The sequence below is a fragment of the Quercus lobata genome, chromosome 8 (genome assembly GCF_001633185.2).
Source record: "Quercus lobata isolate SW786 chromosome 8, ValleyOak3.0 Primary Assembly, whole genome shotgun sequence".
Lineage (NCBI taxonomy): Eukaryota > Viridiplantae > Streptophyta > Magnoliopsida > Fagales > Fagaceae > Quercus > Quercus lobata.
In genome coordinates this window covers 5804466-5929907 of record NC_044911.1, presented here as the reverse complement: position 1 = coordinate 5929907, position 125442 = coordinate 5804466, and the positions used below count along the sequence as shown (strand labels likewise).

General features: G+C 34.0%; 5 protein-coding genes and 3 pseudogenes across 5 annotated transcripts; 7 read left to right on the top strand and 1 right to left on the bottom strand.

Moving 5' to 3' along the window:
• Positions 1–17478: 17478 nt before the first annotated feature.
• On the top strand, positions 17479–24273 carry LOC115955200 (kinesin-like protein KIN-12F). The gene is given in 18 exon segments (XM_031073263.1): positions 17479–17849; positions 17960–18022; positions 18125–18187; positions 18305–18430; positions 18695–18778; positions 18876–19001; positions 19095–19154; positions 19248–19301; positions 19385–19477; positions 19660–19755; positions 20017–20165; positions 20543–20692; positions 20914–21043; positions 21171–22184; positions 22272–22367; positions 22452–22589; positions 22675–23379; positions 23747–24273. Coding segments are annotated over 18 exon segments (3612 nt in total). The 5' UTR covers positions 17479–17633; the 3' UTR covers positions 23996–24273.
• Positions 24274–24958: 685 nt separating this feature from the next.
• LOC115955201 lies at positions 24959–26314 on the top strand (annotated as a pseudogene).
• Positions 26315–34997: 8683 nt separating this feature from the next.
• On the bottom strand, positions 34998–35732 carry LOC115956195. Its single transcript, XM_031074641.1, has one exon. The coding sequence runs from the start codon at positions 35730–35732 to the stop codon at positions 34998–35000; it is 735 nt and encodes a 244-aa protein (XP_030930501.1).
• Positions 35733–48927: 13195 nt separating this feature from the next.
• Positions 48928–109453, top strand: LOC115956194 (disease resistance-like protein DSC1). Its single transcript, XM_031074640.1, has 7 exons — positions 48928–48944; positions 49001–50111; positions 50253–50525; positions 50623–51423; positions 51513–52357; positions 52484–52648; positions 108688–109453. The coding sequence occupies exons 1-6, from the start codon at positions 48928–48930 to the stop codon at positions 52629–52631; spliced, it is 3195 nt and encodes a 1064-aa protein (XP_030930500.1). The 3' UTR covers positions 52632–52648; positions 108688–109453.
• LOC115956193 lies at positions 56401–64224 on the top strand (annotated as a pseudogene).
• On the top strand, positions 85469–90364 carry LOC115956192 (TMV resistance protein N-like). The gene is made up of 5 exons (XM_031074639.1): positions 85469–85977; positions 87790–88900; positions 89052–89324; positions 89432–90191; positions 90333–90364. Exons 1-5 carry the CDS (start codon positions 85487–85489, stop codon positions 90362–90364), a joined length of 2667 nt encoding a protein of 888 aa, XP_030930499.1. The 5' UTR covers positions 85469–85486.
• On the top strand, positions 89946–96521 carry LOC115956191 (annotated as a pseudogene).
• LOC115956189 (TMV resistance protein N-like) lies at positions 102691–108568 on the top strand. The gene is made up of 8 exons (XM_031074638.1): positions 102691–102995; positions 104969–106079; positions 106237–106509; positions 106603–106927; positions 107018–107403; positions 107497–107814; positions 107919–108322; positions 108436–108568. The coding sequence occupies exons 1-8, from the start codon at positions 102691–102693 to the stop codon at positions 108566–108568; spliced, it is 3255 nt and encodes a 1084-aa protein (XP_030930498.1).
• Positions 109454–125442: the final 15989 nt, after the last annotated feature.

Below are 125442 nucleotides of genomic sequence, written 5' to 3'. Positions count from 1 at the left end.
TCTTTTTTTAATTTGGGTAAAATATAGTATCACTTGAGGGTTGTGCTAACGTTTGAGGTTTGTGCGGACAGTATTTTTTTTTTTTTAAATTGACTAATTTTGTTCATAAACTTTGCTTAGTTTTTAAATTGTTACCTTTTTTCTTTTCTTTTTTTTACTGTTATAATTAAGGTTGTACATGGTGCAGTGCGGCCGGTTTTTTTGGCCGTTTTTGCACCACATTGAAATTTTCGGTTTTCTAAAAACCTAACCTGCTATTGCGCCTGAGGAACAATTCTTCAGCAACATTGATGGCGGTTCCAGTCGGCGCGGTGGTTGGTGTCCACCTGTCTATCACACACACAAAAAGGAAGAGATATCTAAAACCAAAATCAAACCCAGAAAACTCAAAGATTCAAACCACAAATCAAAACTTAGATCAAATCTAAATATCAAAATATTTAAAACCCATTACAAACCCAAATATTAAAATCCAAACAAGCTTAAGATTCTTGGGACTAACTATTGATTGACTCACCTGCAAAGTCTAATCAAGTAATCGACCACCAGGCAATGGAGGCAGAGACAACAACTTGAAGATCTTACCTAAGTGGCAGCAAAAATAGAGGTGATTGAAGATGAAAAGCTGAAATGGTGGTGGGTTTTGTGTTGTGGGTGGGGATGGAAATCTTAGATTTAACTTGAAGGGGGTAGAAATCTCAAGTTTTGTATATATATATAAGCAAATTGGTGTTGTTCGGTGTTCAACGGAATCCAAAAACCTTCATCAACAACCGTACCAACCGACTTCGGTGCTTGAAAATCGTTGCCGACCATTATGCCTAACACCTGTGGTGGAGGTTTGAGGCGGGTGGATTGGTTGGTTTCGTCGGTGGCGGGCGGTGCCTGTACAGCCCTAGTTATAGTAATTAAGAACCAAATTGATCAATTTTGAAAAGTCTTGAACTTGGTTGGTTTTAACTTTAAACCGCAGGGATGTTAACTGTATTTTATCCTTTTAATTTTTGGATTATGTTAATAGAAGCCTTTAAGGCATTTGTTAGTGAACTAATTTATTATAAAAAAAAAAATTGATACCACTTTCATTGGAAATATAAAATGATGTCAAAAAAATCAATTGTTATTTTTTTTTTTTCTTTTCTGATAAAAAGTTTCTAAAAATATTTTTAAATCAATACCCTTATTCTATCCGTTAACCTTTTCCTTAATTTTTTTTCTTCCACTTTTCAACTTTGTTCTAATGAATCAAAGCACTTTCTTTTTTATTCAATAATTATAATGAAAAATAAGAGATTTGAACTTAGATATTCAAAAAGTGCAGATAAATTATAAGACTCTTGACAAATTAGAGTAATTTTTGTTTTTGAGGAAGAAAGTCTTAAAGATATCAAACTTTCTATTTGTGAATCAAGGATGTTATAAAGTTTCATTTATATATTATTTCTTAAGATTATTTATGTTAAGTTTTTTTAAAAGTTTTTTTTTTTTTTTTAAGTTATGGATATTTTTATTCGAATTGATTAAATGGAAATGTTATCATTCCATTTGTCCAATTTTGACTCTAACATTTTAATACTGCTTTAGAATGGTCCAAAATATAATTGAAAAGTCAATAAGTACAATAGTCTAATTATTTCTTAGTTTATTAATTTTTTTATTAAAAAAATTAATATTTTTTAACATTTTTGAGTTTAAAATAAAGAAATTTGTTTCACAGTTTATACTTTTTGTGTGAAAGATAAAGCATGAAATGATGCTTATATATAAAAATAATATATTATCTTCTAAAATAAATCAACATAATGACAAAAGTAGAAGTTAGCAATTTGACCCTTGATTTCAATAAAAAGGTGGAGGAAGGTGTGGAATCAATTTTTTGAATTTAAAACCATTAGTAAAAGCACCTAGGGAAAAAAATAGTAACAGAAAAAACATGGAACTTCTTAAATAAAACAAACAAAAGAACACAGGAAGTACAAAATAACAATTTGACTCTTGATTTCAATAAAAACGCTAAGAGACATGTAGAATTAATGGTCTTTTAATTTAAAATAATTACTTAAAAATATATATATACCAAAAGGCAAGAGATTAATTCCTTCTTTGATCATCATATAGTTGGGTGAAAATGCAGTTCAAGAAAACAACCAATTACACTTCAAAGCTGTAAAATGGAGCATCGATGAAGCACCTGGGAATTGGGACAGTTGGACTGCTAAAGTCTTAAAGCAGATTATCTTAAAATAAGTTAAATTTACAGTAACATGTCAAAGCAATCATCTGGGTAAGTATTATAATAACCATTTAATCTTTTAGAATAAGTAACGTGGTACTACATTTGGACTGTTCTTGATGTTACAATTTGTGGTAATTATCCTGTTTTTGGATTATTATAGGAAGGAGATTATTACAATTTATCCACCATGCTCATAGAGCAATACTCTAGTCCTGCTTTGGATTTGACCTTTTAGCATGGTACAGAGAAATATTTATTCGGTGTGTATTTTTTTTATTTTATTGGTTTGCTGGCAACTTAGAAAATTAAGCAGAACTTCTGGACAGTGTTTGAATGCATCTGAATTTAGGGGTGTGCACGTATCGAGTTGGACAAATGGGGGTAATATTTTTAACCAATTTGTCAATGGTGGATTGGAAAATTTTCAATTCGCCACTTACCCAACAATCTATAAATTTAGTGGGTCGGTTGAAAATTTTAATGGTTTCAACTTGACAGATTAAGCGGGTTGGGCGGGTTGATAAATTCAATTGACTAAATAAAATTATTTTAATTAAATTGAATAATTGTTTGCTCCCTCGAATGAAAAAAAATAAGGGAAGGAAAGAAAAAAATTCAATTTTTATTAAAAATAATTACAAATACTACATAATTTTTATTAGAATGGCTGAAATTTTATCACATTGAAAAGAAAAATATATCAAAATCTAAAATTAGACATGTACATAGAGTAAGAATAATAACAAAATTTTAGAAAGAATAGCTAGAGTTTATTAGGGAAGATAAATGTGAAAATGAAGAAAAAAAAAATTATATATATATATATATATATATAGGCAGGTGGATCAAGTTGTGGCAAGTTACAAATATCTCAACCCGCCTTATTTAATAGATTAGCATGGGACCATGGGTTGAGTCAGGTCAAACTGGTTAAAAGGTCAAGGAGTTTTTTTGCATAACCCTAATTTGAATGGATTTAAAGAAACATGGGAATGAGGTATGACCAATTTTAGATATGTGTTGTATTTGTTCACGTAAAGTGCCCCAAGGCACTAGATGCAAGCCAACTTTCTATAGTTGAAAGATGGAAAAAAGAATGAAAGGATAGAAAAATTTATGAAAAATAGGAAAAAAAAAGAATAAAAAAATGTTTAAGTTTCTCTCATGTTTATTTGGTGGATAAGATAGAAAGCAAAAGGATAAAAAAAATGTGATTTTAATAACATATTGCTATATTGTTATTACATAAGAGAGGATAAAAAAAAATTGTAATTAAAATGGAGTATAAATAGTATCCACTTTTCCTCTCAACTTGGGAGAAATGCTTTTGGTGGGCGGGGTGAAAAACTCCATACACTTCCTTTTCTATCCTTCTTTAGTCTTTTCCACCAGACCAAACAAAGAAAAACTTTGTGTTTTTATTTTTTTAGGACAAATTATAGTTCTCGCCATAAAAATGTCACCCTGAATATCTTTAACTCTTTGAACTATCGAAATACATAATCAACTTCCTAATTATAAAATTACATTACACTTAACCTCTTTGTGTTATCAAAATGCATAATCGACCTCTCAATTTTAAAATTACATTATACTTAACCCTTTTGTTGTTCACTCTAGCCGATTGGAGTATTGAAAGACCAATATACCCATCAACGGTCTATTTTGGAAAGAATGATAAATTAGTCTTTTAATATAAAATTCTATCAAATTCAACACTATAATTGACGGCATGAGGAAATTGAAATCAAGTTATAATTTTAGGGGATCGATTGTGTGTTTCAATGGTTAATGGGGGTGAAATGTTGTTGGGGGGTAATACTTGAGTATGGAAATATGTAATTTCACATTTCCTTTATTTTCCGCCCTCATTCCTTTTTCACCTAACCAACCAGTATCTCCAGCAGCAGATGGTACAGAATCTACAGATCAATAGTGCACGATTATCACGAAATGAGCATGAAAATACCTTAATGCATTCAAGTGATTGATGCGCATGAAAATGACTTCATTTATTCAGATGACACAGTAAACGCATCAAAAACTTTGCAAGGCGATTTATGATTATTATAGCCGTTGGGTCGGGTCTAAATTCTATTTTTATAGCTCTAATTAAATGTGTACCTTGAATGGCTCAATTATTTGGTGGATCATTCTAGGCTATTCAACATGTATAAACTTTGGAAAGGAACAGAGAGGACCCAAATAGTAAATTCGACCCAACTAACATGCTCCAATGGTCGGTGTTGTTAAAGAGGGATCATTTATTATTGAAATTTTTTTTCCAACACTCATTTGTTATTATTACTATCATTTTACAAATATCTACACTACTATAAATCGAAGTACATACTAAATATAGACGTTATGTAGTCCATAGGTATGATTTATGAATTTATTCTGATTATGATTTTGTCAGTGGAAAATAGATAAAATATTTATTGTGCTGCACACATTGTATTGTTGATTCTTTCTTATCTCCTTTTCCCTTCATGATAATTTTTTCTAGTTTAAAAAACTTGTGCATAATTTGGGTTGATCAACTTGGTTTGCAAATTTGTGTATTTTAATGTATTTATAAAGGCAGTGCCTTATGATGAGGTTCATATATGGTGCTTTGTATTCGGTCTCTTTTTTATACACTATGTATGTGACTCCCCTTTGGAGCGTTGTTGTTTGTGATTAATCAAAACCTTATCATTCTTTTTTTGAACACTGAAAATCTTATCATTCAAAAGAAGTTGTGCAGAATTGTACATTATAAATTAATTAAGCCCACCTAAAAGTTAAAAAGAATGTAGAATTTAACGTAATTCCTAATTTAATATACCAAAAAATGCATCCACTAAAGCCTTAAAGGGTGTGAGAGCACTAGCTTTTTTATTTTAATTTTGCCACTTTTGCTAATGGGGCCTAGTTCATGCTTCTCCCAAGGTCTTGTACTGTATTATTCAAACTAAAGGTCACAATTAAGAAAACCAAATTATGGAAATCAAAGCCCAATTATGGTGGGTCCTTTGCTTTACTAATTCAACAGACTTGAAGGGGGTCACTATTCAATGATCCTTAACTCTCTTTGAAAATCAAACAATCCATCCAAAGTAGACTTTTGAAGAGGTGGCCTACTAGAAGGAGACCCTCTTAGCCCAAAAGGTCTCTTTCCCTTTTCTCAAGGTGACGCTTGGCAAAAAAGAAGTCTCCCATGATAGAGATTGGGATGAATGAATGAAAACTCTCACTCTTTTCTCTGTTTTTCTTTTCCTTTTTTCAATTTTTGTTTTTCCCTTTTAGAGTGATAGAGATGGATGAGACAAGGTGGGTAGAATTTCATGAACTTTGTATACTTTTATTTTGCCTTTATACCTTTGCCTATGTAAACATATTCAGCGTATGTGGTGGCGAAATTGAGGAATACTTTTTTTGCTAAACAGTACTATCATTCAACTAAGAAAAGAGATGAATAATTTTCAAGAACTACTGGTCTTTTGTATTTGGTAATTGCTATGAAGTACGGATAAGCATGAAACCAAAAAAGATACACATTTTTGTACCTACTATTAGATTACTAATCCCCACCACTAAACTAGCTTTGAGTCTAGAAATCCTATACTAGTTGTCTGTTGAAAATTTGTATATTTGGAAGGTGAGGATTGTTGAATATTAAATTGAGGATCAATTATTTTTATGCTCCACTTGATGTTACAATAAGATATCCAATCAATCTCACATTACACTAGCTTCAACGCGTTGTTCATATGTTCAATTTGATTCCCTAAATCTTTATCTTTCTAGAGTGATGGCTTTAATGGTTTATGACACTGCTAGTGACATTCTATAGTCATTGTTAGATCTCTACTAGGGCCCAAACTATTGTATATATAGCCCTATAATAAGTATTTTAATTGTAGGACAAGTAACCTAATCCTAATTGAATTACAAGATGGGTTAAACTAAGTTTTTCTATAAATACTCTCTAATTTTACAGATTTGTTCTGTGATTATTATTCAATTTACTCTATGAATGTTGAAAACTCTTCAACCAAAAAGAAAAAGAAAAAGAAAAAGCTTTGATCCCCCTCCTGCTCTTTCTAGAATTCATGCTTTAATGGTTTTATGTCATCAATGAGACACTAGTCATGTCGAGAATAAAGCTTTGGAAATTTTCAACCAAAGAACAAAAATGAAAAAGTTTTTTTGGACACTGTGTGTGAGTGTATCTTTAAGTTTTGTCACCAAATCTTCTTCTTTTATTTATTTATTTATTTATTTATTTTGATGGGTTTTGTCACCAAATCCTGACCCTTCGTGAAACGTTTTGTAGATAACCACTAAATTATAGGTGTTTTATAAAAATGGCAACCCGTGAGCCCTTTTTTAATCGCTAAAATAGCTGTTAATTTAAACGGCTTCTTTGACTTTTTAACCCTAATGTCTCGTCTAAAACTCAACTAATCCCACATTCCTTGATCAAAACAAGCATTATATATTATAAAATCATTCTCAAAACATTCCCGTTGCGTGTTGCTCAATGCAACAAGTAACCCATTTTGCCAATAAAAATATGGATTTTGCAAGATATGGTACTCAAATGAAATCCAACATGAACTTTTTCTCTAGACTTGTGTCCCGATCACTTGACTAGCCTAATATATTTTGGACTTGTTCTACACTTGACTTTCGGTCACTTATCAGTGTGTTTAGATTAGCTTAGCTGATACTATTTTCTAGCGTTTTCAACAAATACGTTCAGGGTTAAACACCATCTCTTGTCATTATCGAAAATTATGAAAAAAAAAAAGTTGTATGTAAACCAATAAACTAAAACGTGAAAGGTAATCCAAAATGCGACTATATTGTTTGATGCTTCCTGAGTTTAATATTGGCTGGTAGAAACTGTTGGTACTTTGAAAACTACAGAGAGTATGATAACAACGGAGAGCCTACCAAGTTAACTGTTGAAACTTGAAATAGAAAAATTCACAAGTGAACTGACAGAGCAATGTGAACTAAACTGAGTCTCAGTCTGCATGAATATCATGTCTGTCTCTACTCTCTAGTACTTGAGTTTCAATTTATATTGGTGGTGAGAATAGTTTGAAATCTCTGACTTCAACATGCAATCCGTGAAAACTTTGAAATGAAGTGCCGCCTAAGAAAAGCAGTGAGACTTGCTCCACTAGGAAAATTGAAATATGCCTTTGTGGAAAGAAAAACAAAAATGCCTTGTTTGAGTGTTTCCTATATCCAAAATTTCCAATAGAAAATTGTACAAGATGTCACTTTTTGAAGATATTACCCCAATATTGCAAATGGACCTTAATCACCAGTAAATAGAACTCTACTCAATCATTAGCTTTACTTCTATATTCCAACAAGATGGCTACCATGATTTACGTCATAGATCACTAGAAATTTTGTTGTTTTTTTTTGCCAAAATTGACTCCAAATTTCCTTATTACTGTTTGAAGTAATCTTCATTAGCCTGAATAGGCATGGACGATTCTAGTGGCGGAGGCAGAAAAGTTTCTTTTGGGGGTAGTGTCTATTAATTATGAATTGACAATTGTATATGTAATCACTCCAACTAAAAAAAAAAAAAGTTTACATCATTATCATTTATATGTAAATAATTTGAAGATTTCTTTTTATAATTTCATTTTAAATATAAACAGTAAACATACACACACAATTTTATTCTCAAATCAAATGATTATGTACTTTGTGATTTATAAACCACATGAATATCATATAATGTTCACCTACCTGGACTTGCCGCCATATGTTCATTGCTACTGACATATGATACATCAAGAGCCATTCCTTTTCTCTCATTCAAGCCTAGCAAACAACTTTTTTGTTAATCATGTGATTTGAGAATTTACAAACCCCATGAATATTATATGACATTTAGTTTTAACAATTTGCTTACAAAATATATTGGACCAAAATTGTGAGTAAATCTATTACATGCAAATTGTAGACACGTGATCAAAACAATTAAAACCTAAATGACATAATATAAAAAATGGATCACAGTTAAAGATATATTAATCATTACATTTTACACACACAAAAACAATACTTATTCTAAATGTATAAACTATATACGGTTTGGGAGAATTATAACTTACACTAGAGTTTAAAGTTGGAAAAAAAAATAGGGGGGCAAGTAGTATTTTTTGTAAGGGTATTGTGCAAATATATTACACTATATGGGGAAATAGAAAGATTTTAAAAAGTTTGGGAGGGTCATGGCTCCTCAAACCTTGTGAGAGAAAAAGAGAGGAGGGAAAGCTCCTTCCGGAAAAGAGAATAATTTCTCGTTGGTTAGGGGCACAAAAATATGAACCTGGCTATTTTCGAGTGCAACATGAAGGCTTGCATTTTAAAAAAAAAAAAAAAAAAAAAAAAAAAAAAAAAAAGGCTAGCATAAGATTTGGAGAAAATAAATAAATAAATAACTTTATGGGGGAAAAATTATCAATCTTTTTCGCAATCAGTACTTGAAAAATTATGATGGGAACATTACTTAACATGAATGCACTATTGTCACTACTTTTATTAACACCAGTTTTCTCAACAGAAAAAAGAAACTTCAACAACTGTAACAATTTGTTGTATTCCTTAAAAAATAAAAAAATAAAAAATAAAAAAAAAAACCTCCATTTTTACTGTTCAATTGTTGCGGTGTGAGTTTTACCAACGCAAATAGTCTGGTGGGCTTTCAATAAACTAACAAGATGGTTGGTGAATAGTAGTAATCTACTGAAAAGTGGGTTCTGGGCTCAGTTTTGGGATTGACTTAAAAAGCAGCAAGGCCTGCCTGAGGACACAGTTATCAAAAGCTCGTGAAGGCTTAAACGCTTGGCTCAATGCACCTTCAAGTGTAAAAATTGGAATTAAAGTGTAAAAATTTGGATCTATATGATAACCAAAAAAAACTTAATTCATACACCTGGTGTTGGAAAAGAATAATTTATACACCTGGATCTACAATGATGTTTATGTTCAATAGCTATGATAAATTGAAAAGAATGAGATCTTAAATCCACCTGGTGTTGGAGAACATGTGTGCTTCAATTTGTGTCACGTAATTTTTTTTTTTACTTTATGTTTTCATTTATTTTGTAGTAAATTATTTTTTAATCATAATTTTTTTTTTTTTTTTGATGTTTGGTACACTAGAAAATATTGGCCAAAAATTTCTGAAGTCAGCATGAAATAAGCCTATTCCAAACACTTGAAAATCTTGGTCAAGAGAAAACCTTCTACAAAGTTAAGTGTGAAATAAGCCTAAAGATTAGCTTTTATACATTCATAATATATATATAAATATATATTGTGGGGCCCAAATGATTTATGGGTCAGGCCTATCTACCCGGGGAGAATCCGAAGGCCCAAGCCGAGGAAGGTTATGGCCCAAGCTCGAGAAAATAGCCTATGGATACCGCCGAGGACAGCTCAGTCCTCGGCAGACCCAAAGTTCCCCCCCTGAAAGAGAGGTAAAAACGGTATAGGACTGAAACTTGGAAGAAAGATCTAAAATATCCAGGGAAAGCTGCTGTTACTGCCATTTAATGCTCTGAACCTGACAGAGCCGCATTCTTTGGCTTTTACAACCATCCCTAACGACTTTGAGTATGGACTGATGGGACAAGTATCAATCTTGGAAAGTTTAACCTTACGCGTGGACGAATGACAGTGGACGCGAGCTAGTATAAAAGGAAAAGTAAGTAATCTATAGAGGGGGCTGGGAAAAATGGCCAAAAACCAGAGCCTCCCAGCCCACCTCCAGGAGAAAGTCTCTAGGGGTGAAGGAAAACTTAAACTCGTACGAACAACGCGAAAACCCGCCGCTTGTCAATCAAGGCCTAGCCTTCCAAACCCACGCTCTACAAATGATATTGTTAGGGGCCTTTTTACATGCGAACCCGACACTGTTACGGTCCGCCACGAATCGCGTCCTTACATATATATATATATATATATATATATATATATATATCTGATGTACATTTTAATCGAAAAAGGGAAATGACACTCTTATTTCTTGAGGTTTGAGGTTTGAGGTTTTCAACACATGAGCATTAGTATTTGGGGTTTTACACCCCTTCCCCATCAAATTGCTATTTTACATTCCTAGAGGCCCAAAAGATGCTTTATCCATATTGCTATTGCTATAAAATTTTAGCAACTACAAAAATTAAGTTTGTATATATACAAACTACTGTAACATGGTTGTAAAACAAAAATAGATTATTTTATTTGGTTTTTTAAGAGGAGGAGATAGAAAAGAAGTGGAAGAAAGAGAAAGAGTTGGGAGGAAGAGAGAGAAATGAATAAATAAATGAAAGGGTGGAAATATAAATATTAACATGTTAGGTGAGTTATAAAATGAGATGGTAAAATAAATAAAATAATTTTCGAGTGTAAAAAATATGTATTTTTTTAGTTATTTCATAGATAACATAGCATCAGCATCTTGAAATTCCAATTCTACTCTATTTTACCATCCCAAAAAGCCATTTTATCATTATACTATGCCATTTTACAATACCTCCAACATCCCAAACTTTTATTTTCCTATTCTACTCATTAAAATAATATATTTACACAATAAAATATATTTTTCCTTTTTTATTCTTTTCCAATTTTCTGCTCCACCTTCCCTCAACCTCTATCACCACCGTGCCTCCACTATGCCCACTACGCCACCACTGCCCACTACCCACTAGAATCCCACCGGAACAAAAACCCATATTAAAAAAAAATAAAAAAATAAAAATAAAAACCCACTTCGTGACCCACGCCGACCAAAACGTAAAACCCAGACCTCGCTGACCAAGCACGACCTTGACCTCGTTGACCAAGCACAACACAGCAACCCACGATCAAACACAGCAACCCACCCTCTTCGATTCAAACCTCTATCAAACCCATCAAAGCCATCTCCTACAACCCACCCTCTCTGATTCAAACCTTTGTCAAACCCATTGGAGCCATCTCCAGCAAACCCAGCCCGTTAATCCAAACCCACCGTCAACTAATCCCAAACCACTACCATGCCCAAATCAAACCACGAACCCAACCCATCTCCGGTGTAAGCCTTGAACGAGAAAGAGAGATATGAGATGAGAGAAAGAGTGAGGACCGAGAGAAAGAAGGACTTTGCAAGGAGTGGGAGACAGAGAGACAGAGTGGGAATGAAGGAGAGAGGACTGAAGGAGAGAGAGAACTGATGGAATAAAAAACTAATATTTAGTTTTAGAATTGTGCTACAGTGCAATTCTAAAGGTAGAATTGCACTGTAACAGTATTGCAAAAAAAATTGCAATACTTGGGTTTAGCATTCCCTAAAGTTGAGCACTTTGGGACTTGAAATGCCAAATTCTCCTTACATTTGGCATTTGCATTCCCCAGTGCTAATGCTTTAAATATAAGATTTCAAAATTTGAAAAGACTTCCTTTATCAAAAATTAACTATGATTGGAGTAAATCTAGGGCAAAGTGTCATTCTTCCATAGGCGGAGAAGGGCACTTGCCCCACTTCTCCCTAACCTTTTACAAAAGGCCCAAGCTCCTTTACCCTTCTATGAAGAAAAATATATTTTTCATCCTTCCTCTAAATAGAAAATATCTTAAGGAATTTTTATCGGAGGAATATTCTTTTAGAAGTTGAAACTCGTAACACTTGGATCTCAATGTCCCATCTCTTGTATCACTGCAATTTTTAAGTGTAGAAGTAGAACAAATTGGTATTTCCGGGACACTTGACTACACTCAATATCTTTTTAGGATTTGGATTTGCTGCAAACTAAGTTGCAACAATTCTTACAAAAATACACGTGTCAATGCCTCAATAGACATTTGTTCAAACTCATATTTAAATGAAAACCTTCATATCAATATTAAAATTTTCACTAAATTCTTGCCCATCTTTTTATTAGATATAAATTTTAATAAATTTACCATTAAATTTTATTATTTTTTTTATATACTTCATGCTTGCAACTGTCTCTTACATAACTCAAAAACTCTTTTGCTCCTGGTCATTGTTCTCGTAAGAAATACGGGTCCGATTAAAAGTTCAATTTTTTATTATTTGACACTCTTTCATCCAAAGCTTACAAATTTTTTCATGCAACAATTAGGGGCCGTTTGGATTGAGTTTTTTGATAACTCAATTCTCTGTTTCCATAACTCATAACTTAAAAATGGTGGGACCCATAGTAAAAAGGTTGTTTGGCCAAACGATAACTCTGTTTCCATAACTCAGTTTCCATCACTCAATTCTCTGATTTTTGAGTTATGAGTTATGGAAACTGAAAACAGCCTTTTGTTGTTTTCAGTTTCCATAACTCATAACTCAATGGCATTTCCATAAATAAACACACATAAGGGACCCACAGCCGCAACTTTTGATCACCTTTTGACTTTTTTTCTTTTTTTTCTTTTTTTCTTTTTTTTTTTTTTTTTTTTTTTTTTTTTTTTTTTTTTTTTCTGGGTTGGCGTTGCCTGTTTGTTTGTTTTTTTTTTGTTTTTTTTTTTTTTTTCTGGGTTGGCGTTGTTCTTTTTTTTTTTCTTTTTCTTTTCTTTTCCTGGTTGGATGTTCGGTTTGGTTTATATATATATATATATATATATATATATATATAATATATATATTATTAGCTTCGGTGAGTTGGGTGCTAAAAAAAAAAAAAAAAACTACTGTACTGGCTGACAAGTGTGGGACCCATGAATAGTGTGAAAAAATTGAGTGATGAAAATAAAAGTGATGTTGCCAAATGAGTGTGAAAAAATGAGTGATGAGTGATGATTTATGAGTGATGAGTGATGAGTGATGGAAATTGAGTGACGGAAATTGAGTGATGAAAAACCCTTACCCAAACAGGCCCTTAGGTTCAAAGTTTTGTACTTTTTAAGTCTCTTCATACCAGGTGTAGTGTAGTAGTGTGCCACCACTTGTGACTATATCAAACCCTCAACGATTCAGCTGTCACCATAGACGATGACAGCTGCTACGGTGACCGTAACTTTAGTCTAAAAGTCAGCACAAGACTTTTGTGGTTTAGGTTAGGCCCACCGGCCACAACGGCTAGTTATTTGAATATTAGAGATGTACCAATTTGGCCTTGGCCTCTGAAACAAACAGCAACCTAATTTTTAATTTTCATAGGCCCGCGCCTTGTCTCATTGTCATCGCATGTTGATTATGAAAGCAGAGAGGTGGGTCCAGAATCCATATCCTCCATAATAATTAATAGATGAAGAAGTGGCGAAAAAAAAAAAATCAAAACAATCAATTACGTTTTGTGCTCATAATTAACATTTTCAATATGTTATGTATTGATGCATTAATCCATATCCTCCATAATAATTAATAGATGAAGAGGTGGCAAAAAAAAAAAAAAAAAATCAAAGCAATCAATTACGTTTTGTGCTCATAATTAACTTTTTCAATATGTTATGTATTAATGTATTAAGTTCAATCTCCGTTTACATCAAAAATTAATTGGTATCTTCATTTGAAACTCTCTCTCTCAAAAAAAAAAAAAAAAATGTATGGATGCATATAATGTATGTTATTTTTTGAATTAATGAAATAATCTATGTTTTTTATTTTTTTTTGAGAAAAAAGTTTGCTCATATTATTATCCAAGGCGGATTAAATCAGCCTGATTTTAGTGAAATAATCTTATATGTGAACAATCCAATTAATTTGTTCAGGATTTAATATTTATAGCCTATTCCACAATTTTGGCACTAGGATTTTTTTTCAATTTTTTTTTAGTTGTTATAATCTCATTGTTGTCATTTTTATTATCCAATTTATTCATATTGATGGATGGGTTCATAAACTCAATTAATCATTCATCAGTGAAACTGTAAAATTCAAGTGATTTTACGGTGAAACAACAAACTTACATTTCCCTCTATTTTTGAGAATCTTATTGAGAAGGAGAAGGCCTAGATTTTCCTTTTGTAATTTGTTTGTGCTTTAATAAAGTCTTTTCTTAGTTGATTATCCCAAAAAAAAACTTACAGTCCCTAATGAAATTAATAAACCCTTTTGTGATTTTTTAGTTGATTATCTAATTATTTCCTTAAATATGTAGGATCATGCTAATGAGTGCCATTGGGAGACTTGTTAACAATCTATTTTAGGAAAGTTTTAAAATCACTTTTATGGGAAATGAAAAAAAACTGTCAAAACATTAATTTTTTTTCTTTTCCCATAAAAACTTTCTTTAACTAGATTCTTAATCAGTGCCTTAAGAGCACTCATTAGCATTTCCTAAATAGGTATAGTTCATCATTTAACACACCCCCGAAAAATTATAGAGGGGAGTATCTAAGAGGTGGTATCAAAGATAGTCATATGTGGAGTGTGGGGGACAAGGGTTAGGATTTAAGTCTCTAAGAGGGAGTTTCATACACATATACAGTTAGATTAAATTAGAATATAATTTCTATCTTGTATAAAAAAGAAAAAAAGAAAAGAGGAGATGTGGCACCAAATCCTACTGAAATGATGGTGTTTGGGCTCCCAATTAATTTTGTAAGTGGGCTATCACACAATCCTACCAATTCGGCTCTAAGCTTCGCTTGGTTTGGCTTCCCCTGGCCTTCGTTCACAACTCTCACCAAATTTTCTCCTACGCCTTGTGTTTCCCAGTATTTCCCCCTCTATGCCTTCCTCTCCCAAAAATTTTTCCAACCTCTTACTCTTTGTCCCTCTTTCCCTTTTATAGCCTCTTGCTAGTGGGGTCTTCGTCATTGCCTCCCCACTTCACACTTATTCCCACATCCCTCAAAATCCCAAGGGATCCTCACGACTTTAGAGGATTCCCTTGGAACTTCTTTCAGACTCCAACGAGTACTCAGCAGTGAACTTCCCCACAGGCATAGCTTGCCCTCGGTTACTAACCTTGCCATGCAAGTGTCTTGTGCCAATTTTCCTCTTTACCCGTCAATGCCTAGGCCAATCACCTTAAACTCCCTCGATGTAGTGTCCATTCACTTGTCATCCTGACCTTGGGGCTGGGCCTGCGGTTGTAAGGCCTAGGGTTAACTCCCTCTACATGTATCACAACAAGTTGCCCTAGTGGGCCCCAGACCCTATTTTGGGTTTCGATTAAATGGGCTTGTTTGGGCCTTCTGGGCTCAATCCCCCACAATAACCATATGAAATTTTCTTTTTAAAATGTGCATTGAGTATAAGCCACATGGTTGTATGCATTGGTCAATAAATTAAAGGCAAAAATATCTTTTGGTCCCTTATAATTTGCACTTCTTGTCATTGTGGTCCATTGTGTTCTAAAATGTCAAATTTACACCCTCATCTTTAAGAACGCACCCAATATATGTCTCTTCCCTCTACTCCATATCCGTTACATTTTCTTATTCACATTCTAATTTTACTTTTTCCTAATATTAACACATTTTAAATGAAAAATAAATAGTGACCTAAACATAAATAAAAGAGAACATGCTGCCCCTCCAAATCTAACCATTGAAATAAAAATAAAAAACCAAAAATTTTCCTTCAGAACTAAAACATGGTCTTCTTAAAAAAAAAAAAAAAACATGGATATGAAATGTGGTTGCGTGTAAAGTGGAAGAACTCAATCTCGATATTTATAGTGAAATGAATCGAGAAACCTTTGAAATTGCCTTATACAAGGACATAGCCATGCTTGACTTGGGGCAATGGCCACTCCCTCCCTCTCCCCCTCCCTTTACCCCTTCCTCCCCAATTTATTTTTTTTAATACTAGTTTATATATAGTTATTAATTTTGGAAATTTTATTCAATAAAATTACACTTGACCCCCACTTAACAATATTAGCGATCCTTTTCATAGCCATACAAATTTTTATAAAACTAAATGGAAATTAATTTTTTATATTGGCTGTTAGCCACGTCAGCAATTTTCATCCAACAGATAATGACAGAAACTAAATTGACACGACACTGAAAGGTCAGAGACTAAATTGATACAATTAAAAGGTTATGGACCAAACTGAAATATGGTGTAAAGGATAGGGACTAAATACATAGTTTACCTTAAAAAAATTAACAAACTAAAAAAAAAATTAGCCCAACAACAAAAATTATCAATAGCAAAGCTAAAAAAAATAAAGTCCAATAAACCAATTTCACTCAAAACAAACAATTTGGCCCTTCAAAAATTTTAAGCAAAATAATTTTACCCTTACCCATCCATAGACGCACACGTATTTTTGTTGCACACCAAATTCCCTTTTCATAAATAATTGCATTGTAATGTATTAACAAATAATTTTCTTTATTGATGGTTTATAAATATTAAATGGATGCTTATTTGAATTTTCATAATGATTTTTTTTATATACTTCTGCCCTTCCCAATTCCAAGTCCTAACTTCACCTTTGGCCTTATAGCTTTTTCTCTTACAAGACACTAGTGGTTATGAACTTATATGACATAATTGCCATTGATCCTCTCCATCCTTTCAATTCCTAAGCCAAATATCCTCAGTCTATTCTATGTCACAGTGTAGGTTTTAGTTAACTCAATTAGTAAAGTATTTGATGGTTGAATAAGAGATTTGGGGTTCAGTTATTGCTTACATCAAAAATTGAATAGTGTCTTAGTCTAATTATAAAGAGCTATCATTAGGAGCAAACGCCGTAGGTTGAAACTTTTTATAAAAAAAAAAAAAAATTCTATGTCGCAAGCATCAACTTCAAAATTAAAGTAACAAACTACCCTTTACTAAAGAGTAAAGGTTTTTATTTCAAGTCTGCCCTTGCAACCAAATCTTTGAGACATAGTTTTCCTTCAAACCCTAGACTAGTGTTTTTTTTTTTTTTGCTAAACACATTTGAAGCTGATTAAAATTTGGGAAGAATATGTCATTTTTTTTCATTTAAAATGTGTTAATAATAAGAAAAAAATGGATATTTTACAGTAAAACCTATTTAGAAATGTAGGAACATATTGGGTGTGCCCTCAAAGTTTGTTGTTTAAATTGACAATTTTGGACCAAAATGATAACAAGTACAAATTAATAACGTCCAAAATGTATTTTTGCTTAAATTAAACTATTGAATTTAATTAGATAAAGAAAACATGGTAAAGTAGAGAGAGAGAGCGTGGAAGAATATAGGGCATTTCGGTCATTTCAAACAAAAATTTCAAAAGTAGTTTAAAAATTCAAATTTTCTCAACGGTCAAATATCCCCCACCAATCCCCTCCTACTAACTCAACACACCCAAAAAATAAAAAATAAAACAACGTTCGTCGTCTTCTTCTTCATCTTCTTCCCCTTCTCAACTCTCAATCCACCTCTGAAAATCCAAACATTTCTCTCTCTCCATCTCTCTCTCTCTCTCTCTCACACAGAGAACAATGAGGCACAACAAACACAGCACAGAGGCCACCGAGTCTCGATTCTTAGGAACCATATCCGCCTCCTCCATTCGAAACCTCCTTCCCAGATCTCTCTCCAAACACTCCAAATCCACCTCCAAATCCAACGCAGAGAACACTCCGCCCTCCGATCCCAACGTCCCCACCGTCCATTCCCTTTCCTCCACCATTAAATCTCCACCGTCCAAGCCACAGGTACAGTTTCTCAATTCTCATTTTCTTTTTATCACTAAAAATATCTCATTCATTAATTTATGATAATCAAATATTTAAACCTGAAAGACTGAGCAATTTTAAAATTACAGGATGAGATTGTCAGATCGGACGGTCCATCTGAAGTATCAGCGCCACCAGATCCACCGGTGAAGGTACATGAACTCTGAGCTTAGTCTTAATTTTTTTTTTTTTAAATTTTGATCAATAAATAATCAAATAATTAACCTAAAAAATTGAGCATGTTGAAATTATAGGATGAGATTGTCAGATCGGACGGTCCAGATGAAGTGTCGGCGCCTCCAGATCCACCGGTGAAGGTACATGATTTCTGAGCTTAGCCTTAAATTTTAGTGTTAGGGTTTGTGTTTGTAAATAAATTTTCTGATTTTTATTTTTATTTTTTAAAATTTATATTTATTTATATTTTTGGATAGGTTGTGGTGAGGATTAGGCCTGTTAATCAGGCGGATCAGGTGGTTAAGAAGGTCTCATCCGACACATTGTCGGTCGAGGATCGGAAATTTAGCTTTGATTCGGTGATTGATTCGAATGCAAAGCAGGTATTTAGCTTGATCCTGGTGTTTTGATGTTTGTTTTGAGTAATTCTTTGTTTGGATTTGTCAGAAAGTTTAGGGAATTTAAAGAAATTTGAAATTTGCTTGTTAGGTCAGTTTGTTCAGTTGAATTTTATAGAAAGTAGAAACAATTTAGATTGGTAGAATTGAGATGTTGAATAGCTTTCTTAGTAACCAAACAAGGGGTTAAGACTCAAGAATTTTTATTATTATTTATAAATATATATGTTTTTTGGTGGGTTTATCCAGGAAGATGTGTTCCAGTTAGTTGGAGTGCCTTTGGTGAAAAATGCATTAGCTGGTTACAATGCTTCAATTTTGTCATATGGACAGGTAATTCTAGATTTGTGTTTCAATTTCGACATTCAAGTGTGGATTTATATGATTGTGTATTTACCAATGAAGAAATTTTTGTTGGATTTTTCACTAGACTGGAAGTGGAAAGACTTACACGATGTGGGGTCCGCCTAGTGCAATGGTTGAGGATCCTTCAGCCAGTAGTCACCAGGGAATTGTTCCTCGGATTTTCCAAATGTTGTTCACCGAGATTCAGAAAGTATGTTTTGTTTATAGGTTTTTATTGCAAGTGAAAATAAGTAGTGTTTAATATGCAGGTTCATGACTGTTTGGTTTGAATTGTTATATGTAGGAGCAAGAGAACTCAGAAGGGAAGCAGATAAATTTTCAGTGCCGATGCTCTTTTCTTGAGGTATTTGCTTTTATCGAAAATCTACAAGTGTGGTATATGCTCTTCTTCTTGCACTTGTTTTATATGTCTTGTCTAATTGATTTATTATGACAGATATACAATGAGCAAATTGGGGATTTACTTGACCCAATCCAGAGAAACCTTGAGGTGAAGATTAGCTTTCCTTGTTTTAGTAGACGTGTCATTAGTATACTGGATTTAATTAATATGTTTGGTCAAAATTGTTCCAGATAAAAGATGATGCAAAAAATGGATTGTATGTTGAGAATTTGACTGAGGAATATGTGACTAGCTACGAGGATGTGACACAAATCCTGATCAAGGTATGCACACATCATTACAGCCTTTCGTCTTTGCGAGGTCTTTGAGTGTTTGTTTGCAATCCCTTTCAAAAGCCTGCTTCACATCTTGTGGTGATTTTATAGGCATAATTGTCTGCTTTTACATGATCAAAATTGTTTTCTTTTTCTGCTTAATTTGATTAACTTGTTTGTATATGATGCAGGGGCTTTCTAGTAGAAAAGTTGGAGCAACTAGCTTAAATTCTAAGAGCTCGAGATCCCATATTGTTTTTACTTTCATCGTTGAGTCATGGTGCAAGGTATCATTGGACATTTCTGTCAGTTACCAGTAAAATATTTTGTTCTGAATAAGAGATTGTTGGTGATAAACTATTCATTGAATGACTTATTCCTTGCACACGAGGTGCTTGAGTGGTCTTAATGTTTAATGGAACCATATGTTTATATACCATTTTAACTCATTATCCATGATAGAGTCCTAAAGTTGCTATTATTAACTGTTATTATCCCTTTATAAGTTCTATCACTCAGATATGTTCTTTCATCCACTGATGCCACAGGGAACCTCATCTAAATGTTTTAATAGTTCAAAAACAAGCAGAATCACCCTTGTTGATCTAGCTGGACTTGATAGAAATAAAGTTGATGATGCGGGCAGACAAGGTGTGAAGGAAGGCAAACATGTGAAGAAGTCCTTATCACAACTTGGGTATGACGATACCATGAGCCTTATTAAGTTAGAGAAGTTTGTTTTATAAGATGTTCTTTATGTAGAATACTGATTAGATGTTGTATTTGTGATCCTACTATTGCAATTAATCTATAATCAGTTCTTTTTCCCATATTATGATAAAAGTGTGGATGCAACTGGATAGCAACTTATTTTCTTGCCATGCTACAATTATTTTCTTGCCATATTATGCCAAAAGTGTGGGTGTGACTAGATAGCAACTTATTTTCTTGCCATGCTAAAGGTTCACCAATTATTTTGGGTTAATTACGTATGCTATCAAGATATCAAGAATATAGTCATGGTTGGTTTTAATGACTCTGTTTCATCATCACTGTTCTATTATATTGGTGCAGGCACTTGGTTAATATTCTTGCAAAGGCTGCTCAGTCTGGAAATTTTGAAGATATTACATATAGAGGTTCCTGTTTAACACATTTACTGCAAGAATCACTTGGTGGCAATTCAAAACTGACGGTTCTCTGTGCCATCTCACCAGAAAACAAGTATACATGACTTGAACTACTTATAGTTTTCTATTTACAGAATCTGCACAATAACTATGTGAACCTTTAGAATGTTTACAGTTTGATGTTACATACTAATGCTCACCTAGATTGAGTCTTTTCATATGATAGTAATTATAAAACAAATTTTCAACATTCTTTCGAAAAATTTCTTGAGATATTGGTATTTTTCTGAAATTAAGAATGCCTTTTGATTGCAGAAATAGTGGTGATACACTAAGAACTCTCAGATTTGGACAACGAGTAAAATTCATTAGAAATGAGCCTGTAATAAATGAAATCACAGAGGATGATGTTAATGGTCTCAGTGATCAAATTCGTCAGTTGAAGGTATTAAGTTATCCTGCAGGAGTTATAATTGAAATTTTATTTTGATGGCCGTAGCTAGAAGCAAGCTAAGGTTTAAGAAATTTGTATTCTACTGATGTTAAAGAAATTTGTATCTTGTTGGTTGCAGGAGGAACTTATAAGAGCAAAGTCTAGTAAATCAGTAGGAAATCAAAATGGATATTTTCAAGGGCGTAATGTACGTGAAAGCTTGAATCAATTGAGAGTAAGCCTTAACCGCTCTTTGATTCTACCCCCCATAGATAATGACTCTGATGAAGAGGTAAATGTTGATGAGGATGATGTAAGGGAGATTCGTCAGCATCTAGATAAGTTGCATAGCTCTTCTGAAGACAATATTAGAGACAAGCCTGTTAGTAGGGATTCCATCCAGTTTTATTCAATGGAGGAAAGTGGTGAAACAGACTTGATGAGTGAAGTAAGTATGACTGAAGAAGTCTGTATGGAAGAACCTTGGAATGAACTTCCTCAGATGGCCAATGATTCTATGGAAGACAATTTTGTAAGTGCTGCTAACACCTTAACAGCTTCTGGTCCTGCAACCAGAAGGAGCATTTCAATTAGCTCATGCTGTCAGTCCCCACTCCTCCAAGACCCACCATTGTCTGAATCTCCAAAAATTGGAAATATACAAAGGAAAAGCATGAATATATCATCATCAAGTCATTTAGTAAGTCAGAACAGTGTGTCAGAAAGTTCCAAGTTCAACTTGGATGTTTTAAGACGGTCACTTAAACAGAGTGAGCAGGTCCATTCTTCTTTGCGGTCAAGCAAGACATTTGCTGGCCCTGCTGAGAACTTGGCTGCTAGCCTTCACAGAGGCTTACAGATTATTGACTATCACCAACGGAACTCTGCATCAAAAAAATCTTCAGTTTCCTTCTCCTTTGAGCACTTGAAATTGGAACCTTGTGCAGAAATTGATAAGGCCAACGCTTCTGTTCAGACACTACCAGAAGAGAGACCATCTTCAAATGGACCATCTGCTTCTTTCCTTTGTACATCTTGCCAACGAAGAATATCTAAGAAGGATTCCAATGAGGTTAAGGATAGCTTGAAGACATGGATTGTAGAAGTGGATGAGGCAGAGAATCCTACTCAATTGACAGATGAAGTGCCTAAAGTATGGCTAGACTAAATTTCTGGCAAGTGTAGTTAAGAGAAATCCATATCTGCATTTTTAAATTAGTTTCTATTTTTACTGTTTCAGGATGCAGGCAATGCTATGATAAAAGGTCTTAAGCGAGAGGAACTTGAAAACATGTGTATGGAGCAAGCTGCTAAAATTGAGCAGTTGAATCGACAGGTAACAAGAATTTACAAAGCTCTATAATTTCTTGGGATTTTATAATGTGGATTCTTCATTATTGACGTTTTGAAATATGTACAGGTAGAACAGTACATACTGATGGAAGAAGAACACAGTCAAGAAATTAATAAACTTCACCTTGAGGCTTCAAAGAATGAAATAGTTCCATTTAAGGATTCCAAGAATGATGATTATCATTCACTGAGGGGTGAAGACAAGGTCAGTAATTGTTTTCCTCTATTGCACTTAGCATTTCAAATGTTGTAAATCCCTTCTAACTTTGTTCTTGGTGTGTTTTGTGCAGCTTCTAAGGTACAATTCTGTTGAAAATTATCAGCCGGAGATTATAAAGGAAAAATGTGAAATAAAGGAAGTTGTGGAAGCTGGGACTGGGAACCAATATTTTGATCTGAATGAGAAGGAAGCACTTCTTAAGGAAATTGAAAGTTTAAAAAGCAAGTTGCAGTCATATTCTGATCCATCTTCTAACAAGTCTACCGAAAAATTGAGATCCTCTTTGTTGTCACGATCATCAATTACTAGATCAAATCGATTGGATCTTAACTGATGAACTTTAATTGAATCCCACCGTCGACGTGCAGAGAAGCTGGAGATGGAGTTGACATTAGAGAAGAAGTGCACTTCGGAGTTGGATGATGTACTTCACAGATCAGTCCTTGGGCATGCTAGAATGGTTGAACACTATGCTGAACTACAGGAGAAGTACAATGACTTGGTTGGAAAGCATCGTGCAATCATGGAAGGGATAGCAGAAGTGAAGAGGGCAGCTGCAAAGGCAGGGAAAAAAGGTCATGGCTCTCGTTTTGCAAAATCCCTTGCTGCAGAGCTTTCTACATTGAGGGTGGAAAGGGAGAGGGAGAGAGAATTGTTGAAAAAGGAGAACAAGAGTCTTAGAATTCAACTTAGAGACACTGCAGAAGCTGTTCATGCTGCTGGAGAACTCCTTGTTAGGTTGAGAGAAGCTGAGCAAGTAGCATCAGTTGCAGAGGTAGCTTATCTGTCACTTTTGACTGGACTAATATTTAACACGGTTTCATTTAGTGACCATTCTGTCTAGATTGGCTTCACAGACTATTCAATAATGCTTTCTGATTGCTTCTGTTTGGTGGTGGTACCTCACATAGAGGATCCTGATCATTAATCAGATTGATCATTTATCAACAAAACGTATTTATGATTCTGGGAAAATTGGAAGTTAATATGAACACTGAATATTATGATAGCATTTTCTGGAAAAGGTGATATCAAATTATTAAAGATTGTTGTCAATTTAATGATATATTAGGTTATTAATTAACAAGGAAGGGGGTTGGTAGCTTTCTGACTCATCACTTATGATTTTCATATCAATGCAGGACAACTTTACAAAGGTTCAACAAGACAATGAAACGTTAAAGAAGCAAGTGGAGAAGCTCAAAAGAAAACACAAGATGGAGATGGTCACCATGAAGCAGTATCTTGCAGAGAGCAGATTGCCTGAATCTGCATTGCAACCACTATATCGACAGGATTCAGATGTAGCACACAACACCACAATCCCATATGCAGATGATGATCAGGCATGGAGAGCAGAGTTTGGAGCAATATATCAAGAGCACTACTAATTCTCCTTGTGAAGTTAAAATCGGCTCTTGAGAATTGGAGGTGATGAATATTGTTGTGTGGCAATGGCAGTGCTTAGCCGTAAATCTGCTGAGGGGCTTGCATCATTCCAACCCTACTTGGGTCGAAGCGATATACGATTCTTGTGTCTTTCATTTGTTGTCTTTAATTTCCTTTTATTCTTTTAATGGTTGGCGTGATTATGTGTAGAAGAATGTGTTCATCTTTGTTGACTCTGGATGATAATGGATGCAATTGAATGTTCATTCTTTAGTGAAAATTCTGGTCCCTGTAGATGCTTCTTTGGACTTTGGTTGCTAGGATTATTCTTAGCATCTTCAAGCATACACTATATTTGGACAGCAAGACTTGATGGTGAAACCTGCGTAATTTGATTAGGATTGTGGAATAGATTTTATGTCTAGACTAATACCAAGCCAATCCATTTCATGATTAAAATGTGACCAATTAACCAACGAACAAAACTACTTGTTATAAATAATATCTTCTTGTTGCCTTGAAACATATAAATGTTGACTAATCTGACTAACATTGATCTAGGTAAAATGAAATGGTTGAATAATTGAAAAATGAGATTATTCAGGAATACACATTGAAACATCTAAGATTGAACATTACCAGGATCCTGCATTAGTGCTCGATTTCTCTCTTTAGAATAATGAATATAACAGAAAAAATGAAAAATTATCAACACTTGACCATTTAGGTTTCCAAAAAGAGGTTGTAAAAACAAGGCATCGCATTATTGAAAAGCAGCATGATCAGAAAGCAACCAAGGTTTAATCCCTTATAGATTCCTTATTTAATTTTTGTTATATTTTATTTTTCATTCAAACTCGCTGAATAAGGACTTTATAGAAAAATGTGTGTGCTTTTTTATCAAGAGACTCCCTTGGGGAGAACCTAAACATATAGATATAGGCAACCACACCCTCTTCAACCACGCTTGAGCCCGAATGTTTATCACTAAAAATTATAGCCTTTTTGAGTTTGTAAGGCATCGACATTTCCAATAAATATAGGGATACCAATTTCACAACATATTGAAGTATTCGACTATGAGTAATCGACACTTTCTGTTTGCTACTATTTACATAGATTAATAGACCCACCACTCACAATTAACTAGTTTAGCATGCAGCGAAATTGAGTGTGTTCATAATATTGTCAATGTGTTCCACATTCACCTCAGCAGATGCTGCTTTTATTGCGTTACATTTCTTGTCTATTGAGGTCATAGTATAGAATTTTAGCAGATCTTGCTAATACATATTGAAGAGTGCCATTTCTAGTTTTGTCATTGATGCATTTCATTGTTTCCAGGTGCCCTGCGTTGAAGGCTCTGTATTTTCCACCTGCAATATGGGACAATTCTTCATTTGCTTTGCCAAAACTCATACGTAAGTGGAAAAACCTAGAGCTGTTGAAACTTGGAAATTCCATTAACATGGTTAAGATACTCGAAGGAATCAGCCTTCACTGCAAGAATTCCTGTCGGTTAGACATTGATAGATTCTACAACATATATTGGGAGACGCACAGCAGCAGACAGTCCCACCCTTCTGCCAAACATAAAGTACTTAAACCTGAGACGGGCAAACATTAGTCGGACGAGTTTGAAGAGAATTCTGCGGGGCTGCAAGAAGCTTGTGCATTTGGATGTCAGGGACAGTGTAGGTTTTGAATGTGATGACAAGTTACTGAAGCTTGGTTCACATATTAGTAATTTCCAAAATTTCAAAGATTATGATGCATACATTGTGGGATTCATTAATGAAGTCGAAATTTATGCTGGTTTTGAAGAAAATGCATCAGAGACTAAAAAAGAAAGAAGATGATAGGATGAAGAATAGAGCAGGAGGTTGAGAGAGAGAGAGAGAGAGAAAGAGAGAGAGAGAATATGATGGTGAATTCTCGTTAATTATTATTCTGTACAGAGAACTCCTTATACACCAGAGGAGTAGGATTAATTACAGAAATATATACTAACAAAATTGATGTAATTGCAACAGAGTAATCAAATTCTTCCAAACGACTCTAACAGCTAACTACCTAACATGTTCTACAATAGAAAGCTAAAGGTAGCTGAGAGAATTTTTTTTATTACAAAATTGACTTGATTTTAAAATTTGAGAAACAAAATTGAAATTACCCCATTATTGGAGGACCAAAAGTGTAGTTTGGCCTTCGTTTTTCCTCCTTTTTTTTTATTTTACTAATCACTTTGACATACATAAGTTTTGAAATGGAGGAGTTGGAAATGGTTTCCAAGGGTCAAATGCCACAAGAAACATTCAAGGGACATGGCTCTATGGGAAAGAAGCTCTACTGAAGCCCAACATAGCTAGGGTCAAGCCAAGCAGGGCATAATGCCACGCTAGGCGGCAATGAGTACTCCAAAACTCAAGTTAGCAGCTAATTTTGGAAAGAAAAAATGAAGAGAAGAAATTGAAAGTTATGGCCTACTTCCTGAGAGAGTGAGAGAGAGGTATTTATATCTTTAACACCACATGTGACATGATAGGGTGCATTATTGCTCTGCAAGGCTACTTTTGGTTAATGAGATAGCCTCTTGATGGGACAATTTAATGCGACAAACTAAACTGAATATTAGTTTATTCCGTTTGGTTTGTAAGGGAGATGAAAGTAGATGTGGTGAAATGGGCGGATCAGGTCGGGTCAATTGGGTTAACGGATCACGGGTTAAAACGGGTCATTTTTAAACAGGTCAATTGGGTTGCGGGTCGGGTTGGATTGCGGGTCGGGTTGGGTTGACTCATTTTTAAATTTTTTTTTTCCTCAATTACAAAAACAAATCAATGACAACTTGTTTAAAGAGAATAAATAAAATCAGTTAAGCAAATAAATTGCACTTAATGCCACTTGTAAATATTCTTCCAATTCTAACAGTTTTGACTTTTAAGCATAAACAATGAGGCTCGGGATTTCTTCCTACTGTTCAGGTTCATGGTGCAAAGCTTAGATCAACGTGACCTTGAACGTTGGGCTACAGTGGCATGGTCTATTTGGAATGCCCGAAATAAGGTCCGTTTGGATTGAGCTTATTGTTGCTGAAACTGAAAACTGAAAACATTGTAGCAAAATAATTTTTAAATGTGTAAATAGTACCGTAGGACCCATTTTTAATATTTTTTAATACGTAAATAGTGATGAACAGTACTGTTACAGTATTACTACAGTACTGCTACAGTACTTTATATCCTCTGGAACGCGTGAAGTGAGGAAAAAAAAAGAAGGAAAAACGCAGCTTTGGATTCAGCGGAAAACGCTGAATCCAAACGGCACCATAAGGTCTATTTTGAACATAAACAAACCCACCCAAGGACTGACTATCTTGAGCGGTGCAGAGAGTCTACTAGATGAGTACCAAAAACTGATGGCGTCTCAGAGATAATTGGTTAGTATGGGTCTTTTCTTAGCTACGTTAGTGTAACCTCAGTCTATGGCCAGCTGCTTGTAGCTGGCCTTGGATTTATACAAGTTTTCTCTTTAGCTACGGTAGTGTAGCCTCAGTCTATGGCCAGCTGCATGTAGTTGGCCTTGGATTTATACAAGTTTTCTTTACAGAGATAATTGGTTAGTATGGGTCTTTTCTTAGCTATGTTAGTGTAGCCTCAGTCTATGACCAGTTGCTTGTAGCTGGCCTTGGATTTATACAAGTTTTCTTTACAGAGTTAATTGTTTATTATGGGTCCTTTCTTAGCAACGCCAAGTTTTCTTTACAGAGATAATTGTTTATTATGGGTCCTTTCTTAGCTACGGTAGTGTAGCCTCAGTCTATGGCCACCTGCTTGTAGCTGGCCTTGGATTTATACAAGTTGATTTATACAAGTTTTCTTTACAGAGTTAATTGTTTATTATGGGTCCTTTCTTAGCTACGGTAGTATAGCCTCAGTCTATGGCCACCTGCATGTGGCCTTGGATTTATACAAGTTTTCTTTACAGAGATAATTGTTTATTATGGGTCCTTTCTTAGCTATGGTAGTGTAGCCTCAGTCTATGGCCAGCTACTTGTAGCTGGCCTTGGATTTATACAAGTTTTCTTTATAGAAATAATTGTTTATTATGGGTCCTTTCTTAGCTACTGTAGTGTAGCCTCAGTCTATGGCCAGCTGCCTTGGATTTATACAAGTTTTCTTTATAGAGATAATTGTTTATTATGGATCCTTTCTTAGCTACTGTAGTGTAGCCTCAGTCTATGGCTAGCTGCCTTGGATTTATACAAGTTTTCTTTACAAAGATAATTGTTTATTATGGATCCTTTCTTAGCTACTGTAGTGTAGCCTCAGTTTAGGGCCAGCTGCTTGTAGCTGGCCTTGGACTTATACAAGTTTTTGCTTTATACTTCTTTTTAGTTTAATAAAATTTCTGACATGTTCTAAAAAATAGTTTACTGCTAAAATGCATATAATTTTAAATTTACAACTTCAAAAAGAGATAAATTTTAAAACAAATAAAATAAGTGAGTCAATAAAGTAGTAAATTATTGGTCGTGCACATATTCCTATTGTATTTAAAATAATAGTAAAGTTAAATTATTTAGAAAGATAAATTAAAAAAAAAAATTTAAAAATAAACATAAAAAAGTGTGGAATGTCGAATTTGTGAAGACCGAAGAAGGGCAGAGACTGTGAACATGGAGGCGCAAGAGAACTTAAAGAAGTAGAGTAACTCAACTAAACTTTCAGGTTTCACTTTTCCAGGTTTGTTTGTATAATTGATTGTATTGTGCATTTTGTTCTTTGGCTTTGGAAATGGAGTGAACCAAGTGAGTGATGGACATGAACTACAGCTAGCAAGCATTGACCATTGAATGAGATTTTTTTTTTTTTTTTTTTTTTTTTTAATGGTTGTGAGTTGGCCAAGTTGGCCCTTGTGTAGTGATAGTAGTGTTGTGATGTCTTGTCTACCGTCAAGGACAGTGCTCTTCTTATTGGTTATGATAAACATAATTTATTATTACTAGTTTTGTTACACTGTACTTTATGCACGTAGTATCATGACATAATTATAAAAAAAAAAATTTAGCGAATTTTTTTTAACGGATTTGGTCACAAGTTATTCGGGTTGGGTTGACCCGTAAAAAAATCAGATTGGGTCACGGGTTAATCCGATTTTGTTTCGGGTAAAAAAAATCGAACTTAGATCAGGTATTTTTTGGATCAGGTCAGAAAATTCTGACCCGTATTGTCATGTATAGATGAAAGAAAGGGATTTTTTTTTTTGAGAATCAGATGAAAGAAAGGGATAGAAGGGAGGAAAAAGTAAGGGAAGGAAAGAGAAGAAGATAGACTGAGAGAGTAGTAAACAAGCATAGAAGGATTGCGTTAATACACTTTCTAGGAAAAAAAAGTCTTCTTGAAAAAGTAAATATAGGTGGAATGGTACGAAGGATTGTGTTAAAAAGATAAACGTTATGTTTACAATATTTTCACAATAAATTTTAAGTGACAGGTTATTATGAGTTGTTATTGGTAGAAAAATAATAATTTTAGCAATAAGTTTAAGTTAGAACCAATAACAACATTAGGACCTTAGGGGTGTGCATGGGTTGGGTTGGGTCGAGTTAAGGGGATTTTTTGACCCAACCCACCATGGTGGGTCAAAAAAATTCAACCCAACCCAACCCATTACATAAGTCCAACCCAATCTAACCCAACCCAACCCACATGGGTCGGGTGGAACCCATGGGTTGGGAAAATTTATTATTATTATTATTAAATTGAGTAGAAAAAAATATAAATATAAATATATTAAAAAAACCCAAAGATTAGTATTAAGGTGACTCCTTAAAGGTAAACAACACTGATGACTAAATAACAATAGCAATTTACTAGGGTTTGTGTGAACTAATTGGCTTTTATATAGGATAGGAAGAGCGAGTTACTTTAAAAAATTTATTAATTTTATAATATATTTTAAATATATATTTATATATGTATATATTAAATATATGGGTGGGTCGGGTTGGGTTTGAAATTTTATGACCCAAACCCAACCCAACCTGCTATTTAAAATTTTTTTGAAACCCAACCCGACCCACCAAACCCTAAAAACCAACCCAACCCAGCAGGTTGGGTTGGTTCGGGTTGGTTTTGGCGGGTTAGTGGGTTGGCTGCACACCCCTAAACAACATATCACCTATGATTTTTTGTAAAAACATTGTGAAAATGTTGTAGACAGAGTACTACAAACTAAGAAAGTTTCTATAATACAACCTTTAGTCAAAATTGGTGGTTGTGAGAAAAGTAAAACTTCATAAAAAAGAAGAAGAAGAAAAGTATGAAATATTGGTTAATTGGTCAAATTGTGCATTCACACTTTTTAATGGAAAACAAAAAACGTGTGGGATTGTCACAAATTTGAAAACTAATATTCTGTTTGGTTTGTAAGGGAGATGAAAGAAAGGGATAGAAGGGAGGAAAAAGTAAGGGAAGGGAAGAGAAGAAGAGAGAGTAGTAAACAAGCATAGAAGGATTGCATTAATACAATTTCTTGGAAATAAAAGTCTTCTTGAAAAAGTAATTACAAGTGGAATGGTACGAAGGATTGTGTTAAAAAGAGAAATGTTATGTCTACAATATTTTCACAATAAATTTTAAGTGACAGGTTGTTATGAGTTGTTATTGGTAGAAAAATAATAATTTTAGCATGAAGAGGTGGTTAAAAAGCACATCTTGGTGGGTTTTGAAGAACTTTACTCCACTGAGATGTGTATGTCCTCACGGCAATCCCTGATATCAAAATTTGCTTGCTGCTTCTAAACTGAAGAAGAAAGGGATTGGATTGGTAGAGATGTAACGGAGGAGGAGGTTAAGGATGGTCTATGGAGCCTGAGGCCATTTAAAGCGCCAGGTCCAAATGGTTTGCATGTTGGATTCTATCAACAATTTTGGGGAGATGTGGGGAATTCGGTTTGCAAAGAAGTTTTGGATATTTTTGAGTTTGGGAGAGTGCCTAAATATCTTAATGAGACCATTATTACTCTGATTCCAAAGTGCCAAAGCCCCGAATATTTGAATAATTATAGACCGATCAGTCTTTGTAATTCAATTTATAAAGTGGTTTAAAAAATTATTGTAAACAGAATTAGACCCCACATAGGTAAACTGGTTACCCCTGTCCAAACAGCTTTTGTACTGGGTAGGAAAGGTATTGATAATGTGTTGTTAGCTCAAGAGCTGTTCTATGCTTTGGATAGAAAGAAAGGAAGGAAGAGTATATGGCTATTAAAGTGGACTTGGAGAAAGCTTATGACAAATTAGAGTGGAGCTTTGTTTATAAGGTGCTTTAAGCTTTTCATTTTCCTCCTAACCTGATCAAGGTGATTATGAGTTGTGTTACTTCTACAAGGATTTCGATCCTATTTAACAGGGGTGCTTTGGAGCCTTTCAAGCCGTCAAAAGGGCCAAGGCAAGGAGACTCGATTTCTCCTTACTTGTTTATTCTATGTATGGAGTTTCTTGGACACTTAATTGAGGAGAAATGTGTTAATGGAGATTGGGTTCCATTAAAAGCCTCACGGGAGAATATTGGAATATTCCATTTGTTTTTTGCGGATGATTTAATATTATTTGCTAAGGTGGAGGAGAAAGCTTGTGAGGCAATTTCAGAAGTTCTTAATAGATTTTGTGAGGAGTCGGGGCAAAAGGTGACCCTTGAAAAGTCGAGAATTTATTTCTCTCCAAATGTTCAAGAGAGAATTAGTGAAGAGATATGCTCTAAATTGGGAATTCAAGCCACAACCAATATTGGCAAGTATTTGGCATTTCCAATTAATCATAGAGGGGCAGCAAGGAACCGGTTTAATTTTGTTGCAGATAGGGTGATGAATAAACTTGCAGGCTGGAAGGCAAAGTTCTTATCCTTTGCAAGGAGGACTGTCCTTGTGAAATCAATCATGTCAGCTATCCCAAACTATGTGATGCAAGGGGAGGCATTACCTATACACTTATGTGAGAAATTGGATAAGATCAATAGGGATTTCCTATGGGGGTCAACTAGAGAGAAGAAAAAACTTCATTTGGTTCTTCATTTGGTTGGGTGGAGTAAAATAATTAAACCTAAGGAGGAGGGTGGTCTTGGGATACAGGCAGCAAGAGAAAAAAACTTAGCGCTCCTTGCTAAGTTGAATTGGAGAATGTATATGGAGAAAGAAGCTTTGTGGGCTAATGTTATTTTGAAAAAGTACTGTTCAGTAGACAAAAGACAATCAAGTAATCTTGACAAGCTTCCAGCCTCATCTAATTAGAAGACTATTAAAGCTGGCTTCCAAACCTTTGCTGATGGAATTTGTTGGGGAGTGGGCAATGGGACTAGGATTAGAGTCTAGGCGGATTGTTGGATAAGAGGAAAGTCTCTAAGGGAATTGATTGAAGGTCCCTTGAATCATCATGAGGCAGACATGATGGTTGTTGAGCTTCTTGGTGGACAAGGTTAGAGGTGGAGATGGGAAACGCTTTCATTTGAGCTGCCTCAGGAAGTTAAAGATCAAATTAAAGCTATACCTCTAAGTCAAGTTAGTAGAAGGGAGGATTTAGTGCTATGGAAACACTCAAAAGATGGGAAATTTTTTGCAAAATCAGCCTATTTAGCTAATATATCTCAGGATCCAGCCCTTATCTTCCTTGGTGCTCGGATTTGGAAGTTAGATGTGTTGCCCAAAATTGCGAATTTTTTATGGCAGTGTATTCATAAGAGTGTACCAGTTAAAGATGTCCTTACTTCTAGGGGTATCATTGAAGATAAGATCTGCCCTCTTTGCAAGAATCAGCTTGAAACAATTGAGCATTTATTGAGGGAGTGTGACTTTGCCCGAAACTTTTGGCATCTAATGAGCGTGCCACTTGATGCTATGTAGTCATTCCAAGCCTTGGATGTGATTACTTGGCTACGGGAAAATCGTTTTAGTAACGCAAAGCACCATTCTTTGGTGCCATGGAGATTTGTCTTTCCTTTTCCTATATGGGAGTTGTGGAAACATAGAAACAAAGTGTCCTTTGAGAATATTCCTTTAAATCCAATGTTGTGCAGACTATGTATAAATCAAGCCATGGAGTATTATTTTTGTGTGGGCAAGATCAAGGAATAGAGAAACATGGTTGTCATTGCTGTGAGATGGGAAAAACCACCTCTAAATTGGTATAAGCTAAATACTGATGGGGTGTTGAGTGGAAATCCCGAGAGAGCAGGAGGCGGTGGTGTCATAAGGGACAGTGCAGGAAATTGGATAAGGGGTTTTGCTAGATATATTGGCTATACTACAAGCATAATAGCTGAGTTTTGGGCACTTAGGGATGGTTTGAAATTAGCCATTCAGCTTGGCGTGCAAAATTTAGAAGTTGAACTTGATGCGAAAGTCATTGTGGACTTAATTAATTCCAGGAACTCTTCCAATACAGCATACTCTTCCTTATTGTTTGATTGCAGATTATTACTGGAATTGATTCCTCATACCAAGGTGAAGCATGTGTTTCGGGAAGCAAATAAATGTGCAGATGCTTTAGCTAGGAAAGGATGTCATGCTTATGAGGAATTTGTTATTTTTGATGGTCCCCCATCTGTTGATGTTTCTGATATAGTGTATGTAGATGAGATTGGGAAAAGTTTTTGTAGACAAGTTGTTGCTAACTTAGCCATTTTGGCTTCCTAGTTTAATTTTATTTTCCTTTTCACCAAAAAAAAAAATGAAAAAAAAGAAGTTAATTACGCTGATTGTTGACATCATCCTTATCAACAATCACTTAACCAACAATAGCAAATATATGTACAAAAACACTTAATTACATATGTCAGAATGCTCATCCTTGAAAAGGACAAATGATAATTTCAGAAAAATTTAGCATAATTCCTAAATTGACATAATACCTAAATTTCACCATGGAATTGTTGCGTATGGGACTGTCTTAACGCTGACATTCCTAGAATATTGTACCTTTTTTTTCCCGAATAGAAATAAGTGTAATTTAAAGTGAGCCGGATAATTTGAGTTACTATATTATTTAGACTAATTTCTAGATGTTCTCACAGCATATAAAATGATACTTTTTTTTTTCTCATATTTACAGTGAGGTCCACTTATTAAATTTATGATAAGCTCTACTATTAATTTGAAATGAGAAAAAACTATTTTTCTGTACTTAAGAATTTTCCTATTGCTTAATAAAGGTCTTTCGTGATACGTATGATAATTAAAGAATAAAAATAAATATTCAAATACATATGAGATTTCATTTGTTTTTCTCAATTAAAAAATATTCTAGAGAATTGTTAAACTTTTTTTTTCTTTCAGGTTTTGAAAATCTAGTAAATGTTTTTAACACTTTTTAGACAAGTTTGTTAGGAAAAATCACAACATGCTCTCTCTTGAAAAATTTTGTATATTAACTCCTTATTCTCACCGCAGTGTTACATCAGTGTATGCAACAAATGGGCAATGATTTCCTTTGATTTATATGGCTTTAGAATAGCGTATGCAAGTGAGCTAGCTTTGGAAGGAAAGTAACGTATAACTAGGAACATCAAGTAAGTCCAAGCCTCTTTCAACGTTTGTTACATCAGTCCAATCAGCATTCGCATCCTCATCTAACAAGTTCTCACACATGTGATCTCAAAAAAATAAAATAAAATTCTCACACATTTGAAGGTGTTGAAAATTGGAATCTCTATAATTGCTTTTTTTTTTTTTTTTTTTTTTTTTTTTTTTTGTTGATGAACATGAATTTTATTCACAAGATAAAACAGAACTACAAAGAGGAAACAAGAGCCTCATCCTTAACGATAATCTCAAAACAGGGAGGACCGAAACCAACATCAAATGACCCAAAAACATTGTTAAAAAAGGACCACTTAACTAGAGAACGAGCTGCTTAATTTATTTGCCCCCTTAGGGATCTAGGTAACATGACAGTCAAGATTAAGTGAAATCAAGTTGAGAATTTCACTGTAGATACCTCTAATTCTCTAGGGAACCTTTTTGCCAGAAGGTGCTAGTGCGTCGACACAGACTTTGGAGCCACTCTCCACAATCATAGCAGCTGCATCAAGACTTTTAGCTAAGCTTAAGGCCCATTTAATGGCTTCTGCTTCTACCTGAAGAGGAATGTTGGAATATACTCTCTTAGCACAAGCAAATACCACTTCCCTTCTCCAATCTCTAGCAACAACTGCAATGGAGGAGTCACTATCCTTGAAAGTAGCATCAACATTAATCTTGATTGAATCTCTAGGTAGTTTCTTCCACCTTTGTACTGGTTTCGGCAATTGGAAGCCTAAATGGATCGCTATGGACATTTTGTGCTCAACTATGGTCTTATCAACTTTCTGGCAGAGCTCAATTGGATTAGTTTCCTTGCCTTCAAAGATAGCTTGGTTTCTAGCTCTCCAAATGGCTTCACAAATAACAGCCCCAAACAATAAGAATTCACCCCTCTTGATCCCCTCAATATTAGCTTCAACGGGAGGGTTAAGGAAGACACCAATGAGATGAGAAGGAGAGTTTAAGTTCAGATTTTCTAACCTCAGTCCCCATTGGGAGTTAAACCAAACAGCTCTTGTAAAGGGGCAAGAGATAAAAAGATGGAGGCTTGATTCTTCAACATCCTTGCAAAGAGGGCAAAGGACATCATCTAAATCACAGAGTCTAGCTAAACAAGCTTTAGTAGGTAGGCAATTTGCTGCTATACGCCGCAAGTGCATTTTGAGCCTTTCATGGATTTTTGACTTCCAAATGAGGCCATGAATTGCATCTTGATTTGTGGGAGGGCTAATGTTTCTGCTTAACCAATATGCAGACTTGATTGAAAACTCCCCTAAATTATTGGAGATCCAAATCCAACAATCTTTTGGAGCAAGCCGTGAGAGAGGAATTTTTTGGATGAGCTGGTTGTAGTCTCATCAAAAGTATTTCTAATTTTAGTAAGATCCCAACCTTCTTGGTTGACTAGTTGTGAAACAATAAGTGTCATTTCTGGATTGGTCCCCTCCCTTGGACTCAGAATGAAATTAGGGAGATTAGTCTCATCAAAAGTATTTCTAATTTTAGTAAGATCCCAACCTTCTTGGTTGACTAGTTGTGAAACAATAAATGTCATTTCTGGATTGGTCCCCTCCCTTGGACTCAGAATGAAATTAGGGAGATTAGTCTCATCAAAAGTATTTCTAATTTTAGTAAGATCCCAACCTTCTTGGTTGACTAGTTGTGAAACAATAAGTGTCATTTATGGATTGGTCCCCTCCCTTGGACTCAGAATGAAATTAGGGAGATCTGGAATCCAAGGGTCCTCCCATATTCTAACTGTGTTTCCATTTCCAACCAACATGCAAGCACTGCAAGCAAGCAAAGATTTCGTACCTTCTAAGCTTCTCCAAATCTTGGAGGGAGACCCCACAGTCTTATGGTTTAGCTCTGAGCACTTTAACACACAGACAGTCTTTCCCTAAAAGAATCCACCATGCTAACTTGGAGAGGAGAGCTTGATTGAAATCCCAGAATTTTCTAAAACCCAAGCCTCCTTCCTTTTGGGACCAACATAAAGACGACCAAGCTATGGGTGTCAAGAACGAGCCAGATTTAGATTTTGTGTTCCACTAGAACCATCTAACAACAACATCCAAACGCTTACAAAGCTCTCTAGGAAATTGAATGGCTGTCATAGAATAAGCTGGAATGGCCTGAGCAACTGATTTGATGAGGGTTGCTCTACCTTGCTAGGATAAGTTTTTGCTCTTCCATCCAAAGAGTCTATTTTCTAATTTCTCTTTGATTGGGTTTAGATCCTTGGAACTACTAGCCGAGAAGAAAAGAGGCACTCCCAAATATTTTGAGTTTGGGGGAAGTTTGTTTATACCCCAGCAGCTTTTAATTTGATTTAAAAGTTGTTGGCGACTCCCTTGGAAGTTAAAACCCCAGACTTTTCTACACTGATGACCTGTCCAGACCAGTAACAATATTTCTCCAAACAATTTTTTAGAACATTAAGTTCAAACATTTTAGCTTTACAAAATAGAATTAAATCATCAACATAACAAACTTTGGAAATATGAGGGGCATTACTTGAGACTTTGACAGCAGACAGATGACCAAGAGAGATTTCTTTGTTGATTAGCCTCATTAGCACTTCACTACCCAAGATGAAAAGATAAGGGGAAATGGGATCCCCCTGTCTGATCCCCCGTGATGGTGTAAAGCTTGGGCATTGGCCACCATTGAGCAGAATTGAGAATTGGACAGTAGAGAGGCACTGTTTGATCATACTTGTGAATTTAGCGCTAAACCTAAATGCTTTGAGCACAAGGATTAAGAAGTTCCATTCTAAACGGTCATAAACTTTTTGAAAATCTAGCTTGACCCCCCAAAACCTTTTCTTTCTTTCTTTCTTTTTTTTTTCTTTTTTTTTTTGTGTTTTTTTAAAACTGTGCACAACTTCTTAAGCAAGGGCCATATTTTCTGTTATCCAACGATTTGGCACAAAAGCTACTTGAGCTGGATCCACCATTTTTGATAGGAAGGGTCTTAGTCTGTTTACAATGATTTTGGATATCACCTTATAGCACACATTGCATATACTAATAGGCCAAAATTGGTGAAAGTTACATGCTCCCTTTTTCTTTGGGATGAGAGAGATGAAGGTTTGATTAAACTCTTTAAGCAACCTTCCATCTTTGAAAAAACTTTGGGTGGCTGATACAATTTATCCCCTACTATCTCCCAATAGTGTTTGTAGAAAAGCGTTGGAAAACAATCTGGCCTAGGGGCTTTAAGAGACTTCATCTCAAATATAACTTTCTGTATTTCATCTCTCATTGGCACCCTGCACAGTTCTTCGTTTTCAATATTTGAGATGGATGGCTCTATTAAGTCTTCCAGATTTTTCGGAATATTAGGTGAGCTAGTTTGATAAAGAGCCTTAAAGTTCTCAATAAAATACTTCTGAATGTCTTCCCCATCATTTATCCAAGAACCATCCTCCAATTTGATGAATACAATTTCTCCTTCTTCTGATTAAAGTAGAGAGATGAAAGAAGCGAGTATTCCTATCACCCTCTCTTATCCAAATCTCTCTAGATTTTTGTTTCCACTTTAGATCCTCTCTTGCCAACCATTCATCCAATTCTAAATTCAATGAAGCTTCAAGATCCAAATTTTCTTTTGTGGCCTCTAAACTCTGAATTTGTGCTATCTTCTGTTCCAGCTCTTTAATTCTCTCTCTTGAATTTCCAAAATAGCTCTTATTCCATCTTTTAAGGTCCCTCTTCGTTGCATCCAGTTTTTTGGCCAATTTAAGGCTTTGTGGGCCGTCTACTCTCGTTTTCCAAGCATTTTCTACTATTTCTTTACTTGTTTCATCCTTAGTCCACATAGGCTCAAAACGAAAAGGCTTGACAAGATTTATGTTCTCCATATGAGTATCTAAGAGGATTGGGTTGTGATAAGAGTTTGCATTGACCAGATGCCGAATGCCTGCCTTAGGGAAGAGAGTCTGCCATTCTTGATCACACAAGCACTGATCTAACCTCTGCCTAATATTTGCAAGACCTTCACTTCTATTGGACCAGGTAAAGGACGGACCAATGAAATCTAGATCAATGGCCCCAGTGTTATTTATAGAATCCCTGAGGCTGTTAATTAAGCTTTTCCCTACATGCCGTCCACCTTTTTTCTCCTTTAAGCCCTTGATGCTATTAAAGTCGCCCATTATTGCCCAAGGCCCTGAAAAAGACTTTGCCAAGTCTTCCACCTTTGCCCAAATTTTTTTCCTTTTTGCTCTCCTAGGAGGACCATATACATAGAACAACATCCATGGAGATCTTTCTAGGTCAGAGTAGATTAGTGAAGCAATTATATTGCTATATGAATAGAAAATCTCCAAATCAACAACCATTCTCCAAAACAAAGCTAAACCCCCAGCTCGTCCATTGGCTTCCACAAAAAAGCAGTCAAAGAAGTTTAAATGGGTTTTGATTCTATTAATACTAGGATATTTGACTTTTGTTTCAGATAAGAACACCAAATTTGGGTTTGAGGCTCTTATTAGCTCCTTAAGAGCTCTAACTTTGGAATCTCTACCTATACCTCTACAATTCCAGGCTAAAATACACATGGTGAGATGGATGGAAACCTTTGCTTGTCTACTCAACCAGTAAAGTACAACAAAAAGACCAAGACCCAGCATAAACAAGCAAAATTGAAGAGCAAGTATGAATCTTACCAATATGGGGCGTTGATCCACTCACTGGTTGTGGATTTAGGGCTATTCTAGCAACTAGAACCCACGAAAAGCCAAATAACCTGCTGTACAGAGACTGTAAACCAGACCAATTGAGAAGCAAAGATGGTCACCTCCCTGAGCAAACTCATAGGATATGGGTATGAATATGTGGGTATGTTTACTGAGATTTGGGGATAGATTGATGGGAAAATCAGATATAGTTGAAAAGGACCCATAATGAGATTGGGGAGAGGAAATCCACACACTGGAGGTGGAGAAGAGCCACACGGAGGTGGAACAAAACCACATGGAGGTGGTAGAGAAAGACCACATGGAGGTGGTAGAGATATAATTGCTATTGCTAACTTTTATGAATCCAACATATATATGCTTATGGATCCCAAAAATATGTTGTGAGTTGTATTAAAGTTTTAACTAGCATACCCCATCTATCTATCTATATATATATAAATATATATATATTTTTTTACAAAATCAAAATTTTGAATATAGATAAATAATTTATTTAGAATTGAGATTATATAAGTCTATTCCTAATATAATGATAAGTTAAAACAAAATAATTTTGAGTTATATAGCATTAACTTTTTTAATGGTACACTAATATTGATTAGAATCCAAATATTTCATTCACTTAATCAATCCAAAACATTCTTTGATATGGTATATGTAACTTTGAGTTTACAGTAACCAAGGGCAAAGCACCCCCCCCCCCCCCCCCACAAAATTTTGAAACCCTTATAGTATTGTATAAAAATAAATTAGGCCCTTACAAAATGTAATGATTGGCCCCTCCAAAAGTTTTTACAGAGGCAAGATTACTCTTAACTTAGCTTAAATCATATCATACTAAAAGAAAAGATAACCAAGCAGTCCACCTACTTGCATTACATGCCAAAAAAACTGGAGTTTTCTAAACTATTGGATAGAAGAACCCTAGTTTTAGAGTTCCAATTAGCTATAGATATTCATCATCTTCACAGTTCATGCTTATTTTTTTTTACTGTTGTTTTTCTTTGTTTTTGAATAATGAAAACTTATGACTTTCCTTAAAAAATGTCATAAATGTTAGTCCAGTGTTAGTTTTTATGTTTTTTCCCTTTAAAATTTAGCAATGACCACGTTTAGCTATTTAAAATTCCAATATTTAGTTAGTCTCTCAAGTGTACACCCAAACAAAACACACACTTTTACCAAAACCAAATAAAACCCTAGCCTCTAGGTGCCTTTTTTTTTTTTTTTTTTTTTTTTTTTTTAAGAATACAAATTGTTTACAATTGTGAAATGCAATGTGCATTGCTTGAATTTTGTGTTTTTCTTTTTCATTCTTGGTCTTCAAATTAATATATTTATTTTTCTCATCATTATCACCACAATCATCATTTTTTTCCACAAAATTTGATCTTTTTCTTATATCACCAATTTGTTTTCCTCATAGTTATATATTTTTTTTCTCACATTATCATCATAGTTATAGTTATATTTCAATAATAAAATATGGTTATTGGTTATGAGTTATGACTAACCTATAAATACATGATTCGGCCCCCCAAGTGAAAAATCCTAACTACGCCCCTGACAGTAACCATCCCATCCAAGGAAATGCAAGGAGTGCAACAACTACTATCGTATGATAATTTTTCAACATGGAATGATGGAATTTTAGGAAAGCTCAAGCTCCAACTTTCCACACAAATTCTGTTGGGTTATGTGAAACCTAGTTTGTGTTTAGTCCAAGTGAGATATAAATACTGCTATTTTAGATTATGGTTGGTGTGTTGTATTATAGAGAAAAACTGTTACTATGATTGGGAATATATTCACTATTACAAAATTTAGATTTTGTGTATCATCATGCTACTTCTTGTATATTTTTTCTGAAAATAGTGAAATCATTATAACTCTGCAAATATAGGTAAATTGGCAAATTACATAATTTCTTATGTTATGTAATTGCCTTGTGTGTGTTATTTTTCTAAATGTTTTTCTTATCCCACAAATTTAGGAATTCATGTCTAATCCCAACAAGTTTAAAGCTCTGAAACCTCACCTCAAACTTGTTGTATATTTTGATTGGATCAATATATAGAAACTTCAAACTCATCCCTTACTCTACTCTTTGGTTCCAACATGATTGTATTATTGACGAGCTGATGAGGTCTAAAATTATTTTATGAAGAAATGTTGACTTCAAAGTAAAAGACAGAAATAGATCATATTCAATTATATATGCTCCCCGTGAAAGACGTATCCATGCTTCCATTCATGGTCTACCTCTTTTCTTTTTCTTTGGGTTGGAATCCATGATCCGCTTAAAGCTAATGTTAAATGGGAAAACACTCCTCGCCTTGTAATTGTTGAGCAAATAAAATAAAAGCCTTGAAAGCAACTGAGTTGGATAATATGGGGTTGCAAATGTTGCATCCATTTTTAATCACCCATATTTTGTTAAAGATGGATGTTTTAAAAAGAAAAAAGAAAATTCCAACAATTTCACAAAATGCTACATCCCTTTCAATCCCATATTCCGACTTGTCATTATCAGAAATGGGTCTATAAAGCTATAGCTATTTCTAGAGGGAAGAAGATGATTCATTTTAATAAACTAATAACGGTGATTGTTACTTCCATCTTATTAAAATAGACCATGTATGTATGGATTTAATCATTAGCCCTATGTTTGAAAGTTTATAAAATAATAATTGAATAGATTATAACGGAATATGATGTATATTTTCTCTAATGTGTTTAGGAGATTACATATATAATTTAATTTTTATTTGTATTTTCTCAAAATAAGAATAAAAACCAATAGTATTATATCTCAATTTCCTTGAATTTTATACAAAATTGGAATGGAATGGAAAAATATATATAAAAATAGAATGTAATATGATATTTTTAGTGTGTTTGAGACTTGAGAGTTTATAAAACAAAGAATACAAGAAAATAAATACATAATTTTACAATTATGCCTTTTAACTTTTATTTTTCTTTTCTCAATATACAGATGAATTCGATATTTACATTTACTCCATAGAAGGATGAGTGTTTTGGCTGTTTTCCAATTTTGAGAATAGTGCTTATAAGGAAATAGATAGAAGGAATATTAGACATTTCCTCGTAATCATTCAATTTATTTCCGCTCAACTCTTTTTTTCTTTTTCTTTTTTAAAATTTTTTTATTGAGAGAATTTTCGCTCAACTCTAAAACAAGGAGTACATGAAATAATTTTAAACAGTCCATTCATTTCCTCTCTAAAAAATGGGTATAAATGAATGAGTGTTTCACTCATTTTTGGAAGCAAAAGTTACAAGAAAATGAGCATTCTATAGTAATCATTCAATTCCTTTCTACTAAATTCCTGGATAGGAGAATAGATGAGATACACTTCAAAGTCAAGATAGTTATAAAACATTTCTACAATATGACCATAAATAAGTCAATTCAATTGTTCATAAAAAAAAAGAAAAAAAAAAGTCAATTCAATTATAAAAACTAAAACATGACCATAAATAAGTCAATTCAATTATATGATTTAACATGCAATATGAATTCAGATTACCATAAGTTTTAACATTGTTTTACCTTAATTGTCATATATCTAGTCATCTAAATCATCCTTAGGTTCATAAATTTTTTTTGTCATAATCTTAAGGTATAAATTAGGGATATAAACTTTTGAATAATGCTAAATTCACAAACTATTTTAGAACATTTTTATAAACTATAATATGCAAATTCTTACTAGTTTTAATCTTGGCTACCAATAATATCACATTTTTACTTACCAATAATTATTTAGAAATTGCTTAATCATCAGCAATTTATAAAAATGTTGTAAAATAGTTTGTGTCTGTAGCATTACCCTAAACTTTTTAATTTTTTTTTTACTCTTATCATAAATTTTATAAACATCAAATCTAAGATATCAATTCAATAACTATATATGTCAATATAGTTATCAAAGGGCGAGGGGGGAATGCGCATGTCTCTATTAACCTTTCAAATTGCATGTTGTGAATGCAATCTAAGCCACATACGTTATTTGCAAAGAAGAACAAAGTGATTGATTAGGTTTGACACTTTGACATAATTAATAGGATTATGATCTTGAATCTTGATAGTCCATTGGGGTCCCGCCAAATCTAACTTTTCAATAATTAAACATCCAATTAACTTGAAATCCAAACCCTTCACTGAATCCCTATTCAAATCCAACGGTTCACAAATCATTTAGGCACGAGTTTCCTTTTGTGGAGGATAAGAGGGTATTTTGGTTAAACTAACCAAAACTCACTAACCCCAACTATTGTGGTAAAATCTTAGTTCTTGCAATATATCAGGGCCATAATTGTCATTTCAAAATGTCAGCTATATTTGATAATTTAAAAAACTTAGGCGGGGTTGGAAGAAAAAGTATATTCGAATATCCAAAAAAATTATTCCTTCCATAAAAAAAAAGAAAAGAATTATTCCATGCGTGCACCGTATATCCCCCCTGACACGCAGACCTGGGCCCACACGTGCCACGTAGGAATATGTATTTGATGACTTGGCAATATTAATGGAGGATGTTTAAAGGAGCTAATTATCCAACCAGGAATTGACGGAAAATGCTAAGATTATAACTTCTACCACAATTTGCTCATGTGACAAATTGTAAATAGTAAATTTATTGACTCATCGTTTTTACTTTATCACTCATGACTTATCATGTAAATAAGTTATAATAAAAGTTGTAACTCTTGCATTACACTGATACATGAAAAATGCATCACTAGGCTTTATGCTAATTGCTAGTCCAAATCATAATAATATTTTTAAATTGTAGTATTCACTTGAAAGCACACGAAATTTCAAGGGCCGTTTGGATTGAGTTTTTTGATAACTCAATTCTCAGTTTCCATAACTCATAACTCAAAAATGGTGGGACCCATAGCAAAAAGGTTGTTTGGCCAAACGATAACTCTGTTTCCATAACTCATAACTCAATGGCATTTCCGTAAATAAACACACATGAGGGACCCACAGCCGCAACTTTTGACCACCTTTTGAATTTTTTTTTTTTTTTTGGGTTGGCGTTGGCTGTTTTTTTTTTTTTTCCTTTTTCTTTTTCTTTCTGGGTTGGCGTTTTTTTTTTTTTTGGGTTGGCGTTGGCTTCTTTTTTTTTCTTTTTTTTCTTTTTCTTTTTTTTTTTTCTGGGTTGGCGTTGGCTTTTTTTTTTTTTTAAGTACCTAGACTCACCAAACTTAAAAAAAAAAAAAAAAAAAACCCAGACCGAACAGCCAACCCAGGAGGGAAAAAAAAGAAAAAAAGAAGAAGCTGCTAGTGAAAAAAAAAAAAAAAAACACTGTACCGTGACAGGTGTGGGCCCTCCAAATAGTGTGAAAAATAGTGAGTGATGAAAACTGAGTGATGAAGGCAAACGGATGTGAAAAATTGAGTGATGAGTGATGAGTGATGAGTTATGAGTGATGAGTGATGAGTGATGGAAATTGAGTGATGGAAATTGAGTGACGAAAATTCCTTACCCAAACAGGCCCTCATTTTCTGGCTTTTTCCTTTTTTTGTTCTCTTTATAAATGGGCCTAAAGTTCTTTGAATCATTGCATTGATTAATTTTTTTTATTGGGTTGTATTTATTAAGGTTTTCAGACTCGGACCGTTCATTGAACTGTAAAAGAAAGAGGTTCAAGGTTTTTAAGGTCGAACCGAGATTGAACCAAGGTTGAACCATGATGACATTATAATTAATTTAATAATTATTGAAATATAAATAAATAAATAAATATATTAAATTAGTATAAATAGAAAAATTGACTATAATAGTTCAAAAAAAAAAAAATATAAAGATTTATCTTTCAAATACATATTTTATATATATATATATATATCATAACTTTCATAAATAAAATAAGAAATATTAAATTCTAAGCAAATATAAATAATTTTTGTTAAGGTTTAATATTATAATCTTTTTATAGGAACTTGTTTAAATTATCTTAAATTATTACCAAGCCCATTTGACAACCCAATAATTTGTCATGCCCAAGCCCATTTGACTAGGATCATTTATGAAAACTTTTAAAATAACCAAAAAATAAAAGAAAAAAAAGCCAAAAACAAAAACAAAAGCTGGAAGAGTTGCGGCCAAACCATTAGAATATTTGACTCTGAGGGCGTTTGGATTCCAAGGAATCCTACGTCCACGTTTTAGTGTTGCCTTTTTTTTTTTTTTTTCATTTGTTGACTTTGGGAGACAAAATATACTATTATAAACAGTGTATGTACTGTTCATGCACTGTACATATACTGTTTACATATTAAAAAATATTAAAAATGGGTCCCACGGTACTATTTACACATTTAAAAATTATTTTGCTACAGTGTTTTCAGTTTTCAGTTTTCAATTTTAGCAACAATAAGTTCAATCCAAACAGACCCTAAATAGAGAACAAAACCCAATAACATTTTCAAAAAGAGAGTGGTTGACAACTTGACAGCAATAATTTAGTGGGTGATAGTAAAGCATGTCCATCACGCAGGGAAGAGTCAGTAGACTAGAAGACTCTAGAGAGCAAAGGCAAAAGCAAAATGCAGAGAGAGAGAAATGCAGAAAGAGCCGGAAAAACTGCAGAGAGAAAAATGCTGAAGCAACAGTTGGCGAAAACCATGATAGAGAGATCGAGCTAGTGAGAGTGAGAAGAAGAATAAAAAGAAATGGTGGTGTGATCTGAGGTTGCAGAATGAAGATTCAACAATGGCTAAGCCTATAAGTACCCAAAAAAGAAGAAAAAAAAGCTCTGAACTAAACCCGCGAGAACTGTTAAAGGAGAGAGGGAGACGGACAGAGAAGAAGAAGCAGTTGCTTCATGGCGCCACCCTTGCTTCTCTGTCATCTTCTTCCTGTTCTCCTTTTTTTTTTTTTTTTTTTTTTTTTTTTTTTTTTTTCAGATTCAATGGAAAGTGGGGAACCGTTTGAAGCAGTCTGAATCAATAACAATATAGATATCAATAACAATATACCATCTATGATTTTTTGTAAAAATATTGTGAAAATATTATAGACGTAATACTACAAACTAAGAAAGTTTCTTATAGTACAACCTTTAGCCAAAATTGGTGGTTGTGAGAAAAGTAAAACTTCATTAAAAAAAAAAAATAAAAAAAGAAAAAAAAAAGGAAGAAGAAGAAAAGAATGAAATATTGGTGAATTGGTCAAATTGTGCATTCACATTTTTTAATGGAAAACTAAAAATGTGTGGGACCGTCACAACTCATATATAACATATGGATCACGTATTGTTTTGTCATTAAATTCATTTTGTTTCACATTTCATTATATCTTTCTTCTCTCTATATTTTCTCAAACTTTTTATAATAGATTCCTATGGCTCTCCAAATCAACGATGGAGCCTCTTCTTCTTCCACTCCCCAATTCATCTACGATGTTTTCTTAAGTTTCAGAGGTGAAGATACTCGCTATAATTTTACAGGTCATTTATATCAAGCTTTATGTGATAAGGGTTTTAACACTTTTATCGATAATGACCTTCAGAGAGGAGAAGAAATTTCAACGAAACTTCTTAAAGCTATTGAATTGTCAATGATTTCGATTGTTGTGTTTTCTGAAAATTATGCATCTTCTAGTTGGTGCTTAGATGAGCTAGTAAAGATTCTTGAGTGTAGAAATAACGGACAGTTAGTTCTACCGATATTTTACAAAATAGATCCATCAGAAATACGTAAACAAAAGGGAAAGTTTGGAGTAGCGCTAATTCAACATGAAGAAAATTTAAAGGATAGCATGGAGAGGTTCAAAGATGGAGGACAGCTTTGACTAAAGCAACTGACTTGTCTGGGTTGCATTACAAGGAGGGGTATGTAACTATTCACTGCTCTTCTATAAGTTATTTAATAGTTTTCTATAAGTTATAGAGTTTAATAGTTTTGTTATAGGAATTACAAAAAAAAAAAAAAAAAAAAAACTATTTTTCATAGAATGTTCTACTATTAAGGTAGTTAAGTTATAAAAGTCGATGGTAGAAAAAAAAATAAAAATTAACGCCATATAATTTTACCAATTATGACTATTAATTCTTGTGTGCTTTAATGAGTTACAAACTTTAAATCATCTTTAGTAGGCCCAATCATGAATTAGAAAAAGGTTACGAGGGAATTAGTATTTCATCTTTGACAAACCCCAATCATGAATGATAAAAAAAAAATTCACATAAGAATATACAAAAGCTCAAAACTACATTAATATGTAAAAAAATATACTAGTATTTATTCAGCATTAATAAAATATAAACTTTAGTAAAAAAAATATAAGAAAAAAAAACTGTTTTTAATATATTTCAACTCAATTATATATGATCAATCAAAATGACAAAATGACATTTGATCTTCTTTTTTACTCTAAAAAATAATCTATAATTAATTTTGTTTAAAATCTAATAGCAATTTCTCTTTCAATATGCATATCAAAGAGTGTTAGATAAATTTTTGTTTTTTTCATTTTGTTGTGAGCTTAATCTTCACTATAATATTTATGACCAAAAGTCCTCATTTTGTAGTTACAATAAATCTTAGATAAGTAAGTACGGTCAAAAACCACTCTAAAAACAAGTTGATAAGCTATTGAATTTTCAGTCCCGACCATCTATTTGTACAATTTTTGATTTTTATTTTTATTTATTTTTAGTTATTTTTAAATTTTAAAGTTTGAGTGTTAAACTACATTATGCCCATAATGATAAACTTTTGTTTATAATAATAGTTTTTCATGATATGTAAAATCTTGTAAGTAATTTTTCTCTCAACAAACAAATATCATCGATTCTAAAAAAAATCATTGATCTCTTGAAGATGTAATGCTAAGTTAAGAACAGTCAACTTCATTGTATGCTCTGTAAAACCATAAATTAATTCTTTTATTTGATAATCTTTTCAATAATGACATACAAAGAAACTTCATTGCATGCTCACTAAAATTATTATTTAACTCTTTTAATTGAGAGTCTATTGTAGCCCACACAAAAAAAAAATAAAAAATAAAAAAATAAAAAATCAACTCACTCATGAAATCCAATTGTAAAGTAGTCTTAGAGATGAATTAATTACCAAAGTTAAAAAGCAACACATTTATGAATTAATTCCCAATTATACCAATCCAGTTTTAATGATTTAATCAATGAAACCATTAAGTCACAAATCAATAAATCACAGAGCAATCACCACCCTTGGTGCAGTGGTCACTTCACAAGTATAAGTGCTTGTGAGGAGTGGAGGGTAAGGGTCAAAGTTCAAGTCTCTAGGAGGAAGCTTCACATACATATATCTTAAATAAGGTTTTAGTAGAATTTCTATCTTGTATCTAATAAACAAGAGTCACAAATCATAAAGCATGCAATAAAAGCAATAGACAAATAACACAATGTTATGACGAGGAAGTGAAAAAAATTGATATAGAAAATCTCCAATTGAATTAAAAAAAAAAAAAACATTACAAGAGCAACACAACCCAAATAAGACAATTCACTATATAAAGAAAAGTTACAAATCCAATACAAGACCCTTGCCCCTAGGCACTATTGATTAGATGAACTTACTATTCCAACCCACAAAAACTTTTGAACTTTTGAGCTCTTCGTACATGAACAACCCATCAACGTATATTTTCAAATTGTCTAACTTATTATATGTTTCTTATGCTTTGTGTGTGACAGCTATGCTGAATCTGAAATTCAATTTATCCAGAGAATTATCAAAGAGATATTAGGTACTGAATTGAATCGCACTCAGTTATTTGTTACTAAACATCCAGTTGGAATAGATTATCGTGTGGATGCTATAGAATTGCTTCTAGATATGAAGTCAAACGATGTTCGCATGGTAGGGATTCATGGTCTTGGAGGAGTAGGTAAGACTACAATTGCAAAGGCTATTTATAACAAAATCGCTAATTGTTTTGAATTGAGTTGCTTTCTAGAGGATGTCAGAGAAAAGTGTGGAACATATGATGGCATAATCAAACTACAAGAGATGCTTCTTTCTAACATATCACAGGGCACATATGTAAAGGTAGACAGTGTACCCAAAGGAATTATTATGATAAAGAAAAGGCTTTGTCGTACAAGACTTCTTTTAATTCTTGACAATGTCGATGAGTCAGAAATGATAGTAAATTTGCTTGGAGAATGTAATTGGTTTGCTTTAGGAAGTAGAGTCATTATAACAACAAGAGACAAACAAGTGCTAACCACTCTTGGAAAAGATCATCAAATTTATGAGCTTAAGGAATTGAATCAATCTGAATCTCCTGAACTCTTCAACCTATATGCCTTCCAAAAAATTGAACCTGAGAAAGATTATTTAGAAGTTGCAAAGCAAATCATACATTACGCCAATGGCCTTCCATTAGCTCTTAAAATAATAGGTTCTGATTTGTGTGGAAAAAGTGTATGTGAATGGAAAAGTGCGTTAGAAAAGTATAAAAACATCCCTCACGAAAAAATTCAAGAAAAGCTCAAAATAAGTTATGACGGACTTGGAAAGACTGAAAAGGATATTTTTCTAGATATTGCATGTTTCTTTAAGGGATTCTATAGGAGTTATGTAGAGAGTATATTAGAAGCTTGCAAATTATATCCGGGTTATGGAATTGGAAAACTTATTGATAAGTGTCTCATAACTGTTGGTCAATCTGGAAATTTGTGGATGCATGACTTGCTTCAACAAATGGGGAGAGAAATTGTTCAACAAGAATCAGAAGAGCTTGGAAAACATAGTAGGGTATGGTGTTTTGAGGATGCTTATGAAATACTGACTACAAATATGGTATAAGCTCTTTTGTATCTCTGATTTTTTTTTTTCTTTTTAATGTGGAAGAAAATTTAATTTAATTTGTATAACTTTGTTTAATTTTTAAAAATTTGTATACTTCTATTATTTAGTGTAACTAATGCTTTGTTCAACTAGGGATCAAGTAAAATTCGGGGCATTAAGTGCTACTCACCTCAGCTGATAACGATGCCAATAGAGGCTAAAGCTTTTGAAAAGATGAAATATCTCAAATTTCTTATGGTTCATAATGTACGCATTTGTGAAGAACTCACATTTCTCCCTAACGGGTTAACTTTACTTCAATGGCTTGAATTTCCATTTTCCTTGCCATCCAAATATTATCCTCAACAACTTGTTGCACTTGAGATGCCAAGTAGTCATATTAGATTGGAGACAACATTCAAATTGGTACGAGTGTTAGTATTTATAAATTATAATTTCTTTAAAATTTATTTGAAATGTTGGTCAAAAATAAATTTTGGTTTTTTTTTTTTTTCTTCTACAGGGAATCCAATTAAAATATTTAAAATATATTGATTTCAACAGGTGTGAGCTCATTACAGAATTACCTGAGTTGTGTGCCCCAAACCTAGAAAAAATGGATCTTTCCTATTGTCAGAATTTAGTTAAGGTTCATGAGTCTGTTGGATTTCTTGATAAGCTTAAGATATGGAAACTCCAAGGTTGTGGAAAACTTCAAATTCTTCCAAACAACCTAAGGTTAAAATCTCTTGAGGAGTTTCTTCTTATAGACTGCTTAAGGCTTGAGAAGTTTCCTAATATTGATCCAGAAATGAAATGTTTAAGGCAATTATATTTACGTGGGACTGGTATTCGAGAGTTGCCTTCATCAATCAAGTACCTCACTAGGCTTTGTAACTTAGACTTAAACGATTGCAAAAACCTTAGTTATCTTCCAGATAACATTTATAAATTACAACTTCTTACCATACTAGGTATTCACACTGCCAAATTGAGACAGACGCCCGATTATTTGGATGGCCTTTCGAGAAATGGGTTTTTGATGTTGGATTTCTTGAGTTTCAGGGGCAATAAAAATATAATTGAATTAGATTTTTTGATGAAACCCGAGTACTTCCCTGTATTGAAAGATCTAGATCTAAGTGCAACTAATATTGTTAGCATCCCAGAAAGCCTTGGCAGATTTACTACATTAGAGTACCTTGATATAAGACGTTGCAAGCAGCTTCGGGAAATTCCAAGGCTTCCACAATCTGTACAAATTGTGAATGTAAGCAATAGCTGTTCGTTGAATCCACAATCCTCAAGCAGATTATTGAATCAGGTTTCTCTCTCTTCTGTTAAGTTATAAAGAAACAATTTTTGTTAATTTCTTCCCTAATTCAATTTTTTGAATTTGCTAATTGACTGCAGATTGGAGAGTTTTTAGGGATTTTTCCAAATAAAGGTTGCAAGGGAACAAGAAGCAGGATATTAACGGATCCACAAACATCATCAACCGAAATATTGGATAAGGTTCGTCACTATCGCTCAGTTTTGCCTGACATGGACTCTAAACCTGAAGATGATGAATTTATAATTAGACTACCAGGAACTGAGATTCCAAAGTGGTTGAACTTAAACCATGAGAGTGATGGAAATGTCATATCATTCTGGGTTGGTCGCACATTTCCAAATATTTTTGATGTTTGTTTTGCTTTTGGACCGGTGAAATATCCACGGATGTCTTCCTGTTATGTTGACCTTTCCATCAATGGCTGTAAAAAAGAGAACCTTAGTTCAACTCCTACAAGTGAATTCTCCGACCATCTGTGGATATTTTCTTTATCTAATAACAAAATGCAGAACCGATTGAATAAGTCAAACCCATCTGAACAAAATTACGTTGAGGTAACATGTGAAATGGAGGATTGGGTTAAAAACCGTCCACGAAGGTGGGGGGTCCGTGTAGAGTGCATCTGTTGTTCCCAAAAATCTAATGTTTTTCAGTTGCCGAGTCCAAGTGCTAGGCATAGTTGTGGGTCTTCCTCAGTCCCTCTTTTACCCACTTCTAGTTGTGGCACTGATATGGATCAATGGGCTTTCAATAATGGAGGAGATTCTAGACATCAGCCAAGAAGAAACCATCGACCACCACCCTATGCCAGACGTCCCCAAAAACACTACCTGTCCCACTTCGGATGGCTTCGAATCCGATATCGTCTCTGGAAACGGAGCTCTCGTCCAACCCGAATTCCAACTACAACGCTCCAGTCCAGGTACCTTCTTTTTATTATTATTATTTTTTATTCACTCTCTGTTTGGAAAACCAAAGAAAATGAAACAAACCAAGTTTTGTGTGTTTTCTGTTTTGTTTTGTTTTTTTTTTTTTTCGGAAACTCAAGGGCTCTAATAAGGGAATTGGAAGAGATAGATCCCAGGTCTTTCAACAATGGAGAAGAAGATTCAGGGCTTTCAATGGCCCACACTTTTGTCGATGATTGTTCCAACTCCAAGTTGTGTCCACCATCAAAGTGGACAAGAAAATCTTGATTGAATTCGATGCCAAGGTATGCCTCCTTTAGTTGCATTTTTGGATTCACATCTTTGGGTGCTTCTCTTTCTGTAGTTTCGCTCTATGCATGTTTAGAAATAGAATAACTACAAAGTATAAGTCTACTAATAGTTAAAAGATTATTGAAATTAACAATTTTAAGCTTTTGCAATAAATGATAGATTACCACGATATCATTATAAGTGATCCATGTTCTCTAGTATGGTAATAGTTGATTAAGTCCTCCGTTATTAATCAGGATATCAACACATGTCATGGTATGATACAGGTTATCCTAAGTTGCTATCTCCAATTAGTTACACTGATTGTTGATATATTATTAAATTTTTGAGTTTAAACTTTTGCAACAAGTGATAATTTAGAATGATATCTAAACAGTGATCCAAATTCAGATTCTATTTCTATTCTATCCCCCATCAACTTTAACTAATAGTTAAATGAGTAAATTGACTCTACTTTATCATAACATCAGAACACGTCATGGTATTCATCTGGCAATCCTAAGTTCCTATCTCCAATTAGTCTACTAATTATTGAAATTCACAGTTTAAGCTCCTGTGAGCAGTAATCCAACTCCAAATTCAGTGTCTAATCTACAAACAGTTGACTTATTAAATATAAGAACATATATAGTAGAAAATTGGAACCTTTTGAGTGAAAAGAAAGTGTGGTTAGGATTCACCACAGCTGCTCGTCTCTTAGAAAATTTATCACCTTCCATTGCTGCCACTGCACTGTTATGCTTGCATATCCTGTAAAAACAAAATACGTGGCTTTAACTTTCTTATAATAAAAAAATACTGTGGAGAAGAGGTCACTTATGACCTATGAACTATAGCGCAATTGGTACTTCCTCCTCCAATTATTATGGAATGGAGGGTGAGGTCATGGCTAAACTCAAAAGGTTCATACTTACCAATAAAAAATAAAAAAAAATGCTATGTCCACAACATTTTCACAACACTTTCACAACAAATCATAGGTGGTAAGTTGTTATTGAACTATGATTCCACAACAACACTTCTCTAAAAAAGGTTTCTTGTTGCATTTATTTTTCCTTTCCCTTTTTGTTAATATTGTACCTATTGTAACCAATGATTAAGTTAAAATATCCCGTACATACTTAGCAAACAGACAATATCAAGTAAATACTTTGCAGAAAGAAAATCTCATGTATATATAATGTTAATTTTGCATGTAAATGCTCCCTCCCAATTCAAAATACTCGTGCATTTACTTGATCAGTACAAGCAATTCCATATTATTTGGACTATGATTTTTTAGTTAAATTTCCTTTCAAAATTTTTTTATTTTATTTTATGCCATTCACAATACACATTTTATTAAATGTCAAAAATTCTTAATTAGAATTGGTAGGGCACAGTAGTACAGCTGCACAATTTAGGCACTAATTTCTAGTTGGAAGATGCAAGAATTGTGGTTTCACTCTCAAGTTTGATTGTGCCTTGAATCCGCACAATCATTCCTAGAATGTTCACTAAAGGGATTTTCACCATGTATTGCAGCCCATGATGGATCTATGCAAGCTTTGTTCAATGCGATACAAGAGCTTCTTAATGATTTTGCATGTTCCATTGTTCTTAATCTCTTGCAGAATCATGTAAAACCTTATATCTGAATTATTATTTTGTTTAAAAAATAATATTCTCCGTAGATAGTTTCTTTTTTTCCTCTTTGCAGTTAAAGTTTTGAGCTTGTTCTATACAATTTACAAAAAAATTGCATCAGGTGTTATTACAGTTATGTTCATAAGCTAGGAAGCACAGACATGGACACAAGTACGACATGGCGACATGAACAATTTCTGAAAAATTATAACATGAAACAGCTGGTATGACACCGGTATGACATAGGCACGACGCGGATACAACATGGGTATGGCATCCTAAATGAAGTATCTATACTTCCTATGTCATAAGTAAAGTCCAATCCTCACCCTACTTCTACATTTAAATGAGCATAAAATACAATATGTCTCTTGTAACTGATGTGATAAAAAAAAGGCTGTTATCTGTAACATGAAAATAAATATTCCTCGACTTTGACAAGGCACAAATTTATTAGGTAAAAACTGGGAATGTTGACCCTTATCATGGCATGGAGTATATGTTTTCTAAGTTTTTGAAATTACTTTTCCTACATCCAGGCTTGGGCCAGGGCTGGTGATACCGCAGTGAGGTAATTGCTTTAAAAAATGATGCAACGTGCAAGCAATGCTTATCTTGACATCTAAGAAAGGTATAATTTGATTTACTGTTGGAATTTGTCATTAAATTTTCGCATCATGGGTCATCCCTGGTTATGCGTTTGACAGCCACTATTTTAATAATGTAATGGACTTAATTATTAGCTTAATTGGCCACAAACAGACACATAGTGAGTGTTTGCTTTGGACGTTTTGCTGCTGAAACGCGTTTGCGTTTTGGGCATGGGACCCACGCTACAGTAAACGCATCCCCTTTTTTTTTGTTTTCTCGTGTTTCAGAGTAATCGGCTACTGTTCAGCCGCATATGTTGACTTTGTTCACTGTGAACAGTGCATTTGTGTACTGTTCACGGACCCACAAATTCCACTTTTCACAATTTTTTCATTAAAAATGGGTCCCATAGTACTATTCACACATTTAAAAAATATTTCGCTACAGTGTTTTCAGTTTCAGCAAAAATAAGCTCAATCCAAACGGACCCATAGATACCTTGTTAATGTTATTACTTACAAGTGTTAGACCACAGAGACAGACAGATTAATGTTATTGCCCTATTTTCCATGATCTGCCGAATTTAGTTCATGTCAGCAGTGTCATATCCATGGCCCTTGTTCTTGCTCATGCTGCATAAATTCAAAGTTGAAAAATAAGGTTCGGAGATATTAGATTAAAAAAACAAATAATGTGGTTTCTGCATTTTGATTAAGTTGGTTTAATTCTATTTTTTTCTGCATTATAATTTTATGATTTCGTCTATAATTCTTTTCTTTCTCAAACGGAAATCAAACTAAATTTGGGTGGTTCTATGGAGGAGTGGATAACAATCCTTATGGTGGATTTTTCATTGCAGAGAACAAATCTTTTCAAAAGGTATGTCTCTATTAACAATAATTATGATTTTATCAAATCCTTTTTTAGATGCTTACAATTTATTAATCTTTTATTATAGAGCCTCACTTGGGATTATGATTCTAAGTATTGAAGGCAATGGCACAGCTTCAAGGATGCTACTTCTAGCTTCCTTACAAATATTGAAGAAATTTGTGTCAAATTCTGGATGACATGAGACAATGTAGTTATAGTGTCAGGATTGGTTATGATTATGCACACACAATATAGACTAATAGTTATAATTAAATAATAATAACAAAAAAGAACTGTGCGGTCTTCTAGTATTCTGTCTTTGATTGGATTCTTGTAATTGGCCCTGTATCAGAATATTAAAATTAATAAGCTATGGCTTGAGCTGTTGTTACCTTGACTATATAAAAGTTGCTAATGACTTCACGAGCAGTGAGCTCTTAATCATTTCTGACTTGCTAAAAGTATCTTATCATACTAGTGAAGACATCTGATCAGAAAAGAGGGTTGGATCTTAATCTTTTTTTTCAGGGGGCGAGGGGGTTGAGGAAGATCATGATTCTATATGAAATTCATTAAGGTTTCTATGTTATATTTATGTGCGAAATTTGTCGTAAAATTTGAAAAATGCTTAGTGCACCAACACTTTAATATAGTAATGAATATTCTCATGTTCTTGAACATAATTGGCACATGGTACATAACAGACTTTAGACGGGGAAAAGGCATAGATGAGGTATGGCGTTCATTTAAAAATAGGTTCCTTTTTCTCTAGCAAAAAGGAATTATGTTGGATTGAATGTACAATTTCTAAGAAAAAGTTGTATATGCATGATTCTTTTAGAGAAACAAAGTTGTGTATTGTCAAATATTGCAGTGTTTGCTCATATGATGAGAGTCACTAGTCTTTGATGTATATGTAATGATATTTTTTTCTGAAACAGATTATCCAGCACCATTGTTTTCTGCTTGTTAAGTGTCTTGGTGAACATTTGCTTCTTTAGCCTGTGTGAAGGTTGGTACTTCTTTTTTATTTGCAACACTTGACTGCTTGAGTGCTGGTCTAGTTTAATTTGGATTGACAGGTAGGATGATTAATGAATATTATTCCTTTATAACTCCTAATCAGCATGAGTCTCAAAAAACTTGCAGCCATCTGTCTCCCTCTTTGGTACACATTCCATGAAGAGCACACATCAAAGTTAAAAGAGTTGTAGAGGTAAAAGAAATCATACTGTACATTTTCTTAGCATTCAAGTTATTTAATGAACTTAAGTTGTTCATGATATAGTTATAAACTAATGATATTTGTGAGTTTAAATGTCAATTTATTTTGATCAAGACACAAACTTGGAAGTTGGAACCAAAATTTGATATCTTTATTTGAAAATAGAAGTAATCCAATAATCACTAAGCGCCTCTAGTGAATAATGCTGTTGAAAAATTGCTTATATAAAAAAAAATAATAATGCTGTTGAAAAAGAGGAAGACAATTAATATTTATGCTGATATTAAGAACTTAATTTCCAATTTCATTGGTTGTCTTTGGGGTTTATTCTTAATAGCTAGAATTTTCAAATGCAGAAAGTGGAAAAGCTGAAATTGACGTGCCTAGCTACTGTATATAGCAGCGAGTCAGTGGTAAATATATTATTTATCATTGTGATTCCCTAGCTCGAAGAATTGCTTATTGATTTAGTTGGGAATTCAGCTAGTGCATCAAGGGAAATTAATTTGCTACCAAAAATTCTACGATCTTGACTCTATTCTATAAGTAAAGTGACACATACACATGTCTCTCTCTCTATATGTGTGTTCCTGTCTCTCTCATTCACACTTTTTGCAACAAATTCAAGAGGGAAACTAATGCTGAACTTAAGAGCTTGGGGTCGACATTGATCAGTAATTCCTGAGTAGAGCCATACTTCTTTATTTATTTATTTATTTATTTTTTTGGGAGGAAAATAGTGACCATACTTGACTCATCTTGTACAGTGGATTGTTTGGTGCTGGAAATGACCAATAATTTTCTTTTTTATATTGAGGAGTTTGTTCAGATGGAAGAAAATGTGAATATGTTCAACACACCATATATGTAATTGTTTAAATATCTGTAAAAACATGAAATTCTTATTAGTTTGTATTGATTTTTATCAATTGTGATACTAGGTATTATAGTCCTTGATCATGTTATGCGAATAAACTTACACATAACAGTTATAACCTCAGAGATTTTGAGGTGCAAGGTTTTTACTTTATAGTCCTCGACCATATTGTTTTTACTTTCATCATTGAGTCATGGTGCCAGGTATCATCGGACATTTCTGTCAGTTATCAGTAAAATATTTTGTTTTGAATAAGAGATTGTTTGTTTGTGATAAACTATTCATTGAATGACTTATTCCTTGCACACAAGGTGCTTGAGTGGTCTTACTGTTTAATGGAACCATATGTTTATATGCCATTTTTACTCATTATCCATGATAGAGTTCTAAAGTTGCTATTATTAACTGTTATTATCCCTTTATAAGTTCTATCACTCAGATATGTTCTTTTATCCACTGATGCCACGGGGAACCTCATCTAAATGTTTTAATAGTTCAAAAACAAGCAGAATCACCCTTGTTGATCTAGCTGGACTTGATAGAAATAAAGTTGATGATGCGCGCAGACAAGGTGTGAAGGAAGGCAAACATGTGAAGAAGTCCTTATCACAACTTGGGTATGACGATGCCATGAGCCTTATTAAGTTAGAGAAATTTGTTTTATAAGATGTTCTTTATGTAGAATACTGATTAGATTTTGTATTTGTGATCCTACTATTGCAATTAATCTATAATCATTTCTTTTTCCCATATTATGATAAAAGTGTGGGTGCGACTGGAAAGCAACTTATTTTCTTTCCATACTACAATTATTTTCTTGCCATATTATGCCAAAAGTGTGGGTGTGACTGGATAGCAACTTATTTCCTTGCCATGCTAAAGGTTCACCAATTATTTTGTGTTAATTACATATGCTATCAAGATATCTAGAATATAGCCACGGTTTGATTTAATGATGGAGTTTCATCATCACGGTTCTATTATATTGGTGCAGGCGCTTGGTTAATATTCTTGCAAAAGCTGCTCAGTCTGGAAATTCTGAAGATATTACATATAGAGGTTCCTGTTTAACACATTTACTGCAAGAATCACTTGGTGGCAATTTAAAACTGACGGTTCTCTGCGCCATCTCACCAGAAAAGAATTATATATGACTTGAACTACTTTTAGTTTTCTATTTACAGAATCTGCACAATAACTATGTGAACCTTTAAAATGTTTACAGTTTGATGTTACATACTAATGCTCACCTAGATTGAGTCTTTTCATAAGATAGTAATTATAAAACAAATTTTCAACATTCTTTTGAAAAATTTCTTGAAATTTTGGTATTTTTCTGAAATTAAGAATGCCTTGTGATTGCAGAAATAGTGGTGATACACTGAGAACTCTCAGATTTGGACAACGAGGAAAATTCATTAGAAACAAGCCTGTAATAAATGAAATCACAGAGGATGATGTTAATGGTCTCAGTGATCAAATTCGTCAGTTGAAGGTATTAAGTTATCCTGCAAGAGTTATAATTGAAATCTTATTTTGAAGGCCGTAGCTAGAAGCAAGCTAAGGTTTAAGAAATTCGTATTCTACTGATGTTAAAGAAATTTGAATCTTGTTGGTTGCAGGAGGAACTTATAAGAGCAAAGTCTAGTAAATCAGTAGGAAGTCAAAATGGATATTTTCAAGGGCGTAATGTACGTGAAAGCTTGAATCAATTGAGAGTACCACTCTTTGATACTACCCCCCATAGATAATGATTCTGATGAAGAGGTAAATGTTGATGAGCATGATGTAAGGGAGATTCGTCAGCATGTAGATAAGTTGCATAGCTCTTCTGAAGAAAATATTAGAGACAAGCCTGTTAGTAGGGATTCCATCCAGTTTTATTCAATGGAGGAAAGTGGTGAGACAGACTCGATCTCTGTATGGAAGAACCTTGGAATGAACTTCCTCAGATGGCCAATGATTCTATGGAAGACAATTTTGTAAGTGCTGCTGACACCTTAACAGCTTCTGGTCCTGCAACCAGGAGCATTTCAATTAGCTCATGCTGTCAGTCCCCACTCCTCCAAGATCCACCATTGTCTGAATCTCCAAAAATTGGAAATATACAAAGGAAAAGCATGAATATATCATCATCAAGTCATTTAGTAAGTCAGAACAGTGTTTCAGAAAGTTCCAAGTTCAACTTGGATGTTTTAAGACACTCACTTAAACAGAGTGAGCAGGTCCATTCTTCTTTGCGGTCAAGCAAGACATTTGCAGGCCCTGCTGAGACCTTGGCTGCTAGCCTTCACAGAGGCTTACAGATTATTGACTATCACCAACGGAAATCTGCATAAAAAAAATCTTCAGTTTCCTTCTCCTTTGAGCACTTGAAATTGGAACCTTGTGCAGAAATTGATAAGGCCAATGCTTCTGTTCAGACACTACCAGAAGAGAGACCATCTTCAAATGGACCATCTGCTTCTTTCCTTTGTACATCTTGCCAACGAAGAATATCTGAGAAGGATTCCAATGAGGTTAAGGATAGCTTGAAGACATGGATTGTAGCAGTTGATGAGGCGGAAAATCCTACTCAATTGACAGATGAAGTGCCTAAAGTATGGCTTGACTAAATTTCTGGCAAGTGTAGTTAAGAGAAATCCATTTCTGCATTTTTAAATTAGTTTCTATTTTTACTGTTTCAGGATGCAGGCAATGCTATGATAAAAGGTCTTAAGCAAGAGGAGCTTGAAAGTGTGTGTGTGGAGCAAGCTGCCAAAATTGAGCAGTTGAATCGACAGGTAACAAGAATTTACAAAGCTCTATAATTTCTTGGGATTTTATAATGTGGATTCTTCATTATTGACGTTTTGAAATATGTACAGGTAGAGCAGTACAAACTGATGGAAGAAGAACACAGTCAAGAAATTAATAAGCTTCACCTTGAGGCTTCAAAGAATGAAATAGTTCCATTTAAGGATTCCAAGAATGATGATTATCATTCACTGAGGGGTGAAGACAAGGTCAGTAATTGTTTTCCTCTATCACACTTAGCATTTCAAATGTTGGAAATCCCTTCTAACTTTGTTCTTGGTGTGTTTTGTGCAGCTTCTAAGGTACAATTCTGTTGAAAATTATCAGCCGGAGATTATAAAAGAAAAATGTGAAATAAAGGAAGTTGTGGAAGCTGGGACTGGGAACCAATATTTTGATCTGAATGAGAAGGAAGCACTTCTTAAGGAAATTGAAAGTTTAAAAAGCAAGTTGCAGTCATATTCTGATCCATCTTCTAACAAGTCTACCGAAAAATTGAGATCCTCTTTGTTGTCACGATCATTCCAATTATGAAAAAGTGGTGTAGATCAGCTCGGTTATAGCAAGGAAGAACTAGAGAAGGAAAGAGAGAGATGGAAAGAAATGGAGAGCGATTGGATTTCTTTAACTGATGAACTGAGAATTGATATTGAATCCCACCGCTGACATGCAGAGAAGCTGGAGATGGAGTTGACATTATAGAAGAAGTGCACTTCGGAGTTGGATGATGTACTTCACAGATCAGTCCTTGGGCATGCTAGAATTGAACACTATGTGAACTACAGGAGAAGTACAATGACTTGGTTGGAAAGCATCGTGCAATCATGGATGGGATAGCAGAAGTGAAGAGGGCAGCTGCAATGGCAGGGAAAAAAGGTCATGGCTCTCGTTTTGCAAAATCCCTTGCTGCTGAGCTTTATACATTGAGGGTGGAGAGGGAGAGGGAGAGAGAATTGTTGAAAAAGGAGAACAAGAGTCTTAGAATTCAACTTAGAGACACTGCAGAAGCTGTTCATGCTGCTGGAGAACTCCTTGTTAGGTTGAGAGAAGCTGAACATGTAGCATCAGTTGCAGAGGTAGCTTATCTGTCACTTTTGACTGGACTAATATTTAACACGGTTTCATTTAGAGACCATTCTGTCTAGATTGGCTTCACAATCAGACTATTCAATGATTCTCTAATAGCTTCTGTTTGGTGGTGGTACCTCACATAGAGGGTCCTGATCATTAATCAGATTGATCATTTATCAACAAAACGTATTTACGATTCTAGGAAAATTGGAAGTTAATATGAACACTGAATATTATGATAGCATTTTCTGGAAAAGGTGATATCGAATTATTAAAGATTGTTGTCAATTTAATGATATACTAGCCGCGAACCCGTGCGTTGCGCGTGATAATTATTTTTATGGTGGTTTTATTAAAAATTTTTTCTTTGTAGAAGTTATAATTTCGGCCACCCAAAACATATTATCAAATAAACAATTATTAGCAAAATCTAAGAATTAAATTTCTATATATGCATTGTTATAAAATAATAATGATTAAAATAAAATTGCAAAAGTTAAAATTTGTCACCTATCTGATTATTTTTGTTTGACTAACCTTTGCTTTTCTTTAAATAAATAGCATTATAGAGTACTTCTGATACAACTATTAAGAGTACTTTGTCCACCACAAAGGATTAGAAAATAAACAAAAATTAGTAAAGTCTCATAATTTAACATCTAAATTAAGCACTATAAAAAATTATGCTATGTAACAGAATAAATACCAAATTATCCAAATCATGCTATGTAATAGAATAATATTATATTTTTATATGTTATATTTAATTCTTTAAAACGCAATAGGATAACATTTAACAATCAAAGAGAAAAAAAAAAAAAAAAAAAAAAAAACAATTTAAAAAACAAAACAAAATCACATTAACCAAAATAGAGTTTTAAATAATATAAAAATTATCAACCTAAAGTAGAGATGCAAGAAAAAAAAAAAATCCACCAAAAATTATATATTAGAGAGAGAGAAGAAAGAGAAGAGAAGTAAGAGAAGCTTTTTTTTTTTTTTTTTTTTTTTTTGTTTTGTGAGGGAAAACTATGCATAGAATAGAAGAGATAGTGACAAATTTATAGTAAGAGAGTGAATAAGAAGAGACAAAAATAAAGGAAGATGAAAGGAAATAGGAAGAATGATATTAATGTAGAGGGTAGTGGAGAGATGAAAAGGTAAGGGAGAGAGAAAGATTGAAGAAGTAGTGGGGAGATGAAATGGTAAGGGAGAGAGAAAGGTTGGAGAAGTGTAAATGTTAAAAAAATAAATGTTAAAAACAATTATAGGAAAATTGGAAAGAAAAAAAAAAATCCTAAAGCTTGAAAGGAAAATTATTAGGTACTCCCGGAGTACCATAAATGCGTATTCCTTCCTTTCACATAAATGATGGGTCCCATCATGAATTTAATTAGTGGGACTCACTATTCATGTGAGAGTAATGAGTACACATTTATGATACTCCGATAGTACACAATAATTTCCTAACTTGAAAGTAAGCTTCAATGTTGTTGTTGTTGTTTTTATTTTTTTTTTATTTTTTATTTTTTTTAACTTTAAGCTGAATTTTTCACACAAAACTCTAAAGCTGAACTGAAAAGGTTTTGGGTTGGGATTGATAGTAGAATTAAATAAATAAGAGATAGGCTAGATTAATTATATAGATTTATTATAAGGTGATAGTGGAAGTAAATAAATAAATAGTGGGTTGGATTTATTATAGGGTGATAGTGGAGGTAAATAAATAAGTAATGAGCTGCATTTATAGGGCTAAAAATTGTAAAAACCATTTTAAAATTGTAGGATACATTATATTTTAAAAAAGAAAAGAAAAAAAAGAATGACATGGCAGCTGATGTGGTGCAACGTGAGAGAAGCAGTATTAAACGCTACGCTTCAACTTTCAGTAATATATAGATTAGGTTATTAATTAACAAGGAGGGGGGGGGGGGGGGAGGGTTTAAGTGTTTGGTAGCTTTCTGATTCATCACTTATGATTTTCATATCAATGCAGGACAACTTTACAAAGGTTCAACAAGACAATGAAACGTTAAAGAAGCAAGTGGAGAAGCTCAAAAGAAAACACAAGATGGAGATGGTCACCGTGAAGCAGTATCTTGCAGAGAGCAGATTGCCTGAATCTGCATTGCAACCACTATATCGACAGGATTCAGATGTAGCACACAACACCACAATCCCATATGCAGATGATGATCAGGCATGGAGAGCAGAGTTTGGAGCAATATATCAAGAGCACTAATAATTCTCCTTGTGAAGTTAAAATCGGCTCTTGAGAATTGGAGGTGATGAATATTGTTGTGTGGCAATGGCAGTGCTTAGCCGTAAATCAGCTGAGGGGCTTGCATCATTCTGACCCTACTTGGGTCGAAGCAATATACGATTCTTGTATCTTTCATTTGTTGTCTTTAATTTCCTTTTATTCTTTTAATGGTTGGCGTGATTATGTGTAGAGGAATGTGTTCATCTTTGTTGACTCTGGATGATAATGGATGCGATTGAATGTTCATTCTTTAGTGATAATTGTGGTCCCTGTAGATGCTTCTTTGGACTTTGGTTGCTAGAATTGTTCTTAGCATCTTCAAGCATACACTCTATTTGGACAGCAAGACTTGATGGTGAAACCTGCGCAATTTGATTAGGATTGTGGAATAGATTTTATGTCCAGAATAATACCAAGCCAACCCATTTCATGAATAAAATGTGACCAATTAACCAACCAACAAAACTAGTTGTTATAAATAATATCTTCTTGTTGCATCGAAACATATAAATGTTGACTAATCTGACTAACATTGATCTAGGTAAAATGAAATGGTTGAATAATTGAAAAATGAGATTATTCAGGAATACACATTGAAACATCTAAGATTAAGCATTACCAGGATCCTGCATTAGTGCTTGATTTCTATCTTTGAAATAATGAATATAACAGAAAAAATGAAAAATTATCAACAATTGACCATTTAGGTTTCCAAAAAGAGGTTGTAAAAACAAGGCATCACATTATTGAAAAGCAGCATGCCAGCATGATCAGAAAGCAACCAACGTTTAATCCCTTATAGAATTCCTTATTTAATTTTTATTATATTTAAATTTTCATTCAAACCCGCTGAATAAGGACTTCATAAAAAAATGTATGAGCTTTTTTATCAAGAGACTCCCTTGGAGAGAACCTAAACATATAGATATAGGCAACCACACCCTCTTCAACCACGCTTGAGGCCGAATGTTTATCACTAAAAATTATAGCCTTTTTGAGTTTGTAAGGCATCGACATCTCCAATAAATATAGGGATACCCAATTTCACAACATATTGAAGTATTCTACTATGAGTAATCGACACTTTCTACTTGCTACTATTTACATGGATTTATAGACCCACCACTCACAATTAACCAGTTTAGCATGTAGCGAAATTGAGTGTGTTCGTAATATTGTCAATGTGTTCCACATTCACCTCAGCAGATGCTGCTTTTATTGCGTTACATATCGTGTCTATTGAGATCATAGTATAGAATTTTAGCAAATCTTGCTAATACATATTGAAGAGTGCCATTTCTAGTTTTGTCATCGATGCATTTCATTGTTTCCAGGTGCCCTGCGTTGAAGGCTCTGCATTTTCTATCTGCAATATGGGACAATTTGTCATCTGTTTTGCCAAAACTCATACGTAAGTGGAAAAATCTAGAGCTGTTGAAACTTGGAAATTCCATTAACATGGTTTAGATACTTGAAGGAATCAGCCTTCACTGCAAGAATTTCTGTCAGTTAGACATTGACTGATTCTACAGCATGTATTGGGAGATGCGCAGCAGCAGCCATTCCCACCCTTCTGCCAAACATAAAGTACTCAAACCTGAGACAGGCAAACCTTAGTCGGACGAGTTTGAACTTGCAGAGAATTCTGCGGGACTACAAGAAGCTTGTGCATTTGGATGTCAGGGACAATTTAGGTTTTGAATGTGATGACAAGTTACTGAAGCTTGGTTCACATATTAGTAGTTTCCAAATTTTCAAAGATGATGATGCATACATTGTGGGATTCATTGGTGAAGTCGAAATTTATGCTGGTTTTGAAAAAATGCATCAGAGACCTGACAGTTTCTAACACTAAACAAGAAAGAAGATGATAAGATGAAGAATAGAGCAGGAGGTTGACAGAGAGAGAGAGAGAGAATATGATGCTGAATTCTCATTAATTATTATTCTGTCCAGAGAACTCCTTATACACCAGAGGAGTAGGATTAATTACAGAAATATATACTAACAAAATTGATGTATATACAACAGATTAACCAGATTCTTCCAAACGACTCTTAACAACTAGCTGCCTAACATGTTCTACAATAGAAAGCTACTGGTAGCTGAAAGAATTTTATCTATTACAAAATTGACTTGATTTTAAAATTTGAGAAACAAAAATGAAAATACCCCATTATTGGAGGACCAAAAGTGTAGTTTGGCCTTCATTTTTCCTCCTTTTTTATTTTACTAAGACATACATAAGTTTTGAAATGGAGGAGTTGCAAATGGTTTCCAAGGGTCAAATGCCACAAGAAACATTGTAGTCGAATTTTAACGGAAAAAAAAAAAAAAAAAAAAAAACCTCAGGATATCGAAGCCCATCAAGGCAGTTTTTGTTCTCTCTTCCTACAATAATATGCACCAGTAGAAATAATGAGACACAGTCAAGAAAAGAATTAATGTATCTGTTAGTGTAGTCGGTCCATTAATTAACTCATTAAAATAAATTTCTTTATTGATGAACCAAACCCTTAATCCCCAACACTTGACTCGCAAGAGAAATGGTCTGGTACCAATGCTCTCCGGCCCAGGCAACTGGGGGCTGGGGGCTGGGCCTGAGAATTCAAGGGACATAGCTCTAAAAGGAAACAAGCTCTATTGAAGTCCAACATAGCTGGGGTCCAGCCGAGAAGGGCATAATGCCACCCTAGGTGGCAATAAGCACTCCAAAACTCAAGTTAGCAGCTAATTTTGGAAAGAAAAAAATGAAGAGAAGAAATTGAGAGTTATGGCCTACCTCCTGAGAGAGAGAGAGAGAGAGAGAGAGGTATTTATATCTTTAACACCACGTGTGACATGGTAGGGAGCATTATTGCTCTACAAGGCTACTTTTGGCTAATGAGACAGCCTCCTAATGGGATAATTTGATGGAACGAGGTAGGCCGGCCATAACCAGTGTAGCTCGTGACTCTGCCTCCAACCAGTATGATACACACTATCTTAAGCTAGTCTTGATGCATAGAGCCTGAGCGGCCTTGTCTTTGATGAATTTCCCCTTTTACCCTAATGTTTATTTGGTTGCCTCCCACAATAGTTTTCCAAAAGTGGGCCGGTCAAAAGACAATGGCACACAAAAGTGATCAAAGTGGCTGGTCCTTGATCTCCTTAGAGGATACGTTTTTTTACTCTACTAGGATAAAAAATAATCAACTTGGACTTCAGTCAGAATCTGAGTTAGATGCACGTGATTGAAATTGATGTGACAGGCCTGTAGTTGATTCGGGTCTGGCCCTTCACAACCGCAGGCCTACTAGGTAAATCGGTTTGATTTTTTAATCGTTTTCACATAGCTTCTTATTCCAAAATGAAGAAAGAAAAAAAAAAAAAAAAAGACTATTGCACCAAATAGTTTCTTATTCCTTCCGCATTTTTATCTGAGATGTGAACTTGCCATTACCTCTTCCTAGTGCACCAAATGTTACAAATTTCATGTACAAGCATCTCTTATACAATAGTGATGACAAAACTTATTTAACACTCGAAAACACTACATTTACAATTCTAATTTTGTAGGCACAGCATCGAAGTGTATTTCATTTACATAACAGCATATAAGTATTGTTTTGTGGAGACCAGATCGCTGTGAACTATAACCGTTGAATCTGTGCAGACAATTTCAGCAACCGAAGTGTAAAACCATGAAGGATTGGCAGAGGAACTCCTCTTATTAGGTGTAAGTTCACATATGGCAAGAAAACGGTTTTCAGGATAGTTGACATTACTGGCTGCAAAGATTAACACTGAATGAGACTTATCGCAAGAAAGTAATGTCCCTTTATTCTATTAAGAGAATGCAATAGACAAGAGGAACTAAATAGATTGTTGTCTCAAATATTTATATTATATCATATATCTTACAATAAACATGATATTCAAAGTATAATTTGGCCAAAAAAAATAGAAGTTTCCCAGAACCTACTTTAAACCTCCTTTCCGCCGTCAAGTTCATCAATGGGCCATGGGTGCAGAAGTGCTCACAAGTGATTATTACTGAATGAACAACCAAGACTATGAGATCCAGAACTTTGCATCTTTTAGCTCATTGACTCAAACTCCTCGACCACCAAATATAGGAGAGAATTTCGCACACATATAATTACACTACAAGAAACTTGGCTATTTTCAACGGTTGAAACCGTCGAAAAAAGTGTTAAAAACCGTTGAAAAAAATATTTTCAACGGTTGGAATGACCGTAGAGAATTGTTATTAAAAACCGTATCGAGAACATTTTTCTACGGCCTATGCAACTGTTGAAAAAAGTATTACACATTTATCAACGGTTAATAACCGTCGAAATATATACACATAAATGTAGATTAAAGTATGCTTATTACTTTTATCCACAAGCACCCAACCGCTGAAATAAGTATTTTCTTGTTAAAAAAAAAAAAAAAAGAAATTGGATGCACTCTTTCACATTAATCAAAATTTAATAACTTGAAACAAACTGTAAAAATCAATACAACTCAACTACTCTGCATACAGCCCTTTACACTCTTAAATTTACATTGTTCATCTACCTTTCAAAATAGAAGATTCTTGTAACCTTTAACCTTCAAGACCAATTCATTGGAAATTTTAAAAACATAGTGACTCACATCTGCCATCCAGACATCTATAGCCGGGTCCTCTTCAATGTGCATGAGATCCCATTAATCGCTAAGTTCTTTTGATGCCTGCAAAAAGTGCCGTCCATTAGGCATTGTTATAAGTGCCAAACTTGAATAAAAAGCCAAATAAGGGTAGTTCATTTTAGGAAGAAAATGCACCTACCTAAAAAAAAATAAAAAAATAAAACCAGCACAAAAAAAGTCACATATTAGCAATTTACAAATGTATAGATGCAACCTTGGTAAGTGAAAGTGAATGATTGGACTGAACTACTAACATTTTAAAGGAGGTAATTTATTCTATTAACATTTCCAAAATTCAAATTCAAATTCAAATAAGAAAACACTTATAATTGAATAAACTCATTTCTTAAAATTAAAACTGACCATATCAGAACTAGCTAAAACTAAAAGAAATGCAATAAACAAAAACAAATAACTGTGCACATGCTATAAATAGAAACTAAACGTAACTGATTTGGAACAAAGTTTGGGTACCTTATTTCATAACTGATTTGGAACAAAGTGTGTGTCTCTTGTGGATCACTCCTACAAAAAAAGTCAAAAATACTTTGAGAGACTTAAGCTTGGCTTGTTTAATAGTCAAGAGGAAATACATAATTAAAACAATATTTAAACTCACATTCTTGTTTAACCTCCTACAAAATGAGATGATTGCATTCCATGAATCACAAGAGCACATCTGTAATGCAAGCCATTGTCTACTAAAGTGGCCTCCATACACATCTTGTAAGCACTAAGCAGTGGAGAGTAGAGGTTTTTAGCAGGGGGCACAAAACATACAGTTTGTTCAGTTACATTCCACATGTTGTTTATGAAATAAGGTACCCAAAGAAAAATAGTATTTTACAAAGTCATCATCCAAGAAGACCCATATGCAGGTTTCGAATCTTTAATAATATGATACATAGATATTTTCAACCTAAAAGAAAAGCAAATTCTTTTCTTTTTCCTTTCTTACCTGGACTTTTTGAGGGAATATTTGAAGAAGCGTTTCAGAAAATTCTTCAGTTAGCCTCCTGGCTTTACCAGGAGTAGCTTTAAGCCTTAATGCCCAGATCATCTTGCCATCTTCACTTCCTTTATTATTCTTTTTTTTTGGGGGGGGGGAGGGGGGGGGGGGTGGGGGTGGGTGAAGAGACCTAGGTTATGAATTTTGATGCAAGCCTAAATATTGTATTATTAATCATACAATAGAGAACTAAAGCAAAAAGAAGATGATGGCACCTTCCCTTTTAGAGAGATCTCTCTCTCTCCAGGCAAGAAGTTCATTTTCAATGGCAGCAGATTCCTCTGGCTTCCAACCAGATAACCCTAACTGATGAATGCCAACAACAAGTGCACCAAGAGGATCATTCCAAGAGTTTATATTCCTAGCTTCCACACTCTTTGCCAGCCAATGAGCCCCTCCCACAGTTTCAAGCACATTGAGGAATCTATTCAAATCAATGAGTGTCAGCAAGGCTTTTAATCCAGGAAGTATTGATTAACAAAGATAAGATGATAAATTTTTTGTGACAATTTATAGTGATATAGTACATGGGTTTTAATTACTACTCCAGTCATGGCATTCCTTTGCCAGCTTAAACACTTGATGCACATGTATCTGTGTTTATATGTCTCATATTCTGACCAAATATATTTTAACTGTATTTAAATTTCAAATTAAATAATAAATAAATAACAGATCAATGGCAATGTTTTCTGAAGAACTACTTGATTCAACAGCATCCAAATTCTGAAAAAAAAAAAAAAAATTTGCCACTTAAGATCAGATGCCAAAAAACTATAACTAATTAACCCTTAACAAAATGGATATATTGATATAAAATCAGCTCAAAAATAAAGGTACGTGTTGTTTTTGGGAGGGGGTGGGGGAGATCAGACAAGTACTATTAGAAAAAGTGGAAAGCACAACTTTGTGCTTGCTTTGATGACCATTGCTCATGATTTCTTCTTTTTACTTTTTTTTTTTTTTTTTTTTTTTGGTGGTTTAAAACTGATGACTTTGTAGAATAGTAAATTAGACTACTATAGTTACATATATAAGCAGAAAGATTATCTTCCCCTTGGTCTTGTCTCCCCTGCTAGAATATTTCTGGAGATATTTCTCAGAAACATAAGTAACAGAGCAAGCATGAATGCATAAAAAGATCTAAAAATCCAAATTAAAATCATATTTATACCTAGAATAATTATGACTAGATGTTCAAAACAATATAAGTTGTGCTTCAATTGCACTTCACATGTTGGTGCTACACATGAAGATTTCTAAGTTGACAAAACTGAAAATCGTTCTACATATAGCAACTTGACTCTTATCCTTGGCTGCATTAGCTATTGAGTTTACAATCAAGATGTAGGTAGCAACACCTTGTACGTTCAGATTCACATCTCAGTTTCTGGCTATAAAAATACATGACCTCAACAGATGGAAATTAAGAAGATCTAAAAATGAAGATCCACCTTTTTGCACTCCAAAAACAATGTCAGAGCAGGAAGGCCACGCTCATCCATTGATTCACTGATTGATTCTAGTTGTTCGGCAAGGCTGCAAAAAGCTCAGTCATAAATGGATGACTAACCAACCAATTTAGAATGTTGCAATTACATTCAAAGCACAAACTTTATATTGGAGTACTCTCCAGCTCAAAATTTTTGAACTTGGAAGTTGGGACAAGTCATATAATTATACCAAAGTAAACTGTTAAGGCTTTTCTCCTTGTTCTTCTTTTCTTATCCAAATTCTTTGGCTTTGGTATTGGTAAGACCATTTATAGAACTACCTATGCTAGAGTTGTTGATTATGTTTAAATATATTGACAGCTACAACGCACATTCAAGAAATGAAAACTAAAACAAGCTAATACCCACTTAAATGCAATCACAACATCAAAACCCACTTCATGTGAATATGGCAAAGAGACATCACACAAATTAAAAGGCAAATGAACTTACCAAGCACTTGTCATTTGAACTCACACACGTTCTAGCTTTCAATCCCACAAATAGTGAAATTTGAACTCTCCTTGACCATTCATTGAGTTGAAATCCCAATGCACCTGCAATCACATTGAAAGCACGCAATACACAAAACCACAAATTCAATTTTTACATAGCGTTTCAAATTAATCAAAATTTTGTGAGCAACCAAACAAGATAATTGAAAAGAATAATAAAGCTTACATTCCAATAGTATCGCCGCTTGGAACAGAGGCTTGGAACATGCCTTTGTTGTTGAACAAATCGACTTCAACGGTAGGAATTCCTCTGCTATCGAGGATCTGCCTCGCTTTAATCTTCGTGATCACCGAAGGAACCGATTTCCTCATATGATGAGACTGCTGATTCACAACCACAATGTAAAATCACATAAACTACATAATAGAATCATTCACTATAAAACTTTGACCAGAATTGAAGATCTCAACTAAATTAAGCTTAAAAGAATTCATATTATTTGTTTTTTTCTTGCATTTTCTCGGGAACCAAACAGACGCGAAAGAAACACAGAGAGAGAGAGCGAGAGAGAGAGAGAGAGAGGATTACGATTAAGATGACGGGAGTTTTGGCCCTAACGGCGGCATTAACGGCGTCTTCAATTTTCCGAGAGAGCATGTGCTTTTCCAGGTACTGTTGCACCTGACCCTTGTACAGTGGGATTTTTATCTCAGGTTAAATAATAATAATAATAATAAAATTGTAAAGAAAATTTTGTTCACTTTTTGGCTTTCTATTTCTCTTTGAGAAGTCATGTTTTTAGTGTTGGATTAATTTAGTGACAAAGTTATTTGTAATGTTTTTATTGTTAATGTTCTTTTTCTTGCATTTACATGTTACTTGGGGTAGAGTACTTGAGCCTTTCCTTGAAGATTAGAAGCAACATTAGATAGAGATTTCGTGGCCTAGAGGTGACCGTCTCATGACCTAGTTTGCCTGCGAAATCCAAGTGGTAGGGTTTTGGCTGAGATTGCAATTGTGCACCTCGCGACCATCTCGTGACCTTAAGGGGCGACCAGGTCGCGACTCGCGAGTTGCACAATCTTTATATTCTGCATTGAACCTATTTGCTGTTCATTTACCAACACACACAAATAGCTATGAGGTGTGGCAAGAGGTTTCAAATAAGGGTTGAATAAAAGCTAGAAATGAGATAAGAGGGAAGAAATTGATGCCAAGCCTTTGCATGAAAAGAGAGACCTTTTTCCATGAGAAAAACCAAGTTCTCACCTCTCTTTTCCATCTCTTTCATTGCATTGATAGAGATTATGTAAACACCTTCCTCATCCACAAACATAGACATTGTGAGTGAGAGAATGACATTGGAAACGTGCAAAGCCATATCCAAATCCAAATCCTTTGGTGGCTTTCTGTTGGCAACTTAACGGTGGTAACTCTAGGAAGCTAGGTGAAAAAGACTCGTGAAGTTGGTTGCTAAGTGAAATTTGGAGGGCTCAAGTACACAAGGAGATATAGGCTTGGAAGGTTTATAGTCATCTATGTATTGCAACTATACATTCTAGTAGAGTTTTCTGATAGGCGGTTAGGGGAAAGGTTTCTATGCCTCGTGCTTGGGTTTTCCTCTTCCATAACACTTTGTGGTGCTATGTGTGGTGTGTTTAATTTCCTTTATATTTCCTTTACCTTTCTACATTGCCGTGTTTGTGCAGTGTAGTTAGTTTGGAAATTTGCTAAGTCACACTTAGACTAGATTGATTAGTTTAGTGTTAAAATCAACTCAGCCATAAAACTTTGTGTTAGGGTTCTAAATACTTGCTAGAGATAATATAGCAGCATATTTCACTCATCAATTTCCTAACAACAATATGTTTGATCTGACAGAGACCAAGATGACACCAACCTGAAGAAGATTTATCTGTAGGTCCCCAATCTCACTCCACTTCAAGTACATAGAGAAGTCTTTCAATTTGACACTACTAGTTAAATTATTCCTCAAGATTTCTGCATAGCCATATGTACTTATCTCCTGCTCCTACACCAACAAATAGCACACCTAGAAAAAAGCAACAACACTATTGATACCGTATTTTGTTCACCCTCGATTTGGATGCCAGACCCCAAAAAATCCAAAAATATCATTTTCTTTCCATAGCACCGCAAGAACATCCAGAACGACATGGCATAACCTATTCAAGCATCGGAGCACCTGAAGTGCCTTTTTCCAGCTAAAATGACCAAAATGCCCCTAGTCGACCCTAAGTTGGACGGAAGGTCAAACAAGGTCGAAACCCTCACAAAACAACATTTTTCATAGTTTTACATCAAACTTGAGCTTCTCAGAGAATTTTAACAACTTTGACAAAGTTTAACTTGAAGTCAATCCTAGGTGGGCCTAAATACCCTAATTTTGATCCGGCTATCAAAATGGGTTGAAACCAATGCCATTGTGAAGATTATCAAATTCTCATTCCAATGACTATTCATAGGTTGAAATCGGAGTTAGAACGGCCAAGATATCATGAAAACCAGGATGACACATCGATCGATGCACCGCTAACTTTCGAGAGCCATAACTTTTGATCCGATAGTTGGATTTCCAAGATCCATACCTTTTCAGAAACAGGAAGCCAAGAATTTTCCATGGCTGTCAAGATCAACCCCATTTTAGGCCTTTTAAGGCTGGCAGTCCTTTAAGGGCTGCCATCTCGAAATGCGTGTCAGGCCTATAAATAACCCCAGACACCCTTCAAACCAGAGAAAGAACCCATTTTTCTGAATTTCTGCTCTTTGCATGGTTTCCCTACACATTTTTCTCTCTTCCAAACACCAAAAAACACCCAAAAAACACATCAAGCTTCTTGATTCTTCACTCTTCACCAAAAACACAAGGTATTGTTCTTATACCCAATCTTCCTTTTGCTTGACTAACATGATTTATTGCTTTCTTTAGCATGTTTCTTGTTTTATTTGTGTTTCTAGCTTAAATCTCTTGGTTGTTATGTCTTATGCCATGTTTCATGCTTAGATCTATGTTTCCACATGCTTATATGTTTAGATCTACATGCTTAGGGTTTTATGCCATATTTTTCTGTGTTTTACGCCTCATTTTGTTCTAGGTTGATGATTAGGGTTACATGTTCACATGTTTATTTAATGTTGTTGGCTACGCTTTTGCCCGAATTTGTGTTTATGCACTTGTTGTCATGTTTCATGCTTAGATCTGCATCCGTTCATGTCTATGTGCTTGGATTCATGTTCTACCATGTTTATGTGCTTGGATTCATATTCTACCATGTCTATGTGCTAAATTTCTATATGTTTACATGCATATTTCCATGCCTTTGCGCCTAGATCTATGTTTTCGCATGCTTGTGTGCTTGGATCTATGTTCTCTACATGCTTTATGCTTTTTCCCATGTGCTTGTGCACTCTATGCCATATTTGTGTGCCTAGACTTAGGCTTTGTTTGTCATGCCATGTGCTATTTTAGCCCTTTTGTCGCATCGTCTTTCCTCTTGTGTTTTGGCCTAATGGTTAGGAACCAATCTAGACCCTATAGTCTTTGTCATCATCCATGTACCAAGGCCCTCATCAAAGGGTTTGGATCATCCTTATTTGCATGTCTATGCTCGCTTGCTTCTATGCTTTATGCTTGTGTTAACCTCTCTAGTTCTAGGCTTTGCCATGTTTGATGTCAATAGCGGGTTTGTGGTTGTGTGATTACATTCGATGCCCATGTGGCCTTATTTGGATGTGACCATTTGGGATGCATCACCGTGATGCCGGTTGCTTCGTGCATACTTCCCCTTTTCTGCTCCGTGCAATGATATGCTTGCCATGCTTGTTTGTGCCACCTGTTGGCTTTCTATGCATCTTTACACGCTTGCTCACATGTCCATGCATAAGTCTTGCTTGCTAGTATGTCGTCCGTGCTTCAACAAAATGAAGTTATAGACATTTGATCCAAACCTACATTTGTCCCTCTTAGACACCATCTTTTGTTTCCTTTCTTGCTTGTTTGCCTTTTTGCTTGTTTGCTTGCTATCTTGCTTGTTTGCCTTCTTGCTTGTTTGCTCGCATCCTTGTTTCTATGCTTGCCATGTCTATCATGCTTATCTGCTTTATGCCTTTTTCATACGCACTTTGCATCTTTGACTTCCATTGCTTGTTTGCTGGTCTCTTGTCTTTGTCTTTGCATGTACACACATGGAGTGAGGACACATGGAGCTAGGGCACAGTCTCCCAGGTGCAAGCAAAAGAGGCACAGGCACGAGCATGCAGATATAAGCCAAGCGATGGTAGTTAGTAGGTTTAGGAGTTTAGCCTCTCCCATTTGGTTATGTACTCTTTCAAAGCCCTTTCCTTCCTCCTCCATTTCTCCCCTAGATGGTTTGTATTAGGTGTATTATGCCGTGTACCATTCGTCCTCATCTCTAGAGTATGGTGACCCCTGTTTACTTTCCTGCACCTATATTTTAGGCCATGCTCTAGGGATGTAGGCATTTACTTCCCTACTTTGTGTGCTTGCGTTGTGAATAATGTATGTATATATATATACCTACTCGCCCCCCTTTCGGTGTGATTGTCACAGTCTGTGTCACCTAAGGCAAGCGATACCTAATTTCTACCATGAAAGTAAGGTGATTCGTCGCCAGATTTTTGCTGTAGAAATCTGGCACTTTGCTCGAACGCCTTAGGAAAGCATAGATTGGGACCACACCCATTCAAAAGCCAAACCTCAAAGTCCCCATGCATGCTAAGCCACGTCAGCTGTGTCGTCTCGTCAGCACCACGTCACCTAGCTGACCGTTGACCCGGACCGACCCGACCTGGACTACCCGGATCTGACCCGTGAGCACTTTGACTGTTGACTTTGACTCTGGACCAGTTGACTTTGACTTTTTACATTGACCTTTGACCAAAAGTCAAAATTTCCAAAAGGGCCTATCTTGCTCAATTTTTCACGTAGATTCCGATTTTGGGCTCCGTTTCTGCATTTGAGACTCCGAAATTAGTCAATTGGCACATTCTTCATTATGGTTTCTTCAAAGGCATTTTTCAAGGCATCTCCAAGTGATCTTCTCATACTTATCCAACCTCAAGCCTTCATCAAGCTTCCGCCTTGAGTTTGAGGGAGGGTGTTAGAGATATATATTAGACATATTAGCCCAATGTAATAGGCCCAAGCCCATTCCTGCTTGTACTAGTAGTCTAGGGTTTAATCGCCTATATATACTCATGTTAGGGTTCATTGTAACATAGGAGGATTTGTACTACACTCTAATATATTATTGATGTAACCCCTTAGGGTTTCCTCCGTGGATGTAGGCCATTAGGCTGAACCACGTAACTCTCGTGTGTTACTGTGTTCTATACTTTATGCTTTCGCTTCCGCATCCATACTAGCATATTCAACATGGTGTATCAATGCTAATATTTAACAATTCCTATAAAATCATTAATTAGTAAAAACCCTAACTACCTTCAACAAATCACCAACACAACTTCAAAGCTTCTTAAAACAGCATATATATATATATATATAGACTTACATGAAAGGATTTTCCTTTCCTAGTGGCTGGACCAAAAGGTATGAGAGGTAGAGAGCTTGAGAGAGTTGAAAGAAGCTTCCTTCTTGCTGCTGGACTTTCTGTCTGGTGCAGCCAAGAAAATGAGATAAGGGGAAGACTTTTGGGTGAGGTTTTGTCTTTCTTTTGGTGTGTGAACCGGTGGACTTGAGAGGAAGACTCAAGGGAGCTTCCTAGCACTTTCCTTAAGAGAAAAGAGTGTAAAGTGAGGTGCAAATTTCTGATTTGCATGGATCCGCGGGAAATGGGAGCAAAAGAGTTTCTTGAGTCTTCTTTCTTTGAGAAAGTCAAAGAAGAGATAAAGATGCAACCAATAAGAACAAAGAAGGAAGAAAACAAAGAAATAAAGCAAGAATGACCAAGGGAAATTTCTGGTGCAGCCAAGAAGTTCAGCAAAAATATCTTGGGTGAACTATCTTGGGTGACATACGTATTGTAGGGACACGATTATTTAGCAGCCCAAGGATGACATTGGGCTCGTATGTAAAGGGCCCTAACAATATGATTTGTAGAGAGTGGGCTTGAAAGGCAGGACCTTAGTCACAGGTCAGCGGTTTAAACGGGGTTTCTATGGAAGCTTATGGGTCCGTTTGGATTCAGCTTATTTTTGCTGAAACTGAAAACACTGTAGCGAAATATTTTTTAAATATGTGAATAGTACCGTGGGACCCATTTTTAATAAAAAAATTGTAAAAAGTGGAATTTGTGGGTCCGTGAACAGTGTACAAATGCACTGTTCACACTGGAAAAGTCCACATATACGACTGTACAGTAACTGATCACTCTTGAAATGCGAGAAAAAAAAAAAAAAGGGAGGTGTTTGCTGTGTTACTGTAGCGTGGGTCCCACGCGGAAAACGTAAACGCGCATCAGCAAGAAAACATCCAGCCCAAACGCCCTCTATATATGGATGGACTTGGCTTGACTAGCTAAACCTTCCATTAATGTGGGTTGTAGGATTTAAGTCCTCGGACGCTGTCCAAGGAGCATTGTATCCTTCCTTTTCTTCCTTTTTGCAGGATTTTCCTTCCTCTTGGGGGGCTCCATTTCTCCTTCGCTTTCTTCCCATTTATACTAGTGTTCAATTTCCCTTTTAGTGTCCACGTGTAAGTTTTACTTTTTGGGGTGCAGACCTGTCTTGTCAATCCATACCTAGAGTGGTTGGGGGTCGTTGGGAAAGTTAAATGGCATGGTTTGGAGCATGGGCTTGTCAGATGCAGGATTCTGTATTACGATGTTGGCAGCTTTCTCCCTTGTCCTGCCCCTGTACTGAGTTTGTCCTTTTCTTCAGGCGTTTTGTGAGGTGCTGAGCATAAGATCGTCCTCGGCCATGTCCTCGTGCCCTTCTTGGGCTTTCATTATGCGTCCTCGGCAATAGCTCTCCTCGGCTTAGGCCTTGGGCCCTAATGTAGAATGGGCCTGGGCCACGAATTTTCTGGCCCCACAATAGCTCCTCAAAATCCTGCTGCCCGACTTTTTAGTTGGAGATGAGGGTTTTGGTGATGTTGGGCCCACATCATGACTCACTCAACTTCTGTACTTTACTGATGTTTGTGTTTTTCCCTTTGCGTGGGAGATGTGTTGAATTAAGAGGCATCCCTTTAGTTTTTACTCACGCGGTGTCCTTTGACGTTCCAGTGCTTGAGGCGCGCCTTCACGAGGATCTTCAAATCCTATGGTTGCGGATGGTGTTGGAAATTGAGCCAAAACCGTCTTGTCCGTAGCATTCCTTGGAAATCTGCATAAATTAAATGCCACCACCTTACCCTTTATATAAGTAGGATAGGAGGTTATTCCCCTTACATATAAACCCTTCGGCTCCCTTCAAAATCATAATCCTTCAGCTATAATCACAGTCTCCATATCCAGTGCTATCCACCCTTAGTGCAATATGTTCGAGGTACGGGCGGGGGTGAAGGAACCACACCCGCCACAGAGGTACCGGGTCCTTCCGAAACTCAAAGTGGTGCGGTCTGGACAGGGGAGACACAGATTCAAGATAATCTTCCGTTTTGACAAGGGGGGAAATGGTATTTCTGCCTCTTTCAGTCAAAATCCGAAGCAGGTACTAGTCGCATCAGATTCCTGGTGCGTCAGAAGTAAGGTTTTCCGCCATCAGCGCCGTCTGCTTTATCGCAGGCGTGGCTAACATGGAGGCTCATCAACTTCCGGCTCCCTACACCTTTTCTTCAAAGGTGTCAGCCCCATGTTGCCGAGTTATGGGCATGTAAAAGTATTAAGGAATGGTTTCCATAGACAACGTGCTGGAACTGCTACATCTCTCTTCTCTGCGCCTCTTCCTCTGTTTTTTCCTCATTTCCTTGTATTTTTCTTTTTGCTTATGTAGTTGCTTAAGTAGTTAGTTTTCAGTATGAGCTTATTCAAGCTCTTTCATTGTACGTTGTACTATTTCTTTGTCTTAATAAAAGATGGATCTGTTTCCTTCTAAATACTTTTCTTTTCTGTAGCAATTACTTTGTGAATGTGATACTACATGTGTATTTTCCTTTAATGACACTTAGAGCAGGAAACCTTGAAATAGAAAGCTACTAATTTGAACTTATCGATATTATCAAATACAATAATGCTAACTCACAGTAGATTAAACTTATGAGACTAACCGAGATGACAGCTGAGTGCTCCGTAGTGCATGTGAGGCAACCGTCCGAGAATGATAAACCCAAAATAAACCATCTGAGAAGGTTGCCGAGTAGTGAGGGACTTTGGTTGTGTTTTTGATAACACCTGGCCCTATCACAATAGCATCAGTTCCTCTGGTATTGAGGATCCGAGGGTAGACTGGGGATTCCATTCAGTCTAGGGACTGACCCAACTATTAATGGGTAATTCCTCTCCGAGGTAGAGTCTAAGGGCCACATAGTGTCCAGGTTGTGTCCAAAACTTGTACTTTTCTTCTAAGTAGTTGGTTTTTTCAGAATTTTGAGTCCGAGGACCATACAAGGCCTTGGTTCTGTCCAAAACTTGTATTGTTTCTTCTAAGTAGTTGGTTTCCCCAGAGGCTTGAGTCCGAGGACCATACAAGGCCTTAGTTCTGTCCAAAACTTGTATTGTTTCTTCTAAGTAATTGGTTTCCCCAGAGGCTTGAGTCCGAGGACCATACAAGGCCTTGGTTCTGTCCAAAACTTGTTTTGTTATATTGATTTATTTGCTTATTTATTTACTTTTCTAAGATTGGCCCCTCGACCAAGGTAGGGAGAGTTAGCTTGATGTTGGAAACCTCTAGAGCTGTCCGTGCCATTGGCACTGCGAGGTGTAGCCCCTAGCGGAAATTTATGTCGGAGCAACAACAGCATGTCGCTGGCAATGGAGAAACCTTCGCAGACCTTTGCTTGACGGAGGCTTAACTCCAGCGCCACCTGTGCCAACGCGCAAGCCTTCCCACAGACGGCGCCAATTGTAGGGACACGATTATTTAGCGGCCCAAGGATGACATTGGGCTTGTATGTAAAGGGCCCTAACAATATGATTTGTAGAGAGTGGGCTTGAAAGGCAGGACCTTAGTCACAGGTCAGCGGTTTAAACGGGGTTTCTATGGAAGCTTATATATGGATGGACTTGGCTTGACTAGCTAAACCTTCCATTAATGCGGGTTGTAGGATTTAAGTCCTCGGACAGCGTTCGAGGAGCATTGTATCCTTCCTTTTCTCCCTTTTTGCGGGATTTTCCTTCCTCCTGGGGGGCTCCATTTCTCCTTCGCTTTCTTCCCATTTATACTAGTGTTCAATTTCCCTTTTAGTGTCCACGTGTAAGTTTTACTTTCTGGGGTGCAGACCTGTCCTGTCAATCCATACCTAGAGTGGTTGGGGGTCGTTGGGAAAGTTAAATGGCATGGTTTGGAGCATGGGCTTGTCAGATGCAGGATTCTGTATTACGATGTTGGCAGCTTTCTCCCTTGTCCTGCCCCTGTACTGAGTTTGTCCTTTTCTTCAGGCGTTTTGTGAGGTGCTGAGCATAAGATCGTCCTCGGCCATGTCCTCGTGCCCTTCTTGGGCTTTCATTATGCGTCCTCGGCAATAACTCTCCTCGGCTTAGGCCTTGGGCCCTAATGTAGAATGGGCCTGGGCCACGAATTCTCTGGCCCCACACGTATATTGCTAAGGAAAGGGAGGATAACTCATCTTTTCAACTTTCTTGCATTCACACTCACTTTTCTACCAAAATAATTTCTTGCATTCATACTTACTTTTCTACAAAAATAATACACTTTGCATATACATATATATATATATATATATATATATATCTTATAACTTAACCACCTAATATAGTTTTGTACATGCTAAGTATATATTTATAATACAAATAGTCATTTCAACTGTTTATAATCTTTAAAATTCTTATTCAATGACATTATAAAATAATATGTTTATTAAATACTCTTATATTAATTTTTGTAAGTAAGTGGCTTAAAATATTAATAATACTTAACCACTTAAACACATATTTTAATTATAAAAATTGGGTCGGGGTGTTACATCTCTCTTCCCTTTATCTTTGCCTTTTATTTTCTGCTATGGATGTGATTTTAATTGGCTTAGATTGTTTATCAATTCTGTTTATAGCTTGTGTTCATTTTCTGCACACTTGTTGTTTGTAATAAAGCTTGAATTGGTTATTTTGTAATTGAGGCTCTAAACGTTCAAGGGTGTTTTATACACTATTTGAACTTTCAATATATATAATTACACTAATTGAGCATTTTATATAATTACATTGCAATTACATAAAGAATTGAAGGGGTTGAAAATGTAGTTGAGCAAAACCAAGGGGATGCCTACAGAGAACAAGGTTTTTTCCTCAATGTCACCATTTTTTATTCAAATTTCAAGTTTGTCCTTATAAATTTTGTAATTAGTTTGCACACTGCATATTCAAAACATTATTAATATTTCACTACATCATATTTGGTACAAATTTTAATATTGAATAAAATAAAATCACTAATTTTTTCCTTAAAATTAAAATTAGGTGTTGACAACACATGTGATGATATTGCACATGTAATAAATTATATGCAAGGGAGAAATAATTGTGCAAAAAATTATAAAGAAGGTAGAGAGGTCATAAGGTACCAACTACCACAACCAAATACATGTCGTACCACAACCAAATACATGTCGCATTTATAATGCTTGTTTGTCGAGAGACATCCTCAATATGCTGAAATAATGGAAAAATATCTTTACCCAACATACCAATTTTTCCTAAATTAAAGGAGCTCATTTGTGAGCAAACATTGCGAGGGAGACATTTCAGGCAATGTATACGGTTTTACAACATGTTTGCATTTACCTCAATGGGTGTGCACGTGGATGATAGCATAGCCTTAAATAGTTGATGAAAATATACATTTTGTGCTCAAGGTGCCATCTATCATAGAATTGATAGTCTTTTACCACATACATCTCATAGTTGACAACACATGTGATGGTACTGCACATGTAATAAATTATATGCAAGGGTTATATAATTGTGCAAAAAATTATAAAGAAGGTGGAGGGGTCATAAAGTACTAACTATCTTTCTAAAGCGCTAACGCGCCTTATATTATACAATTAGAAAAGCAACCTTTAAAAATTGCGAGGTAGACATTTCATGCAATATATATGGTTTTACAACAACATGTTTGCATTTACCTCAATAGGTGTGCATGTGGATGATAGCATAGCCTCGAATAGTCGAGGAAAATATACATTTTGTGCTCAAGAAGCCATCTATCATAGAATTGATAGTCTTTTACCACATACACCTCATAGTGTGCAGCATCTACAATTGTATATCTACAACACCGATCTTGAAATATAGCGCAAAATAAAACCGAATCTCTCTAATATAGTAAATTAGTAATATTTCATATTTCTCTATGTACATGAAGTGGAGTGAGATTGGTAAATAGTATGTTTTTCAAATGCCGTTCATGAACTAAAAGGTCAAGACTTAAACCTCGTTTAGTTCCCCAAAAAGCAAAGGAAAAGAAAAGAAAAGAAAATTTCAATTTCAGCTAATAAAATGGCATCTCATTTACTTAGGGGCTTCCAAATAATATATTTTTAAACTTTTGATTTTATAATTAAGGTCACAATAACCTACAGGATAAATTTTTTTATTTATTTTTTTTAGAAAGAAAACAAGGAACTTTTATTGAAAGAAAGAAAAAAAAAACTATCCATTGTCTGCCAAAAGAACATCATGAAGATGGGAAGGAGCACCCTTCGACCACACCAATAAACCTCTAGCATGTCTTGCATGCTTAGCCAGGTTGTGAGCTATAGAATTGCCAAGTTTATGAGTATGAGAGAAAGAAATACTACTAAAGGCATCTATAATGGGTTTCACTGATTCCAAAAGGTGACCAAAGGAAGCAAGAGATTCGTCCTCACTCCTCAAAACCTTGATAACAAACTCTGAATCTCCCTTAAGGATAAGAGAAGAGAGGCCGAGTTCTTGTGCAAAAAGAAGTGCCTCAGCTGCTGCCAAAGCTTCAAAATTGTCTGAAGAGGGAGGGAGAGAGACTTTCTCTGAACAAGAAGCAAGAACAATTCATTTGCTATCCCGAATCACAATACCAAGACCTAAAAATACTATTTTGATACTAATGTAGTCATGCCAATTTTTTTTCATGTACCACTTATTGACAAGCATTATTTTGACATAATACCAAAATTTTAGAAACTAAATTGTCACATCTAAGGTGTTAAAGACCACGTTGACATATAGTACAAGCATTAAGGACTAAAATGGTAATTAAACGTGTTTTTTTATACATATTTTTATTAATATCCTTAAAACACTTGTTTTATTTCTTTTCTTTTCTTTTTTTATTGGAAAAAGTTTGGTTACAAACTTGGTTGTAACCAATGAATTCAAAATTGTCTAAAGAGGGAGGGAGAGAGACTTTCTCTAAACAAGAAGCAAGAACAATTCATTTGCTATCTCGAATCGTAGTACCAAGACCTAAAAATACTATTTTGATACTAATGTTAGTTATGCCATTTTTTTTCATGTACTGCTTATTGACAAGCATTATTTTGACATAATACCAAAATTTTAGAAACTAAATTGTCACATTTAAGGTGTTAAAGACCACATTGACATATAGTACAAGCATTAAGGACTAAAATGGTAGTTAAACGTGTTTTTTTTATACATATTTTTATTAATATCCTCAAAACACTTGTTTTGTTTCTCTATTTTATTGGAAAAAGTTTGGTTACAAACTTGGTTGTAACCAATGACTACAATACCACTCAATATCTATTAATTTGAGGTGAATTTTAACAAATTAACCATTGGATTACATTTTATTTTTATATTCTCAATACTTGCAAAATTTTCAAAAAATCAAATATCAATAGCTATATCATCAATTAAATGTTTATATTTTATGTTTCCGTAGTCTAATTATGCATAAAAAATAAGTTTATGAATTGAATAGTAATAAAATCCAATTGGCAAGAAATTTGACATGTGTGTTAAGAATATAAAGTACATGTAATCTGCTAGTTAGATTTTCAAAATATGTAGTTGTGTTAATTTTTTTATTGAGAATTGTAGCCAAATCTGGAAACTGATATTTCGTTTGGTTTGAAATGGAGATGAAAGAAAGGGATAGAAGTGAGGAAAAAGTAAGGGAAAGAAAGAGAAGAAGAGAGAGTAGTAAACAAGCATAGAAGGATTGCATAAATACAATTTCTTTGAAAGAAAAGTCTTCTTGAAAAACTAATAACAGGTGGAATGGTATGAATGATTGTGTTAAGAAAGAGAAATGCTATGTCTACAATATTTTTACAATAAATTTTAAGTGGCAAGTTGTTATGGGTTGTTATTGGTAAAAAAAAAAAAAAAAAAAAAAATTCCAACACTAAGTTCAAATTAGAACCAATAACAATAACCAATGTATGATTTTTTGTAAAAATGTTGTAAAGATATTGTGGACATAGCACATCAAACTAAGAAAGTTTCTACAACACAACCTTTAGTCAAAATTGGTAGTGACTAGTGAGAAAAGTATGAAACTTCATGAAAAGAAGAAGAAGAAAAGTATGAAATATTGACAAATTTTTCAATGTATTCACACTTTTCAATGGAAAATTGAAAATGTATTCACACTTTTCAGTGGAAAACTGAAAACGTGTGGGACCGTCACAACTCGTATATAACCTATGGATCACATATTGTTTTGTCAATAAATTCATTTTGTTTCACATCTCATCATATCTTTCTTCTCTCCATATTTTCTCAACTTTTTGATCATAGATTCCTATGGCTCTCCAAATCAACAACAGAGCCTCTTCTTCTTTCACTCCCCAATTTATCTATGATGTTTTCTTATGTTTCAGAGGTGAAGATACCCGCTATAATTTTACAAGTCATTTATATCAAGCTTTATGTGATAAGGGTTTTAACACCTTTATCGATAATGGCCTTCAGAGAGGAGAAGAGATTTCAACAAAACTTCTTAAGGCTATTGAATTGTCAATGATTTTGATTGTTGTGTTCTCTGAAAATTATGCATCTTCTAGTTGGTGCTTAGATGAGCTAGTAAAGATTCTTGAGTGTAGAAATAATAGACAATTAGTTCTACCTATATTTTACAAAGTAGATCCATCAGAAATACGTAAACAAAAGGGAAAGTTTGGAGTAGCGTTAACTCAACATGAAGAAAATTTAAAGGATAGCTTGGAGAAGGTTCAAAGGTGGAGGACAGCTTTGACTAAAGTGACTGAATTGTCTGGGTTGTATTACAAGGAGGGGTATGTAACTATTCACTGCTCTTCTATAAGTAGTTTAATAGTTTTGTTATAGGAATCACAACCTAAAAAATACATATATATATTTTTCATAGAATCTTCTACTACTGAGGTAGTTAAGTTATAAAAGTCGATGGTAGAAATTAAAAAAAATTAAAATTAACGCCATATAATTTTACCAATTATGACTATTAATTCTTGTGCTTTTATGAGTTACAAACTTTAAATCGTCTTCAGTAGGCTCAATCATAGATTAGAAAAAGGTTACGAGGGAATTAGGATTTCATCTTTGGCAAACCCCAATCATGAATAAAAAAAATTCACATAAGAAATATACAAAAGCTCAAAACTACGCTAATATGTAAAAAAAAATACTGGTATTTATTCAGTATTAATAAAATATAAACTTCAGTCAAAAACATAGAAGAACAAAAAAAAAAAAAAAAAAAAAAACTGTTTTTAATATATTTCAACTCAATTATATGATCTATCAAAATGACAAAATGGCATTTGATCTTCTTTGTACTCTAAAAAATAATCTATAATTAATTTTGTTTAAAATTTAATAGCAATATACATGATCAAAGAATGTTAGAAATAATTTTTTTTTTTTTTTTTTTCATTTTGTTGTGAGCTTAATCTTCAATATAATATTTATGACAGAAAGTCCTCATTTTGTAGTTACAATAAATCTTGGATAATTAAGTATGATTACAAACTACTCTAAAAACAAGTTGATAAGCTATTGAATTTCCAATCCCTACCATCTATTTGTACAATTATTGATTTTTTTAAATAAATTAAAAGTTTGAGTCTTAAACTACATAATGCCCATAATGATAAACTTCTTATAATAATTGTTTTTCATGATATGTAAAGTCTTGTAAGTAATTTTTCTCTCAACAAAAAAAAAAAGAAAAAAAAGAAAAGAAAAATCATCGATTCTAAAAAAATCATTGATCTCTTGAAGCTGTAATGCTAAGTTAAGAATAGTCAACTTCATTGTATGCTCAGTAAAACCATAAATTAATTCTTTTATTTGATAATCTATTCAATTGTAGCTAAATATATATATATATATATAGATATATATATATATTTATTTATTTATATTTATATTTATATATATATTCTCAATAATGACATTCAAAGAAACTTCATTGCATACTCATTAAAAAGATTATTTAACTCTTTTAATTGAGAATCTATTGTAGCTCACCAAAAAAAAAAAAAAAACTACTCATTTGTGAATTAATTCCCAATTGTACCAATCCAATTTTAATGATTTAATCAATGAAACTGTCAAGTCACAAATCAACCACTTTTGGTGCGGTGGTCACTCTACAAGTATAAGTGTTTGTAGGGCGGTAAGGGTCGATGTTTAAGTCTCCAAGAATGAGTTTCACACACAAATATACTTAGATTAGACTATAGTAGAGTTTCTAACTTATATATATAAAAAAAGTCACAAATCAATAAAGCATGCAATAAAAGTAAAGTAATAAACAAATAACACAATGTTATGGTGAGGATGTGAAAAAAAATAGATAGAGAACATCTCCAATGAAAAAAAGAAAAGAAAAGAAAAAAGATTACAAGGGCAACCCAACCCAAATAAGACAATTCCTTATATGAAGAGAAGTTACAAATCCAGCAAAAGACCCTTGCCCCTAGGCACTACTGATTAGATGAACTTACTATTCCAACCCACAATAGCTTTTGAACTTTTGAACTCTTCGTACCTGAACGACCCATCAATATATATTTTCAAATAGTCTAACTTATTATATGTTTCTTATGCTTTGTGTTTGACAGCTATATTGAATCTGAAACTCAATTTATCCAGAGAATTATTAAAGAGATATTAGGTACTAAATTGAATCGCACTCAGTTATTTGTTACTAAACATCCAGTTGGAATAGATTCTCGTGTGGATGCTATAGAATTGCTTTTAGATATGAAGTCAAATGATGTTCGCATGGTAGGGATTCATGGTCTTGGAGGAGTAGGTAAGACTACAATTGCAAAGGCTATTTATAATAGAATCGCTAATTGTTTTGAATTGAGTTGCTTTCTAGAGGACGTCAAAGAAAAGTCGGGAACAAATGATGACATAATCAAACTACAAGAGATGCTTCTTTCTAAGATCTCATGGGGCGCATATGTAAAGGTAGACAGCGTATCCAAAGGAATTATTATGATAAAGGAAAGACTTTGTCGTACAAGACTTCTTTTAATTCTTGACAATGTGGATGAGTTAGAAGTGATGGTAAATTTGCTTGGAGAATGTAATTGGTTTGCTTTAGGAAGTAGAGTCATTATAACAACAAGAGACAAACAGGTGCTAAACACTCTTGGAAAAGATCATCAAATTTATGAGCTTAAGGAATTAAATCAATTTGAATCTCATGAACTCTTCAATCTACATGCCTTCCAAAAAATTGAACCTAAGAAAGATTATTCAGAAGTTGCAGAGCAAATCATACATTATGCCAATGGCCTCCCATTAGCTCTTAAAATAATAGGTTCTGATTTGTGTGGAAAAAGTATATGTGAATGGAAAAGTGCATTAGAAAAGTATAAAAACATCCCTCACGAAAAAATTCAAGAAAAGCTCAAAATAAGTTATGATGGACTTGGAAAGATCGAAAAGGATATTTTTTTGGATATTGCATGTTTCTTTAAGGGATTCGATAGGAGTTACGTAGCGAATATATTAGACGCTTGTAAATTATATCCAGGTTATGGAATTGGAAAACTTATCGATAAGTGTCTCATAACTGTTGGTCAATCTGGCAATTTGTGGATGCATGACTTGCTTCAACAAATGGGGAGAGAAATTGTTCAACAAGAATCAGAAGAGCTTGGAAAACGTAGTAGGATATGGTGTTTTGAGGATGCTTATGAAATACTTACTACAAATATGGTATAAGCTCTTTTGTATCTCTTTTTTTCCATTGATTTTTTTTTTCTTTTTAATGTGGAAGAAAATTTAATTTAATTTGTATGTGTTTGTTTAATTTTTAAAAATTTGTATAGTTCTACTAATAGGTGTAACTAATGCTTTGTCCAACTAGGGATCAAGTAAAATTCGAGGCATTATGTGCTGCTCACCTCAACTGATAACGATACCAATAGAAGCTAAAGCTTTTGAAAAGATGAAATATCTCAAATTTCTTATGGTTCGTAATGTACGCATTTGTGAAGAACTCAAATATCTTCCTAACGGGTTAATTTTGCTTCAATGGCCTGAATTTCCATTTTCCTTGCCATCCAAATATTATCCTCAACAACTTGTTGCACTTGAGATGCCACGTAGTCTTATTAGATTGGAGACAACATTCAAATTGGTATGAGTATTAGTATTTATAAATTGTAATTTCTTTACCTTCAAAAAATAATTGTAATTTCTTTATTTGAATGCTGGTTAAAAATAAATATTTTTTTTCTTCTACAGGGAATCCAGCTAAAATATTTAACATATATCAATTTGAAGAGGTGTGAGTCCATTACAGAATTACCTGAGTTGTGTGCCCCAAGCTTAGAAAAATTGGATCTTTCCTACTGTCAAAATTTAGTTAAGGTTCATGACACTGTTGGAATTCTTGATAAGCTTCGGATATGGAAACTCCAAGGTTGTGGTAAACTTCAAATTCTTCCAAACAACCTCAGGTTAAAATCTCTTGAGGAGTTTCTTCTTATGGACTGCTTGAGGCTTGAGAAGTTTCCTAATATTCATCCAAAAATGAAATGTTTAAGGGATTTAAATTTACGTGGGAGTGGTATTCGAGAGTTGCCTTCATCAATCAAGTGTCTCACTACGCTTCGTTTCTTAGACGTAAAGGATTGTGAAAACCTTAGGTATCTTCCTGATGACATCTATAAATTGCAACTTCTTATTGGACTATCTATTCCCACCGCCAAGTTGAGACAGACATGCGATTATTTGGATAGCTTTTCTAGTTATGGGTTTTTGGTGTTGGATACCGTGAGTTTCAGGGGCAATAAAAGTATAATTGAATTAGATTTTTTGATGAAACCCGAGTACTTCCCCGTATTGAAAAGTCTAGATCTATATGCAACTAATATCGTTAGCATCCCCGAAAGCCTTAGCAGATTTACTACATTACAGTCACTTGATATGGCAAAATGCAAGCAGCTTCAGGAAATTCCAAGGCTTCCACAATCTGTACAAGTTGTGGTTGCACGCAATTGCTGTTCGTTGAATCCACAATCGTCAAGCAGATTATTGAATCAGGTAAAGGTTTCTCTTTTTTTTTTATTAAGTTATAATAAAGAAACAATTTTTGTTAATTTCTTCCCTAATTCAATTTGCTGAATTTGCTAATTGAATGCAGATTGGAGAATTTTTAGGGATTTTTCCAAATAATGGATCCACAAACATCATCACCCGAAATACTGGATGAGGTTCGTCGCTATCGCTCGGTTTTGCCTGACACGGGCTCTAAACCTGAAGATGATTATTTTGGAATTTTACTACCAGGAACTGAGATTCCAAAGTGGTTGAAGTTAAACCATGAAAGTGGTGGAAATGTCATATCATTTTGGGCTGGTTGCACATTTCCAAATATTTTTGATGTCTGTTTGGCTTTTGGACCGCTGAAATATCCATGGATATCTTCTTGTACTCTTCACCTTTCCATCAATGGTTGTGAAAATGAGAACATTAGTTATACAGATGAATCCTCCGACCATCTGATGATACTTTCTTTATCTAATAAGAACTTGCAGATCCAATTGAATAAGTCAAAACCATCTGAATTAAATTACGTTGAGTTAACATGTGAAATGGAGGATTGGGTTAAAAACCATCCAAGAAGGTGGGGGGTTCGTGTAGAGTGCATCTGTTGTTCCCGAAATTCTGATGTTTTTCAATTGCCGAGTCCAAGTGCTACGCATAGTTGTGGGTCTTCCTCAGTCCCTCATTTACCCACTTCTAGTTGTGGCACTGATATGGATCAATGGGCTTTCAATAATGGAGGAGATTCTAGACATCGGCCAAGAAGAAACCATCGACCACCACCCTATGCCAGACGTCCCCAAAAACACTACCTGTCCCACTTCGGATGGCTTCGAATCCGATTCCGTCTCTGGAAACGGAGCTCTCGTCCAACCCGAATTCCAACTGCAACGCTCAAGTTGGAATGGGAAGAGATAGATCCCAGGTCTGATACTAAGAACTTAATTTCCAATTTCATTGGTTGTCTTTGGGGTTTATTCTTAATAGCTAGAATTTTCAAATGCAGAAAGTGGAAAAGCTGAAATTGACGTGCCCAGCTACTGTATATAGCAGCGAGTCAGTGGTAAATATATTATTTATCATTGTGATTCCCTAGCTCAAAGAATTGCTCATTGATTTAGTTGGGAATTCAGCTAGTGCATCAAGGGAAATTAATTTGCTACCAAAAATTCTACGATCCATATCTCTCTCTCTATATGTGTGTTCCTGTCTCTCTCATTGATCAGTAATTCCCTAGTAGAGCCATACTTCTTTATTTCTTTTATTTTTATTTTTTGGGAGGAAAATAGTGACCATACTTGACTCATCTTGTACAGTGGATCCTTTGGTGCTAGAAATGACCAATAATTTTCTTTTTATATTGAGGAGTTTGTTCAGATGAAGAAAATGTGAATATGTTCAACACACCATATATGTAATTGTTTAAATATCTGTAAAAACATGAAATTCTTATTAGTTTGTATTGATTTTTATCAATTGTGATACTAGGTATTATAGTCCTTGATCATGTTATGCGTATAAACTTACACATAACAGTTATAACCTCAGAGATTTTGAGGTGCAAGGTTTTTACTTTATAGTCCTCGACCATATTGTTTTTACTTTCATCATTGAGTCATGGTGCAAGGTATCATTGGACATTTCTGTCAGTTACCAGTAAAATATTTTGTTCTGAATAAGAGATTGTTTGTTTGTGATAAACTATTCATTGAATGGCTTATTCCTTGCACACAAGGTGCTTGAGTGGTCTTAATGTTTAATGGAACCATATGTTTATATACCATTTTAACTCATTATCCATGATAGAGTCCTAAAGTTGCTATTATTAACTGTTATTATCCCTTTATAAGTTCTTTCATCCACTGATGCCACAGGGAACCTCATCTAAATGTTTTAATAGTTCAAAAACAAGCAGAATCACCCTTGTTGATCTAGCTGGACTTGATAGAAATAAAGTTGATGATGCGGGCAGACAAGGTGTGAAGGAAGGCAAACATGTGAAGAAGTCCTTATCACAACTTGGGTATGACGATGCCATGAGCCTTATTAAGTTAGAGAAATTTGTTTTATAAGATGTTCTTTATGTAGAATACTGATTAGATGTTGTATTTGTGATCCTACTATTGCAATTAATCTATAATCAGTTCTTTTTCCCATATTATGATAAAGTGTGGGTGCGACTGGATAGCAACTTATTTTCTTGCCAAGCTACAATTATTTTCTTGCCATATTATGCCAAAAGTGTGGGTGCGACTATATAGCAACTTATTTTCTTGCATGCTAAAGGTTCACCAATTATTCTGGGTTCATTACATATCCTATCAAGATATCAAGAATATAGCCATGGTTGGATTTAATGACGTAGTTTCATCATCACTGTTCTATTATATTGGTGCAGGCACTTGGTTAATATTCTTGCAAAGGCTGTTCAGTCTGGAAATTCGGAAGATATTACATATAGAGGTTCCTGTTTAACACATTTACTGCAAGAATCACTTGGTGGCAATTTAAAACTGACTGTTCTCTGTGCCATCTCACCAGAAATCAAGTATATATGACTTGAACTACTTTTAGTTTTCTATTTACAGAATCTGCACAATAACTATGAGAACCTTTAGAATGTTTACAGCTTGATGTTACATGCTAATGCTCACCTAGATTGAGTCTTTTCATAAGATAGTAATTATAAAACAAATTTCAACATTCTTTCGAAAAATTTCTTGAGATTTTGGTATTTTTCTGAAATTAAGAATGCCTTGTGATTGCAGAAATAGTGGTGATACACTGAGAACTCTCAGATTTGGACGATGGGTAAAATTCATTAGAAACGAGCCTGTAATAAATGAAATCACAGAGGATGATGTTAATGGTCTCAGTGATCAAATTCATCAGTTGAAGGTATTAAGTTATCCTGCAAGAGTTATAATTGAAATCTTACTTTGAAATCCTACTGATGTTAAAGAAATTTGAATCTTGTTGGTTGCAGGAGGAACTTATAAGAGCAATGTCTAGTAAATCAGTAGGAAGTCAAAATGGATATTTTCAAGGGCGTAATGTACGTGAAAGCTTGAATCAATTGAGAGTACCGCTCTTTGATTCTACCCCCCATAGATAATGATTCTGATGAAGAGGTAAATGTTGATGAGGATGATGTAAGGGAGATTCGTCAGCATCTAGATAAGTTGCATAGCTCTTCTGAAGACAATATTAGAGACAAGCCTGTTAGTAGGGATTCCATCCAGTTTTATTCAATGGAGGAAAGTGGTGAGACAGACTTGATGAGTGAAGTAAGTATGACTGAAGAAGTCTGTATGGAAGAACCTTGGAATGAACTTCCTTAGATGGCCAATGATTCTATGGAAGACAATTTTGTAAGTGCTGCTAACACCTTAACAGCTTCTGGTCCTGCAACCGGAAGGAGCATTTCAATTAGCTCATGCTGTCAGTCCCCACTTCTCCAAGACCCACCATTGTCTGAATCTCCAAAAATTGGAAATATACGAAGGAAAAGCATGAATATATCATCATCAAGTCATTTAGTAAGTCAGAACAGTGTTTCAGAAAGTTCCAAGTTCAACTTGGATGTTTTAAGACACTCACTTAAACAGAGTGAGCAGGTCCATTCTTCTTTGCGGACAAGCAAGACATTTGCAGGCCCTGCTGAGACCTTGGCTGCTAGCCTTCACAGAGGCTTACAGATTATTGACTATCACCAACGGAACTCTGCATCAAAAAAATCTTCAGTTTCCTTCTCCTTTGAGCACTTGAAATTGGAACCTTGTGCAGAAATTGATTAGGCCAACGCTTCTGTTCAGACACTACCAGAAGAGAGACCATCTTCAAATGGACCATCTGCTTCTTTCCTTTGTACATCTTGCCAACGAAGAATATCTAAGAAGGATTCCAATGAGGTTAAGGATAGCTTGAAGACATGGATTGTAGAAGTGGATGAGGCAGAGAATCCTACTCAATTGACAGATGAAGTGCCTAAAGTATGGCTAGACTAAATTTCTGGCAAGTGCAGTTAAGAGAAATCCATTTCTGCAATTTAAAATTAGTTTCTGTTTTTGCTGTTTCAGGATGCAGGCAATGCTATGATAAAAGGTCTTAAGCGAGAGGAGCTTGAAAACGTTTGTGTGGAGCAAGCTGCCAAAATTGAGCAGTTGAATCGACAGGTCACAAGAATTTACAAAGCTCTTTAATTTCTTGGGATTTTATAATGTGGATTCTTCATTATTGACGTTTTGAATATGTACAGGTAGAGCAGTACAAACTGATGGAAGAAGAACACAGTCAAGAAATTAATAAACTTCAACTTGAGGCTTCAAAGAATGAAATAGTTCCGTTTAAGGATTCCAAGAATGATGATTATCATTCACAGAGGGGTGAAGACAAGGTCAGTAATTGTTTTCCTCTATCACACTTAGCATTTCAAATGTTGGAAATCCCTTCTAACATTGTTCTTGGTGTGTTTTGTGCAGCTTTTAAGGTACAATTCTGTTGAAAATTATCAGCCGAAGATTATAAAGGAAAAATGTGAAATAAAGGAAGTTGTGGAAGCTGGGACTGTGAACCAATATTTTGATCTGAATGAGAAGGAAGCACTTCTTAAGGAAATCGAAAGTTTAAAAAGCAAGTTGCAGTCATATTCTGATACATCTTCTAACAAGTCTAATGAAAAATTGAGATCCTCTTTGTTTCGCGATCATTCCAATTACGAAAAAGTGGTGTAGATCAACTCGGTTATAGCAAGGAAGAACTAGAGAAGGAAAGAGAGAGATGGACTGAAATGGAGAGCGATTGGATTTCTTTCACTGATGAACTAAGAATTGATATTGAATCCCACCGCCGATGTGCAGAGAAGCTGGAGATGGAGTTGACATTAGCGAAGAAGTGCACTTCGGAGTTGGATGATGTACTTCACAGATCAGCCCTTGGGCATGGTAGAATGGTTGAACACTATGCTGAACTACAGGAGAAGTACAATGACTTGGTTGGAAAGCATCGTGCAATCATGGAAGGGATAGCAGAGGTGAAGAGGGCAGATGCAAAGGCAGGGAAAAAAGGTCATGGCTCTCGTTTTGCAAAATCCCTTGCTGCAGAGCTTTCTACATTGAGGGTGGAGAGGGAGAGGGAGAGAGAATTGTTGAAAAAGGAGAACAAGAGTCTTAGAATTCAACTTAGAGACACTGCAGAAGCTGTTCATGCTGCTGGAGAACTCGTTGTTAGGTTGAGAGAAGCTGAACATGTAGCATCAGTTGCAGAGGTAGCTTATCTGTCACTTTTGACTGGACTAATATTTAACACGGTTTCATTTAGTGACCATTCTGTCTAGATTGGCTTCACAATCAGACTATACAATAATGTTTTCTGATTGCTTCTGTTTGGTGGTGGTACCTCACAGAGAGGGTCCTGGTCATTAATCAGATTGATCATTTATCAACAAAACGTATTTATGATTCTGGGAAAATTGGAAGTTAATATGAACACTGAATATTATGATAGCATTTTCTGGAAAAGGTCATATCGAATCAATTTAATGATATATTAGGTTATTAATTAACAAGGAGGGGGGAGGGGTTAAGTGTTGGTAGCTTTCTGATTCATCACTTATGATTTTCATATCAATGCAGGACAACTTTACAAAGGTTCAACAAGACAATGAAACGTTAAAGAAGCAAGTGGAGAAGCTCAAAAGAAAACACAAGATGGAGATGGTCACTATGAAGCAGTATCTTGCAGAGAGCAGATTGCCTGGGAATTCAAGGGACATGGCTCTGTGTTAAAGAAGCTCTACTGAAGCCCAACATAGCTAGGTGCCAGCCAAGAAGGGCATAATGCCACGCTAGGCAGCAATGTGCACTCCAAAACTCAAGTTAGCTGCTAATTTTGGAAAGAAAAAATGAAGAGAGGAAATTGAGAGTTATGGCCTACCACCTAAGAGAGAGAGAGAGAGAGAGAGAGAGAGGTATTTATATCTTTAATACCACGTGTGACATGGTAAGGAGCATTATTGCTCCATAAGGCTACTTTTGGCTAATGAGACAGCCTCCTGATGGGACGAGGTAGGCTGGTCATAGCTAGTGTAGCCCGTGATTGTCTCTGACCAGTATGATACACACTATCTTAAGCTGTCTTAGGGTGCATTTGGTTGGAGGAGTAGAAAAGTGGGAGAATGAAAAATTGTGGGAGGATAAAAAATATTTAGTTTTTTCTTGTGTGTGTTTGGTTGAAGGGATGGAAAAATGGGAGAATGGAAAACTCTTTTGTTTGGTTGAAAAGAAAAGTGGGAGGATAGAAAAAGTAATTTATATAAATTAACTATTATACCCTTGTTACATAATAGGTAAGAAATAGATTTATTTATACTCATTAAATAATATAAAATTTACCAATTATTATATTTTTCAATAAGAAGTGTTACGTCCACAACTTTTTTTGCAATACTTTCACAACAAAATTTAGGTGAAAAGTTGTTACTAGTTCTAATTTAAACCCACCATTGAAATTATTTTTTTACTCACCAATATTAACTGATAACAATCTATTACTTAAAATTTATTGTGAAAATATTGTAGTAACGTTTCTCAATTATGATTTTTTATTCTTTATATTATTTTTCTTTTCAATCTTTTCATTTCATCCATACGTTTTTGTTTTTGTTTTTTTTTGTTTTTGTTTTTTTTTTTTTTTCTATGCTGTCTCCTCCACCACACACGTTATCTATATCCCCACCTAGGGATGGCAATTTTTGCCCGACCCGCAAATACCTATTCCGGCCCGACCCTAATGGGCCGGATTTTACCCGGTCCGATTAGGAATAGGGTCGGGTATGGGTTTTTAAAAAAAAAAACCCGAACCGGGTCTGGATTTTATCAAAAAGACCCGAAACCCGACCCGAAACCCGATCCGGATATAACCTGGTTACCATGAAATTTTCAAAAAACCCCCTATATATATATATATATATATATAGCTATAACTAACCCAGTAACCCTAAAGTCCCTCATTTCTTTAGCAGCAGCTCTCGCCTACCTCAGTCCCTCCTCACGCCTACCTCAGCAGCAGCTCAGGCCTCACACATTCTCAGTCACTGCCTCACGCACACGGCCTCCCTCACCCTCACTCAACGCCTCACCCTCACACAGAAGCACACTCACAGTCACGCTTACGCCTCACCTCTCAGCCACCTCCTCTCTCTCTTTCTCAAGATCTCTGCCACCATCGGACGATCTATGCAACCATCGGACGATCTATGCAACCTAGCCTCAGCTACACATGCCGCCACGGAGCATATGTCGCTCGGCGACATCGACGCCGGTATCAGATACGAAAGAATCGAATTCGGGATTTATTGATTGTGTTTTCTGTTTGTGATTTGTGTTTTTTTAGTAAAAAATTTGTATTAACAGAGAAGAGCAAAAAAAAAAAAAAAAAAAAAAAACTGTTTATGTTTGGGATTGTGATTTGTATTTTTTATTTTTTTTGATGGTGAAAAATATGTATTAGCAAAGAAGTGAAGAAAAAAAAAAAAGCTGATTTGTTTTCCTCTTTTTTTTTGGTGGCATTCTGTTGGCAACTCAACAGTGGTGACTCTAGGAAGCTAGGTGAAGAAAAGACTCATGAAGTTAGTTGCTGGCTGGAGCTTGGAGGGCTCAAGTACACAGGGAGATATAGGCTTGGAAGGTTATAGTTATCTTTGTACTGCAACTATTTATTCTAGTGGAGTTTTCCGACAAGAGGTCGGGGGAGAGGTTTTTACTCTCGCTACTCGATTTTTCCTCTTCCATAACACTTTGTGGTTTTATGTGTGGTGTGCTTGCTTTCCTCTATATTTCCTTTACCTTTCTACATTGCCATGTTTGTGTAGTGTGTAGTTAGTTAGTTTGGAAATTTGCCAAGTCACACTTGGACTATATTGATTAGTTTAGTGTTAAAATCAACTTAGCTGTAAAACTTTGTGTTTAAGTTTCTAAATACTTGCTAGGGATAATATGGCATATTTCACTCATCAATTTCCTAACAACAATATGTTTGATCTTACAGAGACCAAGATGACACCAACCTGAAGAAGATGTATCTGTAGGTCACCAATCTTACTCCACTTCAAATACATAGAGAAGTCTTTCAATCTGACACAACTGGCAAAATTATTCCTCAAGATTTCTGCAGAGCCAGATGTACTTGTCTCCTGGTCCTGCACCAACAAATTGCACACCTAAAAAAGAAACAACAACAACAAGAATGGATCCCATCAAATTTTGTATTTTGTTTTGTTATAAATATGTACTAAGTGGCTACATTTTAGAACTATCATAAACATATAAAAGCTATGTTCGTTCTTCTAAAAAAAAACCCACATCCATTTTTATTTCCATAAAAAATGTTACATGCAATTTCTTGGTTTTAAAGGTAGTTGTTAAATCCTGAATTTAATCTCTTTTTTACTATTATTAAGGATGTGTAGTAAGTGGCTAAATATTTGGATTAAAGATAAGTAGATAACTCCCATAATTAAATCATAATTTTTTCTTAAAAATATATAAGAAACAATTGAGGAAAGAGGTGTAAATAAAAGTTTGGATAAATGAATCATTTCAAAATGAAGAATTATTTTTCTATACTTCACTAAAAAAAAAAGGTTTAGATATGACCACAAATATCAGACTGAATTCAGTACTAATAATAAAAATGAATAGATAATAACTTTAACAATTTTAACTTAGTAATACTATTATTTAAGCACATTTGATATTTTAGATGGTAGACTCGATCCAATTGGGTGTTAAAAAACAAAAACTGCTTCTAATAAAGAGTAACTAGACATGATTCAATTGTTTCTCAAAAAAAAGAAAAAAAGAATTAATTCAATTGTCCTTGCACTCTAGCACGCTTATTTATTTGGTACAGTAAAATGCACTGGACTAACATGGGCTTAAATTTGATTGTAACTATAGAATTTTACATTAAAAAAAAAAATTTGTGAAAAAGCAATATAACATATTAGTATTAGCACCAGTGGGTAAGCAAATTTTATTGGCTAACTTGAACTTGAACTTGGCCTTACAAAAAGGCATGATTTTGTTTTAAAGTGTGTCAAATGAGTCTAACAAATTTAATCTATATAGAAATGAGTTTGGAAAATAAAATTTAGACATTTCTAAATTATATTTTGGTCACATTCATCTAACAATTCATAACCTAAATCTAAATATATTCTCAAAACTTCTACCTAAAATAATAATTTAAAAATTTTAAGAAGTGTAACTTATTTCTCCTATTTTACAAACTCTTACTTGAATAAACTTAGCACATGCTTCCATTTTTACTAAAATTTTATTACAATTGCACATATTATTACAATTCTTACATGTAATTTGTTCAAAATTAGTTCAATTTTTTAGTTTTAATACACCCTATCAGTGACAAGGAAAGATCTATTACTTAATGTGTATGTATGTGAAACGACCGCTATAAATTTAATTTAATTTTATGTAGAAATGAACATGGAATATACAGTGATGGCTTATACTGATGACATTGAATGTCGTCTAGAACGATGGAGATATTATGCTCGCCTAAGAAGACAAAGAGAAGACAATGAAAACAAAAAATATTCGATTGACAAGATGTCATGCCAATTGCTCAATACAAAGACAACAAACTTTGGGTGGTGAATACGTTTTAGTGGGAAGTCCAGCAAATTTAAATGAAGATGTTGTGCATTCTAATTCAACATCAACAAACTCATCACTAATACCACCTAATCACAAGGCTGGACAAAGTCATTGGCTTACACATATATGTAACTTGGCACACAATATGCCAGTTGAGCAAAGTTATGCAAGAAGCATGGTGAGATTATAGTTTTGTATCTTTAAACAATCTTCATTTCTTGAAATATTATTATTTTGAGGAAATCTATAGTTTTTGACATGTTTGTTGTATGTCAATGTTGATAAAGATACTAACTTAATGTTTATATATTAAATTTAGATCTCCCTCCAACCTATCCAACTATAAAGGCAAATGAGTTTGAGGCTAGACCAAGTCATATAATTTCTGATGTCAATGATGGTAAGTTTTATATAATATATATAAAGCTTTCACCATTATTTTTTATATATAATTACACTAGTTGAGCATTTTATATAATTACATTTTAGTTATAAAAGGAATTGAATGAAGGGGTTGAAAATATAGTTGAGCAAAACCAAGGGGATGCCTACAAAGAACAAGGTTTGTTACTCAATGTCACCATTTTTATTTCAAATTTCATGTTTATCCTTCTATAAAGCTTTCGCCAATATTTTTTATATATAATTAAGTCAATTGAGCATTTTATATAATTATATTGCAGTTACATAAAGAATTGAAGGGGTTGAAAATATAGTTGAGCAAAACCAAGGGGATGCCTATAGAGAACAAGGTTCATTCCTCAATGTCACCATTTTTTATTCAAATTTCACATTTATCCTTATAAATTTTTTAATTTGTTTACACACTGCATATTCAAAACTTTATTAATATTTCACTACATCATATTTGGTACAAATTTTAGTATTGAATTTAATTAAATCGCTAATTGTTTCCTTATATACGGTTTTATAACAACATGTTTGCATTTACCTCAACGGGTGTGCACGTGAATGACAGCGTAGCCTCCAATAGTCGAGGAATATATATATTTTGTGCTCAAGGTGCCATCTATCATAGAATTGGTAGTCTTTTACCATATACACCTCATAGTGTGTGGCATCTACAATTGTATATCTAAGATACCAATCTTGAAATACAATGTAGAATAAAACCAAATCTCTCTAATATAGTAAATTAGTAATATTTCATATTTCTCTATATACTTGAAGTGGAGTGAGATTGGTAAATAGTATGTTTTTCAAATGCCGTTCATGAACTAAAAAGTCAAGACTTAGACCTCATTTGGTTCCCCAAAAGCAAAGGAAAAGAAAAGAAAATTTCAATTTCAGCTAATAAAATGGCATCTCTTTTACTTAGGGGCCTCCAAATAATATATTTTTAAATGTTTTATTTTTATTTTATAATTAAGGTCACATGATAATACACGAGATAACTTTTTTCTTTTTTTTCTTTTTTTTTTGGTGGAGAAAGAAAACTGGGAACTTATTTTATTGAAAAAAGCTTTTATATTCTCCATACTTGCAAAATATTCAGAAAATCAAATATCAATAGCTATATCATCAATTAAATATTTAAATTTTAAGTTTTTAATCTAAAATTATGCATCAAAAATAAGTTTATGGATTGAATAGTAAATAAAATTCAATTGACATGAAATTTGACATGTGTGTTAAGGATATACAGTATATGTAATCTAACAGTTAGATTTTCAAAATATGTAATTGTGTTAATTTTTTTAGTGAGAATTGTAGCCAAATTTGAAAACTAATATTCCATTTGGTTTGTAATGGAGATGAAGGAAAGGGATAGAAAGGAGGAAAAAGTAAGGGAAGGGAAGAGAAGAAGAGAGAGTAGTAAACAAGCATAGAAGGATTGCATTAATACAATTTCTTGGAAAGAAAAGTCTTCTTGAAAAAGTAATAACTGGTGGAATGGTATGAAGGATTGTGTTAAAAAAAATGCTATGTTTACAATATTTTTACAATAAATCTTAAGTGAGAAGTTGTTATGAATTGTTATTGGTAGAAAAAAAAAAATTTTAACACTAAGTTCAAATTAGAAGCAACAACAACATACCACTTATGATTTTTTATAAAAGCGTTGTGAAAATGTTGTGAATGTAGCACTTCAAACTAAGAAAGTTTCTATAATACAACCTTTAGTCAAAATTGGTGGTTGTGAGAAAAGTATGAAACTTCGTAAAAAGAGAAGAAGAGGAAAAGTATGAAATATTGGTGAATTGGTCAAATTGTGTATTCACACTTTTTAATGGAAAACTAAAAACGTGTGGGACTGTCACAACTCATATATAACCTATGGATCAAGAAAGTTTCTATAATAAAACCTTTAGTCAAAATTGGTGGTGGTGAGAAAAGTATGAAACTTCATTAAAAAAGAAGAAGAAGAAGAAGAAAAGTATGAAATATTGGTGACTTGGTCAAATTGTGTTTTCACACTTTTTAATGGAAAACTGAAAATGTGTGGGACTGTCACAACTCATATATAACCTATGGATCACATATAGTTTTGTCATTAAATTCATTTTGTTTCACATTTCATTGTATCTTTCTTCTCTCTACATTTTCTCAACTTTTTTATCATAGATTCCAATGGCTCTCCAAATCAACGATGGAGCCTCTTCTTCTTTCATTCCCCGATTCATCTACGATGATTTCTTAAGTTTTAGAGGTGAAGATACCCGCTATAATTTTACAAGTCATTTATATCAAGCTTTATGTGATAAGGGTTTTAACACTTTTATCGATAATGACCTTCAGAGAGGAGAATAAATTTCAATGAAACTTCTTAAAGCTATTGAATTGTCAATGATCTCAATTGTTGTGTTCTCTGAAAATTATGCATCTTCTAGTTGGTGCTTAGATGAGCTAATAAAGATTCTTGAGTGTAGGAATAATGGACAGTTAATTTTACCAATATTTTACAAAGTATATCCATCAGAAATACGTAAACAAAAGGGAAAGTTTGGAGTAGCGTTAGCTCAACATGAAGAAAATTTAAAGGATAGCATGGAGAAGGTTCAGGGGTGGAGGACAACTTTGACTAAAGCAACTGACTTGTCTGGGTTGAATTACAAGGAGGGGTATGTAACTATTCACCGCTCTTCTATAAGTTATAGAGTTTAATAGTTTTGTTATAGGAATCACCAAAAAAAAAAAAAAAACTATTTTTCATAGAATCTTCTACTACTAAGGTAGTTAAGTTATAAAAGTCGATGGTAGAAATTAAAAAAAAAAAAAAAAAAAAATTAACGCCATATAATTTTGCCAATTCTGACTATTAATTATTCTTGTGTGCTTTTATGAGTTACAAACTTTAAATCATCTTCAGTAGGCCCAATCATGGATTTTTTTTTTTTGAGAGATAATTACAACATACTGCTAACCTCGCAGCTCGAACCCTGTCCCCCTTAGACCGCTAAACACTTTGTGCATGGGGAGGTGCCAGTTCAGCTACAAGACCTTTGGCAGGCCCAATTATGGATTAGAAAAAGGTTACGAGGGAATTAGGATTTCATCTTTGGCAAACCCCAATCATGAATGATAAAAAAATTCACATAAGAAATATACAAAAGCTTAAAACTACATTAATATGTAAAAAATATACTAGTATTTATTCAGTATTAATAAAATATAAACTTCAGTCAAAAAAATATAAGAACAAAAAAAAAAACAGTTTTTAATATATTTCAACTCAATTATATATGATCTATCAAAATGACAAAATGGCATTCGATTTTCTTTTTTTACTCTAAAAAAAAAAAATCTATAATTAATTTTTTTTTAAATTTAATAGCAATTTCTCTTTCAATATACATATAAAAGAGTGTTAGATATATATTTATATATATATATATATATATATATTTTCATTTTGTTGTGAGCTTAATCTTCACTATAATATTTATGACCAAAAGTCCTCATTTTGTAGTTACAATAAATCTTAGATGAGTAAGTACGATCACAAACCACTCTAAAAACAAGTTGATAAACTATTGAATTTTCAGTCCCTACCATCTATTTGTACAATTATTGAATTTTTTTTTTAAAAAAACTTTAAAGTTTGATTGTTAAACTACATTACGCCCATAATGATAAACTTTTGTTTATAATAATAGTTTTTCATGATATGTAAAATCTTGTAAGTAATTTTTCTCTCAACAAACAAATATCATCAATTCTAAAAAATCATTGATCTCTTGAAGATGTAATGCTAAGTTAAGAATAGTCAACTTTATTGTATGCTCAGTAAAACCGTAAATTAATTCTTTTATTTGATAATCTATTCAATAATGACATTCAAAGAAACTTCATTGGATGCTCACTAAAATGATTATTTAGCTCTTTTAATTGAGAGTCTATTTAGCTCACAAAAAAAAAAAAAAAAAAAAAAAAATCTACTCACTCATGAAATCCAATTGTAAAGTAGTCTTAGAGATGAATTAATTACCAAAGTTAAAATGCAACACATTTTTGAATTAATTTCCAATTACACCAATCCAATTTTAATGATTTAATCAATGAAACCATCAAGTCACAAATCAACAAATCACAAATCAACCATCCCACACCCTTGGTGCGATGGTCACTCCACAAGTATAAATGCTTGTGAGGTGTGGGGGCAAAGGCCGAAGTTTAAGTCCCTAGGAGGGAGCTTCACACACATATATAATTAGATTAGGCTTTAGTAGAATTTCTATCTTGTATCTAAAAAACCAAGAGTCACAAATTGTAAAGCACGTAATAAAAGTAATAGACAAATAACACAATGTTATGGTGAGGAAGTGAAAAAAATTGATAGAGAACATCTCTAATTGAATAAAAAAGAAGAAGAAGAAAGATTACAAGGGCAACACAACCTAAATAAGACACTTCACTATATGAAGAGAAGTTACAAATCCAGTACAAGACACTTGCCCCTAGGCACTACTGATTAGATGAACTTACTATTCCAACCCACAATAACTTTTGAACTCTTCGTACATGAACAACCCATCAATGTATAATTTCAAATTGTCTAACTTATTATATGTTTCTTATGCTTTGTGTGTGATAGCTACACTGAATCTGAAACTCAATTTATCCAGAGAATTATTAAAGAGATATTAGGTACTAAATTGAATCGCACTCAGTTATTTGTTACTAAACACCCAGTTGGAATAGATTTCCGTGTGGATGCTATAGAATTGCTTTTAGATATGAAGTCAAATGATGTTCGCATGGTAGGGATTCATAGTCTTGGGGGAGTAGGTAAGACTACAATTGCAAAGGCTATTTATAACAGAATCACTAATTGTTTTGAATTGAGTTGCTTTCTAGAGGATGTTAGAGAAAAGTCGGGAACAAATGATGACATGATCAAACTACAAGAGATGCTTCTTTCTAAGATCTCACTGGGCACATATGTAAAGGTAGACAGTGTGCCCAAAGGAATTATTATGATAAAGGAAAGGCTTTGTCGTACAAGACTTCTTTTAATTCTTGACAATGTGGATGAGTCAGAAGTGATAGTAAATTTGCTTGGAGAATGTAATTGGTTTGCTTTAGGAAGTAGAGTCATTATAACAACAAGAGATGGACAGGTGCTAACAACTTTTGGAAAAGATCATCAAATTTATGAGCTTAAGGAATTGAATCAATCTGAATCTCATGAACTCTTCAACCTGTATGCCTTCCAAAAAATTGAACTTGAGAAAGATTTTTCAGAAGTTGCAGAGCAAATCATACATTATGCCAATGGCCTTCCATTAGCTCTTAAAATAATAGGTTCTGATTTGTGTGGAAAAAGTATATGTGAATGGAAAAGTGCGTTAGAAAAGTATAAAAATATCCCTCACGAAAAAATTCAAGAAAAGCTCAAAATAAGTTATGACAGACTTGGAAAGACCGAAAAGGATATTTTTCTAGATATTGCATGTTTCTTTAAGGGATTCAATAGGAGCTTCGTAGTGAGTATATTAGAAGCTTGCAAATTATATCCGGGTTATGGAATTGGAAAACTTATTGATAAGTGTCTCATAACTGTTGGTCAATCTGGAAATTTGTGGATGCATGACTTGCTTCAACAAACGGGGAGAGAAATTGTTCAACATGAATCAGAAGAGCTTGGCAAACGTAGTAGGATATGGTGTTTTGAGGATGCTTATGAAATACTGACTACAAATATGGTATAAGATCTTTTGTATCTCTTTTTTTTTTTTTCCCATTGATTTTTTTTTCTTTTTAATGTGGAAGAAAATTTAATTTAATTTGTATAAGTTTGTTTAATTTTTAAAATTTTGTATAGTTCTATTATTTAGTGTAACTATTGCTTTGTTCAACTAGGGATCAAGTAAAATTCGGGGCATTATGTGCTACTCACCTCAGCTGATAACAATGCCAGTAGAAGCTAAAGCTTTTGAAAAGATGAAATATCTCAAATTTCTTATGGTTCGTAATGTACGCATTTGTGAAGAACTCAAATATCTCCCTAATGGGTTAACTTTGCTTCAATGGCCTAAATTTCCATTTTCCTTGCCATCCAAATATTATCCTCAACAACTTGTTGCACTTGAGATGCCAAGAAGTCTTATTAGATTGGAGACAACATCCAAATTGGTACGAGTATTAGCATTTATAAATTATAATTTTTTAAAAATTTATTTGAATGTTGGTTGAAAATAAATTTTGTTTTTTTTCTTTCTTCTACAGGGAATCCAACTAAAATATTTAAAATATATTAATTTCAATAGGTGTGAGTTCATTATAGAATTACCTGAGTTGTGTGCCCCAAGCTTAGAAAAAATGGATCTTTCCTATTGTCAAAATTTAGTTAAGGTTCATGAGTCTGTTGGATTTCTTGATAAGCTTCGGATATGGGAACTCCAAGGTTGTGGAAAACTTAAAATTCTTCCAAACAATCTCAGGTTAAAATCTCTTAAGGAGTTTCGTCTTATAGACTGCTTAAGGCTTGATAAGTTTCCTAATATTGATCCAGAAATGAAATGTTTAAGGGAATTAAATTTACGTGGGACTGGTATTTGAGAGTTGCCTTCATCAATCAAGTACCTCACTAGGCTTTATCGCTTAGACTTAAAGTATTGCAAAAACCTTAGTTATCTTCCAGATAACATATATAAATTGCAGCTTCTTATTGGACTATATACTCCCACTGCCAAATTGAGACAGACATGCAATTATTTGGATGGCTTTTCTAGTTATGGCTTTTTGACGTTGGATTCCATGAGTTTCAGGGGCAATAAAAATATAATTGAATTAGATTTTTTGATGAAACCCGAGTACTTCCCCATATTGAAATATCTAGATCTATCTAAAACTAATATTGTTGGCATCCCCGAAAGCCTTAGCAGATTTACTACATTACAGTCACTTGATATACGAAATTGCAAGCATCTTCGGGAAATTCCAAGGCTTCCACAATCTGTACAAGTTGTGGATGTAGGCAATTGCTATTCGTTGAATCCACAATCGTCAAGCAGATTATTGAATCAGGTTTCTCTCTTTTATTATTAAGTTAAATAATAGAAACAATTTTTGTTGATTTCTTCCCTAATTCAATTGGTTGAATTTGCTAATTGACTGCAGATTGGAGAATTTTTAGGGATTTTTCCAAATAAAGGTTGCAAGGGAACAAGAAGCAGGATATCAATAGATCCACAAACATCATCAACCGAAATATTGGATGAGATTCGTCGCTCGCTTTTGCCTAATTGGCGCTCTAAACCTGAAGATGATAAATTTATAATTAGACTACCAAGAACTGAGATTCCAACGTGGTTGAAGTTAAACCATGAAAGTGATGGAAATGTCATATCATTTTGGGTTGGTCGCACATTTCCAAATATTTTTGATGTCTGTTTTGCTTTTGGACCGCTGAAATATTCGTGGACATCTTCCTGTGATGTTGGCCTTTCCATCAATGGTTTAAAAAAAAGAACCTTAGTTCAACTTATACATATGTCTCTGACCATCTGTGGATATTTTCTTTATCTAGTAACGAATTGCAGAACCGATTGAATAAGTCAAGCCCATCTGAACCAAATTACGTTGAAGTAACATGTAGAATGGAGGATTGGGTTAAAAACCATCCAAGAAGGTGGGGGGTCCATGTAGAGTGTATCTGTCGTTCCCAACAATCTGATGTTTTTCTGTTGCCGAGTCCAAGTGCTACGCATAGTTGTGGCTCTTCCTCGATCCCTCTTTTACTTACTTCTAGTTGTGGCACTGTTATGGATCAACATGCTTCAATAATGGAGGAGATTCTAGACATCGGCCAAGAAGAAACCATTGACCACCCTATGCCAAACGTCCCCAAAAACACTACCTGTCCCACTTTGGATGGCTTTGAATTCCGTCTCTGGAAACAAAGCTTTCGTCCAACCCAAATTCCAACTGCAATGCTCAAGTCCAGGTACCTTTCTTTAAATTATTTTTTTATTCACTCTATTTGGAAAACCAAAGAAAATGAAACAAACCAAGTTTTGTGTGTTTTCTATTTTGGTTTTTATTTTTTGGAAACTCAAGGGCTCTAATAAGGGAATTCGAAGAGATAGATCCCAGGTCTTTCAACAATGGAGAAGAAGATTCAGGGCATTCAATGGCCCACACTTTTATCAATGATTGTTCCAACTCCAAGTTGCATCCACCATCAAAGTAAAAAAGAAAATCTTGATCGAATTCGGTGCCAAGGTATGCCTCCTTCTTTTGTTGCATTTTTGGATTCACATCTTTGGGTGCTTCTCTTTCTATCTGTCTTAATAAAAGGCTCAATTATAGGATTGTGGCTCAAGTATTTATTGCAAACACTTGAATCAGTAATGATGACAGAACCACAACTTCAGCATTGGTTGGTTGATATCTGTAGCAGTTGATGAAAGCAATTCCTCATACATTGGAATTTTGTGCCCAAAAATGATCATTCTGTTCCCTAGGATCCTCTGTTCTGATATTTTGATGACTTCGTTCTAGATGGAATTGGGTACAGATATAAGTCTTTTCTTTGGTAGTTGATGTCCTTATTTTGTAGACATTAGAATGAATCTCTATATCTGCAGCTATGAACAAGTCTCCTATTAAAAAGTAAGCATTGTTCATGAGCAAATAGTTATGCTTGTATGTCCTGTACAAAAAATATACATGGCTTTAACATTCTTATAAATAAAGATATTGTGGAGAAGAGGTCGCTTATTACCAATGAGCTATAGTTCAATTGGTACTTCCTCCTTCAATAATAGTGGAATGGAGGGTGAGGTCATGGTTTCAATAGGAGAAAAGGATGAACCTGAACTGCAGCTCCAAGGGCAACAACTTCATTAGGATTTACTGTCACAATGGGATTTTTTCAGTCATCTTCCTCACCAGTTCTTGAATAGCTGGGATGCAAGTTAAACCACCAACTAGGATTGCTTCATCTATATCTTTGAAGGAAAGCTTTGCATCACTCAAGGCAGTTTCAACCTGTCCTTGAAAGACAAGCAAGCTCTATGTCTCACAGAGAGTGCTGAGAAGTGAAAATGGAGCTATCATCTCTGACTTAGACCAATATTAGGTATGTGGCTATTTCTATTTCTTTTTTGAAATTTATTAGACAGGTATGCCTTTTAACAAATGCTAGTCTGTAGTTTTCCTCTATGCATGTTCAGAAATAGAATAACTACAATGTATCAGTCTACTAATAGTTAAAAGATTATTAAAATTAACAATTTAAGCTTTTCCAATAAATGATAGATTACCACGATATCATTATAAGTGATCCAAGTTATCTAGTATGGTAATAGTTGATTAAGTCCACCATTATTAATCAGGATATCAGCACATGTCATGGTATGATACAGGTTATCCTAAGTTGCTATCTCCAATTAGTTACACTGATTGATATATTATTAAATTTCTGAGTTTAAACTTTTCCAACAAGTGATAATTTAGAATGATAGCTAAACAGTGATCCAAATTCAAATTCTATTTTTGTTCTATCCCCCATCAACTTTAACTAATAGTTAAATGAGTAAATTGACTCTACTTTATCATTACATCAGAACACGTCATGGTATCAACCTGGCAATCCTAAGTTCCTATCTCCAATTAGTCTACTAATTATTAAAATTCACAGTTTAAGCTCTTGTGAGCAGTAATCCAACTCCAAATTCAGTGTCTAGTCTACAAATAGTTGAGTTATTAAATATAAGAACATATATATATATATATATATATATTAGAAAATTGGAACCTTTTAAGTGAAAAGAAAGTGTGGTTAGGATTCACCACAACTGCTTATCTCTTAGAAAATTTATCACCTTCCATTGCTGCCACTGCACTGTTTTGCTTGCATATCCCGTAAAAACAATATACATGGCTTTAACTTTCTTATAATAAAAAAAATACTTTGGAGAAGAGGTCGCTTATGTCCTATGAGCTATAGCTCAATTGGTACTTCCTCCTCCAATTATAATGGAATGGAGGGTGAGGTCATGGCTAAACTCAATAGGTTCATACTTATCAATAAAAAAAAGTGAAATGCTACCACAACATTTTCACAACACTTTCACAACAAATCATAGGTGGTAAGTTGTTATTGGACTATGATTCCACAACAACACTTCTCTAAAAAAAAGGTTTCTTGTTGCATTTATTTTTCCTTTCCCTTTTTGTTAATATTGTACCTGTTGTAACCAATGATTAAGTTAAAATATCCCGTACATACGTAGCAAACAGACAATATCAAGTAAATACTTTGCAAAAAGAAAATCTCATGTATATATAATGTTAATTTTGCATGTAAATGCTCCTTCTCAGTTCAAAATACTCGTACATTTACTTGATCAGTTCAAGCAATTCCATATTATTTGGACTATGATTTTTCAGTTAGATTTCCTTTCAAAATTTTTTTATTTTATTTTATGCCATTCACAATACACGTTTTATTAAATGTCTAAATTTCTTAATCAGAATTGGTAGGGCACAGTGGTACAATTGCACAATTTAGGCACTAGTTTCTAGTTGGAAGATGCAAGAATTGTGGTTTCACTCTCAAGTTTGATTGTGTCTTGAATCCGCACAATCATTCCTAGAATGTTCACTGATGGGATTTTCACCATGTATTGTAGCCCATGATGGATCTATGCAAGCATTGTTCAATGTGATACAGAGCTTCTTAATGATTTTGCATGTTCTACTGTTCTTAACCTCTTGCAGAATCATGTAAAACCTTATATCTGAATTATTATTTTGTTTAAAAAATAATATTCTTCATAGAGATATATATATATATATATATATTTTTTTTTTTTTTCTCTTTGCAGTTAAAGTTTTGAGCTTGTTCTATACAATTTACAAAAAAATTGCATCAAGTGTTATTACAATTACTTTCATAAACTAGGAAGCACAAACATTGACACGGGTACAACATGGCGACAGGAACAATTTCTGAAAAATTATAATATGAAACAGCTGGTATGACACCGATATGACATAGGCATGATATAGATACAACACGAGTATGGCATCCTAAATGAAGTGTCCATACTTCCTATGTCATAAGTAAAGTCCAATCTTCACCCTACTTCTACATTTAAATGAGCATAAAATACAATATATCTCTTGTAACTGATGTGATAAAGGCTGTTATTTGTAACATGAAAATAAATATTCCTTGACTTTGACAAGGTATAAATTTATTAGGTAAAAACTGGGAATCAATGGCATGGAGTATATGTTTTCTAAGTTTTTGAAATTACTTTTCCTACATCCAAGCTAGGGCCAGGGCTGCTATATTGTAGTGAGGTAATTGCTTTAAAAAATGATGCAATGTGCAAACAATGCATATCTTGGCATCTAAGAAAGGTATAATTTGATTTGCTGTTGGAATTTGTCATTAAATTTTCGCATCATGGGTCATCCCTGGTTTTGCATTTGATAGCAGATTAATGATATTGTCTTATTTCCTATGATCTGCCCAATTTAGTTCAAGTCAGCAGTGTCATATCCATGGCCCTTGTTCTTGCTCATGTTGCATAAATTCAAAGTTGAAAAATAAGGTTTGGAGATATTAGATTAAAAAAACAAATAATGTGGATTCTGCGTTTTCATTAAGCTGGTTTAATTCTAATTTTTTTCTGCATTATAGTTTTATGATTCCGTCTATAATTCTTTTCTTTCTCAAATGGAAATCAAACTAAATTTTGGGTGGTTCTATGAAGGAGCGGACAATGATCCTTATGGTGGATTTTTCATTGCAGAGAACAAATTTTCAAAAGGTATGTTTCCATTAACACTAATTATGATTTTATCAAATCCTTTTTTAGATGCTTACAATTTATTAATCTTTTATTGGAGAGCCTCACTTGGGATTATGATTCTAAGTATTGAAGGCAATGGCACAGCTTTAAGGATGCTACTTCTAGCTAACAAATATTGAACAAATTTGTGTCAAATTCTGGATGACATGAGACAATGCAGTTACAGTGTCAGGATTGGTTATGATTATGCACACACAATATAGACTAATAATTATAATTAAATAATAATAACAAAAAAGAACCGTAATTGGCCCTGTATCAGAATATTAAAATTAATAAGCTTTGGGTGGAACTGTTGTTACCTTGAGTATATAAAAGTTGCTAATGACTTCACGAGCAGTGAGCTCTTAATCATTTCTGACCTGCTAAAAGTATCTTTTCATGCTAGTGAAGACATCTAGTCAGGAAAGAGGGTTGGATCTTAATCCTTTTATCAAGGGGGGGGGGGGGGGGGGGTTGGTTGAGTGAGATCATGATTCTATATGAAAATCATTAAGGTTTCTATGTTATTTTTATGTGCGAAATTTGTCATAAAATTTCAAAAATGCTGAGTTCACCAACACTTTAATATAGTAATGAATACTCTCATGTTCTTGAACATAATTGGCACATGGTGCATAACAGACTTTAGATGGGAAAAGGCATAGATGAGGTATGGCCTTCATTTAAAAATAGGTCCTTTTTTCTCTAGCAAAAAGGAATTATGTTAGATTGAATGTACAATTTCTAAGAAAAAATTGTATATGCATGATTCTTTTAGAGAAATAAAGTACTGTATTGTCAAATATTGCAGTGTTTGCTCATATGTTGAGAGTGACTAGTCTTTGATGTATATGTAATGATATTTTTTTCTGAAACAGATTATCCAGCACCATTGTTTTCCCCTTGTTAAGTGTCTTGGTGAACATTTGCTTCTTTAGCCTGTGAGAAGGTTGATACTTTTTTTTTTATCAGCAACACTTGACTGCTTGAGTGCTAGTCTAGTTTAATTTGGATTAATAGGTAGGATGATTAATGAATATTATTCCTTTAATACTCCTAATCAGCACGTGTCTCAAAAAACTTGCAGCCATCAGTCTCCCTCTTTGGTACACATTCCATGAAAAGCACACATCAAAGTTAAAAGAGTTGTAGAGGTAAAAGAAATCATACTGTACATTTTCTTAGTATTCAAGTTATTTAATGAACTTAAGTTGTTCATGATATAGTTATAAACTAATGATATTTGTGACTTTAAATGTCAATTTATTTTGATCAAGACACAAACTTGTAAGTTGGAACCAAAATTTGATATCTTTATTTGAAAATAGAAGTAATCCAATAATCACTAAGCACCTCTAGTGAATAATGCTGTTGAAAAATTCCTTATATAAAAAATAATAATAATGCTGTTGAAAAAGAGGAAGACAATTAATATTTATGCTGATATTAAGAACTTAATTTCCAATTTTATTGGTTGTCTTTGGGGTTTATTCTTAATAGCTAGAATTTTCAAAAGTAGAAAGTGGAAAAGCTGAAATCGACGTGCCTAGCTACTGTATATAGCAGCAAGTCAGTGGCAAATATATTATTTATCATCGTGATTCCCTAGCTCGAAGAATTACTTATTGATTTAGTTGGGAATTCAACAAGTGCATCAAGGGAAATTAATTTGCTACCAAAAATTCTACGATCCTGACTCTATTCCATAAGTAAAGTGACACATACACATATCTCTCTCTCTCTGTATGTGTGTTCCTATCTCTCTCATTCACACTTTTTGCAACAAATTCAAGAGGGAAACTAATGCTGAACTTAAGAGCTTGGGGTCGACATTGATCAGTAATTCCCAAGTAGAGCCATATTTCTTTATTTTTTTAATTCTTATTTTTTGGGAGGAAAATAGTGAGCCATACTTGACTCATCTTGTACAGAGGATCCTTTGGTTCTGGAAATGACCAATAATTTTATTCTTATATTGAGGAGTTTGTTCAGATGAAGAAAATGTGAATATGTTCAACACACCATATATGTGATTGTTTAAATATCTGTAAAAACATGAAATTCTTATTAGTTTGTATTGATTTCTATCAATTGTGATACTAGGTATTACAGTCCTTGATCATGTTATGCGTATAAAAACGACATTTACCATTCACAAGAATCTCAAAATTTTGACTTTACCAATTCTTGTTATCCATTCCTTCCGCATTTTTATCTGAGATGTGAAGTTGCAATTACCTCTTCCTAGTCCACCAAATGTTACAAATTTTATGTACAAGCATCTCTTCTACAATATTGATGACAAAACTTATTTAACACTTGAAAACACTACATCTACAATTCTGAATTTGTAAGCACAGCATCGAAGTGTATTTCATGTACATTACAGCATATAAGTATTGTTTTGTGGAGACCAGATCACTGTAAACTATAACCGTTGAATCTGTGCAGACAATTTCAGCATCCTGAAGTGTAAAACCATGAAGGATTTGTAGAGGAAATCCTCTTATTAGGTGTAAGTTCACATATGGCAAGAAAACAGTTTTCAGGATAGTTGACATTACTGGCTGCAAAGATCAATACTGAATGAGATTTATAGCAAGAAAGTAATGTCCCTTTATTCTATTAAGAGAAATGCAATAAACAGGAGGAACTAAATTGATTGTTGTCTCAGATATTTGTATTATATCATATATCTTACAATAAACATGATATTCAAAGTATAATTTGGTATATATATAAGTTTCCAAGAACCTATTTTAAACCTCCTTTCCCCCTTCAAGTTCACCCATGGGCCATGGGTGCAGAAGTGCTCACAAGTGATTGTTATTGAATGAACAACCAAGACTATGAGATCCAGAACTTTGCATCTTTTAGCTCATTGACTCAGATTCCTAGACCACCATGTTTAGGAGAGAACTTCACACACATACAGTTAGACTAGAGTAGGATTTCTAACTCAGATAAATAATAATAATAATAAATAATAATAATAATAAATAAATAAATAAATAAATAAATAAATAAACTTGTAAAGAAAATATTGTTCACTTTTTGGCTTTCTATTTCTCTTTGAGAAGTCATGTTTTTAGTGTTGGCTTAATTCGGTGACAAAAGTTGTTTGTAATGTTTTTGTTGTTAATGTTCTTTTTCTTGTGTTTACATGTTACTTGGGGTAGAGTACTTGAGCCTCTCTTTGAAAATTAGAAACAGCATTAGACAAAGATTTCGCGGCCTAGAGGAGACCATCTCGTGACCTAGTTTGCCCGCGAAATCATGTGGCAAGGTTTTGGCTGAGAGTGCAATTGTGAACCTCGCAACCATCTCGTGACCTTAAGGGGTGACCAAGTCACGAGTTGCATGATCTTTATACTCTGCACTAAATCTACTCGCTGCTCATCTAGCAGCACACACAAACAGCTGTGAGGCATGGCAAAGGGCTATAGATACAGGTTGAACAAACCCTAGAAATGAGATAAGAGGGAAGAAATTGAAGCCAAGCTTTTGTATGAAAAGAGAGACCTTTTTTGTGTGAGAAAAACCAAGTTCCCACCTCTTTTCCATCTCTTTCATTACATTGATAGAGATTATGTAAACACATTCCTTATCCACAAACATAGACATTGTGAGTGAGAGAATGACATTGGAAACATGAGAAGTCATATCTAAATCCAAATACTTTGGTGGCTTTCTATTGGCAACTCAATGGTGGGGACTCTGGGAAGCTAGGTTAAGAAAAGACTCATGGAGTTGGTTGCTAGCTGGAGCTTGGAGGGCTCAAGTACATAGCGAGATATAGGCTTGGAAGGTTTATAATCATCTATGTACTACAACTATTCATTCTAGTGGAGTTTTCTGACGGGAGGTCAGGGGAGAGGTTTTTACTCCTGGTGCTCAGGTTTTCCTCTTCCATAACACTTTGTGGTGTTATGTGTGGTGTGCTTGCTTTCCTCTATATTTCCTTTACCTTTCTACATTACCATGTTTGTGTAGTGTGTAATTAGTTAGTTTGGAAATTTGCTAAGTCACACTTGGACTATATTGATTAGTTTAGTGTTAAAATCAACCTAGTCGTAAAACTTTGTGTTAAGGTTCTAAATACTTGCTAGGGATAATATAGCATGTTTCACTCATTAATTTCATAACAACAATATGTTCAATTTGACAGAGACCAAGATGAAACCTACAAATTGCACACCTAAAAAAGAAACAACAACAACAACAACACATGTGGATCCCATCAAATTTTGTACTTTGTTTTGTTATAGATGTGTACTAAGTGGCTACATTTTAGGACTATCATAAACAGATAAAAGCTATGTCCATTCTTCTAAAAAAAAAACCACATCCATTTTTATTTCCATAAAAAATGTTACATTGCAATTTATTGATTTTAAAGGTATTAGGACATATGTGTTTCCATGTTAGGAACATATGTCACTATTTTATGTAATTGGCTAATCCTTTGACAAAACGCACTTTACTTGTAATTGGGTAGATCTAGGATGTTTTTAATGCTTCATGAAACAAGGTTTCAAATTCAAGTGTTAAAGCCATACAAGCTTGTCCAAGAATCAAGTTAGAAAGTGCAGAATTTTAAAACTCGACAGCTAGCATTAATCGAGGTTTAAAGAGAGCTGTTTCAGCTCGAGGCATGACAGCTGCTCGACAGATAGGGTATTTGTCGAGATTTATGAAGTTAAGATTTTCAGTTTAGATTTTCATCCAATCCGTGAATGTATGTTTGGGCTTTCTTTTCTCACAACCCTAAACATATATAAGGATTATTTTAAGGGCTGTAAAAGGTGAGACAAGTCGTACAAGAGCAAATTTCACAAGAGTGAAAAAGAGTGTGACCGGAAACCTAGTTTGCCCTAGTTCTTGAAGAAGCTGCTGTGTTTGTACACGATAGGGTTTTGTGACCAAGCAACTTCATGATCTTCATCGTGTAATGAATAGAAGAACTTTGCAGCCAACATCCTTCTCAAGTTGGTAATCAAGTCGTGTATTGGGATCTGCGCAATTGGTTTGTCACGTACTGGGAGCTGTGCATTGAAAAAGAAAGATTGTCACTACAGAACAAGTTCAATTGGCTATTGGGGTAAGGGTTCAACTGTAGGTTAGTAGAAGGTACTAGGAATTCCTTTACTTGTAACTATTTGTTTTGATAATAGTGGATTCTTGGGAGTAATGACCTTAAAATCACCCAGTGGGGTTTTTACCGTGTAGGTTTTCCCCATTCGTATACAAATCATCGTGTCAATTTATTTTCCACTGCATACTTTTGTTAATTGGTGATTTGTTTATGCTACTACGCGCTTTGCATGTTAATTTGATTAATTAATAAACTTGGCTAATTAATCAATTAATTATTCACAAGGGGTTAATACGTTTTTGGCCTATCAAAAGGTAGTTGTTAAATCTTGAATTTAAGCTCTTTTTGACTATTATTATGGATGTGTAGTAAGTGGCTAAATATTACAATTAAAGATAAGTAGATAACACCCATAAATAAATCATAACTTTCTCTTAAAAATATATAAGAAACAATTGAGGAAAGAGGTGTAAATAAAAGTTTGGATAAATGAATCATTTCAAAAAGAAGAATTATTTTTCTATACTTCACTAAAAAAAAAGGTTTAGATATGCCCACAAATATCGAATTGAATACAGTACTAAAAATAAAAAAGAAATAGATAAGAACCTTAACAATTATAACTTAGTAATACTGTTATTTAAGGACATTTGATATTTTAGATAGTAGACTCGGTCCAATTGGGTGTTAAAAAAACAAAAACTGCTTCTAATAAAGACTAACTAGACATGATTCAATTGTTTCTCAAAAAAAAAAAAAAAAAAAAAAAAAAAAAAAAAAAAAAAAGACATGATTCAATTGGGCTTGCACTCTAGCACGCTTATTTATTTGGGACCGTAAAATGGACTGGACTAACATGCACTTAAATTTGATTGTAACTATAGAATTTCACATTAAAAAAAAAAAAAAAAAAAAAAACCGTGAAAAAGCAATATAATATACTAGTCGCCAACCTGTGCGATGCACGGGATTCTTTAAAAAGAAAAAAAAAAACAATATTGCAATTATCATTTGCTGCACTAAATCAAAATGTCTCAAGACTCAGTAATCAAATAATACAACTAAATGGAGAAGACCTAAGCATAACATAAAATCTTCACTAATTCAAATATTAAACATTGTCAAACCTAGTACACAGTTGTGCCCAATAAAAAATTATAAAGACAAATAAGGGATAAAGAAATCTTGTATTTCATCTCCATAAAAATACATACATGCCAAAAAGATTAATACCACTACCATAGGTCCATTGGCAATGAAGTTATTTTCATAGTTACATATATACTGTGAATAAACAAATAAACAAATTGCAATAATGATTGCAATCTTATTTTCATAATAAATAAATAGAATATAGTTACCAATGTCAAATTCTTTTGCTATGACTCAAAAAGAGTAGAGAAAGAACATAATACAACAAATCTACATTATATAGAAGAGTACATCATATATTTATTCAACATAAAACATAGAGTTTTATAAATCATCTTTGCTTGCTCACATTCCCAACCACATCTCTTGTGCTAAGATACCATAGATATTGCTTTTTCAAAACCACGAATAGACTTTGCCAATAAAGCCTTCTCCATGTCAAACCCTTTTGCTTTGCCTTAAAATAGTTCCTAGAAAACAGGTGCTTTACCCAAGTTAGGGGCTTTGAGAACAGAAGAGTTATAGTATTTGAGAAAGTGCGATAACATACCACATTCTCCCTCAAGTCTACATTTTAGTAGAAGGATCTCATTCCTAGCCAAATCATTTTTCCTTTAATACCAAGCAAAACAAAAACAAAAAACTAAACGTATATTATGTCTAGATAAAAGCAATCCTCAAGATTATTAAAACTTGATGTCAGTAAGAGCACCTCAATGTTCCACACATTCAGCAACTATGCAACAATATTGGTTCCTAAGGAAAAAAAAAAAATGCACAACCCAAATATATAATCCAACAATATGCACAAAATGCTCTTAAGCAAAACCTGTAGGGTTGTTGTCAGATTTTGAGGGTTGGAAGGCTCTTCAATACTATCTCCACTACGAAACCAATCCATATCCACAATATTTTCTTACAAAAAGATAGGAATTGAAATCCCTAAATTGACAGAAAACCTAATTGAAGACATAATTAAAACTCAACTTTGAGCCTTTGTCCCATTTAAAACAATTTCAATATGAAATTAACCCATATCACTAACTATCATTTCATCAAATGAATAGCTATGCAAATTTCATCATTTAAATTGGAAAAAGTAGCTAGTTGGAAAAGGCAGTAACTGTCATCAATATACAATTTACGATAGACAAAAGGACCAAAATTGTATTATTAGTAAAATCTAACGGGTCACTACTAAACTATTCCAATACCAAAACTTATCTTGTTCCTATTAGGGACATAAAACATGGTCTCAGTCAACACACCACATTCTCCCTCAAATCTACATTTTAGTAGAAGGATCTCATTCCTAGCCAAATCATTTTTCCTTTAATACCAAGCAAAACAAAAACAAAAAACAAAAGGTATATTATGTCCAGATAAAAGCAATCCTCAAGATTATTAAAACCTGATGTTTGTAAGAGCACCTCAATGTTCCACGCATTCAGCAACTATGCAACAATACTGGTTCCTAAAGGGAAAAAAAATGCACAACCCAAATATATAATCCAACAATATGCACAAAATGCTCTTCTTTTCTAATAAATCAGATCATTCACATAAGGCATAAAAGAAATTAGAATTAGAAATCTGAATAAAGAAGTACAAATAAGAAAACTAAAGACAACCTAAAAAAGATGTAATCTTTATCTTTCTTTAAAAGAAGGGAGGGTGGGGGACAAAAAAAAAGTGTAGACAAGTGAACGGATTGCTTCCCACAAGGGCCATAACATTCTGCATAACAATCTACAGGAAAATCAAAAGATTCCATCAGCAAATTTCTCAAAACATAAAACTGCATAAGCAATAAATTCTTTGAAAGTTTTAATCAAGAGAATTGTACTTTAGTTTATGAGGTTATGAGGTTAAAAGAAGTACAATTCATGCATTAAAAGATTGATTAAGAGGTTAAAAGATTCCGTGAACAAAAGATGCATGTATTTAAAACTATGATTGCCAACACTAATAGAGAACAAACATCTGAGAGTATAGCTCTCCCAGGCATTCTATCAAACACCTGTTAGGAATCTCAAACAACTATAGTAACCAACCCCAACCTTCAAAACAAAAATAAAATTCCCACAAAAACACAAATATTTAGTCATATAGCAATATGCAGCAATACCCAGAAAAAGAAATTTTAATTTTTGGGGTTATACCATCCTCCTTTCCTCTCATCCTAATAATTCCAATTCTCCAACACTACCAACCATGAACGGCTAAATAAAAACAAATCTCAAGAAAAACCCAAAGCCTAAATCATAATGTCCAAATTTTTAAAACAAAAAACAATTACCAGCAGACCATGAACGGCTAAATAAAAACAAATCTCAAGAAAAACCCAAAACCTAAATCATAGTGTCCAAATTTTTAAAACAAAAAACAATTACCAGCAGATCATGAACGGCTAAATAAAAACAAATCTCAAGAAAAACCCAAAACCTAAATCATAATGTCCAAATTTCTAAAACAAAAAACAATTACCAGCAGCAGTCTAACGTTGGCAAAATGCATGCCTGACAGTGGGTGGTGGCTCTCTTGATCTCTCTTACCCAATGACTTTCACTCTCAGAATCTAAGTTTTGCGTTTTGATTTTGGAGAAAGGAAAGTGAGTTTTAGGAAAAAACAATTACCAGCAGCAGTCTGACGATGGCGAAATGCATGCCTGACAGTGGGTGGTGGCTCTCTCGATCTCTCTTTACCCAATGACTTTCACTCTCGGAATCTAAGTTTTACGTTTTGATTTTGGAGAAAGGAAAGTGAGTTTTAGGTTTAGGGGAAGGAGATGGCGTTTGAGGAGATAGTGTCTGAGTTTTAGTTTTAGGTTTTAAAGAGGTATCGGGTTTTGTAACGTGTATTTGGTGGGGGAAAAAAAATCAAAACTTATAAATCATATTTAAAAAGTATAAAAAAAAAAAATTAAATGATGACGTGGAAAATTGTGGAAGCTTCAAAAGCTTCGGTTATATATATATATATATATATATTTATATATATAGATTAGTATTAACTCCAGTGGGTAAGCAAATTTTACTTGCTAACTAGAACTTGAACTTGACCTCACAAAAAGGCATAATTTTGTTTTAATCCAATTTTATGTAGAAATGAGTTTGGAAAATAAAATTTAGACATTTTCTAAACTATATTTTGGTCATATTGATCTAAAATTCATAACCTAAGTCTAAATATATTCTCTAAACTTCTACCTAAAATAATAATTTAATAATTTTAAGAAGTGTAACTTATTTATCCTATTTTACAAACTCTTACTCAACTAAACTTAGCACATGCTTCCACTTTTACTAAAATTTTATAACAATTGTACATATTATTACAATTCTTACATGTGATTTTTTCAAAATTAGTTCAATATTTTAAGGTTTTAATACACCCTATTTGTGACAAGGAAAGATCTATTACTTAATGCATTTGTTTGTGCAACAACTGCTATAAATTTAATTTAATTTTATGTAGAAATGAGCTTGGAAAATACAGTGATGACTCATACCAATGACATTGAATGTTGTCTAGAATGATGGAGATATTATGCTTGCCTAAGAAGACAATGAAAGCAAAAATATTCAATTGGCAAGATGTTGTGCCAATTACTCAATACAAAGACAACAAACTTTGGGTGGTGAATATGTTTTAGTGGGAAGTCCGGCAAATCTAAATGAAGATGCTGTTTATTCTAATTCAACATCAACGAACCCATTTCTAATAATACCTAATCATGAGGCTGGACGAAGTCGTCGGCTTACACATATACATAACTTGGCACACAATATGCCAATTGAGCAAAGTTATGCAAGAAGCATGGTGAGATATAGTTTTGTATCTTTAAACAATCTTCATTGCTTGGAATATTATTATTTTGAGGAAATCTATAGTTTTTGGCATGTTAGTTGTATGTCAATGTTGATAAAGATACTAACTTAATGTTTATATATTAAATTTAGGTCTCCCTCCAACCTATCCAACATAATGGCAAATGACTTTGAGGCTGGACCACGTCATATAAATTCTGATGTCAATGATGGTAAGTTTTATGTATTATATTTATAAAGCTTTGACCATTATTTTTTATTTATAATTACACCAGTTGAGCATTTTATATAATTGCATTTCAATTACAAAAGGAATTGAATGAAGGGTTTGAAAATATAGTTGAGCAAAACCAAGGGGATGCCTATAGAGATCAAGGTTTGTTACTCAATGTCACCATTTTAGTGGGAAGTCCAGAAAATTTAAATGAAGATGTTGTGCATTCTAATTCAATATCAACAAACCCATCACTAATACTACCCAATCACGAGGCTGGACAAAGTCGTCAGCTTACAAATATATGTAACTTGGCATGCAATATGATAGTTGTGCAAAGTTATGCAAGAAGCACGGTGAGAATATAGTTTTGTATCTTTAAACAATTTTCATTGCTTGGAATATTATTATTTTGAGGAAATCTATAGTTTTTGGCATGTTAGTTGTATGTCAATGTCGATAAAGATACTAACTTAATGTCAATATATTAAATTCAGGTCTTCCTCCAACCTATCCAACATAATGGCAAATGACTTTGAAGTTGGACGAAGTCATATAAATTCTGATGTCAATGATGATAAGTTTTATATATTATATTTATAAAGCTTTCACCATTATTTTTTTATATATATAATTAAACTAGTTGAGCATTTTATATAATTACATTTTAGTTACAAAAGGAATTGAATGAATGGGTTGAAAATATAGTTGAGCAAAACCAAGGGGGTGCCTATAGAGAACAAGGTTTGTTACTCAAAGTCACCATTTTTATTTCGAATTTCATGTTTATCCTTCTATAAAGCTTTCACCATTATTTTTTATATAGAATTAAATCAATTGAGCATTTTATACAATTACATTGCAGTTACATAAAGAATTGAAGAGGTTGAAAATAGAGTTGAGCAAAACCATGGGGATGCCAACAGAAAATAAGATTCGTTCCTCAATGTCACCATTTTTTATTCGAATTTCACATTTATCCTTATAAATTTTTTAAATTGTTTACACACTGCATATTCAAAACATTATTAATATTTCACTACATCATATTTGGTACAAATTTTAATATTGAATTTAATTAAATCACTAATTGTTTCCTTAAAATTAAAATTAGGTGTTGATAACACATGTGATAGTACTACACATGTAATTGTGGAAAAAACTATAAAAAAGGTAGAGAGGTCATATGGTACCAACTACCACAACCAAAAGCATGTTGCTTTTGTAATGCCTGTTTGTCAAGAGACATCCTCAATATGTTGCAATAATGGAAAAATATCTTTACCCAATTTACCAATTTGTCCTGATTTAATGGAGCTCATTTGTGAGCTAACACAGTAGTGAGGCAAACATTTCAGGCGTTATATACGGTTTTACAACAACATGTTTGCATTTACCTCAATGGGTGTGCATGTGAATGACAGCGTAGACTCCAATAGTCGAGGAATATATACATTTTGTGCTCAAGGTGCCATCTATCATAGAATTGGTATTCTTTTACCACATACACGTCATAGTGTGCGGCATCTACAATTGTATATGTACGACACCGATCTTGAAATACAATGTAAAATAAAACCGAATCTCTCTAATATAGTAAATTAGTAATATTTCATATTTCTTTATGTACTTGAAGTGGAGTGAGATTGGTAATAGTATGTTTTTCAAATACCATTCATAAACTAAAAAGTCAAGACTTAAACCTTGTTTGGTTCCCCCAAAAGCAAAGGAAAAGAAAAGAAAATTTCAGCTAAAAAAATGGCATCTCATTTAATTAGGGGCCTCCAAATAATATATTTTTAAATGTTTTATTTTATTTTATAATTAAGGTCACGTGACAACTCATGGGATAACTTCTTTTTTTGAGAAAGAAAACTGGAACTTTTATTGAAAAGAAACTTTTATATTCTCCATACTTACAAAATATTCAGAAAATCAAATATCAATAGTTATATCATCAATTAAATGTTTAGACTTTAAGTTTGTAATCTAAAATTTTGCATCAAAAATAAGTTTATGGATGGAATAGTAAATGAAATCCAATTCGCATGAAATTTGACATGTGTGTTAAGGATATAAAGTATACGTAACCTGATAGTTAGATTTTCAAAATATATAGTTGTGTTAATTTTTTAGTTAGAATTGTAGCCAAATTTGAAAACTAATATTCCGTTTAGTTTGTAAGTGAGATGAAAGAAAGGGATAGAAGGGAAGAAAAAGTAAGGAAAGGGAAGAGAAGAAGAGAGAGTAGTAAACAACATAGAAGGATTGCATTAATATATTTTCTTGTAAAGAAAAGTCTTCTTGAAAAATTAATAACGGGTGGAATGGTATGAAGGATTGTGTTAAAAAAGAGAAATGCTATGTCTACAATATTTTCATAATAAATCTTAAGTGACAGGTTGTTATGAGTTGTTATTGGTAGAAAAAAAAAATAATTTTAGCACTAAGTTCAAATTAGAACTAATAACAACATACCACCTATGATTTTTTGTAAAATCGCTGTGAAAATGTTGTGGACGTAGCATCAAACTAAGAAAGTTTCTATAATACAACCTTCACTCAAAATTGGTGGTTGTGAGAAAAGTATGAAACTTAATAAATAAAAAATAAAAAATAAAAAGAAGAAGAAGAAGAAGAAGAAGAATAAGAAATGTATGAAATATTGGTGAATTGGTCAAATTGTGTATTCACACTTTTTAATGGAAAATTGAAAACGTGTGGGACCGTCACAACTCATATATAACCTATGGATCACATATTGTTTTGTCATTAAATTAATTTTGTTTCACATTTCATTGTATCTTTCTTCTCTCTATATTTTCTCAACTTTTTGATCATAGATTCCTATGGCTCTCCAAATCAATGATGGAGCCTCTTCTTCTTTCACTCCCCGATTCATCTACGATGTTTTCTTAGGTTTCAGAGGTGAAGATACTTGCTATAATTTTACAGGTCATTTA

Bases quoted from the DNA above. Each gene is read 5' to 3' on its own strand.
- LOC115956195 (XM_031074641.1), bottom strand. From the start codon at position 35,732: ATGCACTTGCGGCGTATAGCAGCAAATTGCCTACCTACTAAAGCTTGT.
- LOC115956192 (XM_031074639.1), top strand. From the start codon at position 85,487: ATGGCTCTCCAAATCAACAACAGAGCCTCTTCTTCTTTCACTCCCCAA. The intron at 89,325-89,431 runs GTATGAGTATTA...TTTCTTCTACAG, and splicing joins TGGAGACAACATTCAAATTG to GGAATCCAGCTAAAATATTT. The intron at 90,192-90,332 runs GTTCGTTGAATC...AATTGAATGCAG, and splicing joins TGTGGTTGCACGCAATTGCT to ATTGGAGAATTTTTAGGGAT.
- LOC115956194 (XM_031074640.1), top strand. The intron at 50,526-50,622 runs GTACGAGTGTTA...TTTCTTCTACAG, and splicing joins TGGAGACAACATTCAAATTG to GGAATCCAATTAAAATATTT. The intron at 52,358-52,483 runs GTACCTTCTTTT...CGGAAACTCAAG, and splicing joins ACTACAACGCTCCAGTCCAG to GGCTCTAATAAGGGAATTGG.
- LOC115956189 (XM_031074638.1), top strand. From the start codon at position 102,691: ATGAAACTTCTTAAAGCTATTGAATTGTCAATGATCTCAATTGTTGTG. The intron at 106,510-106,602 runs GTACGAGTATTA...TTTCTTCTACAG, and splicing joins TGGAGACAACATCCAAATTG to GGAATCCAACTAAAATATTT. The intron at 108,323-108,435 runs GTACCTTTCTTT...TGGAAACTCAAG, and splicing joins ACTGCAATGCTCAAGTCCAG to GGCTCTAATAAGGGAATTCG.